At 36.4% G+C, this 103,431-nt stretch overlaps 6 protein-coding genes across 12 annotated transcripts; 2 read left to right on the top strand and 4 right to left on the bottom strand.

Moving 5' to 3' along the window:
* Positions 1 to 545: 545 nt before the first annotated feature.
* Positions 546 to 44,433, bottom strand: LOC100245011 (nuclear pore complex protein NUP214). The gene is made up of 17 exons (XM_010653108.3): positions 44,083 to 44,433; positions 43,786 to 43,994; positions 43,519 to 43,687; positions 24,561 to 24,707; positions 20,454 to 20,578; positions 17,041 to 17,153; positions 15,738 to 15,877; positions 13,767 to 13,932; positions 12,622 to 13,609; positions 11,447 to 11,599; positions 7,703 to 7,760; positions 5,432 to 5,565; positions 5,208 to 5,332; positions 4,560 to 4,905; positions 3,084 to 3,282; positions 1,065 to 2,939; positions 546 to 956 (listed from the first exon to the last, which is right to left on the bottom strand). Exons 1-17 carry the CDS (start codon positions 44,288 to 44,290, stop codon positions 841 to 843), a joined length of 5,271 nt encoding a protein of 1,756 aa, XP_010651410.1. The 5' UTR covers positions 44,291 to 44,433; the 3' UTR covers positions 546 to 840.
* Positions 44,434 to 52,766: 8,333 nt separating this feature from the next.
* Positions 52,767 to 54,686, bottom strand: LOC100267326 (uncharacterized). Its single transcript, XM_010653109.3, has 4 exons — positions 54,579 to 54,686; positions 54,311 to 54,440; positions 53,902 to 54,214; positions 52,767 to 53,665 (listed from the first exon to the last, which is right to left on the bottom strand). Exons 2-4 carry the CDS (start codon positions 54,435 to 54,437, stop codon positions 53,362 to 53,364), a joined length of 744 nt encoding a protein of 247 aa, XP_010651411.1. The 5' UTR covers positions 54,438 to 54,440; positions 54,579 to 54,686; the 3' UTR covers positions 52,767 to 53,361.
* Positions 54,687 to 59,540: 4,854 nt separating this feature from the next.
* LOC109122713 (uncharacterized) lies at positions 59,541 to 60,638 on the bottom strand. The gene has a single exon (XM_019220367.2). The coding sequence runs from the start codon at positions 60,532 to 60,534 to the stop codon at positions 59,710 to 59,712; it is 825 nt and encodes a 274-aa protein (XP_019075912.1). The 5' UTR covers positions 60,535 to 60,638; the 3' UTR covers positions 59,541 to 59,709.
* A 10,321-nt stretch (positions 60,639 to 70,959) lies between these two features.
* LOC100262157 (uncharacterized) lies at positions 70,960 to 78,384 on the top strand. 2 transcript variants are annotated; one of them, XM_002285738.5, is made up of 9 exons: positions 70,960 to 71,295; positions 71,630 to 71,751; positions 74,005 to 74,092; positions 74,245 to 74,304; positions 74,687 to 74,749; positions 74,861 to 75,064; positions 75,184 to 75,289; positions 75,398 to 75,615; positions 78,077 to 78,384. In XM_002285738.5, exons 2-9 carry the CDS (start codon positions 71,636 to 71,638, stop codon positions 78,167 to 78,169), a joined length of 948 nt encoding a protein of 315 aa, XP_002285774.1. In that variant the 5' UTR covers positions 70,960 to 71,295; positions 71,630 to 71,635; the 3' UTR covers positions 78,170 to 78,384. The 2 variants fall into 2 exon arrangements, with proteins under 2 accessions (XP_002285774.1, XP_059593286.1); XM_059737303.1 differs by having other exon boundaries at positions 70,962 to 71,295; positions 77,614 to 78,384.
* Positions 78,385 to 88,296: 9,912 nt separating this feature from the next.
* Positions 88,297 to 95,425, top strand: LOC100257047 (kinesin-like protein KIN-14T). 3 transcript variants are annotated; one of them, XM_010653115.3, is made up of 13 exons: positions 88,297 to 88,623; positions 89,027 to 89,316; positions 89,435 to 89,518; positions 89,681 to 89,848; positions 90,009 to 90,115; positions 90,472 to 90,650; positions 90,951 to 91,112; positions 91,353 to 91,568; positions 91,877 to 91,914; positions 92,317 to 92,444; positions 93,212 to 94,679; positions 94,865 to 95,005; positions 95,144 to 95,425. In XM_010653115.3, the coding sequence occupies exons 2-12, from the start codon at positions 89,082 to 89,084 to the stop codon at positions 94,978 to 94,980; spliced, it is 2,901 nt and encodes a 966-aa protein (XP_010651417.1). In that variant the 5' UTR covers positions 88,297 to 88,623; positions 89,027 to 89,081; the 3' UTR covers positions 94,981 to 95,005; positions 95,144 to 95,425. The 3 variants fall into 3 exon arrangements, with proteins under 3 accessions (XP_010651417.1, XP_002283784.3, XP_059593282.1); XM_002283748.5 differs by lacking the exon at positions 95,144 to 95,425 and having other exon boundaries at positions 88,298 to 88,623; positions 93,215 to 94,679; positions 94,865 to 95,101; XM_059737299.1 differs by lacking the exon at positions 95,144 to 95,425 and having other exon boundaries at positions 88,298 to 88,623; positions 94,865 to 95,101.
* On the bottom strand, positions 92,968 to 98,325 carry LOC100251915 (pentatricopeptide repeat-containing protein At5g56310). 4 transcript variants are annotated; one of them, XM_059737300.1, is made up of 3 exons: positions 96,255 to 98,325; positions 93,340 to 93,599; positions 92,968 to 93,250 (listed from the first exon to the last, which is right to left on the bottom strand). In XM_059737300.1, the coding sequence occupies exon 1, from the start codon at positions 98,274 to 98,276 to the stop codon at positions 96,546 to 96,548; it is 1,731 nt and encodes a 576-aa protein (XP_059593283.1). In that variant the 5' UTR covers positions 98,277 to 98,325; the 3' UTR covers positions 92,968 to 93,250; positions 93,340 to 93,599; positions 96,255 to 96,545. The 4 variants fall into 4 exon arrangements, with proteins under 4 accessions (XP_059593283.1, XP_059593284.1, XP_019075855.1 ...); XM_059737301.1 differs by having other exon boundaries at positions 93,346 to 93,599; XM_019220310.2 differs by having other exon boundaries at positions 92,968 to 93,599.
* Positions 98,326 to 103,431: the final 5,106 nt, after the last annotated feature.

Raw genomic sequence — 103,431 nt, 5'->3', positions numbered from 1 at the left:
CCCTGTGAGGAAAAAGGTAAACACCTGCGTACCTAAAATAGTTCCAATTGTACTTTGAACCAGGTTCATGCTGAACAGGAGAGTTTATCTGGGAAGAAATGAAATCGCCAATATGGTATGGATATGAAAAGTGGTAGGGTTACTTAGGTGTTTCACCAAAAGCTTTAATAACCAGGGAGTTGGATGGGGTGGAATTGCCTAGTCCGCATGGAAATTTATAGAGATTGTTTCTTCAAAGAGATGTTCTCTAAGTCACTAGGTATTAAGCCTTTAGCAGCCCTTTCCCACATGGGAGGGCTAAGGGCTCACTTTTTGGGGAGCTATCTTGGGGAAAATCACTTGTTGGATGGGTTAAATTCAAGGGTGATGGATCCATGAATCATTAGCTACCATGTAGAATTTGCTTGAAATTTATGGTCCCTGCTCTTCTCATTCTTTGAAGTATTCATGTGTGCTGCCTTCAAGGGACAACTGAAAAATATTCTCATCTAATTATTTCATGTGAAATGGGAGTGGAAGATTTGTAAGGAAATAGGGGCAGTCAATTGCAAAATGTATGACTATCATAAGGTGCAAAGCCCAAAATTGACAATTGCAATATGCCGACCACAATGTGGGAAATAAAAATGATCAAACTAGCAATATAACCATTAAATCCTATTTACAGTGTGGTACTGCTGGAATCTTAGGAGGAATGACACAGAAGAAGAGGGCATAGCCCAGGGCCAAATAACGAAAAAATAGTTTCCTTCAAAAACCTAGAGGATGTGCATCAAGCAATCCCCTCCCTTCATTGGGACATTACTTCATGAGTCTGCTTTTGTCCATAACCTGTTAAATCTATTTTCTCATCTGCGTGAAGAGCTCAGATGGGGGTTTCCCAGTTCCTCCTGTGCTACCAAATGAGGCGAAGCCACCACTTCCTTGTGGGTTGCTAAAAGCCCCAAATCCGCCACCTGTATGGGTTTCCAATAAGCATAAACAGAACACAGAGAAGATCTTCAACAAAAATTTAAGCCCCACCCCACCCTTCCTATAAAGAATAACAAGATGTAAGAATCTACCTGTGGCTCCAGCAAAACCCCCACTGGTTGGGGCAGCCCCAGAAAATCCACCACCTGCAGAAGCCAGACCAGCAAACCCACCACCAGTAGATGAAACACCAGCAAATCCACCTCCAGCAGCAGCATTTGAAAAACCACCAGCAGAGTGGCCTCCAGCAAACCCACCAGTGAAACTACTGGCAGAAGCAAAACCTGCACCTGGTAGACCAGCACCAAACTGTCTTGATTGCCCAAAAGCACCAAGAACTGATCCCAGTGCTTGCTGTCCAGCTCCAATCTGTGCAAGCTGGCCAAACCCACTTCTCGCAGGAGCTTGTGCAGTGATCCCAGCATTAATGCCTCCAGAGAATGCTCCCAAATTTGTTGACTGAGGTGGTTGAGAAGGCTGTGGCGACTGGAAGTTGAAGGATGCGGGGCGGAACAGCTCCCCACTAGGAACCGTCATTGTAAATGGAGTGCTTGCAGGATTTGTTCCTGCATTCACAAATTGACCACCAAATGGACCACCAAATGGAGTTGGTTTGGCAGCCATTGGATTAGGAGAGGATCCAAGCCCAAATGCCCCAAGGTTTCCCAAACTAAGTTCAGTTGCTTGACTTGTCTCGGGTGCTTCCTCCTCCATCTCATCCTCCTGGGTTACTGTAACATCCAGACTCTCATTCTTACTGCCAGCAGCACTTCCAGAAATCAAGGGGTGTGCTTGTAACGCACCATCAGCAGGCAACTGTTCTGGTTTGGCATTCATTGTTGTCACATTGGATGCATGACTTGCTAAACTGTTGAAACTGGGCAGATTTCCAGATGCCAATCCAGTGGAAGATTCAATTTTTGATGCAGATGGCACTGAAGGTTCAAGCTTCAAACTAAACTCTCTTGTGGGAGTCTTGGATTGCTGAGGTGGAACTTGTGAAGCAGAATTCACATCTGATTTTGAACTAAATTTCCCCAAAGGAGATTGAAGTGATGTTTGAAGAGAAGCTGAAGTTAAATTTAAGGAGGTGGATGGAGATGGAACCAGTGTTTCTTGGGCCTGAGAAGAGAAGGATCTCAAAGAAAGAAATGGAGACGAAGAAGCTGATGATGAAGATTGAGAAAACAAAGATTGATTGGCATCTTCAATGGATTTAGAATTGGCAAACAATTGGCTAGATGACACAGCAGCTGATGAGGTTGGTACAGTGGATGGCATGGGTAACGAAGATTGGGAAACTGCTGAGGACTCTATCACTGAAGATGATGATGGAACCAAAAATGGACTTGAGAGTGCAGGAGAAGGTGGCACTTCTTCACAAGACTGGCCTTTGCTTTTTGCAATATCCAACTGGAAAACTTTTCCAGGCAAGCTAGGTGCTGGCTGGACAGCAGATATGGGAGAGAATGGAGAGACTCCAGACTGAGAAAATGAGCTTCCAGGAGACACAGGTTTCTGTTTCACACTTCCAATAGTTGGCTTTGCAAGCACAGTTCCTTTACCATTTGAATTTGACATCTCATTTGGTTTCTTAGTTAATGGCAGCGTCCGTGCTGGTAAACTAGTGGAGATTATAGGTGTTTGAGGCAGGTGACTTTCAGACAGCAGAGTAGATTTTGTTTCATTGATTGAAACTGCATCAGACTTCTCAACAAAGGTCACCCCACTGCTTGATCTCTCATTAGTCAAATTGCAAGTTTCCATTGCATTACTTTGATCTACAACAGGTGATGACTGAGGTGCTGACAGCGATGAGAATGCTGAAAGGTTGTTTCCTGGTAATGCATGAGGTGTAGGAGATCTAGACCCAAAAGATTGTGATGGTCCTGAAGGGTCATTGGCCCATCTGAACAAAGACGTTGATGGGCTATAAGATGCCTGTTTTGCAGATATCTCATGAATTCCTGCAGAAAATATATAATGGAGTGATGATATTAGCAAATGTTTCTTAGTTAGCTTAGGGCATATCTTTTTTAATAGGCTAGTAATCTTATGGTAGATAAATGAACACAGATATTATTCATTTTGTTCCAAGTATGGTCGGTCACCTTTGTTTCTAGATGGATACAAGAAGGCTGAAGGAGTTGTATTATTGTTTGAGTAAGCAAAGGCTGATCCCTCCAGCTTATGAGGACTAAATTGTCGCTTATCCACAGAGAAGGATGGTTTGTTAACACCCACCTTCTGCTGTTCTTCCAAAACCATCCTTTTCACAATTGTTTTTGGAGGCTCAAAATTTGCCCAACTCTGCATTGAGGTTCACAGAAAAAATATAAGCAACAGTGACTATTTATAGAACACATATCACAACATTGAATAACAAGCAAAAGGTGCCCTAGAAATACTTCATTCAGATCATGTGTGCATATGTACATATAAAATGTGAAAGGAAATTTGCTGTTACATAAACTAGTCAAGAAGCATTAATTGATGACAAACACTACTCCAATTGGTAAGATGTGCACCTTGCATATAAAAGGTGGAATAGACATCTACGCACACTATGGCTGTGCATTTGTATAATCTGTTGCAAAGTAGATACAAATATATCGATCTTATAAATTTCAAAAATTAAAAATCACCATTAGTCATTTCCCCAGTCTGACCCAAAGAGTTTCCAATGGCAGTAAGAAACTTTCAACCTGACCTATAATATCATATACCATCACACTACATGGTATTATAGAATTTCATGTAAAACAAAAACATTAGTTGCATGAGGAAGATGATTCACTGGAATGTTGGAGAAGTAGTTTTCATAAGTTCCACTGGCTATATGTAACAAATAAACTTATTGGAGGCTACCATTCATAGAGACAGGAAAAAGGATATTGTTAAAATAAAAGCTAAAATCAGGTTGTGCTTATATGATAGTGTTGACCTAGGCATCTCAATTGTAAAGGAACAAGCTTGACCCATCCATAGGAAATTTCTGCAGACCTTAAATGATAAAATAAAAAACATCCATGTGGTTCCATATGCCAATTGAAATTTTATTCTCTTTTCCCGCACGCTATAGAATCCAGCCTCATTATTTTGGTTAGTTAGTCCCTTGTGACGAAATCATATTTAAAGCTAACGGTTTCTGGTGAATTGGCATAATGCCCCATTTCAGGCATTTCCCCAGCAAACTTTCCTAGTTAGAGGAAGAGCTCATCATAACTTTATGATGGGTGCCCTCATTATAATCTCTTGTTTATTAATCTCTTCTGTGTACTGTTCTAGCCAGTTTTGCACTATAGAATTTACACAATAAAAAGAATGGAATGCAGGAAGGGGCTCTGTAGATAACAAGGAATAAAAGAAAAACCAAATTGATGAATTGCTTTGCTAGATTCATAGGGGTTTTCTGAGCATATATTAGGAAAATGTTTGGCCCATATGACAGATATATTGGTCATTGACAACTGAATTGCACTATAAAACAGAGCAACAATCTGAGAGAATATAAAATAACATGCAGAAAGTGGCCTCCATATTGAATAGGAAAACAAAAGAACAGGAGTAATACAAGGAAATATTACCTGGCCCAGTGAGTCTCTCCGCCTCCTAACCGTTTCTGGTTCATAACTCTTTAAAGCACTTAATTGGTTTCTCCTAGACTGATCTTTATTTGCAGAACTTGAAGAAACTAGGAAATTCTTCATTGATGGGGTATCACTAGTGTTTGATATAGTCGGAGAGCTGACAGAGGCACTATCATATGGAATCCCAATTGCTTCAAACAACTCTTTTTTTACATTCTGCTTTTTCACAGTAGAATCAATGCTCAGCATAGTCATCTGTTTTGAGAGACATTCAGAAAGTTGCTCTGCAGCTGCTAATTGTGAATTCATTGTGTTATGTAAACTATGCAGGGACTGCATGTGTCTGCAAAATAATATCTTCACTTTAAGTAGATTAAAAAGAAAATCTGACTACCTGTTTTCATAAATTAAAAATGAGTGCATCTAGTCCAACACTATTATTTTCCTTCTGATAAGATCTCAAGACCATATTAGTTTCTACAAAACAAACTAACTCAGCTAACAGATTCTAAGGAACACCTAACCCCCTTCACAGTAGGAGTGCATAAATGTATTAATGATGTTCATGTTAAGACTCAGGAGGAGAAGAGGATGGATTAGCATATATTGCTAGATATAATAGTCAACTATTTCAATTTCTCATACCTTGAAGGACCAGATCTACTTTGAAGAGCTCTCCGACCCACATGATTGCCACCATTTTCACCAAATTTATTAAGCTCAATGGCATTGAAATGCCTCTCTAATTCAATCAGCTGATTTGTCAGATCCTGGAAGAAGAGAGGGATAAAAAGGTTTTGCTGAATCTCAATTTTTTGAATCTTGGTTAGAAGAAATTCATGATTAATTACAAGAACAGCCGATCAAACCTGGTTTATTTTTAATATATTTCGTCGCTTCAGTTCTAGCTCAGAAGCCAACTTCTGCCGACTCCAGAGGTCCCAATATCTGCTATCAGTGGCTTGCTTAACAATGCCTTGCATGTATACTTTCCTTGCCAAAACTGAAAACCAGTTGCATCATATTATCTGGTGAATTGAAACAAAATAACAAGCATTTTTCTTGTAAGAATTCTCTTGTAGACATGGTCATCAAGTTTCACGTCAATTTTCAGTGGCTTACAGATGTCCCACCCACTGTATTCACAACAGAAACTGTATACAAGCATGTAATATTAAGTACCTTTCTTTTGCCTATTGAGTCTTGATAAAACATCTCAATGAGGTTCAAATCAACATAATCTGATCTCAGAGGAATTAATATGAGACAGAAGCCTTAAGCTCAACTCTGATGGGTACTTAATGAGAAATCTAGGCCAGTTGACAATTAGCGGCCTCTTTCAAGATCATACAAGCAGGATAAATTAAGGTTTTGAGTTGGTCATTAAAACAGAAAATTCTTGTGCTTCTGGAGGGTTTGAAAGACTTATAATTACGAATGCCTTTACCATCCTGGAGGAGGGGGACTCAAATAAATTTCTTTCTTGGGTTTCTCTGGGAGAAGACTCTTATGAAGATACGATCCTTGTGTGCAGAAGATAGTGGAGCTGTCTAGAATTGTGGATAGCCATTCACCTTGGACTCCTAGATCAGCTAAAAAGGGAATCCAATAGACTGCCCACCTTGAGTCCAAAGGCATCTGAAGCATTCAACTTTCTAGGGGGGCATATTTTCATCTTCCTCTTTTATATTCTTCTCTTCTTTATATTCTGCCTCATGTTTTCTTCTATGCTTAAGGATATCTCATCATTCCTTGTAAATTTTCCTCCTGTATATATGATAGTATTCCTCTTCCTCATTAAAAAAAAAGTATCTCACAGGGTCCAACAGCAAGTCCTAATTTTTATTCGCTTGGTTTCCTTGTATGTGGGTATCACAGCAAGCAAATTAAAGAAATAAAATGAGATTCCTCAAGAGATGAAATTCAATGGAAAATTGGTATGAGTGAAGTTTGAGAGGGAGCAGGTTTTCAAAAGCATTGAGGACTATCTTGGTTTCATAGCTGCTAAGAGTCTAGACTAGCATTATTTAGGCCCAATGTCCCAGATATGAACATTAGCCAAATTTATGGCTGAAATCTTTGAGTCCAAAATTAATTTTAGGCAACATATGGAGTTGCAGCTTGATAAACCCATCCAGTGAATATCCAAGCAAAAAATTCTCCAATCAATTAAGTGTATGACTTGATCAATCAGGGAGAAAAATCTCCTCTGCTCAATTGGAGGCCACCTTGTTGATCTTTAGACCCAACAACTGAACAGAAACTAAGAAAATGAGCTACATTTCATAGATCCCTTCAAATGAGAAGTACATTATATAAACACTGCCTAGCAAATGGTGGTGCAACCCTAAAATAGGAAGTATACAAGGAACCACTAAGCAAAAGGGAAAAAAACAAAAATCCTGTATACTCTGAGGGCACTGTTTTTGGTGTCCCCTCTTTTCTTTATATACAACTTTTCTTTACTTATCCAAAAAAAAAAAAAAAAAAATTCACATTCTCCATCAAATCCATCCACCATAAAAACATAGATTTGAGGAGAGCTTTTCAACACCAACTCTGAATGTCCCAACCCACCAAAAAATTTTCAACTTCCATCCTTCCAAAGGCAGCAAAATGAGCATAAAAAACCACTCTCCGCACTTTGTACTCAGCCAAAAGGACAACCATCGCAATTAGATAAAGTTTCCTTAATTGTGCAGGAAGAGCAGGAAGGACCTAGTAACAAGCAACAAAGACTGTATGCTAGCCCTGAAGATGGTGAATCATAGGACTTCACTGAAGAGCAACATTCTTAGAAATATTCCCTAGAATTCCTTCTTCCATCAAGTATCACAAATTAGATCAGTTACAAGAACAGTTTCACCAATTCCAACTCTCATTCATGAAGACTCTCAAGAGTCTTATTAAAACCTTACATTCGGATTGTAGAGAGCATTAAGTACTTATGACATCTGAATATGGTCAAACTTTAGATAAACTTGACTAGATTAGGCTTACTTGACTAGATTAGGCTTCCTTTGTTTTCCATATTTAAATCATTGCAATCTCTATATAAATGAATCCACCCGTTCTCAAAGCAAAGGAAAGTAATCAAGATTCTGTTCATGTAAATGAACCATTTACAAATTGCATAATACCTTGCACTGTCTTGTCAAGCAGATGATGAATCTCCCCGTGCTGTTGATCAATTATGCTCTACAAATCAAGAAATAATAAAAGATTCAAATTTCGGTAAAAATAACAGGACATGAGAAAATGAAGAGCATTTGCCCCTACAACCAAAATCACCAAATAAAAATAATCAAGCTACAAAAACACCATTAAGAAAAATATGAACAGCATGTCATATATAATATCTCAAACACAAGGAGTACAAGAACACATTGGAGTTTTTATTTTATTTTATTTTATTTTTGGAGGCAACATTTAAATATAAGTATGACAACCTGTAGTCAGAACTGGATGTAACAAGTCTAATTATTGTTCTTAGGCTTTGATCACCCAGAAGTTTAGAGGCATTGTACAGTTAATTATTATTATTTAAGAACTAAAGTTCTTCTACCAGGATAACCAGTATAGTCATCTATCCTACCAGAACCTCCCTCAAATTAGAAAAGTTAAGGTACATGTGTTGAGTATTTATTTGTTTTTGATAATGTTTTCAATACTAGACCAGCCATGAAACCAGATAAGCTACCAGATCATAGTTCAATGGTTATTTCTAGTGGTTGAACTGCAGTCAACTCATGATGTTAGCATGACATCATAAATATAAAATTTATATGTTATTAAAATTAAAAATAGTTATAAGAAGTTAAAATTATATATAAATAGTTTAAAAACTTAAAAATATGTCATTCTTTTATCTTTAACATACCATATTAAATCATGATAAGGATAAAATGTAAAATTTTATTAAATAACAAAATTATAATATTTAATTATTAAAAAGATATATCATATATCAAAGGATGAAATACAATTTTATTTGTTATTTTAATTTCATTAACTTCATATTATATCATTTTCTTATTCACATTTCATTAGCTTTACAACTTTATCATTTTGTTATTTGGTTTTGGGCCTTTGGCACAAATGCATGTCTAAATAGTCAAATATATTTATTGTAAGCAATTAATATATATATATATATATATATATATATATAAAGAGTTTGGCTTAGTGCTAACCTAACCTCACTTCTTTTGGGGAGGGCCCAGGTTTGAGCCCTCCTTTCACCCTTTCATGGATTTCTTGGGGAAACAGAAACAGGGACAAAAAGGTCATACCATCAGTCTGGTCATCTGGTTCTCCAGTTGAACAAAAAAAACAGGGAGAAAAAGGTCAAACCACCAGTCCAGTCAACCAGTTCTCCGGTCTGATCAACTGGGCAACTGCTTCAGTACTAATCCAAAGCTAAAAATAACTTAATAAGTGAACCAAAATGGAGCTGTGACCAGAAGGCAGTTCAACTGGTCCGGTTGGCCAATTTGGTCCAGTTTAAAAAACATTGGTTTCTGGATAACTTGGGCACTTCAGCAGCAATAACGAGTATATCATTTTATCTATTGGCCTAATTAAAAAAAAATGAATCTACCATGTTTTTCCTTACAAGAGCAACATATTGAGGAGATTCAAATGATGGAAGCGACAATATAACAAGATGTGACTTGGCATCAGTTACTTTGGTCCTAAAGATGAGAACCATTATCCAATTACCATGGGATAAGAGAGATTTGACTAAACCTTATTCCTTAATGTTCATTCTCATAGATTTCTAAGTGGGCAACCCAGACATAAGGGAGCTTCTTTTCAACATTCTTCCTTAGGACTTCATCCTAGCTTCGAAATTGGGTTGTAGAGTGATGTTTTAAGGCCATTGTCTTCTCACTATTATCATTTTGGGCAAATCGCCTTTATCCTTTTTTGATAAGTAAGAAAATGTATTAAAAAAAGTGCAAGAGTATACAAGTCATATACAAGTAAAACAAGCAAAAAGTAGAAAGGAGGGTGCAAAAAAATACTTTCTCCCTCACCCCATGCCTAACCACTCTATGAAATCAATCAAATTCGTATATCCCCCACCTATATACACCCTAACCTACATAGAGAAATTGTTTAGGAATAAACTTTTGAGCCTTTGATTCGATAATTCCTCACTATTAAAAATCTCCTACTTCTTTCCTTCCAAAGTGTCCAGAAATTGCAAGTAAGGGCTACTCTCCAAGCCTTAATGCGCCTTTTCTCAATAAAAGTCACATTCCGCCCTAGGAGGGTTTTTCCCTAACTGTTTCAGAAATAACCCACTGAACACCAAAAATGAAGAACACCAGCTGCCATAATAATCTCGTCTTGACATAATGAAGAAGGATATGATCTATGGTCTCTAACTCCACTTTGCATAAAGCACATCTATTGACCAAGATCCACCCCTTTCTTTGAAGCTGATCCAAAGTCAAAACCTTTTCCCAACAAGCCTCCCAAGTGAAAAAACTCACCTTTGAAGGAATCCAAGGGTTCCACACTATTTTTAAAGGGAAAGGGGTTGTAACACCAGCCTCTAACACAAAATAAAGCCCCTTAACAGAGAAGACCCCTTTGTTCCCACCCTTCCAAACCACTCTATCCTCTTGTACCCTTTTCATTGAATGTCCTTGAGGTAAAGAAAGAAAGCACTCCATGGCATCCAACTCCCAATCATTTAGGTTCCTAACAAAACGGAAATTCCAATTGTCACCTTCTCCTCTATGCTCCCATAAATCAGCTACCCAAGCTTCTTTGGAATCAGATAAGGCAAACAAGGATGGAAAAATCTCACATAAAGGCTTCTCACTACACCACCAATCTTTCCAAAACTTTACCCTCCTCCTATTAACCACCGCAAAGGAAATCATAGACTTAAAAAGCTCCCAATTCTTCTCAATCCCTTTCCATACCCCAACACCAAAGGAATCTCTCACCACTCCTGACCTCCACACCCCTTCCTCCTCCCAAAACTTTTCCTTTATGATTTTCTACCATAAAGAATCCCCTTCACTTGCAAAACGCCAACACACTTACAAAGGAGAGCCTTGTTGAACAACGAAAGTGACCGAACCTCAAGTTCTCCTTTTGGCTTTACCTTACAAACAATTGGCCACTTGACTAGATGTACTTTCTTCTCTAAAGCCCCTCATTCCCATAAAAAAATCCCTCTGAATCTTCTCCAATCTCAATTTTAACAATCTAGGGATAGTGAACAAGGACATAAAATAGATTGGCAAGCTGACTAGAGTGCTCCGAAGTAGAGTGAGTCTTCCCCTTTTTGAAAGATAGTGTCTCTTCCATAATGAAAGCCTCCTTTGAAAACGTTCTTCCACACTATCCCACACAACCACAGACTTATGAGAGGCCCCCAAGGAGAGCCCTAGGTAATAAGAGGGTAGCTTTCCCACCTTACATCCAATTTCACAGGCCAACTCTTCCAACAGGTCCACCTCCCCTACTGGGATCACCTCACTCTTCTCCAAACTGATTTTCATCTCCGACATGGCTTTGAACCACATAAGCAACCAACACAAGTGGGTAACTTGCTCTTGAGAGGCCTTACACAAGTGGGCTAATCACCTTTATCTTTTGTTCTTTATAGGTTCAAGAGAGTAGAACTCTTCCTCTATTTATTTTCTATTTCTTGCCTTCACCAGATTCCATTTATAATACAAAAAAAAAGAAAAGAATAGGAACCTGGAGTTTGTTATACGCAGCATTATGTGGAGAATTGATCAACCAGCAAACAACAGAACAGCATGTCAAAAAACGCAAAGCAACAAGATGCTAGTCTGAAAATTAATATAAAATGCTAAAAGAGAAGATCCAGAAAGGAGAAAGATAAGAAACATCACCCGCCACATTCGGCAGTTTTCAGAAAGGGTGCCTATGCCTTGCTCTAATTCCATAACTGAACTCTTCTGGAATATGGTGCAAGCATCCCTGAAACCACCTGGCCCTTCTATACATTGCAAAAGTGTATCCAGTTCTTTAGCCATCTCTTTAACCTGAAAGAGCGTGAATATTAAGAGAGAGAAAACTACAATATCCCTTCTCAGGAAATACAACCACACTCAAAGTAGTATCTATATGATGAGCAAAGAAAGTACCTGGACTGTGCACAAAAGCAGTATCTCAAACAGAAAACAATATTGCCAAATTTGATCGGCTAACATAATATTTACAAAAATAAAATCACAATTGCAAATTTTTTAACTCACACTGCTGGTACAGCCACAGTTGTCAAAGCTTCCATATTATCAAGTTCTAATTTCTAAATTTTTGTATCAGTTATAAGTCATATTGTATCATAAGATAAACCTGAAATCTTAAAATACTTGAGAAATTAATACTTAATAAATAATGTTCATTTTTTACATTATTTAAGAAAAAAAATACTCATTCCTTTACATTTACCCATGAAAATTATGATTTAGATAACATGTAGTTTCTGAAAATACTCGTCAGTGCGTTGGATTGACTGGTAAGATTCAGAGATCTCTATGATACCATAAAAGTTGATGAACTTTCCAATCTCTCACTTTAGTCAATGCATTTAATGATATCAAACAATGCAAGAAAGGCTTTTAATCGCATCTTTCAACCTTGAAGCACCTTTTCTAAAATTATATAATAATCTTCTTATTAGCAGGCACAATATATTGTATAGATTGCATGATGCATATTTTGATTCTATAAGATTGTCAAGATGTGATCCATATGATTTTAAATGTAAAATATATTGTACCATACATTGGTATGGTTTTTTCAGATGAAGTAAACAAAGTTAGCCTAGAACAACCACAAATTCACTAACTTAAACCAGGACTCAACTCTAAACTAAAAGATTTTGTGATGAGTGACAAGTGACACCATAGGCAAAGAAAAAGTTCTAGATGCAAATCAAAAGAAGCATGAAATGGACTAGAGTACCACAAAAAGATAAAAGGAGTTAAGACATAGAACTGCATTGTAAAACAGGAAATAATGTGTTCTGTAACAAAGTTAGAAATAGAGATAGATATCTTACATTGCCAAATTGTTTTGATAAGTTCGGTTCGGAGTTCAGTTGTCCTTGTAAGGGGGGAGTTCTGTAATTCTCCTTGGGAGGATAAGACTTATAATTAGGAGACTTGGCTGGAAAATTTTCCTGCATTGACAATTGTGAACCTAGAGTCGAAGATATTGGTTCAACATTCCCTGCCACCATTGAACCTCTCTGTCCTCTGCTCTGAGATATTCTACCAAAATTGCCAGCAGCCAATGAGGTAGCAGCATCTTTTGGGTAGATAGGACTCCCAACAGGACCTCCAGGAACTTGTGGAATACTCAGATTAATCCCAGCAGTTTCAGATCTGCCGCTTTCAACAAAACTTGAAGACAAAGATAGTTTTTCTTCAGTAGATTTGGGAAAAGTGAATTTTCCACCAGACCATGATTGAGAAGCATTTTGTAAGTTAGTTGAACCAATCTTCCCTGGTAGTTCTTTATGAGTCTCAAAACTTCGTGAAAAATTATGACTTGACTGGGAAGAACCCAAGCCAGATCCAACTCCTGTAATTTTTTGAATATCCGTCTTCTTGACATCTCCAACAACATTACCAAGCCCCTCTAGAGGAGAAGTTTTCAAAGATGACCCCTCTAAATTAGTGCTTTGCTGTCTAGGAAGTCCTGATTGCTTACCATCTACTTCTTGGTACAGCTTTATGGTAGAAACTCTTTGTTGCCCATCAGCTTCAAATGTCTGTGAATTTACCAGAGATTTTGCTTCATGGTCTGCAGCAATAGTTTCCTTATGCAATATTTGATCAGCAATGCAGGCCGATATTAAAGACTTGTTTTCCTGAAAAGTATTTAGGTCATTTTTAATAAGAATCTCCCCCTCTTGTTTTATACTAATTTCCTTCGTGTTTGCTTCCCGTGACTGATCATGTTCCACAGGTGCCTCTGCAGGAGTCTCATCTTCATCACCAGTAAGGGGAGACAGATCCTGAGTAGGAGCTGGAGTTCCGGTTACACTACAGAAAAAATTGATTCACTGTTTAATACAGAGAAGAGTCAAAAGAAAAATGCTTAACACCACTAGAAACAACTCCTAGGCCTACTCAGGCATCAAATAAAGCAACTGCATGATGCTTAAACACAATAGAAGTAGAAAGCATCATAGAGAGTTACCTGGCAACCTGGAACATAACCAGCTTTCCCTCAAGGGTAAGACAAAAAAGTACACAATATGGTGAAAGTTCTCTTGGTTCCTCAGCTCCAAGCTGGATTTCAACTTTCCCATACAGGGAAACTTTGTCACAACAAAGCCCCAAGATCAAATTGTCATCATCATTCTCTGAAACAGAAGATAGATGTTCTAAGAAAACCTTATATTAAATCATGCAAGCAAAAATCCAGCTAAATTAACAGATAAATTTATCCAGATGCTATGCACTGATAATTTTGGGGAAAAAGAAAAAGAAAAGAATAGACTGATCACTCTAATTCAATGAACCTAACCAATGAACTTATGTGGATTATCTAACCAATGAACTAGATCCAAACTTAGTAAACCATTTAATAACAATCAGGTTAATCATACTCTGATCCAAAGAAACAAACTACTAATTAAGCAGGCAAAGAAAATACAACAATGAAGTAGGTTTTTCAAAGGGGGAGGAACCAAAACCCGCAGAAACAATACATCAAAGCCACAGATTCAGAAGAGACTTGAGTCATAGTCCCCAGTAAAGTTCTCCAACATCAACATATTCATATTACAGCATTCTTCACACAAAAACACAAGCAGAAGGAGAAAATGAGGCATTATTGAAGAGATGATTATTTCCTGTGGCTTTGATTAAAGGGGTAGAAGAAGAGTACTTTAGATATGTGCATTGTTTAATTTGGTAGGAAGAAAGGTACGGTTTTAGGACAAGCAAGGAACAGCAGATAAGATGTGCTATAAAGACTGTTTCTTGACATATCTTTGAGTATCTGCGTCCAAAGAATTTGCAAGTATTCCAATGCGCTTTATCTCTATGGACTGTTGGTTATTATTCAGCTAGCCATAGGAGGAGAATTCCCTTTTGCCAGTGGACACTAGCTTCTGTTTTTCTCAACCTTAATTTTGATTGATGTTCTTTGAGTAACTAGGTCAAATGGGCAACAGGAGGATTTTCATAGAGAAGTGGTGACTGTCTTTCTATGCCTCAGGAGCTGAAAGAGGCAACTTCTGTAGGGGTTAGGAGTCTAGTGGTGGAAGGAAATTTTCCTATTGCTACAGCTTGAATCTCTAAGGGTAGTGGGGGCCCTTTGTGTACAGAGATGGGATAAGCAAAATTCTTCAGCTTTGAAGAGATTCAATCTCCTCCTTCAGTAGGAGACCTAGATCAGCTAATCAAGATGCAGTTGGTTTGGCTAAAGAGAAGCTTCTTCATTGGAAAGAATTGTTAAGAGATTGCTAAACCCCTGTAAGAATATTTGTGGCAGAGTTTGGAATGGTGTATGTTCTGTTTTTACTTCTTTGTATTTTTTTCTTTGTTCTTGAAGAATCCCTTCATTACCCTTGTTTTTCCTTTTGTCCAATATAAAATTTCATACTTATCAGAGGGCGAGAGAGAAAAAGAAAAGGGAGAGGGCGGGAGAGAGAGAGAGAGGAGAGGGGGGGAGAAGAAAGAGAAGGGAAGAGAAGAGAGAGAAAGAGAAGAGAAGGGAAGAGGGGAGAGAGAGAGAAAGAGAAGAAGAGAAAGGGAGAGGAAGAGGAGAAAAGAAGAGAGAGAGATTCTGCACTGAATCCCAACATATAGTGTCTCTGATCAATACCCACCCTCCATTGGTGCCAGCGGAGCTTACCAATGATGTTGGCATCTGTATGGACTTCCTTCTTTGTGTGTTATAAGAAACAAGACTTCTATTTCTGAGTAAAGGAACTCCAGAAGAAAGATCAGCAAAGAGAGAAGGAAATGACGAAAAACACAAGGGAATCTCAAGGGCAATAACAATCATTGACCATCCAATTTTCATGGAACAACCAAACAGGCCCTATATGTACTCATCTACCACATGAATGCAACGATCCTAAGTCCATGATGCAGAAAAAAATGAAGAAACTGTAGAACAAAGCAAAACATTTGCTGGATATATTATCACTCTAACCACCTTGAAGTTCAATCCTTGGGCGATATTTATCTCGACCAATATCCAAAATTGCAGCTTCATTCTTCTTATCATCAAGTGACCAACCGAATAAAACAATGTGGTTATCCACATTCTTCCTGCTAGTAGTAATTGCAAGTTGACTATAAAAAAATATACATAAGACATTGAATTAGTGATCAATTCCCACCATTCTATACAAGATTAAATAAAAAAACAAAATAATCAAATAAGCTGCTATTTATAAAAAAAGTAATAGGATACTAGTTCTTAGCTGATATTCAACATATACAATAAGAAGAAAAAAGAATGACACAAAATTTATCAATTCAGACAAATGAATAGTAAGATTAGTAGCTTTTAGCTGATACCAGATTTCTGAATTATAAATTTATTACAAAGAAGAGTGGAAAAACAAGCACCCAGGTACAGGAACCACGAGTACCACAAACAAAACCTAAAAGCATCCAAAAATAATTACCACTTAAAGATGTTTTGAATTCAAATACTGATAAGAATATATTTTCTACATTTAGCTGAATATCAGAGATTACACAGAGAATGCATAGAAGCAATTGCCACCTTTAAGAAAAATTTTAAAACTAAAAAATAAAAGAATGGAATAAAGCCCAATGTAGCAAGTAGAGCTCCATGTGACAAACACAGTATACCAACACAAACAGCGTGGCAGTTAAACAAGCAATATCAATCAAAATATTTTAGTTTTCAACAAAGTGTTTCCCACCAAACTCAAGAAAGAAGCTAGTTGGCATGAGTGCTCAAGTTTGGCTTTCTATTCTTAAGTAAATTGACCATGGTGCTTCTTCATTGCAGCTGCAGTGTGTGCATAGAACATTTGAACCCTCCTTTCCAAATTTTTCTTTAACCTTCAAGAGGAAAATGACTTCAGAATTTATAAAGACTCTTTCAGCTATCTCAGAAATAAATTTTATTTGTAAGTTTTCACTATACTTTCTCTGTGCACACATATACTAGTGTCCTGCACTTACTCTGCATTTCTATCAAATCTTTTTCACTTATTTTGAAAATTATTATTAAAAAATAAATATAATGAAATAAAATATAATTTTAAAAAGTATTCACTGTAGTCATTGTGGCTTCCTTACAAAAATATAGCTTCAATAATATGAGGCATTAAAATCCAAAAGGGTAAAAGTTCAGGCATCCTTCAAGCACAAAATATGAACTCAAAAAATACAGTTCAAATAGAACTGGCAATGGAATCAACAAGAATGTCAAAGATAGAAAGGACTTCCAGGGTATGAAAAATTAACATTATGCCTACCATTGTTCTAAATAGCTCAAGAATAGATAAGGGCCACTTCCAAAAGGTACAATATCATCCACCAAACCTGGAAATACATCATAGAAGGATAGCACAGTGGGCAGGGAAGAAGCCTACAAGAAAATTTTGCAGATTACCCTCAAAGAAGTAATAGTAAATATTCTAAGTAAATAAAAAAGCATCAAAAGACTTGTTCCTGCTGCTGGTACAAATGAAAACCTAGGAGCTGAAAATTTCAATAGCACATCATAATACAATATTAATGTGGGAACAAATTAAGTCAACCAAATGCTGATAGCTTGTAACTTGCACTTTTTTTTCCCTGATTAGAAACAAAAGATGTATTAGTTATGAATAAAAAGAACATGAGAAGGATGAGGAGTTCTCCCCACAATCACAAAAGTTTGATCAAAATATGATTGAGATCCTCCACTGTACAAGAAGCCTATACAAAAAGGTTTAGACTACAAAACAATATACACAGATGCTATCCCCACAAGCCTTGACTAAGCTCCTCTCAATATTGTCCAAACCCTTTACACATTGAATGTCAATTGAGCTAAATAACATTGAGAGGAATGTCTTTAAAGGTCTTGGTAAAAAAGACCTAGAAGAGGAACAGAAGTGAACTAAATCTCACAACTTCTCTGGCACCCACCACTTATCCTAAAAATTTATAGCATCTCTCTCTAGTCACGCAATAAAAATTAATGTGAGACAAGTAATTTGCCAAAGCAACTTGCCCCTAATGTAGAACCCTTATATGAAATGACCACCATATAGTATATACTCCTAGATGGGACCCAATCACTCCTAATTTGTAATAGATTATACCAAAGCCCCAAAGTTATCGGATAAAGAAGAAAAAGATGGTCAATATACACTCCATTCCCCCTACATAAAACACACCAATCAAGATTAAGGAATTTGAAAGATCTTCTCAGCTATATCGTGTCATTGGTATTTACCCTTTTGTATGCCACTAACCAAGTAAAGACCTTAACCTTTGATGGGACTTGGATTTCCATATAAATTTGGTTGGGGAGAAAGGAACTATATCTAATGTATTGGAGAAAGTCATACTTATCAAAAAAAAAAAATGTATTGGAGAAAGTAATGAAGAATGATTTGATTGAGAATAATCCTAAAAAAGTCAATGACCATGCTCTCGCATTTTAGGCAAATGGAAACAAGTGCATATGAGTGAGGGATGACATGAGTCTTTCAAGGTCCTCAATCTCCAAATTTGTAAGGTTCCAACGAAAATTAAGATTTTAAGAAAAAGAAGAGTCGCCAAGAAAATGATAAAATTTCTAACTGCAACAATGCTATAAAGACTTGAAATTGTGAACACAATGGTTGGTTCCCCCACCCAAAATACCCCAAAAACAAATTCTCATGCCATCACCCACCACAAAGCGAATGTGTCCATAAAAAACCAAGAACACCTATGCAATGGCCTTCTAAGGACACCTATGTGACTATCTAACTAGAATGTTGGTGTCTCATCCATCAAGATATTCCCCACAGATGCTCATAAGAACCTAATGCCAAAAGGCAAAACTTTTCCTATGAAACCTCTAAAACCACTTCCCTAAGAGAGCATGATTCCTCAAAGAAATAAAGAGAAGAAATAATTGGGGATCTAAGACAAACATGACTGAATTAGAGTTATTCTACCTCATAAAGACAAAAATGCATTTTTTTCATCCATCCACTCTCCTCGAAATTTTGTCAATCACAAGATCCCTAAAACGTGTTTCCTTTCATATTCCCTCCTAACGGAAGCCCCAAGTAAGTTAAAGGTCAATCTAAGACTTTGCATCTGAGCATCAAAGCTGACTTGGTGATCAAATCCTAAATTGCATTTTTTGTATTCAGAAATTTTGTTATGGCTCATTTTTCATCTTGTCAACCAAAATTAAAACTCTTATATAGTATAAACAAATATAGCATTTATTAATGAGCTTCAAAGAAAGGGGGTGCACCCAATGTATACAAGTAGCATACATAACACATAACAGCAAAAACACCAAAGACATACACAAGATCAGCCTGCAAAAAAACCAAACCATCTACAAGTAAGGTCATCTAAGAAATCCATCACCGAGGAGTGCTCCAATTCCAATGAAGCATGGGACCACTCAAACAGGGTTTTAATGAAGAACTCCTTCGACCTATGATCTGAGAGATCTTTTTCATAGAAAATCCTTCAATTACACTATTTCCACATACATCAAAACAAGCAAAGGGGAGTCATAAGTCAAACAGTTTTTCTCTTCTTATCCAACCCCTTAAATTTCTACTTGAGAAGGAGATTTCTGACCAAAGTTGGAAACACTCATTCCAAGCCAAAGATTGCTTAAAGAAACATCCATACCGCTCTTGTCATATCTTTTTTTGGCAAGCAAATAAATTTATCAAAAAATTATATGAAATGACACTAAACAAAGGGGTATGCTGAAGTATATACAATGCATACAAGGGTGCCAAAAGGCCACCATACATTAGGAGAAACACAAAAACCAACTCCCACCTACATAGAGCTCAACCAATTAATAAAGGTCAACAAGTAAAAAGAGCAATCTCTTATATACACCCTGACCCACTCCAAAAAATCATACAAAAATGATTGTATGATTGCTTGATCTAATTTTTCAGAATTTTCACATGTCCTCTTGTTTCTCTTCTAGCATATGGTCTAAAATAGGGATAAGGGAGCAATTTTCCAAGCTTTCTTCCTCTTTGTCCCAGTTAAGGATTCGTGCTAGCTCAAAAGGGCTTTCCTTACTGAGCAGTGCACTACCCACTCTATTACTCAAACTAAATTTAGATGGTTTCTCTTTCAGAAATCTAGGTCAATCAAGCATATTTAGCCTCTTGAGAGATCATAACAGCACAACTTTTCTTTCTCATATTCCAAACCTTTTCAAAAATTAAATCTTGATAGAAGCTTGTTGTTTGACAAAGCAAATTTCCCAAAAGTAATAATCACCTAGGGTACCCTAATCTCCAAGAAAAATATGAGTCCAAGCTTCTCTCCTCCATTGGCCTTGTCTTGAAGCCGTTTTCCCCTGCTTTTTTGTTTTTAGATGCCCCTATACTTCCTACGTACTTAGGTCGTACCCACTTCTTTTGCTCAGCATCTTTTATCCAAGTCTTATAACTAAATTGCTTTTTAAACTTATTTGAACTTCATTCATGTTCATCTATCTTGATAAAGCTATTTGACAATCAAGGAAATGACTGAAGCAGTAAACACATACTGAATATGTTTCTACTAGCTTAAGTTACAAATTACCAATAACATGGTCCAACAAAATGAACCCCCAACCTCTCATTTCTAATAATCATTCTGAATAACCATAACTAGAGAAATACAATTAAAATTGGAGGGATTATTATTTACTAACATCAGTGATCTTTCCTTCTTTGCTTGTGACCACTTGGACCATGAAACTTTCCTCCTTTCCGTCAGCAGTTAGCTTAAAGCACCCGAGAATGATGCAGTCAGGACGAACCCACCTGATAGAATCCACTGGTGCAATTATTCAAGCAATGATTTAGACTTAGAAGCACCAATGCCAAATACTTCAGATAGGAATAAATTAACCCACGCCTTTTAATAAAAGAGACACCACACTATCAAGCACAACATTTCAACAACTAAATTTATACACATACAAGCAAGGAATTTTCATTACGCACACAACAGTTCTAGTCATATGCTTTCTGAATAATTAATATCTTCAAGGTGAGGTATAAATCCAACATTACAACAATAAATAACCCTAATTTGTTAAAAAAGGAAAGTCCACTTGAGAGTGAACCCAGTACATGCAGCCTCAAGGTATTATGTTTTCACTAAATGGTCAAAAATCAAATTTTAGATGTTCTCATGTTAAATATGTGTACTTGCAAGACAAACTTTGGGATTTTATAAAAATAGATAGTACACTTTTACATTTCTTTTTATGAAACAAAGAAATTTATCAAAGAAGAGAAATGCATGGAACAAAATTTAGTATCTCTTGGGTGCTTCACCATTTAGTGAGGGAGATCTTATTGGGTTCACATGGGAGTTCTGTTGGGAGGAAGAATGTTATGGAAGGTTTGGAGGATATCCCCTTTATGTTTATTGGAGACCAATTAACAAGAGCAAAATTGTATATCTTTTGAAAACAAGGAGTGCTCAAATCAATCACTTAAAGGCTCTTATTATGCTATTTTTCTTTGAGCTAGAAAGTCTCTTGGAGATGCCACATTATCCTTGTTAGATTTCATTCATTGTGTGGGCTCTTGTTAGTGGGGTGACTTCTTCTATTCTCTTTCCAGTCCTTTTACCTGTTGGTGGCTTTAGTATACATCTTGTCAACTTAGGTTGCACCCACTTTTGGCACCTCTTTTAATAAATTAATCTTCACCTATAGAAAAAAGTCAAGATATTCTTTGCCAATAAAGCACCAAAGTAAAACCCATTACGAACGGTTGGCAAACACAAGATATAACAGCATAGGCCAAAAAGCTAAAATTGTAATTCAACCATTAAAGAGTGTAGAAGAGACTAGAAAATGACACAAAAGTACTCACTGGGCCACGTAAGAAAGTAAGTGAACAATGTGATACTAAACCATTTTTTTTTCATTATTCTATTCACTATGAGCTTCAACAAAAACTCCTCTCTAGCATGGGATTCTTGGGTAATTGGGGAGATTTTTTGAATATGTAAGTCATCTACTTCCAAGATTTTCGTAGAAGACTCTGGAGTAGAGTATTGCAGAAAGATACTAAGCTAGCCGACTAGTGGATGATTTAGTTGAAAAGGAATGCCTAGATTTTTGAAGAAAAAAATAGGAACTAGTTGATGTGTTGTGGGCCTCACTATTAATGGTACTACTATTGATTGGAAGGTTATTTCCTCAACCAATCAAAAGAGAGAAAATGTTCTTTTAGGTTGGATTGGAGAAGTGCTTGCTTCTCAAACAAGTTGAGGAAGAAAGTTATGATTGTTTGGTCTCCCCCACCAATAGGTTCAGTAAAATTAAACTTTGATGCATATTCCTTTGGTACAATGGCAACTGGGTATTGGAGTAATGATTAGAGATCACTCTAATATAGTGTTGAGAGTCTTCTCTAAGCAAGCATGTGTGGGATTGGCCAACAAGGTAGAGATATTGGCATTGTTGGAGGGTTTGTAGAAGACCAAAGCTTTAGGCCTTTCCACCCTAACTATAGAAGGAGATTCCCCCACTATTATTTCTTGAGTGATTAAGAAGGGGAATTCATGGAAGTTTGACAATTGGAAGCACAAAATCATAAATGTTGTCAATCGGCTGGGTTGCTCTCTCTCTTAGGTTCCCCGTTCAGCCAACCAAGTTGTAGACCATTTAGCCAAACAAGGAGCTAAGCATTTGGCCTCCTTTGTCAAAGACCTTCATCCCCTTTGAATGTGCTATATTTCTCTTCTTTGTACCTTGGTTTTTTATTTGTAAGGTTAGGCTAGTTTTTGTGAGGCTCAACATTTGATTACTTTATAACCTTTTTTATACCTCCTTAAACAATTGTTTGTCCTTTTAGTTATCTTTAAAGATAAATGAAGATGGTTGTTCATTAAAAATTAAATTAAAAGAGAGAAGATCTAAGGTGTCAAAAGTCTCCCTTCCAGTAAGTTGTTGAACCTCCTTTGTCAAAGACCTTCATCCCCTTTGAATGTGCTATATTTCTCTTCTTTGTACCTTGGTTTTTTATTTGTAAGGTTAGGCTAGTTTTTGTGAGGCTCAACATTTGATTACTTTATAACCTTTTTTATACCTCCTTAAACAATTGTTTGTCCTTTTAGTTATCTTTAAAGATAAATGAAGATGGTTGTTCATTAAAAATTAAATTAAAAGAGAGAAGATCTAAGGTGTCAAAAGTCTCCCTTCCAGTAAGTTGTTGAAAACCTTAATTTTGATGGATGTTTGTTTGAGTCAATTGGGCATAGTTGGCATCATTAGATATGACAAGAATGAACTAATTAAGGTTTTCTTCAAGCCAATGGATAAAGAGTTCATCATTGATGGGCAGTTACTAGCCTTACTTGAAGGCTTCAGAAAAGCCCCTTGGTAGGGATAAGGAACCTCATGGCATAAGGAGAGTTCTAGGTGTTGACCATTGATTTTGCTTAAAAACATGGTTTCCTTTTTCACTTGGAAGCCTATCCTCACAAAGTGGAAGCCTCAACAACCATAGAGTGTGTATGGCAACTGAACTCTTGTATTTTTCAAATTCTTTGTAGGTATCTCATCTTGTCCTGTACTTGTACTTTTTTTTCTGTTAATAATACTTCTATGTTCTTGGGGGAAAGTCTTTAACTCTGGATTAGATTCAAAGGAGGGGGTTTTATTTGGCAAATAGATGCTTTCTTTGCCTCTTTGAAGTTGAGACGGTCGATCACCTTCTTCTTCATTGTGCTAATGCATGGGTTCTTTGGCATCTGCTTGTTTCCCTTTTTGGGGTGTCTTGGGTTCTCTCCTACTTGATGAAGGAAACTCTTCTTGGGTGGCATGGGTCCTTTGTGGGTAAAGCACATAAAAAGGCTTGGTAAGTGACCCCTTCATGTATATTTTGGACAATGTAGAAGGAAAGGAACTTGTTAGCGTTTGACAATGAGGAGTTATTGATCCACAGATTGAAGAATTCTTTTGTATGTAATTTGTGATCTTGGTCTAGGGTGTTCGTAGATATGAGTTTTATTTCATTTATTAGCTTCATTGATTGGCAAGGCCCAAAGTAAGGGAAGGTGATGTTTTTTGCTTTCCCTCTCCCTCTGCAATGAGCCTTTAGGCATTTACTATATACTTCTTGTATACTTTTGAGGGCGCTGCTTTTGGTGTCCCCTCTTTTCTTTTTATACTACTTCTCTTTACCTATCAAAAAAAAAAAAAAAAAAAAAACTTCAATGTTTTTCATATTGGAAAATTTCAAACCTGGTAGTTCAGATTCACATTATTTTTCTTGAATTTTGATGACTAATTGCAAAACATTAATACACCATATAAGCAAACATCATACCAATTTCAAATACACTTATAAGCATCTCTAATCATACACTTTGTAATTATTTTTCAAAGGATTAACCTTTTTTTTCTTGTTTCCCCTTATGCTAGATCTCATTGTATCATTGTTTGCATACCCATACATTCTACAAAAAAGATTTAAGAATATGTTTAGAGGAGGCATAAGCCATCAGGGAAATTATGCCATGGGTTTTGATTGGATAAGGGCAAAACCATGACTTCTAATAGATAACCGGATGAGAGTATGGCAGAAAAGAGAAGGTTAAATTTTTTTTGATAGGAGAGAAGATTAAATTTTTTAAGAGACTAAAACTGCAAGGATAAACAATCCATATGCAAGCAACTCATCAATTGGTAATATAGCTAGTAACCAATGCAAAAAAATCCAAGCAAGTTTGTTTTGTCAAACAAACTATAATATTTAGAGAAGGCAAAGGATTAAATGCATAATAAACAGAATACCTTTTACAGTGCAATTTACACCAGAATCCCCAATCCATGACTTGAATGATAGAGACATGCACAGCCTTTCCTTGAATTTTGATGACAGTAAGCTAAGAGTATTCTTTCTCGCCACAGCAATGGAGTTTCCTTTTACACTCCATTCAACTATGAGACAGATGAAGTTAAACATAAACAATTAGAAGAAGATACAACAATAATTCTACTTTCATTTTTTTGATAAGTAAAGATACAACAATAATTCTACTTTCAAACCAAAAGATATAGAGTAATCATAGCTTATTAAGATCAACAACATCAAAACAGCAATTTTGTACAGGCTAGCTTTCAGATAAAGCTGACTAAATTTGCAATATGAAAATGAAAGTAAATAATTATATCAAGCAATGCTTAGGTAATAGAACAAAGCAGACTTATTACACCCACACCAAACATTAATTAAAGCTCTTCTGGGAGCTTTTCAGGAGGGGGAGCTGGAGTTGTAGGACTGTGTTATGGAGGGTGTTCATTCTATGAATTTAATAGAGGAAAGGGAGGATAGCCTCTTGTGGAGAGGATGGAGAAGGGAGGATTCCAATGGAAGTCTTTTTACAATTCAATGTGCTAAGAAGATATAACTATTTTCCCCTGCAAAAGAGGTATGGGGTTTCCTATGCCACTTTTGAGGGAGGTTTTTTTATCTTTTCCCCTTTTTGAGAACCCGTTTAAGCGAAGATTTTAACTATGGAGCAAATAATGAGGAAAAGACAATCTTTAGTGAATAGATGTAATCTTTGCAAAGCTAATGTTGAATCAGCAAATCATATTCTGAATGGCTATGATAAGGTCCAGTAGATGTGAGATATGTTATTTGCTATTTTAGAATTCAATGGTTCCTCCAAAATTACCTATATAAAAAAAAATGGTTCCTCCAAAATCAATGGGTTAGAAGGCTCAAGGCATGACTAAGAAGTTAAGGATAGTTGGGGTATCACTCCTTTCCTTCATCTTTTTCGATAAGTACAGAAAGAATGTAATAGTCGGGTGTTCAACAAGGTAGAGGTTTCTAACCAGATATTGAAGGAAAGTTCTATTTGCCTATCGAAACAAAAAGAAAAAAAAAATTACTTAAAGCTCATCTATGGGATGAAAAGGAAAAGGCTTGTGGTAATATGACTTTAGAAAGAGAAGGCTTTAGAGAGGATAAGCTTTTGAAGTAATAAGGATAGGCAAAGGGTTCTATTAGACGAAAAAAAATAAGACTACAAAAGCTTTAAGGGATGAAACGTATCATTTAACTATTTTGGAGGAAACTTCATGGAGACAACTTAAGAGATGGATATAATTACTACACCATTTCAAAGGATCTTCAATTATGCTATTGCCAAATTGTCCAGAACAAGCATACAGAAGCTATTCTCAAAAGCTTCCTTCTCTTCTTAAAACCTAATGGACTTCCACCAAAGCACAATAATCGTTTCACCAAAGAAGGGAGGACTCAAAAGATGCCAAAGAAAACAAGAAGTGCCAAAGCCCCTTAGCTTTCCCACAATGGATGAGAAGGTAGTAGTTGATTATTCTGCATTTTTACAAATACAACAATAACCTGATAAAATCACCCTCTTATTTTTTATTTTTTATTTTATAAGTAAGCCAGAGTTGAATTAAACCAGAGGCAAAAAGCCACACTGCATACAGGGGGTATACAAGATAGCTAGGGCCTCACAAGCCAAAAAAGAAGGCCAAAAGAGCCTCACCGCCCCTCAAGTGGTTGCTAACCACTCCAAAAAGCCTATAAGGGAGAGAGACTCCTCTCCAATAGACAATCTAGCCCACCTCCGTAGATTACAAACAAAAGAATTCTTAAGTTTCTGAGCATCTAACACACCCCCCCCTAAAGGCTAATCTATTCCTCTCCTTCCAAACCGTCCAAAAAATACACAACGAGATGGATTTCCATATCTTTTTCCTTTTCTTCCCCACAAAAGAGCCCCTCTAGCAAGTTAAGACCTCCTTTACAATTTCTGTAAGACCCACTGAACACCTAATAACCCAAGGACAATATCCCATAGAACTCTAACCACTATACAATGTATAAGAATGTGATTTACAGTTTCTTCTTCACACCCGCACAAAAAACAACAATTAGGGAGTTGCTATCCTTTTTTTTGGAGTCTGTCAAGAGTAAGCACCTTCCCCCACGTAGCCTCCCAAGCAAAGAACGCCACTTTGGTTGGAACTCTATCCACCCAAATACAACTTGTCGGGAATGCGGTGTCATTGGGGTTGGCCAACAAGTTGTACGCTTCCTTAACCCTAAACTGTCCGTTTCTTCCTCCCTTCCAAAAAACCACCCTCTTATTTAGAGCCAATTGAAGGTTAGGATCCTTTCCTATGCAGCCTCTCATGAGAAAAAAAAAATACAATTTTGAAGGAGACTAGGAGGCCCCCCATTTCCTTTGAGGAATATGGCACTCCTCCATGCATCTTTAAAACACAATAGATAGATTTCACTAAAAACTCCCCACTCTTTACTAGCCTTCCAAACCAACTATCCTTTTTTCCACTACACCTCCTAACACTTGAAGCTTCCAAAATAACTCCTCAATGCCATCCAACATCCAATCTTGGAAATGTTTTAAGAAACACGGATTCCCAAGGAGATACCCTCTACCACCCAAATAGGAGCCACCAAGCCTTCTTAAAAGTTGCAAAAAAGAACAGAGAAATAGAAAGGAGTCCTTTAAGGGAGAATCACCACACCAAACATCTAACTAATACTTGATAACTCTCCCACTACCTACCAAATACCTTCTTCCAAAAAAGCTATGCATCCTCTTCTAATTGCCTTCCACAACCCAACACCATACCTATCCCTCTAACTTGAGAGCACCATCCTCCCAACTCTTCCCCCACACTTTCCTACTTTGACCCATCTCCAAAGGATTTCCCTCTCTAAAGACAATCTCCATTACCATTTTTCACGTAAGGTTTTATTAAGAATGAGCACTTCAATACCTAGACCCCCAGCTTTTTATCTTTGCAAATCACTAACCATTACACTAGATGAGGTTTCTTCTCAAGAGCCCCACCCCCCATAGGAAATTCTTTTGAATTTTTTCCTTAGGGACAACAAAAAAAGACATGATTAAGTGCTAACAGCAAAGTGTATCTTCTAGCGAAGTGATTCTTTAACCCTATAAGAGGTGTTGCCTTTTCTATAGAGCTTTTTTTCAAAAAAAAAAAAAAAAACTCTTTTTTACTATGGCAAAATAGTTGAGGACTTGAAAGGAGTTCCCACGAGTAGACCTAAAATAGTGGTAGGAAACTTTACCACCCCACAACCTAACATTGGATCAAACTCCCTCGAACTAGAGACCTCCCCTATTGGAATTAATTCTCTTTTGTTCAAATTAACTTTCATTCTTAAAAAGCCCTCAAACCATTGGAGAACCTACCTCATGTAGGTCAATTGGTCTAAACAAGGTTTGAAAAAAGTCAGGTGTTGTTGTTTTGAGCCCTTCTTCTCTTGTTAGCTTTTTTGAGTGGCTAGGCTCTAAGTAAGGGTAGGGGTTGTTGTTTATTTCCTCCTCCCTTGGTTTCGAGCTTTTGGGCTGCTTTTGTCTCGTATACTTAGAGGGCACTATTTTGGTGTTTCCTCTTTCCGTTTAATATTATTTTCTTTATCTATTGAAAAAAAAAAAAAAGTCAGGTGTCATAAGTAAATAAGAGGTGGAAAATCTTGGTTTGAAAAAAATAAGGTGTCATAAGCAAATAAGAGTTAAAAAAATCTCCACTTCTCCCACCTTGAAGCGAAAATGAAATCTCCCTCCCCTACCCTTCTCAATAGAATAATAAGGGTTACCATCACCAAAAAGAAGGGGATAGAGAACCCCCTTATATTGCAAAACCCTAGAAAAAGAAGTTAGAAGGTGAATCATTCACCAAAACCAAAAACTTCGTTTTTTTATATAGGCAAATAATAAGATTTTATGAACAAGAGCCAAAGAGATGACGCACCATAGTACATAGGACAAAATCAAAAACCTCATTGTTGAGATGCAAAACTAAATTCAATCAATTCACCTCTACTTAAACCCCATTTTAAGCAACACCTCTAAAGAAAGCTCCAAATTATGTGATCATATGTTTTTCCAATGTCTAACTTACACATAACTCCCCCTTTACCATTCCTTAGTTTAAAAATAATAGTCTCATTGACAATAAAAGTTGAATCCAAGATTTCTCTCTTCCATAAAGTATTATGAGAGTCCAACACCACATGCTTTTGAAACCATATACCATTTAGCCAAAGTATTCCTTCTTCTATGTGCATTTGCCATTTTGTGAAAGAAAGAGGTATTTCTATTGCCCTCCCTCAAACACACCTCTCTAGACTTCTACCTCCAACATGTTTCTTCCATAATAGCCCATTAACAAAATTCAACCCTTGAATCCTCCCTCGCAGCCACCTCCTCAATAGATAACTCCTCCAACCTCTCTTTTGCATCCCAAAAACCCACTTGCGAGAGAGCTTACTCTAGATTTGAAGATTAACCTAATCACAAATGAGCTTATTCTAGTTGGGAGGGTGGAGAACTTGGAGCAATTAGCCATTGTGTTAGGTTGCAGAGTGGGCGTGCTTCCGACCACCTATTTAGACCTTCCTTTAGGTGTCCCACATAATTCTTTGGCTGCTTAGGATGGAGTGGAAGAAAGGTTCAGTAAAAGATTGGCAATGTGGAAACGACGATATATTTCCAAAGGAGAGAGGCTTACTCTAATTAGGAACACTTTTTCTAGCTCATCAATCTACTATGTGTCTTTGTTCCGGCTGTCAAGGATAGTAAGGTTAAGGTTGGAGCAAATTCAATGAGACTTTCTTTGGGGACGAAGGACAATAAAGAGAAAGTCTCATCTAGTGAAATGGGTCACTGTTTGTTCAGATAAGAGGGGAAAGGGGGCCAAGGTATTCAGCGTCTCTCTTTTCTCAATAAGGCCCTATGGTGTAAATAGAATTGGCGCTTTGCAACAAAAAGGGAGGTGTTTTGGAGACAAATTATAAGTGGTAAGCATGGGGAAGTTGAAGGGTTGGTAATCTAAGGAAGTGGGTAAGAGTTATGGTGTTAGGCTATGGAAGGCCATAAGAAATGTGTGGGAGACAGTTAATTGTAGAATTTCCTTCTCAATGTGCAATGAGAAAAGGATAAAGTTTTAGAATGACAAATGGTGTGGCAATGAACCTTTGAGTGTTTTTGTTCCTTCTTTATTTGCCTTAGCTACTTCAAAGGAAGCTTGGGTAGCAGACTTGTGGTCTCACTCTAATGATAGAGGTGCATGGTCTCCAAGATTCTCCAGGCATCTAAATGATTGGGAGATTCAGGATGTGGAGCGCTTCTTCGCAAGACTGCTTGGTAAGGGGGTAGATGAGGGAGGAGAAGACAAGGTGTGCTTCAATTGAAAGGCCAATCAAACCCTTTCCTTTGGACCTCACAACCTATATTGTTGAAAGCCTCTTCAAAATAGGGTCCTCGCTCGCATCTCTACCTATCGCAAAAGATTCTTCTTCCCTTGCATCCCTTTGTAACTTCGAATCATTAATTTTTCCCTTGAACAGACCTTTAAAAGAAGGAGGCAAGCCTCTCCCACAAAGCCTCAAGAGATGTGAGGCTTGGTTCTCCAAAGAAATGAAAATTGAGCTCCGGATCCTTGGATGTAAGTAGAAGGGTCAAACTTTAAAAGCAACACCAACTAGCTCGAGATGGTCATTTGGCCCACAAGAAAATTTGGGCTTATTTCTTCTGATTGAATTGGTCTTCCTTTTACTAAGGAAGGGTCAACTTGGTCCCCCAAGTTATTTTGATCCAGCCCATGGCTTGGGCTTCTTTCAAACAATTGGGTTTGCTTCCCTTTTAATACAACTTGCTTGCTTACCAAACTGACCCAATTGATTAGAAGGGCCACTAAAATGCAAGGAACAGTCCCTATCCTTTTCACAATTGCTAGCAAATTTGAAATTCGAAAACTAGCTAGCATGGCATGGAATGCAATTGTCCTCCACCTTCTCCCAACAACCCCCACATGGTTTGAAGCATGGCAACCTTTCAGCCCTTCGGTCTTCTTGCAACCCCTCCTAGCTAACATGACCACCAAAAATAGAACACCCACCCCTTATTCAACTCAACATTACCCGATTAATCATCAACGCCTTCTCCAACGACCATTATCAAAGTTTTTTTTTTTTTTTTATAAGTAAAAAAAAAAAAAAAAAAAATTGCGGGGGATCACTGCATTTTCCTTAACCTCAACCTTAAGTTGAATCTTCGTCAAATCTACTAGCTTGAAAGTTTGATTGTCGATCTTGATAACCTTTCCCCATCATTCTGCTAAGTGAAATAGATATATCTCATACCACAAACGAAAAGGCAATCCCCTCACCTCAATCCACCCCTTTCGAAACCACCCTGAGATAGTAGCATTCATGTTTGAATTCCATCTATATACCTTAACTTTTATCTTTTCGCTCACCAAAATAAACCTCTTCTCATGTAAATAAATTGTTAGGTCAGTAGACTCTACAAAGAAAATCCCTTGGTTCTCAGAAGTACTAGTGATGCCAATCACCCCTTTCATTCCCACAACTTTGGCAAAAGCCCTGCCTATTGCAATTCTGCTCACACTTGCTACCGCGGGAGAGGGTTTATAGACCACCGCCCTGGCCCACCTTCCCATAGGTTCATAACCTTGTTTTCTTGACCCTTCCCCAACAACCACGCTAGCGAAACTAAGTTTTATGGGGTTTGAAACTAGCTTAACCTCCTCCATTGCTACTTTGTGAAATCTCTTGTTGCCTACAAAGTGGGAAGGATATAACATCATAGTTGTTAAAGCTTCTCCCACTACAATCCAACCCCAACTCTTATATCCTTTTGGAATGACCACAAAAGTTATTTTTTGGATTGTCATGAAATCGGTAATTCGAAAACATCTACCGTTAAGGTTTACGAACACCTCCAAAATATGAGTTATGGTTCGTCCTATGTATTTATGGTTAAAACCCAATGACTTAATCCATCTTCAAAGCCTTCTTTAAATAGCCTAACAACCATTCAATCTCTTCTTTCTCAAAATCTCACTAAAAATGAAGCTCCTCGACTATGTTCAAACAAAGACAACCAAGATCCTTTATTCTTGATGAAACGTACTTGAAAGGATTTCCTTTCCACCAAATAAGTCCTGACAATCATCTTCTTTCACAATGCCAACATATATTGCACTACAATCATCTATTGCTCTTCATCGCCATCATCTCCTCCTCCCTTGAATAATCCTCATCAAAAGTCATGTTCCAACACCGGAAAAGCAAATTATTAATACCTTCCTTTAGCCACAATTTCTTTAGTTTTTGCCTTTAAGAGATTTTGTTTTTTTCTAAAAATTTTACACCCCTTTCTAAAATCTTAGATTCCTCCGTCACCCACTCGCCAAACACCCTAATCCTTCCTTTGAAATTTCTTGTATGACATTTTGGAAAAACTTCATATTTTATCACCTACCTTTAGCCACAATTTCTTTGGTCGTTGCCTCTTAAGAGGTTTTTTTCTAAATAGCTTAGTGATTAAAAGCTTCTGATGTTAAACTTTTAGCATCCCTATGCCCCAAGGACGATAACCCTTCACTTTCCTTCCTATCCCAATAGCTTATTTGATCCAAGGCACAAGCCTTTCAAGCTATTACATTCTCAAAGAGCTCTTTGTTCCTACCTCCGAGATCCCCTTTAATACTTTCAATTTAGAAGCTAACACAAAACCAAAAAAACCACTAACTAGTAACTTTCCCACCCACTCTTTAGCTAAGTCTTTGAATTGTTTCATTTTTATTTTTTATTTTTTGATAGGAAACCACGCGTGAATATATATATAGAAAAATAAGTACAAAAGGAGGATGAGGAATCCTCCTGCCAAAAGTAAAACTAAACAACACGAAAAAATAACAATATACTAGGTCGTCCCATTGGAACTATTAGAACTACACACTGCTAGTCAATCAAGTTATAATACATTAAGGGGGATGCCCTTAAAACCCGCTGAACAAAAAACCCAAAAGGACGCAAGGAAATGAATGGAGTCCCAAAGATTCTCTGAATTCCTAACTTTGTCCTCAAATATCCTAGCATTTCTTTCCCACCACACAACCCAAATTAAAGCTATACACACATTTTGCCACAGAACTACCCCTCTCTTGGACTTGCCAAAACCTTTATAATTGATGAACATCATGTCTGAAATGCTTTTCGGAGGTACCCAATCCATCTTGGCTAGCTGAAAAAGTTTGTGCCACAACTCTTGAATTGTTTCATTTTAAGCCACATGTTTTCAAATCTTAAAGAGGTCATCCCTCTTTTCCCTCGCCTCCATTTAGTAAAAGAGGGGAATGATTAGACACTAGCCTTAACAACAAGCCTTGCACCATATTAGTAACTTGATCCTCCTAATCTCCCATGGTAAGAAAAAGATCAATTCTTGACATCGAAGATTTATTCAATCATCCACACCCAATGAAAGAACCTCCCACTAGAAGGAGATTTATCAAGGAAAGCCCCTCTATGAAGTTCGAAAAACCTCTAATGGTTGAGGAGATTCTAACACAATTTCTTCTTTCCACAAGGAATTTGACTTCATTAAAGTACAACCAATGCACCATGCAATGTTGGAGCAAGAAATTTATATTAAGGGGGCAATATTTAAATTGAAAATTTTTTAATTAAATAAATATTAATATATTTTCATATTTAAAAAGGCTTGAATATTTTATTATTTAAATGTTAGTTAAAATCATGTAACATGACTAAATGTTATAAACAAGAATTAAGAAAATCTAACTTACCAAATTAAACACATGATTAGATAAAAATTCCAAACATACAAAATATCTATAAAATTAAAGTAAATTTTTTAATATTTAATCAACATAATTGTTCTAAGAGAATTAATCTCAAAGAAAAAGTATAAATAAAAGATTAAATCATCTTTTTTTATAAATAAAAAGCAATAATATTGGTGTTTTGCCAAGCTTCTCAAGATCAGTTGACTTACCTAAGCTGGCTACTTATGTGGTTTGAGGTTGTATCAGGTTTGAGAATTAACTTGGAGAAGAGTGAACTCATTCCAGTAGGGAGGGTAGAGAATATTGATGATCTTGCCTTGGACTTTGGTTGTCGAGTGGGTAGTCTCCCGTCCACTTATCTGGGTCTCCCCTTGGGTGCTCCGTTTAAGACAGTATCAGTGTAGGATGGAGTGGAAGAGCAGTTCCTTAAAAGATTGGCCATGTGGAAGAGACAATACTTATCAAAGGGGGGGGGAGCAACTCTAATTCAAAGCACTTTGTCGAATCTCCCTATTTACTTTATGTCCTTGCTGAAGTTACCAAGTTCAGTTAGACGAAGACTAGAGTAAATCCAAAGGGACTTTCTTTGGGGTGGTGGCAACTTGGAGCAAAAACCACACTTAGTAAGATGGAAGGTGGTGTGCTTAAGTAAAAAGAAAGGGGGATTGGGGGTCAAATGTCTTTCCATTCTCAATAAGGCTCTCCTTTCCAAATGGAATTGGCGATTCGCAAATGAGAGAGATGCTTTGTGGAATCAAGTGATTAGAAGAAAGTATGGGGAAGATAGAGGGGGTAGGAGTTCACAGGAAGTGAGAGAGGCACACGATGTGGGGCTTTGGAAAGGAATAAGGATGGATTGGGAGTTGGTGGGCACTCGAATCTTTTTTAGAGTTGGAAGTGGGAGGAGGGTGAGCTTTTGGAGGGATAGATGGTGTGGGGATACCCCCTTGTGTGAGTCTTTTCCTTCCCTCTTTGCCTTGTCTGCTGAAAAGGAAGCTTGGGTGGCGGATGTTTGGGATCCCTTGGCCGAGGGGGGTTGGAGCCCTTGTTTTTCAAGAGTTCTAAATGATTGGGAGGTGGAGGAGGTGGAAAGATTTTTGGAGCATCTTCATGGAAAGAGAGTGCTTGGAGATGTAGAGGATATGGTGGTTTGGACCGAAACAAAGAGCGGAAAATTTTCAACAAAGTCTCTCTACCTTGCTCTAGAAGCGGACTGCCCTGTTATGTTTCCGTTTAGCTGTATTTGGAATGGGTGGGTACAACCCAAAATCAGTTTCTTTGCGTGGGAGGCAGCATGGGGTAAAGCTTTAACCCTAGACCTTGTTCAGAAAAGAGGAAGGTCCTTGGGAAATAGATGTTTTATGTGTCTTGAGAAAGAGGAGACAATAGATCATTTGCTTCTTCATTGTTCAAAAACAAGGGCTTTATGGGAGCTACTCTTTACCTTGTTTGGGGTGTCTTGGGTGTTGCCCTCCTCAGTTAGAGAGACTCTTCTTAGTTGACATGGTTCTTTTGTGGGAAAAAAGCGCAAGAAGGTGTGGAGAGCTGCTCCTCTGCATATATTTTGGATGGTGTGAAAGACGAGAAATAGATTGGCATTTAAGGATTTTTTTTATAGGAAACGACAAAGGAATATATTGATAAAAAGAAAGTACAATTAGAAGGATGAGGAATCCTCCCATCAAAGAGAAACAAGACTACAAGTAAACAAATATAAGAAAATACAAAGAGAGAAAAGCAAACACTCTAGTTACACACCGCTAACCAATCAAGTTGTAACACGTTAAGAGGTATCCCCTTAAAAACCTTAGAATAAAAAGCCCAAAAAAAAGCAAGAAAATGAATAGAATCCCAAAGATACTCAGAATTTCTTACTTTATCCTCAAAAATCCTTGCATTTCTTTCCCGCCACACCACCCACATTAACGCGATGCACGCGTTTTGCCATAAAACAATCCCTCTCTTAGAAGATCCAAAACCATTAAAATTACTAGATAACATGTCAGAGATGCTCCTTGGAGAAACCCAATTCGTCTTTGCTAATTGAAATAATCTGTGCCACAACCCCATCGTCAAAGAGCAAGGGAGGAAAAGGTGATCTACTGTTTCACCATGCTTCATGCACAACTTACATATGTCGGGACTAAGTGCTTTGTGGGGTCTTCTCAATTATAGCAAGTCATTAGTATTAACCTTCTTGTGAGCCACCAACCAGACAAAGGACTTGACTTTGAAAGGGACTTGAGAATTCCAGACAAACTTGGTAGGGAAAACTGGAGGCGACTCAGAATATTGGGATAAGGCCAAAAAGAAAGATTTGACTGTGAAAAGACCTGAAGGAGATAAGGACCAGGATCTCTTATCTGGAACCAAAGGTGATATGTGTAGACGATCAAGAGACCGCATAAGGCCCTCTAAATCTTCTATCTCAGAATCAGAAAGATTTTGGCGAAAATTGAAATTCCAAGAGAAAGGGCGGGAATAACCAAGAATTGATGAAATAGGAGCATTTTTATCCGTGACTACGCTAAGTAATCTTGGATATTGGACTCCCAAAGGTTGATCCCCCCACCACAAGTCATCCCAGAACCGAATTCTATCCCCGTTACCTACCACAAACCAAGTAAACTTGGAAAACTCTTGGAAGACTAGTGCAATGGCCTTCCAAGGACAACGATGAGACCATCTAACTATGTTGTTGACATCCCAGCCATTGGAGTGTGATCCATAAATGCTTAAAATAACCTGATGCCACAAAGTTGAACCCTCCCTAGGATATCTCCACAACCACTTCCCTAAAAGAGCGACATTCCTTATAGAAATCTTTCCAAAACCCAATCCCCCTCTCGATTTCGGCTTACACACTATGTCCCAATTAACCAAATGGTCTCTTTTGCCTTCCCCTATGCCTGACCATAAAAAATCTCTTTGCATTCTCTCAATTTTTGTTGCCACTGAGGAAGGAATCTTAAACAAGGAAAGAAAGTAACATGGCATATGGGTGAGACAAGATTGAATGAGGGTTATTCTGCCTCCAAAAGATAAATACGCCTTCTGCCACCCATCTAATCTCCTTGATATCCTCTTAATCACAGGATTCCAAAAGCCACACGCCTTAGGATTCCCTCCTAGAGGAAGACCTAGGTAAAGCATAGGCCACCCAAAAGCCTTGCAGTCAAGCATCTCAGCCAACCTAGAAAGGTGATTCTGCTCAAGATTAATGCCATAGATATTGCTTTTGTCAAGATTAACTTTCAAACCAGAAATATGCTCAAACACTAGCAGGACATTCTTAAGGGTCATCATATCCTCCTCTCGAGTACTGGAAAAGAAAATGGTATCATCTGCAAATTGTAAATGGGATACCCTTATTCTGTTCCTACCCACCCTGAAACCCTCCAAGACGTTTCTCTCCTCAGCTTTCAATAACATCCTACTCAATACATCTGCCACTATAGTGAACAAAAAAGGTGATAAAGGGTTGTCTTGTCTTAAACCTCTAGATGCCTTAACCCACCCTTTCGCATTACCGTTCACAAGGACTGCAAAAGAAACCGAGGACAAGCAACCTTTCATCCATTTCCTCCATCTAGGACTAAACCCTTTCATCTCCAACACATGATCCAAAAAATCCCAACTCACGTGATCATAGGCCTTTTCAAAGTCAATTTTGAATACAATTCCTTCCTCCCCTGATCTTCTTTTCTCATCCACTATCTCATTGGCTATGAGAACTGCATCCAAAATTTGTCTCCCTTGAACGAAGGCTCCTTGAGTAGAATGGATGGTCTCGTGGAGTACCCCTCTTAGACGCCCTACTAACACTTTGGCTATTATCTTGTAAAGACTAGTGATCAAGCTAATAGGTCTAAAGTCTGAGCTTCTCCTTGACATGCTTTTTTTGGGTAACAGAACTATAAAGGAAGCGTTGGTGCTTTGATTGATAATTCCGCTCCTATGAAATTCTGCAAACACTTTCACTAGATCCTCCTTTATCACTTCCCAACAATCTTGAAACACTGCAATGGTAAAGCCATCAGGCCCCGAAGCCTTATCCCTGTCCATCTGAAAAATAGCCTTAAAAATCTCTTCTTCAGTAAAGGGGGATTCCAACCTAGACGCACTCTCACCAGAAATAGGGGATCAATCTAAGCCTTCCACTCTCCAAGGTTCTCCAGAAGGACTCGCGTAGAGCTTTTCGAAATACCTTAAAATCTCCTATTTTATGCTCTCTGAATTATTCAACATTAGGTCATTTTCATTCTCCAACTCGTTGATAAATTTCCTATTTCGTCTGCCATTGGCCACCTTATGAAAAAATCTTGAGTTACAATTCCCTTCTTTTACCCATTTCACCCTAGCTTTTTGTCTCCAATGTATTTCTTCCCTCAAAATCAACTCCTCTAGCTCCCTTTTTCTTAAAGCTCTTTGGACTAAAAATTCATGGGATAGGCCCCCTTCTTGCTCCAAGGAATCAAAGTTAGCTAAATTAGATAAGATATCTTTTTTCCTTTTACTTAGCTCTCCAAATGAAGCCTTATTCCACTCTTTCAATTTGTCTTTAACGAACTGTAATTTCCTCATGAACTTGTGCCCTTCCCACCCATTTCCTTGAAACTCTCTCCACCATCTTCCAAAACTCTCCTTAAAATTAGGATGTTGCAACCACATATTCTCAAACCTAAACGGCATTGGTCCCCACTTGAACGGATTGGTTTCCAAGACAATCGGCCAATGATCCGATGTCCATCTTGGCAGTACTCCTTGAAGACTTTGAGGAAATACTTGTTCCCACTCATTTGAGTACAGGAAACAGTCTAATCTCTTGCATACTGGATTCTCTTGCATGTTTGACCAAGTAAATGATGCACTCCTTAAAGGTAAATCTATCAATTCGCAATCTCTTATGAAATCATCAAAATCCTTCATGCTTGGGGTTAATCTAGAACCACCCAATTTTTTTGAACTTCTCCTTATGACATTAAAGTCGCCGCCCACACACCAACGCGGATAAGCAAGCCCAACAATGTCTGAAAGCTCCACCCAAAAATCCTTCCTGAGAGTTGAGTTGTTTGGGCCATAAACTGCAGATAGCCACAATGATTCGCAACCGTCCAATGCGAACTTGATTGAGACCGAAAAAGAACCTAACACTACCTCCTCCCTACACAATTTTTTAGCCTCCCATATGATCAAAATCCCACCCGAAGCCCCACTCGCCGGAAGGGCTGCCCAATCCTTATTTCTGGCTGTCCAAACACTACCCACGAACCTTCTATCACACTCCTTTTTTGTTTCCTGAATCATCACTACATCCGGCTTTTCTGATCTCAAAAAACCCTTAACCACCCTTCTCTTTTTCTTTGAACCCAAACCCCTGGTATTCCAACTGATTATCTTCATGTGAAACTCTCTGACCCTGATCTCTGAACCAAATCCAATTAGTCTCGCAATCCTATGGAGCATCTGCTCTTCCACCTGGAATATACCTTGATATCCAGATTCTTTAAAACCTCACGTACTTTTGCCATTTTCCTAGGGGACAGTCCTTCTATTTGGAACTCGCCCAAAGGAGACCCCGCAATACCTCCCAGGTTAACTGTAGCCTTACTGGACTCCTTGATAGGTGATCTTAGATTAGCTAATAGGGAATTGACACTCTCGAACATCTGGTAAGGACAAGCAGGCTGGATCACCTCCATTTCTAAATTAGGGATATCAACAGGAATTTGACCTTCGAAAGCATCATTGCCTTTTTTGAAAAAAAAATTAGAGTTTACTCGGTTTTCCATAGGAACCAGAGATTGAGAAACTGAAATGAGAAGCATGGGGGTAGAGGGACTCAGAATGGGGACGGAAGGATTCATGAGGGGTTTAGTGAAGCCACTAGAAAGGGGTATATATGGCTGGGTAGATTGAAAAAGTGAAGGCGTTACCTCCAGAATTTCCGCAACCATCGAACCACAGTTCCCCAACAAGTTAGGCCCTTTACCTCTGGTTTCTGGCGAAGAAGGCTTAACCATGACTGCTGAGCCACGAGGATCAGACCCCACTCGGCCCAAAAATCCTTCCATATCTTCGTCGGATGAAGAATTTTTTAGATCTGCTTCCTTTCTCAGCGGCGAAGCCTTTTCCCCTAAATTCTTCTTGCGAAGCCTTGGACAACGCCGATAAAAGAGAGGGCTTGCATTTAATCCTCTATTCGCCTAAGATTCGGCACCTGAATCCTCTGTCTTTGGGTCCTCTTCGCTGTCCACCTTGATTTTTCCGTGCAAAATGGGCTCGCTGCTACACCGGATTCCCTGTCGATGCTCTGAGCTTGGGGGAAAGAAGGTTGACCACAGCTTCCTTGAACCGTACAACACCTTCTTCTTCACTAACCTGCTCGACTGAAACTCGAGGAGTCCAGGATCTGATTTTCCCTTTTCGTTTGCAGAATATGAGTCTTCTTCTTCCTTACGTAACGACGCCACAGTCTCAACTGGGGTAACCTCTTCTGGACTTAGGCCCAAGCCCAGCGGGCCTTTAAGCTTGCAGCCCATTATAACTATGCTTGGACCAGGCTTTGCCAGCGACAGGGCCTTCCTCTCACAGGCCCGACAGCCCACATCGGCAATAGCCTCTTCTTCTCCGGCCCAATCTCCTCCTACTTCTTCAATCCCGTCCAGCCCATCTGTTGACTTTTTTGAATTCAAACGAGACTGTGACGGGAGCTGGCAGCCCTTACCCCTCTCTCCCTCCTTCCTTTGTCTACTATCTTCCCCGACACGGTATCTTCCCCCCATCGTTGATCTGCCACTCTCCTCTCGTCTTCCTCCACCTGTCCCCGAGTGAGTAGCAACAGCCACCCGAGTCAGCTCACCCTTTTCGCTACCTCTCCGTCTTTCTTCGTCTCCGACCACTACGACGACGACTGTAAACACCCAACCCCCATCAGTCACCTCTAACATAGCTGGAAGAATTGCCCTATCCTTCATTGCGATCTTTAATCTCGCCCTGCTGAGATCGAACAGCTTCAACATACGCCAATCGATTTCATTTACAGACCCCCATTGCTCCACAATCTTCTTCAGGTGTACCTCCGACCATAGGTGAAATGGCAGCCCCCATAATTTGATCCAACCTTCTCTAAACTTCCCATCTATTTCCGCATTTTCCTTCGGCGACCATCTTCGCAGCTAAATGATGTTCCTTTCCCCAACCCTTAACTTCCTCAAATCATGGAGAAATATGGCTTCCTCGGTTGTTTCAACGAAAAATACACCTTTTCCAGTTGAAATGGGTACAATCGTTACAACGCCATTCTTCCTTAAGCTTCTTGCCACCGATCTTCCAACCTCAACCCAATTCTCCCTATCAAACTTGCTTTCACATACCACAGCTCGGCCCACCTCCCAACTGGAACTAGACCACCTCCTCTTGGTCCTTCGTCACTAACTGCCTTCACATAGGATCTGTGCATCGAGCCCACTTTATTGTGAGGCCAGCTTTCCCCTCTTATATTCCTTCCTTTTACTTCTGCATTCGGATAGGGGACCACCAACATTGAAGATAACGCTTTTTTAATATTCTCCCAACCTCTGCCCTTGTCACCCTCAAGAATGATCAGAACGGAAGGTTTTCTATTGGTAGCAAACTCCGAGATCCTTATGAACCTTCCATGGTTGTTGAAGCCACCTTCCATCAAATGAACCCTGCATTTTCCCCTGAATTTTTTGTTGAAACCCATATGACTTTTCAATGCTAAGGCTTTCATCAAGTATTCAACCAACCACCCAACTGCTTCCTTTTCAAAACCTAATGTAAAAACAGAGCCTCTACTTATCTCTGTCATCGAACACCATTCACCTCCTTGCTCGCCTTCCAACCTAATCAAGAAAGTCTTCCTCTCAACCAAGACCTTCAACGTCTTCCTCTCAACCATTCTCTCTCAACTCCCTTATATGCATAATTGACAAAGGAAAATCATTTTCACATTCATATCCAATAACTCAAACAGGTAATTACTAGGTTATCATTTTTAGATTACTCAAAGAAATGGCATCTCTAAGCTCACGGATTGGCATTTAAGGATGACGAGATGTCAATCCAAAGATTGAAATATTCCTTTCTTTTCTCTCTTTGGTCTGAGGCTAAATTGTTTATAGTTGAATGCCCTATAACTATAGTTAATTTTATTGATTGGTTGGGATCCTATTAAGGTTGTTTTTGAGCTAGGTGACTTTTTGGGCCGCTTTAGTTTTCTCATCTTTTTGGTGGTGGGTGTTTAGGTTTGTATACCTTGCATAGTTCTGTATACCTTGAGTCGCTTTTCTGGCGCCTCTTTTTAATGAATTATCTTTACCTATCAAAAAAATAATATTGAAAAGCACCAAAAAAGGGTTGTAACAAAGTACACAAAACGTATACAATGACCACTGAAAAGTGCCAAAAAAGGGATGGAAAAACAAAAATACTCCATTCCTCAAACCACACTCAACCAATCAATAAAATCAAATAAGGATAACAATCTTTCTCCTATAAACAACTTGGACCAAGAAAACAAGATACTTAGAAATAGGATTTTTAGTCTATGATCAGAGAGCTCCACATTCTCGAATGATCTTCCATTTTGCTCCTTCCAATTTATCCAAAAAATGCACAAAGGAGCAGCTCCCTAAACCTTTTTCCGCTTTCTCTTGACAAAAGAGGCATACCAACCTGATAGAGTCTCTCTGAAAAATGAGTAAATCACCTATGAAATACCAAAATGAGATAACAAAAGTTGTCACAACACCCTTGTCTTGCTACAATGTAAAAATATGTGGTCAATTGACTCCTCGTGAGTGTGCCCAGGAAGTATCTATCGGCCAAAGACCAACCTCTCTGATGTAACTGAATAAGAGTCAAAGCTTTTTCCCAAGTCACCTTCCAAGCAAAAAAGCACACCTTAGGTGAAACCCACACATTCCACACAATGCCCACTAGGAACGACTCTAACGTCCCCACCTTCAAGCTAGAGTAGAGGGACCTACCAGAGAAAGTTTCTCTCTGTCTCCAACCAACAAACCTTGTCCTCTTCTCCCTCAACTACCACCTTAACTAGAAGTCTTGCCAAGAAGCGCTCCATAATCTCAATCTCCCAATTGTTTAGATGTCTAGAGAAACTAGGAATCCAAACTCCTCTTCCATAAGAGTGAGACCACGAGTCTATCACCCAAGCCTTCTTTGAAGTAGCTAAGGTAAAAAGAAAGGGAAAAAGAAACACTCAAAGGTTCATAGCCACACCATTTAAATTTTTAGATTTGATTGTTAGTTCAAATTCTAACTATACATATATACCTATATATATGGTTAATACATATGTGTTCATATGTCATCTCCAAAGTTCTAGCTTTCCATATTCTTCATCATTCCTTTCCTACCGAAAAAAGTCATATATATATACATAAAAAACTAATATATGTAAGGTAAAATTTTTAGTAACCAATCATTATATTTAAATGAAAAGTTTTCAATATTTTTTGTAAGAATAAATTGCTTAACTTTCAATATGGTCTTTAACAACAAGAATGTAGCTCTAACTATAGGATTATTTTACACCTTCTCCTTTTTATGATCAATTTCTAACCTTCCTATATTTTAAACAATTAATATATCAATTCTTTCAAAAAAATTTGAATTTTATTTTTCTTAAAATATATGAAAATAGTTGAAGTGTAAGTATCATTTTATCATTGTATCACGTGTTGTATCATGTACTGTATATGCATCATAAGACATGTTTAAGAAAAGATACAAATTACGATATATATCAATATTCATAAAAAATGTATCATACCATGTGTATCTTATTGTGTATCATAAATAATAAAACAATGAAAAATACAGTACCTAGATAGTCTCTTCAACAATAATTGTATTACAGACAAGATGAAATGAATATTTTAAATATGAAGGAAGGTTGAAGAACTTGAAAGTGGATGAATGGTATTAAACATGTATACACACTGTCAGCCCACCACAAGTGTCCAACACCCTAATCGGTGATAAAGTAGATGTGCCCACATATCATTCGGCCGCACTAAAATGCACTCAAAGGACAAAAACGTACCAGCATCAACACCGTCCATTACATCTTTAAGGGGGCCTTCAGCAGCTCCATGGTATAGCTTTCCATCACTTGAAAGAACAACATAAGAGTTATCCATTTTTTTCCTCCACCGCATGTCCTTAACACTGCTTGATCCACTGAGTGAACGGGTGAAAGATGGCTCTTGTCCCTGCACAACGGCAGCACAAATTGGAAACATTAAACAAAAATGCAAAGCAGATTAAGAATTCAACCCCTCTACCTGAGTACCAACCATAGAACCCCCACCTTATTGAGAAGGGAATCAACAGAGAAGAAATGAATATCACCGCCAACGGAAGCGGCAAGCGTAGAGGAGTCAGTAGATAGTGCCAGAATGCGAACATTAGCAATAGGAACGTCCACCACACTCAACTCTTGTATAGAAGAACCGCTTCCTTTCTCCTTAATCTCCTTGGCCAACTCAATAACAGCCTCGGTCCTGGCCACACAAAACCCTACAAAGTGGATTGACGAAGATGTTAGAAAAATAAAAAGAAGAAGGGAAAAGGGGGAAAAATTATAGCTAAAAAACGTCAGAATCACCGTCAGAATGGGCAACGAAGATGAGTTGAGAACGCTCGGAGACGGCTAAGGGCTGAGAAGGAAGGGGGCTATCGAGATTGAAGTTGTAATATTGGGGCTTTATAGTGACGGATTCACCGATCTTAACGAAGACGTAGTCGTCGCAATCCAGGCGACCTCCTTCGAGATCCTTGCCCTCCAGGTCTATGACTGATTCAGGTGTAGCCATTATTCCAAAACCCTAGCTCTCAGGGACTGGGAGTTTGGGCGGGAAGGAGGAGTGAAGCAACCCCAATTTCGCTGATGGAAATGAGCTTAACTCCTTCCTTTTTGTGTTTGGAAGTGATTCTAGCGTGTTTCCAAGTCGTCCTAAAATCACGGTCACACTCTTCACCTTTTCTTTTCCATTTTCCTCGTACCATATATCCATGCTTAAATCTTTATTAAAAATAAATTTTTATTTTAAAGAATGAAAAATACTTTTCTAAAATGAAAATTACTTTTCTAACTTAAAAAATAAATCTAACAAAAAATTTCAGAGTTTATTTTGAAAATAAATTATTTGTGATATTAAATTTGAAATATTTTCAAATATTTTTCTAAAATATTTTTGGGAACTAATTAGTGATTTATAAAAAATATTTTGAAAACTTTTATAACATGGAAAATAAATTGAAAAATTTTGTTTTCTTTATTTGAGTTTTCAAACACATGGGTTTTGGAAGTTGAGGGCAATATTTGTAAGCAAGTTTCCATGTATATGATATCACTATATTGATTACTTATTGTTAATTTATCTGAACTTGTGTACATTTGATTTCACTTTATTGATTATTGTTAATCTATACGGGCTAATATTGAATATTCTAGATTGACATTGAATATCCATGAGGATAATAAAAAAAACATAAACCCTGTTTCATAACTATTTTAGAAAACTGTTTCAAAAAAAATAATTTTTAAAAATTATTCTATAATATTTTGTAAAACAAAAGTTGTTTGGGAATTTTAACATATTTTTAATATTTTAAAATAATTTTTAAAAATAATTTTTATATCTATTGTTTTATTTTTAATCATTCTATATGGTTATATGATTTTATTTTTTTTTAAACAATAATTAGAAAACAAGTGAAAACAACTGAACAATGAGCTTTAAAAAGATTATATTTTCTATTTTTAAGAACAATATATATTTTGATTATTAAATGTGTTTTTTTTTTTTTTTTTGAATAGAAAATTATTCTCAAAAATAGTCCGAAGCAACTCCATAAATTAATTATGTTGAATTCACTAAAATTGAGTCTTAGAGAAATGAATAGAGAATATCAAATTTCTAAGCATAAACTTGTAGACAAGTTATTAACCCTTTTCTAGTTAGTAATTTTGTGAATAAAAATATATTTATATATAATTGGTTTAGATGAGGTTAAATTTTTCAAAAATAGATTTTTTTTTTTTTTGAATAGAAAATTATTCTCAAAAATAGTCCCAAGCAACTCCATAAATTAATTATGTTGAATTCACTAAAATTGAGTCTTAGAGAAATGAATAGAGAATATCAAATTTCTAAGCATAAACTTGTAGACAAGTTATTAACCCTTTTCTAGTTAGTAATTTTGTGAATAAAAATATATTTATATATAATTGGTTTAGATGAGGTTAAATTTTTCAAAAATAGATTTTTTTTTTCCCTAATAATAATATTCTTGAATCATGAACCTTTGAAAGTGGGATCTCTTGGTGCACGACCAACAAAGAGTTATCCGACTAGCCTCTGTGTAGTGTAGATGGCAATTGCACCTGCACAAAGGAATGTCTGAATAGGTTTTTTCGGGAACACCCTTTCAAAGGTTAAGTCATAGATCGAAGACTTGAGCAAGAGATTTTTGGAAAAAACGGTTGCATGCCTTTGATGGCGTTTTTACCATCTTTAATATCAATGATTACTGATTCATAACAATTGTTGTGCCTTGAAGTCTGGCGTTTTAGCTTTGTTACAGTTGCATCAATAAATGCACTTAATGCATGTTGCAGTTAATGCTTAGCAGACGAGAATGCATAGTGCCTGATTGGTTTGTGTTCGCCTGTACCCTAGGATGGGCGAATAATGCTACATGACTCTTGTGTAGAACATATCTTGTGCTAGATGACATGTAAGGATCGTGCTAGACACGGTGAATGTCCCACGGGATCTTCATTAAATTTTCATCATTTCTTTGATAATAATTAATAATTACCTTGTTGAAAAAGTTAGCATGTAGTTTTTTCTCAAATACAAAGTAAATGAGTATGAAATGTAGTTGCATTTCGGAAGTTACCATGGGTGCATGTGGACAAAAATGGTAGATCTAATAGTAAAATCAAATACAACAAGAATGAAAGAGATTTGATAATGAGGTTAAGAAAGCAAATGCAAATGACTTGTTTGACAACTGTTTTTGAAAATAATTTTCTGTTCTCTAGAACAAAAAATAAGGAAAACACGTTTAGAAACCAAAAATTATTTTCTAGTTTTTGTTCTTAAGAACAGAAAATATGGTATTTTCATATAATATGTTTTAGTTGTTTTTACTTGTTTTCTGAGGGTTGTTTTAAAAAATAATTATACAAACATATAAAATTATTAAAATAAAGTGCTAAAAATAAATTTTATTTCTAAGCCTCAAATAAGAGTTTCTTAGTGTATTTTGTTTCAAAACTTGCATTTCATCTTAGTGCACTTTTCAATGTTAGTTTGTGTTGTATCCACTATGTAAAATTTTTAAGTAAGATCTTATTTTCATTTATTTGCAATCCTTGTGAGGTGGGATTACCATGGGAGTTTAAGTAAGATCTTATTTTCAAGGGTCCATTTGAACCATAATTCAAAGGTAACATTTTATAGACTTCATCTTTAAAACTCTTATTATAAGGAGTCCCTTGGAACCATAATCTAAGTGTAAAGAGTTTGAAGGCTTTAGATTTAAAAGCCTTAGATTAACAAAACTCATATGTTGGTTAGAGTTTGAGGAGACTAGATAGAGGTTAGGTTGTATTGAACCATTATAACATTCTTGAGTTTGCAATTTCTCTATCGATCCATTCACTCTTTATATTTCATTGTTCAAAATATTATTCATATTGTTTAAATTATATGTTGCATTCATCAAACTTCATATTTGTTAAAATTTGTAAAAAAAAAGACATCACTATCCAATTCATCCCCCTCTTAGGTGTTAATTAGTTGGATTAACATAAACCTTAATAGTTGATCATGTACAACAAATTAAAAATCAATGAAGTCATTATTCAAATCATACAATCCTGTTAAGTAGTTGATCATTAAACATATATCATTTATTAACGAGTCTTCTTAGTCTCATCATGTTAGCCACACCACTAAAGCTAGCTCTCTGTAGACATCCTTCAACTGCACCTTATGTTGTAGAGGAGATGAGATTCATAACATCGATCATGGTGTAGCCTAACTTGCTCATTGCTCTTGAGATAGAAAGATTGTTCATGCAACTCCTTTGATCACACTAGTGGCTCTAGTTTCGACCCATCGATCGAGGATATGTTCCAACAAATCATCAAATTTATAGGTGATATGTGACAGGAGATTGCTAAGAATGCAAACATGATGGATTCCAGGTTTGTGTGAATGGGTGGACATTTGTCATGTTTACAGGCTTGGATGGCATCTCGACTTAGTTCCAATTCTTGACTGTTTCCACTACTAGAGTTTTCGGACTGGATTAGGGTTTTTGTTTTTAATGTTTTTTTAGGTTGGTGTATATATGATTTTGATTCATTTCATATTGGTGCATTTGATGTTGATATCTTTGGAGATTATACTACAATGTATTTTTGGAACATTACGATAATATAAGCATTTTGGAATTCTTTTTCATTGTCTATTCTTATTGCTCAATTGCTAGATAATTGATATGAGACATGTGTTTGATGTGTGGTTCTTTTCTTACCTTTGTAATTTTTGTGACAAAAAGGGAGATCCTATATCATTTTTTTTTTATTCTTGATGATCATACGGGGGAGATATATCATATTATTTATATTTTAATAATTGTTAAGAGAGATATTGATTTATTTTGTAGATTAGAGAGACATATATCGCTTCATTTTACACTTTAGGGAGACACAATTTTTATGGTTATTGTTTTATTATCTTCTTACACATTTTGTGTATTAGAGGTATATCGTTCTTTGAGTATATTTCAAATTATAGATTCATGTGGTGAAGAAAGAAAATATCAAGTCAATTATTTATTTGTATTTAATTATTTTTGTTGAGGATTGGGTTGAATGAGATTAGTAGAACTTTTAGAATTTTATTATCTTATCCAAAATTTGCTAAAGAGAAGATGTTAATATACCAGTTTGTCGATAATTTTGCTTCAAGAATGTTGGTTTGAAATTACTTCATTGTCACTAAAATTATTCAAGTTAAAGATATTGAAGTCGAAGTTTAGCAAGTAAGTTTTCAAGTTTTAATTTAGGAAAAAACAATAATATTATACAATTTATATTTTATTCATAATTGAGCATGATAGCTAGGTGAGCTATGGACACTTGCAAAAACAAGGGGTAATTGAGTACACAAAAGCGTAACGGAAGCTTAAGCATGCATTGGTGCCCTTTGAGTGCCTTATAAATTTTTATTTGGAAAAATCTTCAAAAAAAAAAAGTTAAAAATTTTGTAATTTTATGAAAAGTGTTTTCCTAAATCAAGACAACTAAAAAACCTTTTATTTTGGTATAAAATCAAAATTAAAAATTCATTTTGACAGATAAAAAAACCTTGAAAATCTAAAGAAAGCGTAATTATTTTATGGTAGTTTCTAAATTTTAAATTTTCATCAAAATTTTTTTGATTGCCCTTGTAGGCAAGAAAGATAGAGGTTGAGAGTTTCTGTCTTAGAAGTTTAATATGATTTTGAAGTAATCCACTAAAGATCCAAGGATTTTGTTGAAGAAAAGTTTTGTAGGATAATCCCTAAGTGAGGTGATTTTCTAGGTAATCCGGCCTTGCTATGCTTGTTATTAATTTATCTAAACTAATATTAAAAATCCAGATAACTAGTCAAAAGGGACAAATTAAGTGAATTGAATTAACTAGAATTCACTTTTAAGATAGTGGACTTTGGGATATCAATTTATATATATATATATATATATATATATATATATATATATATATATATATATATATATATATATATATATATATATATGTATGTATGTATGTATGTATGTATGTATGTATGTATAATTTTTGGTTGACCTTAACTAACTCGAAGGATACCAGTAGAAAGAAAGGAGAGAATTGTGTTTTCACCTCAGTTGGGGTGAATAATTAAGTTAAAGTCCTCTTATCACTCATAATTGATTATAAAGATATGAGATGGTAATGGACACAAATACCCATTTACTCATTTTTGTCTTTATTCTACCACTCTTTACATGTCACTATTAACACATTCTCTCTTCTTTAACCATTTTTTTATTTTTCATTGGTTTTTTAAAACTTTTTTATAAATAATTGAAAAATCAACATTATTTTATATTTTTAAATTATAAATAAACAAAAATTATATTGATGATTTAAAAACTATTTTGAAAAATGTTTTCTAAAATATGTTAATTTAAATAAATAAAAATTATCTTTTATATTTTAGAAGTAAATAATTTAATGATTAAAACATTATTTAAAATAAATATATTCACTATTTTATTTTCTTTTATACTAAAAAGCATTTTAAAATTTTCTTTTTCCTATTATAAAATAAAAGGTTCAATTTTTTATTTTTTTATTTTTAAAAAAAGTATTTCTTTCTTGTTTTAATAACTTTTTTAACATAACTTTTAGTAATAAGTTATATGAAATGTTGTAAATTTGTTTAATAAATATTTTTTTAATGATTTGAATTAATTAAAAATTTATCAAAAAAAAAAAAAAAGTAAAAGAGAGAAATAGGATGGATGAAGAGTTTTTATTTTAAATTTACAATTAAAATATTTTCATATGACTTAATTTTAGAAGTGAATTATAACTATATATAGTAGATATTGAATTTTTCTTAAATAAAAGGGTTAAAAGGTATATTTACTCATTTAAGATAAAAAAAAATTAAAAATTATATAGATTGTGTTTGAATTTGGTTTAAAAATATTTTTCTAGTTTTTACTTTTTATTTATTATTATTATTTTTAAATAATTTTTATTTTCTATATGGTCTCTTTTAGAAAATATGTTTAATTAAAAAATGAAAACTATTTTTAAAAATGAAAATTGAAAACCTTGTTTAATACTATTTTTCATATGAAAATAATAAAGAGACTTAAAAGAGTTTAATCCTAAGTCATAAGTTTTATTTAACTTCTATATGAAAATTTTAATACTTTCTACGGTAATGATGTTTGGAGAAAAAAATTTGACCCTAAGTCATCCACCATTTTTTCAACTAAACAATTGAAAAAATAATTAACACACCTACGTGAACACATAACTTAGAGAGATATGAAATTTGTGTCATTGTACAAGGGTATTACACTAACTGTACAATAAAAATGTACTAAGTGTACAAGGGTGTATAAGGCTACCTTTTGTGAAAGATTTCAATCGATTATGAACCACTCTATTTTACTTTCCTTGTTGCCAACATATTATACACTCATGTCATACACTTTATTTAACTCTTACATCAAAATTTCAATACTTTCTCTAGTAATGATGTTTAGGGAAAAAAAATTGACCCGGAGTCATTCAATATTTTCTCAACCAAACAATTAGAAACATGGTTAACACACTTACGTGGATACATAATTTAGGAGGAATACGAAATTTGTACCACTGTACAAGGGTGTTACATTAATTGTACAAGGGTATTACACTGATTGTACAAGGAAAATATACTAAGTATACAAGGATGTACAAGGCTAGCATTTGTAAAATTTTTTAATCAATTATGAATTACTCCTTTATTTTCCTTGTCACCCAAGAATTGTATACTTATTACACTAATTGTATAAGAAAAATATACTAAGTGTACAATGATGTACAAGACTAGTATTTGTGAAAAATTTCAATCGATTATGAATTACTCCTTTATTTTCCTTGTCGTCTAAGAATTGTATACTCGTGTTATACACTTTATTTACTTCCCATATGGAAATTCTAATGTTTTCCCCAATAATGATGTCGGGGGAAAAAAATTTAACCATAAGTCATTCACAAGTTTCTCAACCAAATGATTAAAAACATGCTTAACATACCTACATGGACACATAATTTAAGAGTGAAATGAAATTTGCACCACTGTATAATATTACACTAATTGTATAGGGGGAATGTGCCAAGTGTACAAAGGTGTACATGACTCTAATAGGTTTTGTATGATTTTTCATCAACTTGAATTTGACATTAGAATAATTATCCATAGTTTTTTTTCTTTCTCTTTTTTGTTTTTTTACCAAACTATGCCATTAAGACCAATGAGAAATAATATACAACATATTTATTATTTTTTAAGTAAGAAACAAAAAAAATATTTGCTAAGGTATTTAAAAAATATTTATTATACATTTTATAAGTTTGAAAAAAAAATTTAATGATGTCTAATTTGCAAGTTAGAACAAATAAAGAATACTAATATTTTATGAGATATTTAAAAATTGTTTAATATATATAAGAAATAATATAAGTTTGAAATAAATAATAATATTTAGTATATATTATGTAAGTTTGAAAAAAAGAATAATATTTGATAAGGTATTTAAAAATTATTTACTTCAAAAATGCATTTGATAATAATAATTTTTAATTATTTATCTTTCATATTCAATTTGTTGGAGAAAAATAATTGGTAAATCATTTAACTTGATTCGACTAATAAATAAGTGAGAGAAGGGTGAAAAAGTCAAAGAAAGAAAAAAGAAAAGTAGGAGTGATCAATAACTTTTTCATTTGATAATTAAGGGTATTTTAGGGATTTTTGAAATGTAATATCCTTCTTCTCAATTTCTATTCTTTCCTTAGGTTTTGAATTGAATTATAGGTAATAGGACGACCTTATCTCAATTATCCAACCCAACTAACGACATGTGTTAGTTCCCAGCTTAATCGTAGTAGTCTCTCTTTCATTCCTATTTCTTAATGATCTATTAGTCAGATTGGTCACAGTTTTCTGCGTGTCTTTCGAGGGTTTTAATGGTTTTCTGCAGTTGACATGGTCTTCAAGAAGGCGTGAAGCCTGGGCGTTCAAAGTCACAACTCACAGGTACCAACACCTTGATTTCATAATCACTTTATGCTCTTCACACCTTAGCTTGTTTAACCAGTGAGAAGTATTTTTTTAGTAGTATAATGGTTGAGTTTGAAACTTTGAATATCTTAATGGACATGCGGACCCAGAACCATTAATATTGACTGAGTGGTAGGGTGGCCACAGTGCAATGGTGAAGGGCAGAGATGGTAGACCTTGTGATGTGTCTCACAATGAGTCTCCGGATGATTAAGCTCGGGATGAATGTGAATGAGTTTGATATCAATTTGACCTTAACTAATAATCAATTGGTTTTTAGATGAGATGAGTTCCTGTGGAAGCGCTTTACAGGGCTGATTGCAGAGCATGACATTATTATAAACATATCTCCATGAGGGAAAAAGTCATGATATTGATTCATCCACAATCAAACCAGAATGAAAAAAACAAAAGAAAAACCATAACTGAACATTTCTTCCCATGTGATACATAGAGAATACATGTGCCAATTACCACACTCATCCAAACACTTGCATGTTTCAGTCACAACTGGGTTACACTGACTTCACTCTCAAAGCCTCAGAGCGGAAAAAAAAAACGAAAAGAAAAAGCTATCACGTCAACATTTCTCTCAACAGTAATAATAATTATCATAAAAGAAAAGCATTTGATCTTTTGGGCGGGTGACAAGCCTTGTTCACCTCAGCCAAATGTTGCTCCACGGCGACAACAAAACCATACCCTAATTATACTTAGTAGAGGTCCTCTGCAGATGGGGAAGACCTGTTAGTCTAGACGCAAACCCCTCTGGGAATTCAACGATAGAGTCAGAGAATAATCAATCAGGGCTGTTCAAAAAAGCCCACCATGATTCACCATTCTCTCAATACTTAAAGCAAAATATATACCACACCGTATACACTTAATAGTATAATCAGTAAAAAGACAAGAAGGTGACACTAAAGTTAGAGGTGAGAGGTTAGGTTTGAGTGTGTTTTTGGTTAGATTTGGGAAGGGGATAGAGTAGGGTGGGTCAGAACTGTCTCCCATTGAAGGTTTGTCCAAAATCCCAGTTGGGTGGAGCCACATTGTTCGACACTACAGAGCGGCCATCGCTGGTAGTGACCTTGAAGGAGAGGGCTTGACCGTTAAGGTAAGTGTTACTCTGCCAGTTTTGTCCCCAGTTGCGAGACATTGCTTGCCAACTGGTTTTAGAGCCTTTGATGGATACAGAGACTACATCACCAGCTCCACCAACATTTGTAATGAGAACAAGATTGAAGTATGAATGACCATTGACTGTGAATCTGATTCCACCGGTCTTCTTGCATGCAACTCTGCAAAATAAGCACCAGCCAGAACAAAATGAAGCTTTGGATTCAAAAAAAATTTATTTTCATTTCTTAGCCTCTCTTCTTTCGGCAACCAAAAATCAGGGTAATGATCAAACCAACAAAAGGGAGATGAGATTTGTCTTTCATTTAGAATGGAAAAGGGGTCTATTTGCCAATCTGTTTGTTATTATCGAGTTGAGTAGCTAGGCTTGAGCAAAATGCTGATCTGAGATGCTTACCTTCTGTACTGAACGGGAACTATTCCAGCTTTGTACTGAGCAATGTGCTGGAAAACAGGTTGAGAAAGATCGAAGTGCTGCAGGGGAGGATTACACCAGCCTCCTGCATTATTAGTCAGAGCATTGTTTGGTGGGCAGAAGTTAGTTGCTGTGACTGTGATGGATCCCGGTAAACACCATCTCTTATCATTCACACATTTAACCTCATAGCAAGCTCCACAGCTCAACCCATTGTTGAAAAGAGCTGTGCTCAATGCAGCTGTGTTTGTCCCATACCCCTGACTGTAAAGATTGCCATATCCACAGGCCCCTCCTGCAAACCATGCATCCAAATAGAAGAAGAAAATGAGAATAAAGACCAGACAGTTGAAGCATATTACAGAAAACCATTTTTCTTTTTTGCTCTTACCCATTGTTCCGGAGGCATCGCCACCTCCATAGAAAGTAGCATGGGCATTAGACCATCCACCTCCAAATCCCTCAACACTCTTCAACCCTGTGAGAAGAGCTACTATGATATATCCTAGGAAATCCATATCCTGCCCAAAGGAATACATATAAAAATAAATTAAAACATGAAAGGCATTTGATATTTGAATACATAGACTACAGTGAGAATAGGAAAACGAAGAAGTGAATGTACAATTGAAAGGAGGAAAAGGTGGGTTTGGGCTTACAAGGCCTGAAACTGAAACCCCCGGTCACACAAGTGAAGAAACAAGGGAAGAAGGTGAGAGGCAAGTGAGGGATTGGAACTGTATATATAGATGGAGATGGGGGATAAAAAGTATACAAGTATACGGCCAGGAATATATGAAAAATAGAAACGTGGCAGAAGAGTATCTTAACAACTAACTGAAACTAAATTGTTATAATAGCCAACCATAAAGTCGAGAAAAATTCCAACTTTTCAAGCTCTTCATTTCTTCCTCTTAGTGGAGTCAAAGTGAGCTTCTGACCAACATTACCAAAATCAAGGTACCTTGGGAATACTTATCAAGAATAGTAAAGCAAAGGTAGTAAAATTTGAGGGACTATCCTAATGCTCTCTGAGGCATCACAGATGACACTTCCCCTTAACATGTAATGGATAAGAGAAGAGCAAGTAGCATGTAAACTGCTGAGAGGTCTATTCGGAGAAGCCAATGGCTGTCCTTTTCAACCTATTCTAAGCTTTCAAGTGGCCATGTGATCCCATGTGCAATTTTTTATTTAACCCTCAATAGGCTTCATTTCATGTATTATTTTTCTTTCTTTGAGGTCGTACAGTTTCTCTGTTTGTTCTTTGCTTGATAATAGGTTAGTTTTAGTAGATTGGTCTTTCTTTCCGTATGGTTAAAACAAACAAAGATCGATCATTGTTGTTGAAAACTACTACAAAATTCTGTTTCTCCACACTCGATGAAAGGAACAAAGAATTAGGTTCATATTCTACCTTTCCGGTAATTTTGGACATCTAGTGATAAGCCAGTTCTATTAGCATTTTGCAATGGACATATTCAGTGGATGTTCTTGTTGGCTAGTTGGCCTGTTTTTTTTTTTTTTTTTTCTTTGGCTAATGCCTACATTATTTTCTTTTCTGATTGAATATTTTTCCATCCTGAACTAACTTAAATATCCCTTCCTAACCACAGGGTCTATCCATTGCAAGAAAAGGGGGGAAAAGAATGAGGCATGTGAAGCTAGAAGAATGTTTATCATTGTAAAATCAAACATACCAACTCTAAGAGTGCTGTTATAATCATGGTAACAAATAAGATATTAAGGATTTATCAGGCTTGTAAAAGAATCCATAGTTTGGTAATCGATCACGAAGATATAGTGAAGACCTCAACAAGCTACACCTATGACAAAACTTGACAAGAAACTACACATGACCTTAATTTAAGAGATGAATGCTTTCCAACATGAAGTTTTTTCATCTTCATTTCTTTCTAAAGCCACACGAGAGAATTAGCTTTTTGTGCACCGTTGCTTGTAGCCTTCATATGGTTCATATTGTGATACAATATGTACAAGTTATGGACTCGAGAGATTTTCCAAGTGGGTTTTTAGTATTCTATCAAGTCACCAGAATCAAATGAATTAAGTAATAGAACTGATGGATGATGATGCACACCTAACCTTATTTTCTTTTCCTCTTGGCCAGCTTAGAACTTCCAAACTCAGAACCATTTGACTTTACTGAAAACTAAGCATGCCCCTTATGGCAGTCTTCAAAGGAATCAAATTTCAATTATCTGATTGCCCAAAAAATAAACAATGCTCAAAGGAATCGAATTTCACTTGTAGTTATATTCTTTCATTTTTTTGTTCTGTTAAGCTGTAAAGTTCAGAAATTTTATACATTAGATTAGTGCAGCAACATGAAAACTAATGAGGATTATCATATGGGGACAGCTAAGATTGCTAAAAAAGAGAGTTTTCTTTCATTAATTTTAACACAAGAAAGAGGGCAAGGAAGGAAGAGGTATATTGCTCTTTATCCTATTAAAATGCTGGACGGTTTGTCACATGCAGAGCACTTAAACCAAACCCTTTAGATCCTAAATTTGAGGTAGTGAATTCTTCTTGCTAGTCTTTTTCTTTCACATTTATTATATATTATGTGATTCATATCTTAGTATTGGTATCAAAAGTCAGAGGTGGATTCCCAACAGGAGCGCCAAAGTATATAATATATGCAGAACCCAATAAGCGAAGGGGAGTCAAATTGAAGTACCATCACCCCATGTGCCTACTTGGGCCATCATATTCGTATTAAACGAACAGATATGATGAGTAACTATTTAAAATTCCACTAAAAAACAGTTGAATGAATAAAGAAAAAGATGCCACTTTGCTGATGAGGTCAATTTGGGCTACTAATTACGGCTAACTTCTGAACTCAGATATCGCTTCTTCAATAACTTGTGAAGGAATACTTGAGCATTAAGAAGTAGAGGACTGATAGTTTTCTCTAAGATAAGATGCACATGCTAAAGGGAAGAAAAGGAAACCACTTTGGAATTTCAACCTCTTGAAAGGAATCTAAGAATAGCAGACCAAAAGGGGTCAAAAAGTTCATCAGTTATTCCTCAACCGCCAAACTTAGTGGTTTCCACCTCCTAATGTCGCTGGAGTGCTGTTATTTTTCAATGTAGGTCCCTCTGCAAAGTGTGTGCTGGAATCTATATTATGGTTTTCATTCGTAGGATGAGATTCTGAGAATTTATTATGCGGATGCCAGCAAAAACATTTATAGTAATTTGAGCAAATACACAATGCTTTGAAGAAGCATGACACCAATGGTACACACTCCATCATATCTGTTAAATGAACATTTTGCCTAGATCAAAATGCATCCTTCCTTTCCTAGATTCTTCCTTCTGATTTTCGACACCATTGGTGAAGTGTTAAACATACATAAAAGGTTAAGAACGATGTTTAAGTTATGCTTGGAGGAAATAATATGTGAAATGCATCATGGATGTGAAGCCTAGCTTTGGCATTAAATTGCAGGAATCATAAATTCACATTAAGTTGATACTTGATATGATGATCATCTTGTGTAAACCTGGCTGAACTGACCCTTTTTGGGGATCCAGTGGGAGAAATGTGAAATATGGTACATTTCATTGTCAATGACTTTACAAAAGGCACCCATTCGACCTTACACCTTAGATTAAAGCACACCTAATTTGTGAAGAAGCACCACAGATGATCAGGGCAATGGCTTCCTGCAATATCGGATATTTACTTGAATGGTCAGAACAGAACTGTATCTACTTCCTATCTTCTTTGTTCTGGCTTTGGGCAACATAATCGGGCCCTAGTGTATAAACCTATGATGGCTTCCACACTGGATAGAGAGAACTAAAGTCTTTGATCAGGCATATATGGTTTGAAATCACGACCTGCCGGAACCATGAGGAGTCCATCTGTTAGCCCCATACAGTGCTTCAATCCCCATTTTCCTATATATGCTTGTGTTATGGCCTTAGGGACATTTTAAAGGCTATAATGCTCTTCTGAATTTGGTGGACAGCCGTATTTCACTATGCTTTTGGAATTCAATTTCTCAAGTGCAGGATCATGGGCCCTTGGTAGCCTGGCAGATGCTATGATCATTGTGGACTCGTATCTCTTTGATTCATGAGATCCAAAAGGCTCACTATTCCCATGGGGTATTCAATCAAGTGGAATCCAGTCCGCTAGAATAATTGCTATAGGGATAACACAGATGTATAAAGGTGGTAAGGTCAGCATCAGCCAAGTAATGCCCACCAGGTAGGCACTGAAGAACAAAGCTTGTAGCAGCATGCACTAGTTGCAACCATAGAGTTTTCTGAAGCATCTCCTAAATGTTTTGATATGATATAGAATACGGATGATATTGGTAAATTATTCTTTTGCCTATGAAGAATATATATACACATTTGAAAAGTTTCCTAATTACCTAAAATACCTAGAATATAATTAATTTACCGTTAAGAGGTTATTTATAAAAGGAAACAAATTAGTGATTAAAAGAGAAACAAAGTGGGCTAGTGAAAGTGGTTTCATAAAAATATTCGCTAGATGATCTTGAAATGATATAAAAGCAAAGCAAAGAGCACCATTTTGAACTTGATCATGAATGAAGTGAAAATCAATGACCACATACTTCATGCGTGAATGAAAAACTGAATTGGAGCAAAGATGAATAGCTCACCAACATTGTCGTAACACTATAATCTGATACCATGTAGAAGACGAATAAGATATATTAATAAATTATTGTGTGTATTAGTCCTCTGGTTATGGAGAATATATGTACAAAAAATATGAAATTTCCTAATTACCTAAAATCATGACCTAGTATATAACTAATTTATGGTTAATAGATTATTTATAAAAGGAAACAAATTATTTATATAAAAAGAAACAAGTTAGTGATTAATAGATAATATGTTAACTTCCTTTATTATATAATGTATTGAAAACTTGCATAATTTTTTTCATAAGAGAAATTTTGTCCAAAAAAGGGTGATAGGTTATTCATATATAAAAGTTTGTGTAGATTTAAAATTTTGTTACATAAATGTCTGATACTTTAATGTTAACTTGAAGGTATGTTTCCACCATTGAATTTGATACACGGTTTGAGATTTCTAGTTGAAAAATAAGACGTGAAAGGTTCTTTTTAAAAATAAAAAATAAAATCCAAGTCCTCCCTTGCATTTGTGGACATCAAGGCACTGCAAAATGACATAAACTTTCATTCTTGTGATCGTATATAGCATCTTTATCACCATTGCCAGGGTCCATCCTTACGGCCATGCTCCACAACAGAAGCATATAATTGAAATGATCAGAAACTATGGACTACAGCTATGTTAGGTACACGAATTGAAGGTTGAGATATGCACGTTTCTAATCAGAATTCAGTAGCATAATTTGTTTGACCAGTTATTATATAATATTGAGTGAGAACAGTGCCCATGTACCCTAGCAAAATAGTATTTTTCATGTTTATTTAAAGCCCAGAACTGGAAAATTGTCGGTCATCCATAAGCTGGAACTTACTATATGTTTATAACGGCATCCAGCAAGATCAGATGCGAATATTTCCATAAAAAAATTTTATAAGGAACTTCCACCATTCATAAGATAGGAAATCAGGAGGGAAAACATCCAATATCCAAGTCTTCTTTTTTTTTTTTTACTAAGAAACTTTGCATCCAAAGCGCAAATCAGAGTAATACAATAATATGGTAAGATTGATAGAAAGTATTCTTGATTTCCGAGAGAGAAGGATGTATTGGGATTTGAATCTGCTGTGGGAATCTAAAGAAAATGCCTGTTTGGCCAACCTACTCCATCAATATTTGCTGGTTCCACTGCAAGTGGTCTCATCACGCAGTACCGGCCAGTCTTTGAACAGGAGGCCATTGTCCCTTGTCTTTGAGTTGCACCGCAACCATTCATATCCATAACAAATCTCCTCCTCTCCATTTCATGCCTTTGGGCTCGCCTCCTTAGATTTTGTCTGTTTACAATAGAGTTCAACTTCTCTGTACTTCTGTTGCAACTTACTGGCACTGGCATGACCTCCAGGCCCATTAGCTTAGCTACCACCCCTGGCTTGCACCATATCACACTCTCTCCTGCTAAAGTTGATGGCAAACATGAGGAAGTCTTTTTCTCTAACTTGGAGTCAAATTCATCTGTGTAACATCTTCCTCTAACTAGTCCTCGGTTGCAACAAATTGATTTCCTACCAGGAGCCAGGTTTCGGAATGAAGATCGATACATAGCATCCTTGCCATCAAGAGAAAACCGGGGATACTGATTTAATGCGTTCCTGGCAGAGCGTAAAATATCAGAATTGTTAACGCAAGACATCCTACGCTGCATTTCACCATATTCTTGAAGCTTCGCTTTTCTGGCAATCTCCTCTTCTAGTTCTAACTGCAGTATCATCTCCTCCAATGTTGGTGGGATTTCCACTAAAGTAGTGGAGCTGATGAGTGATGAGTCGCCATGGTCAGGAGTGGTCTTGTGCTGGTTGAGCGTTGAGGTTGAAGCATCACCATTGCAGAAGCTTCGGATGCCCCTCCTCATCTTGGAACCCAGAGAGTTCTTGAGGAGGAAGAAGGAGAGGTCTTTCATGGATGGGTGGGTGGTTCATGTAGAGAGAGAGATGGGGTTGAAACTTAATACAAACAAGAATATGGGACGTGAAGGGATTAATGAACAGGAGCGGTGTAGTCGAGTAAATGTTGAGGAGCTGGCTGATGGCCTTAATAGCATTCACATGACAATTCACAAGCGAGGGAGTCTTTTCACAGGTTTTTTCACTTTGGATCTCTGCAAAGTGCAAAGCTCTCATGCAGATTGGTGGTGCAGTGGCCCTCATAACTCGCTTTCAAATTCAGTTGTATCTTTTTTTACACCCCTGGCCAGAGGTGCCCATTAAGTCAAAAATTTCTCTACCTTTCAATTTCCTTCTGCAATTCGTCACCAATAAATGGTTATATATAATTGTTATTAATTTTCTTCCAACATCAGAAACAATATTAGAAAAATTAAATATGGGAAGAAAAATCATTAATACCATGTTTGAGGATGAAAAAAAGAAATAAATTGATAATGATATATTTTGGTGTATGATTTTTTATTTCCATTTAAAATAACATCTTTAAGAGTTTTTTTCTTAAATAATAAAGACCTATTTTGGTGTGTGATTTAAAAATATAATTGTTTTTAAAAATTTATACCATTGGTATGATTGTTGTCCTTTAGAAACATTTTTTTAAAATAAAATAAATAAATAACTATTTTTTATTTTTATTTTTCATTTAAAAATGAATTTCAAATCAAACGAGATTTTGTATTAAATTTATTAATAAGTTTTATAATTTTAAAAATAATTTTAAACTAAAAATATATATATATATAATAACTATAAAAAAAATAATGGGCATGATTAATGCTTTACATTTTTCAATGAGTCTTCTAATTTTTTAAAAATAATTTATAATTAAAAAAATTAATTAACTAATTATGGATCAAATAAAAAATTTCACCATATTATATCCATGATTGAGTCTTAAATGTATACATGTAATAAGAAATTTGACTCATTTATACCTTAAAAAATTAAATTTTATTTGTTTTTAAATTCATGTAAAGTATTAGCATTTATTAATTTTAAGTTATTATTATTTATTTTTAATAAAATAAATCAATTATGCTTTTATAAGATGTTAATATCCATATTTTTATAACATTTATAAAAAAAATATATAATTTATAATTTTATTATAATATTATTATTCATATTTTATTTAAAATATATATTTTTAATTCATTTGTAATTATAAATTTATTTTTATTTTTAATAAACCTTGAATCAAATTTAGTTTATATTATATAAATTGAATTATTATTATTATTATTATTATTATTATTACAAAATCAAAATAAATTAGATCAACTTGTCCAACAAGTTTTTGATTTTTTGATTTTTAAAAATAACTTACACTAAAAGATAAAAATAAAATAGAATGAATTGAAATCTCACTTAGAAATTGGATTTTATTTTGTTGGAATCATTTCAGGCATAGAAATGAATAAAATTGGAATGAGATGTACATGACTTAAGTATGTTTAAAATCTCATTCTTCATTTCTCACGTACCAAATATGACATTATCAATTATGACCTTTAAGTGTATTTGAAAAAACAAGTTTGATAAAAAATTTATTAGAGTGATTTTTTAAAAGTTCATTTTGGAATTAGGCATTATGATTTAGAATAAATTTAATAAATTTTTTGTTCAATGTTTGGACAAGTAATTAAAAATATGAAAAATACATTGAGAATATAAGTACATGGTATCTTGATAAAGAATAAATTAAAGATAAATGTTCTATATCTTTTAGTATCAAACAAAATTTAGTTCCTTAAGGCAATTTAGAATTCTTTTTTGAGGTTTGTTTTCAAAACTTTGAACGTATATAATCTCTTGTTTAATTTGAAGGGTCGAAAAGGATCATGAGCCAAGCAAACCAACTTAGTGTATGCTTGTAAGGATTTGAGTCGATAAACTCACTTACAGCTAATGACATTAACGTCAAGAGGTGGTGAGACCAATGTCTAAGTACCATTTTTTCATAAGAGCCTGAAACTCATTATTAATAGAATTTTACCATTGAGAATTTTGGGTTGCTTCCTTATAGGATGATGGTTCAACTACAACAGAAGAATTAGTAAAAAAACGCTTTGGGTTTGGAGTGGCTAATCTTGGAACTTGTAAGAATAGGATGAGTATTGGTTATAGTAGGTTGTAGAGAGGTTGTAACAATAGGCAAATCAAGAGATTGAGCAGTAACAGATTGTATGTGTGAAGAATTGGGAATATTAGTAGATAAATGAGACTCAGTAGATGTAGAACAAGAAGTGTTAGATGGAAAAGTCAATGGTATAACAAAATACAAAGAAGATAAAGAGGAAGTGGATAATGATGGATATGAGGCAAAAGGAAAATCAAATTCATGGAATATAATATGACGAGAGATATGGGATGGGATGGGGCTTTTGTGGGAAAAAAGAGGAAGGGTGTTTGGAGAGCAAACCCTTTGTCTCTTTTTTGGATGATTTGGAAGGCAAGGAACAAAGTTGTCTTTGAAGAAGAAGAACTATCATTGCAAATACTTAAAAATTCTTTTGTATATTTCCTTTGGTTGGAGACGAAACTATTTATAAAATATGGTCCTTCGACTTTAGTTGATTTTATTGATTGGGTGGGAACCCGTTGAGGGTGTGGGTTGGGCTGCTCCTTTGTCCTTGACTTCTAGCTAGGGTGTGGAGGGTGTTTTTTTCCTTGTAATCTTTAAGTCATTACTTTGGTGGTTTTTAGTACAATTATTCTTTACTTATAAAAAAAAAAGTAATATGACGAGAGATACAAATTTGACCAATGTTGATGTGGAGAGAAAAAAAAAACCCTTTATGTTTGGAGCTTAAGCCAATGCACAATGAGTGGAATACATTTGTACTTTATGGGAATTAAAAGGTTGAATAAAAGGAAAATATGAGGAACCAAAGACACAAATAGTGGAATAAATTGGTAATTTGTGATAAAGGCATTCAAAGTGAAATTTGTGAGACAAAATAAATGAAGTGATTAATGAGATACACAAAAAATTTGAAAGCATAAGACCAATATTTGAGAGGCATAGAGGCATGACTAAGGAGGGTAAGACTAACTTCAATTATATGTCTATTTTTCTATTTAACTCTAACATTTTGTTCAAGAGTAGAGGGACATAAAAGACAATGAAGAATTCCAAATTGAGAAAATAGATGAGGGATAGGTGATATTCCCCTTCCTAATCAAATTGAAGAATAAAATTTTTCATGCTAAACTAGGTTTCAACTATTAATTTGAATGGAAGAAAGTATTTAATAGTCTTATGTTTGGAATTTAAAAGGTACATCCAAGAAAAATGGGTGCAGTTATCAATGAATAACAAAATGTATTTAGCACCATTCACAGAGTTAATAGGAGAACGTCCCTAAATATCAAAATGCATTCATTCTAATGGTTTTGTGGCATGAGAAGTAGATGGAACAAAAGGAAGTTTATGGCTCTTAGCAAATTGACATGAAACAGGTAGGTAAAGAACATGAACTAAGACCTTTATTTATAACTAATAAAGTAAGGTGACCTAATCTATTATGCCACAACAACGCATTATTATTGGAAGGAAAGGATACATAAGAAGAGAAGTAGGATACAATAGAATTGATAGTGCTGTTATTGGAATGATCTTGTGGAAACTTGTAAAGACGACAATCAATGGGTCCTTGAAGAAGAACTTTCTTCGAAAATATGTCCTTCACCACAAAAAATGATGGATGAAACACTAGAAGACATTATTGTCAACATAAAATTTTTGAACACTGATTAAGTCGATAGCAAGTAAGGGAACATGAAAGACATTGTTAAGTTGAAAGGAATAAGAGTTAGATTTTAAAGAAAGTACCCTTTCCAATAATGACTTTTTCTGGTCCAACAAATGGAGTTGAGTGTTGTAGATTCACAATTTTAGGAGTTAGATGATGTATTGTTGGGCTTTGTGGAGCCTAGTTTTGTTTGATCCGGTTTGACGACCCGACCCGAATAATATTGCATGACTTTTTTAATGGGAGATTTATTGAGGCCTGTTGGGCCTGTTTAGCCCATTGTGGAACCACCTTTTGTAATTAGGGTTTTTTAGTATGGTAGGGTTGCCGTGCTATATATATATATAGAGAATATTGTAGCCACCATGTTGTACTCTGTATTCTTCCCTGATAATAGTGATATCCCTACAACTCCGTGGACATAGGCAAATTGCCGAACCACGTAAATACTGTCTTGTGCGTGTGATTGTTTTTCTTTGGTGTGTGTTTTCTCTAATTTTTTGTTTTTCACGGGTTGGGAATTCGGTTTAATTCCCTACAACTGGTATCAGAGCCTAGGGTTAGGTTTGAGTGGGAGCAATGGCAGAGGAAGCAGGAAAGACGTCTGGAATAGAAAAGTTTGATGGCACAGACTTTGCGTATTGGAGGATGCAGATTGAAGATTATCTCTATGGGAGGAAATTACATCTGCCTCTTTTGGGGACAAAACCTAAGAGTATGAAGGCTGAGGAATGGGCGCTTCTTGACAGACAGGTTCTAGGAGTTATTAGGTTAACTCTGTCTAGGTCTGTTGCACACAATGTTGTAAAGGAGAAGACCACAACAGATTTGATGAAGGCTTTGTCCGGTATGTATGAAAAGCCGTCCGCAAACAATAAGGTGCATCTGATGAAGAAATTGTTCAATTTGAAGATGGCAGAGAATGCATCAGTAGCACAACATCTGAATGAATTTAATACAATCACAAATCAATTGTCGTTTGTAGAAATTGATTTTGATGATGAGATTCGTGCTCTGATCGTCTTGGCTTCTTTGCCAAACAGTTGGGAGGCAATGAGGATGGCAGTAAACAATTCTACAGGAAAGAAAAAGCTCAAGTACAATGATATACGAGATTTAATTCTGGCTGAGGAGATTCGCCGAAGGGATGCAGGTGAAACCTCAGGATCTGGTTCTGCCCTAAACCTTGAGACAAGAGGCAGAGGTAATAACAGAAATTCAAATCAGGGTAGATCAAATTCCAGAAATTCTAATCGGAACAGAAGCAAATCTAGATCAGGCCAACAAGTACAATGCTGGAATTGTGGGAAAACAGGTCACTTTAAAAGGCAATGCAAAAACCCTAAGAAGAAGAATGAAGATGATTCTGCTAATGCTGTAACAGAAGAGGTACATGATGCATTACTTCTTGTAGTAGACAGTCCACTTGATGATTGGGTTTTGGATTCAGGAGCTTCATTTCATACCACTCCACACCGAGAAATCATACAGAATTATGTTGCAGGTGATTTTGGTAAGGTGTATTTGGCTGATGGTTCAGCCTTGGATGTTGTGGGTCTGGGAGACGTCCGGATATCATTGCCCAATGGGTCTGTTTGGTTACTAGAGAAGGTTCGACATATTCCTGACCTGAAGAGGAATCTGATTTCTGTTGGACAACTTGATGATGAAGGACATGCAATACTATTTGTTGGTGGTACTTGGAAGGTTACAAAGGGAGCTAGGGTATTGGCTCGTGGAGTTTCTTGAAAACTGGCAGGACACCGAAGGCTGAAAAATTGGAACTAGTACACATTGATTTGTGGGGGCCTTCTCCGGTTGCATCTCTAGGAGGTTCAAGGTACTACATCACCTTTATTGATGACTCAAGTAGAAAGGTATGAGTTTATTTTCTGAAAAATAAATCTGATGTATTTGTAACTTTTAAGAAGTGGAAGACCATGGTTGAGACAGAAACAGGTTTGAAAGTAAAATGTTTGAGGTCAGATAATGGAGGAGAGTACATAGATGGAAGATTCAGTGAGTATTGTGCTGCACAGGGAATTAGCATGGAGAAGACCATTCCTGGGACACCACAACAGAATGGTGTGGCTGAGCGCATGAATAGAACTCTCAATGAGCGTGCTAGAAGTATGAGGTTGCATGCTGGACTACCAAAAATTTTTTGGGCTGATGCTGTTAGCACTGCAGCTTACCTGATAAACCGAGGACCATCAGTTCCCATGGAGTTCAGACTTCCTGAGGAGGTTTGGAGCGGTAAAGAGGTGAAGTTTTCACATTTAAAAGTTTTTGGTTGTGTTTCTTATGTTCATATTGATTATGATGCTCGTAGTAAACTTGATGCAAAGTCAAAAATATGTTTTTTCATTGGCTATGGTGATGAGAAATTTGGCTATAGGTTTTGGGATGAGCAAAATAGGAAAATCATCAGAAGTAGAAATGTGATATTTAATGAACAGGTTATGTACAAGGATAGGTCAACTGTAACGTCAGATGTTACAGAGATAGATCAAAAGAAATCTGAGTTTGTCAACTTAGATGAATTGACTGAAAGTACTGTCCAAAAAGGGGGTGAAGAAGATAAGGAGAATGTAAATTCACATGTAGATTTGAGTACACCTGTAGCTGAAGTTCGCAGATCTTCCAGGAACATTAGACCTCCGCAACGTTATTCACCTGTTTTAAATTATCTCCTGTTGACTGATGGTGGTGAGCCAGAGTGTTATGATGAAGCCTTGCAAGATGAGAATTCAAGCAAGTGGGAGTTAGCAATGAAGGATGAGATGGATTCCCTATTAGGGAATCAGACATGGGAACTGACTGAATTGCCAGTAGGAAAGAAGGCTTTGCACAACAAGTGAGTATACAGAATAAAGAATGAGCATGATGGTAGCAAACGTTACAAGGCCAGATTAGTTGTTAAAGGGTTCCAGCAGAAGGAGGGCATTGACTACACAGAGATATTTTCTCCAGTTGTGAAGATGTCAACAATTAGACTTGTACTTGGAATGGTGGCTGTAGAAAACTTACATCTTGAGCAGTTAGATGTGAAGACAACATTCTTTCATGGTGACTTGGAGGAAGACCTTTACATGATTCAACCAGAAGGGTTCATTGTTCAGGGACAAGAGAATCTAGTCTGCAAATTGAGAAAGAGCTTGTATGGCCTTAAACAAGCTCCTAGACAGTGGTATAAGAAGTTTGACAATTTTATGCATAGAATTGGGTTCAAGAGATGTGAAGCTGATCACTATTGCTATTTTAAGTCCTTTGACAATTCTTACATCATATTACTATTGTATGTGGATGATATGCTTATTGCAGGGTCTGACATTGAGAAGATTAATAATCTGAAGAAGCAATTGTCCAAACAGTTTGCAATGAAGGATTTGGGAGCTGCAAAGCAAATCCTTGGTATGAGAATCATTAGAGACAAGACTAATGGTACATTGAAGCTTTCACAGTCAGAGTATGTGAAGAAAGTTCTCAGCAGGTTCAACATGAATGAAGCTAAACCAGTGAGCACACCCTTGGGTAGTCATTTCAAACTAAGCAAATAACAGTCACCAAAGACAGAAGAAGAAAGGGACCATATGAGCAAGGTGCCCTATGCCTCAGCTATTGGCAGCTTGATGTATGCTATGGTGTGTACAAGGCCAGACATTGCACATGCAGTGGGAGTTGTGAGCAGATTCATGAGTAGGCCTAGAAAGCAGCATTGGGAGGCAGTCAAGTGGATTTTAAGATATCTGAAGGGTTCATTAGATACATGTCTTTGCTTCACAGGTGCAAATTTGAAACTGCAGGGTTATGTAGATGTTGATTTTGCTGGTGATATTGATAGTAGAAAGAGTACTACTGGGTTTGTTTTTACTCTAGGTGGTACAACTATATCATGGACTTCAAATCTACAGAAGATTGTTACTTTGTCTACTACAGAAGCTGAGTATGTTGCAGCAATTGAAACTGGAAAGGAGATGATTTGACTACATGGTTTCTTAGATGAATTGGGTAAGAAGCAAGAGATGGACATTCTACACAGTGACAGTCAGAGTGCAATTTTTCTTGCCAAAAACTCGGCTTTTCATTCAAAGTCGAAACATATACAAACAAAATACCACTTTATCCGTTATCTTGTTGAGGATAAAATGGTAATACTTGAGAAGATTTGTGGATCTAAGAACCCTGCAGACATGTTGACTAAGGGTGTCACTGTTGAGAAGTTGAAGCTGTGCGCAACTTCAATTGGTCTTCTAGCTTGAGGACAGGAGGATGAGTTGTAGGGATGAGGGATTGTTTCTTGGAGGATAGTGGTTTGATGTTGGTGATTGGACTAGTCTCCAAGTGGGAGATTTGTTGGGCTTTGTGGAGCCTAGTTTTGTTTGATCCGGTTTGACGACCCAACCCGAATAATATTGCATGACTTTTTTAATGGGAGATTTATTGAGGCCTGTTGGGCCCGTTTAGCCCATTGTGGAACCACCTTTTGTAATTAGGGTTTTTTAGTATGATAGGGTTGCCGTGCTATATTTATATAGAGAATATTGTAGCCGCCATGTTGTACTCTGTATTCTTCGCTGATAATAGTGATATCCCTACAACTCCGTGGACGTAGGCAAATTGTCGAACCACGTAAATACTGTCTTGTGCGTGTGATTGTTTTTCTTTGGTGTGTGTTTTCTCTAATTTTTTGTTTCTCACAAGTTGGGAATTCAGTTTAATTCCCTACATGTATAGCTTCCTTAAGGCAAGTACCATGCATCATCACCAAGTACCAATGGAGTAGCAAAATTGGTGGAATCAGCAGTAGGATTAGACAAAGCAAGTTGGTAACTATGACCAAATTGGTGGTAGCAAGTGAGTGCAATGTGACCTAGTTTACCACATACCTAACATTGTGGTTTGTTCATTGAATTTCCACTGGAGTTTTAAAAGTTTGGTCTTGACATCCCTTTTCCACCATAATGTCCATTTTAATTGCAGAAATTGAAATTAGGAGGACTTTTGCCACCACGACCATGCCCAAAGTTGCCAAAATTGTTAATTGTGGATTGATTAGAGTTTGATAGGCGAATGAAATTTCCTCGAGGGTTCTATTGAGGTTGTTTTTTATTCTTTTTGTTGAAGCTGTTTTGAACATTCACTATGTTTGCCTAAATTAGAGAATACTCCTCCGTTGAGGTTTGTTGCTCTAGTCGACTTTCATAAGTCAATAGAAGTTATTGATTTCATCAAGGTTAGGCACATTTGTGTGAGAAGTGATAAAAACAACAAAAGAATTGTATTCATGCCTTAAACCTTTAAGAATGCACAAAGATTTGATCTTGTTTAGTAATAGATTCCCCAATTGCAAAGAGATTATCAACAATTTTCTTAATGTTGAGTAGATGCTTAGACATTGACTATCCACCCTCTTTAGTAGTTTGAAGTTGCAATCGTAATTCCATGACTCTTGCTTTTGAAGTAGCAAAAAAGCTTTGTTCAAGTGAAATCCAGATGTCATAAGTAATGTTTACCCCAAATGATTTGAGTCATTACATTTTTAGTGAGAGATGAGTAAATCCAACTCATAAGCAAACTGTTCTGACGCCTTGAAAGAACAAATTCCGGATTTGTTGTAATGTGGTCTTCACTCATTAGAGATGGACATAGATGAGGATCACCAATGAGGAATTCAAGGCTATTTGCAATAATGACATTGAGCAATTGTGTTTTTCATAGAAGATAATTATTGTATAGTTAGGGCTTGGTTTAATGATAGAAGTGGTAGGGCATGGTAATTTTGAAAAACTGATGTGATGCTCCTGTCGAGGCTGAGGACGAAGTTGTTGCCACCATTGTTGAGAAGGTGAAGGTTTCAGTAGAGGACATGGTTGATTGTTGAAACTCTAGTACCATGTAAGAATAAGGGAACAAAGTGATTACAAAGGTGAAAATGGTTTTTATTATTTTACCTTTCGAAAAATGGTTCTTTATATTTGGATAACAGCACACTGACTTGTGTAACTACGTTACAAAATTTGTAACAAAAGTTTCCCAATAATCAAGGGCTTTGTCCAAGGTTTTTTAAAATGTTGCCAAACATGGCCTAAACTCTGGGGTCGGAGAGGACTGTGGGCCAGTCTAGGGCAGGCTACCAGCCCAGTTCATCCCTGATCGGCCCATAAATCAAGGGCAGACCAGGCCCAAGAGGTAGTTCTGGACTCTACCAGCTGAGGTTGATGAGTGGGAACATCTGGAGACAGTTGACTTGACAATCCCGTTACAAGTAGCTTACACTCATCCTCCTATAATGCCTAGCGTAAACCTGGAGGGCTTGAGTACAGCCCATTGGGGCCGAATGTGGTCCAGAGTAAAACTTTTATCCATTTGAACCAAGCAAGGGACTTGCCAAGAAACTTCCCAAATGGACTAACCTTGGTACTTTTCAAATGGTCATGAAATGCAATTATTTATCCTCAGTGACAAAATTGTTTTTTTATTTTTTTCATTTTTTCAAAATTTATTTACAATGTAAAAAATTTTAAAATATTTTTTAGCTTAACATATTTTAAAAAATAATAAAAAAACGTATTTTAAAAAGTAACCTATTTTAATACAATTTTAAAAAAATTATTGTCTATCAAAAGTTTACCAAATAGGTTTTTAAGTTAGAAAAAATCGTTTTCACATTTTCCAAACAAACCCTAAGCATCTTGTTTGATTTTGTAATTTAATTGGATGAAAAGTGAAAGTCTGCATTTCTTCCATTAGTTTTTAGGAGGAAAAAAGGGAAGTGGGTGCATGATTCACTGATTCGGTTTTGGGGTGGAATAACATTACAGCAGTGAAGTTTTATCATAGGCCGATCTTCTTTCTCTTGGCGTGTCTTATCATCAGTCTCTACGCAAATAAGGAAGCCTTGGGAGAAGAAAGCCATCGAAATCCATTCTTCTGGATCCAACTCCTGGGGCCTTTGTGGTAAGAAATTCTCCCTATCTCTCTCTCTGCTTTCTTCTATGTTTTCAACCTAGACATGGGGTTTTATGAATTCACAGTCTAAGCTCAAGATCCCTCCTCCTTCCTTCTTTTCACCTTGGATTTCTAATCTATTTGATATTCCAATTTTGCTTTCTTTTGTTGATTTATTGGATTGGAATTTAATCTGTTACTCGGTGATCTGTAATAAACGTAATTGCTTTCCAGTTTCCACGCTTGTGTTCTAGGTTTGGGTTTTTTGTATTTCTCTCGGAATTGTTTGTCCTCCAATCACCATGTCTTTGCTTTGATCTTGTTTCCTATTTTGCTCCTGTAGGTAAAAATGAAGACCTTTGTGGTTTCGTTATTGATGGTTTTGCTCGTGGTGTCTCGGGTTCCGTATAGGACGGCCTTGCCATCCACTGTTCCGGCATTTCTGTGGTCCCATCACCAATTTGAGTATGCTTTCATTCTTTTACCTTCACTTCTTCGGATAGCTGCCTAAAAAAAAGCTGAAGATCGTTTAGGGCTTTCCTCTTTTTTTTTAATTTGTGCTTCGTATGAGCTGTAGTATCTGCTTTTGTGGTGCTTTTCCTTTAATTCCACATGATGTTAAATTGGAATTCATTCTTGTATAGCTTACTTCATTCTATAATTGATAATTTTTTTTCCTTATAAAAAAAAGCATGCTATTGTACTTAGTTCAATTTATCCTTGTACTTTTTATCCGTTCTGTTATTATTAATTTTTTCATTTTTCCCCAAGTATTGGCACAGCTAGAGTTTTATGAATGAATTTCTTTTTATATTGAGAGTGAGTCCATATCCTCTCCATATTGTAGGGGTGACATGGGGCATAAGTACAGATTGGCGCAGATGAAGAAACTAGGGAGATGCAGACCCAGTTTCTTGTCTTGCTACTGATCCATCTCAACACCCTCATTTTAAGTTTCGACCATGCTCAATATATGTTTTGTTTTTTCTTACTGCTAAGTACCATGGCTGGAATGTTGCAATATGTCAAGGGACCTTCTTGCACTATCCTTGGTGAAACTTCATAAGTGCTGTTAGACCAATTCACACATGTCATCATCCCAAACATTCTTTTTCCTTGTCTAGGTTCCTCCCTTGATGTCCAGCATACAAGCTTTAAAGGAGTCATTTCTCTGTTCTCTTTTCATGTGGTCCAAGATGCCTTTGGATGTGGATTTGGGTTTCATAGATTGTTGGGGTATTCGCTAAGATTTTGGTATTGGTTGTTGACCCCCAATGGGCACTCATTGTATTCTTCTGGTTTATGTGGCTTGCACCCTTTTTTGTTAGGGGCCTTTTCTAATAAACTCTTTCTTGCCTACAAAAAATTTTCCCTTGTTTTTTCAAAATTCATTTCCATTTGCATTTTGGCATGATTTTCTTCTAGAAATTATGGATCATCCATGTGGTTTAGATTTAGTTCATTTGGACATTGGTTTGAACATATTCTGATGATTGTAAAGAATGTTCTATCTTATCATGTACTGGTTATTGTATGGTCCCTTTCATGTCTGATATTGTACCATAATCTAAGGTACATTTTGCTAATCTGAAATTTGTTCATGATTTTTTATTTTTTTTTGATAGAAAAACAAAAAACTATATTAAAGAGTGCCTAACGAAAAAAGGGTGCATTCCCAGTACATCAGGAGTATACAGAGAGTACAAAAAAAGCAGAAAAACCAAAAAAGAAGAACCCTAGACAACCTATATGTTACCCAAGTCCTCTATGAAATCCATAGGACACGGTTTTGCCCCTCTGAGTTCTTAGTCCATTCAAAAAATGTTTTCAGGAAAAGATCCTTAAACATTTGATGTCAATGCTCCTCTTCCTAAAGATTCTGCCGTTTTACTCATTCCAAATACAATAAAGCAAACAAAGGGGAACCAAATTCTCAATCTCCTATGCTTCCCCCCCTTTTTTTTCATTCTAGTTGGTTCTAGCTTAGAAGGAGTGATCTGATTGACCTCAGAAGATGCAGTGCTGGAAAATAAAGCTAGAATAAGCTCCCAAAGCTTCTATTATTTGATGCAGTGAGTTAGAATATGACTAGCTGACTTCTCCTTAACCTGCACAAACAGAACCTGTTGAAATTTGTTGCTGATAAAAAATAATCTGTGTTACCAGAAATTCAAAATACTATTTGTGTTAGCAATTTGCTATCAATTTAATGAAGATGCAAGAGTCAAAGACATTCAATTATTATATATCTAACTTTAGATATGGTATTCAAATAAAAGTAGTGCACTCTGGGGTTTCAACAACTTGCACATAATTGGCTGCCTTGCATTATCTTAAAAATGATTGTTTGGTTTTTATAATTCTAAAATACCCCCAAAACAATATTTTACTTTTCTTGATAACATTAAAACTTGATTTTTCCCAAACTTTTGGATGTGACCAAACTATGCCCTTATCCTACATGTAATATGCCTATTGCCTGTGTTATGTTGTGTAAGATACTGGGTAGTCAAAATGTTGTACATATTTATGATATGTATCATTTTGTATGAGAATTTACATATTTTACAAACTGCAACCCGCGTTGTACAAGAGTGGAAAATACTTGTGCTTGTGCAGACATTCAATGCTTTAGACATTTATGTACTGTTCTCCCTTGTTTTTTCTTGGATTGGTAGTGCAAATCAGAATCTTACGTTACAGATTTTCAAACAACAGAATGAAGGAAGCTGTTAATTATCAGACACTCTATCCAAAGGATTTAGCCAAGTCTGTTGTGTCTGAAGGGGGCTGGTCAAACTTGCTGGTATTTTCTTTGCTTTATGGTCATATCTGGGTGGAAAATTTTACACTGCTTCAGATTTCTTAATACTTCCATTTCTTCTCAAATTTCACATTCAAAATGAATTGTTTGTTGTGGTGGTCTTCGATCCCTTATACTGAGTTTGTTTTCCTTAGTGCTCTGGGGAGAAAGATCAGCAGCCTGTGGATCTTGCACTTGTTTTTGTTGGTAGAGAGGTGAGAATCTCTGAAAAATATCACTTTTAAAAAAGTTCAGCATGTAACCTTCCTTGAAAATTTTATGTTCATTTCTAATGACTTCCTCGTGATCTTTGTGAATCCTTCTTTATCAAGTAGAACAAGTTGCTGCTTGGGGAATACATTTTCTTGTGGTTTCTCATTTTGATTGAGTCATAGAGCATATTTATCTTATGACTGACATAGAAGTAATTAGCGTAACTACTGGTTGTCATTTGATTGTGTTTTTAATGCTCAATTGACTATATTCCTTTTGGTAATTTCTACAAGTGGAACCCATAGGCATAGGTCAATGCTTTATGCACATTGCAATGCTTTGCAATCTTTATTCTCTTGTTCATGCTCCCTTTTCCATTTGTAGTTGTCATCTTTAGATATTTCTGGAAGCAAACATGCAGACCCAGCACTTGTGGACTTGCTTAAGGTATATGCTTAAGTGTGTTCATTTTTTTTGGTTGGAAGTTTAGAAGTCAAGATTTCAAATTTGTTTGGTCAGATTCTGCTTTTACCATTGGACTTCCATGTCCTTGAATAGGTTTCTTTCGCAAGGTCCAATTTTTCCATGGCATTCCCTTATGTTGCTGTATCAGAGGAGAAAGAGGCAATGGAAAATTCTCTGATCTCGGGTTTTACAGAAACTTGTGGACATGATCTTGGTGTCAGCAATGTTGCTTTCCTGGAGTCATGCTCTGTAGAGGGTGGAAATTTTAAAAAACTTGCAGACCTGCACTCAGTCCATGTAAATTCAATTTGTGATCTATGTAACTTATAACGGAAATTTTTTTAGGGGGTGGGGGAGGGAGAGGGGCTTGTTCTTTCATAAAGATCTGATGTTTTTCCCCTCCGCAAATAATACAGGATTATCTGGTTTCAAGGAGGAAAATGAGGCCAGTGGGTCCCACAGATTTGGTTATGTTCTGCCATGGTGGCTCTCATTTGGAAGAACTTGACCAACGTCTTGAAAGTATGTTGAAAGATTCTTTTATATAGATTCAGGATATTTGTAAATTTTGAAACTCTTTGAGGGGCATCATGAGAAACGCTAATGTGAATAGTTTGATGGAATATGCAGGTGAAGTGTTCTCTGAGCTTATCAGTTCTTTGGAGCAGTCGGGGACAAAATATACAGTTCTATATGTTTCAGATCCATTTAGGTCAATTCAATATCCTTCTTACAGGGACCTGGAGAGGTTTCTTGCTGAAGGTACCTATGGAAATGGTTCAGCCAATTCCACAACCTGTGATGAAGTTTGCCAGATTAAGTCATCGCTTCTGGAGGGACTTTTAGTTGTAAGTTTCCATATGATCCTTTCTATGATTCAATCGCTAATGCTGGTGTTTCTCTGCATTGCTAATGTTGATCATATGAATATCTTTGCACTGTTGTTTGGGCCTGTACATAAGAAATGACCCACACTTGAACAATCTGAATTGCTAGTTTTTAAATATAACTAGATTCATCCCAAGTCATCATATCTATCTATACATCCCTTTTCCTGTTTATTTTTATAGGTAATGTCATATGCATCTTCTTTCAAATGCATCCTTTTCAAAAAGTTGCACTCGAAGAGAGGAATATATGTCCAAAAAGAGAATGGACATATTATTTTTCCATTGTAAGTTAATTGCAGTGCATGGAGTTTCCCCCAAGTGTAGCACCCTCATTGGCTATGCTAAGTTATGGCTTAGGCCATAGAATGGTAAAAATTGGATGCTTCAATATTCAGCCGTGCTTCAATATACTTCCTTTTATCTATCAAAAAAAAAAAAAAAAAATTCAGCCATGTCTCCTCGTCTTAAGATCTGTGGGTAAACGGATTTGACACCAAGAAACCTCACATTCAAACTTGAGTTCCATGTGATGAGTCACTGATAGGACTTCAAATGAATTGAGCTGATTATGTCTTGGGCTTGACTTGTTACATTATTCTTTCAGGCTTATTTGTGAAACGAAGTTGCCAAGTGCAATATAACATTTTGTTGACATTGACCGTCTTCATATTTTTATGTAAATAAAGATGGTGCAGTTGCATAGCTTGTAAATAAAGTTTTTTTTTGTACTCATATTTTCATAGATTTTTCTTTGTAAAGACATGTTTTAGACAGCACCATTTGGAAGAGCATGACAAAGATAGTCTTTCTCCAAATAACGTTATTAAAGTTGTTTTTCTCTTTACAGTAACTAGTAATGTGCATATCTTTGGTCAATGTTTAATTTGTGGAATTACTTTACTGCTGCAAGATTTTAAAATTGAGTCTAGTCAATTGCAAAATGGTCTTTGCTGTTGCCTTTAGAGTGCCACTTGAGATAAGCTTGAATAAAATTTTTAAATCCTGAACCAAGATCAAGCCATGGTTGAACTCAATAGTTTAAACAGGAAAAAAAACTTGGTTCATTTACTGCCCTAGTAGCCAAGGCTTTGGTTGGGCCAGAGGGAAATAAGCTAACTAGTCAGGTAGAGCTTCGTTAATTTAGAAAGTGTTTTCAGGGGTTGCTGTGGACTGTCAGTGCTGAGGTGTACTATTGAGATAACAGTACCATGTTTCAATCATGACATGACTGTTCAACTGTATGGTGGGAAGGTCTGAGAGGATTCTTTGTTTCAGAAGAGATCCAGACAATTGAGGGAAACACAATTGAGAGAGGCAGCAATATGGTCACATAGATCTCTTTATATTGTCTTTAATTCTCTCGCCTTTTCAGTTTGAAGGATCAGAAAGAGCTTTAGAAACCATCTCAAGTTTCTAGCATGTGCAGTTTGAAGGGTTCTGAAGAGCTCCCTGAATCATTTTTTTAAGTCTGTAGCTTCCATTTGAGGATACTTTGCCTCAATTCTCCTTGGGCTTTTCTTTGTAAGATTGTAGATCTCAATCCACCCGCACCCCAAATTAATTCTTTTTGTCATATGCCAAAAGTTTCTTCAGAAAGCATTTGTCTTAGATGGAGTGAGTCTATTTGTGAAGAGGACGTATATATATATATATATATCTATCTTATGAGACTTGCTAATGAATACTGGGTGTCTTTTTTGGAATGATAATATACTTTGCCTTCTCCAGATTGGTTGGCTAGGATAATTCATACATGTTTGAGCACCTTGTCACACTTGAGGAAGTTAAAAAAGAGCTTAATTAACTCTGCTATGGTTCTCTTGGGGAAGGATCTCCAGTCATGGCCCTATAGATGCCCTCATAGGTGAAGGAGATAATGGCCTCTTTATTAATTCTGCTATGGTTTTCTCTTGGGTAAGGATCTCCAGTAATGACCCTCACAGATGCTCTCATTAGGTGAAGGAGATAATAGCGTCTCAGGGACAATGATAAATGCTTTTGGAGTTCAGGCAGCACTGGTTAAGACCCAAATCCCTTGGCAAGAAAAGGAGCTACTACTTTGGAGACTTTAGTGATTTAAAGTCTGTATGTAAACTTTGTTTCTTTGTGTTTTCATTCCTTCTGAAACTGTATCTTCTTTTTTTCTTTTTATCACTCATCTTCTCTGAGAGATCTGTTTTCTTCTCATCTTGTCTTTTAGTGCACTTGGAAGTGGCCAGCAGTGTAATCTGATTTGACATGAAAGATTTTGTTTTCCTAAGTGGAATTCTTTTTTTTCTTTTGTGGAATTGGTGGCCTTGAAAATCCTGAAACTGCAATAGTGCTCTCTTTCACTGATTGTCTTGGTTTTATGTTTTTATTTTTATTTTTATATAACTAATGAGGGAATTCTGATATTCTCACATCTCATGATTTTCAGGGAATTGTTTTGCTTATAATCTTGATATCTGGACTCTGCTGTATGATGGGTATTGACACTCCAACAAGGTTTGAGGCTCCCCAAGATTCTTGATCTGTTGATTGTGCAGGACAATGTTTTTCTGCTGTGGCACTGGGGCCTTCCATTTCAGGTGCTGTTGAGGTTCCAGTTGTTTAATATTTGGTTTTCAAGGGGCGGAGATATGACATTGTAATAGTTGTTTTCTATTTAGAGGGCGTTTTATAATGTCTACTTGAATGATAAGAGTATGATTTTATCATCAATCACACCATCTTCTCTTGGGTGTCTCCTTGGTTTGTGGTTTACTGATGGGCTTAGATGCATGAGCACATAATCCTCTCCAGTATCATTTTTTTTCAGCTAGTTCAACATACAGAAAATAAAAAGGGAAATGAAGAAGGAAGAAAAAGGGGCAGATATGGAGAGATCCTTTTACTTTTCCAAATTTCATGTGACCTTTTTCTTTGATCAAGATTGAAAGTGATTTAGGACGAGGTTAAAAGAGTCCAATGTGCTGTTTTTTGTTGTTGTTGTTGTTGTTGTGGCAATTAGTGATTCAGATTTTGTTCTGAAAGGGATGTGCACATGCTTTTGATGCATTTTGGTTGCTATATCCAATGTTTATGATTACTAACTCCACACTGGCGGACAATTCTCAAAAGTTCCAGGAAAATCAAAATTAGAATGGCCCGTGAATGTTTCTGTTGGATTCTGAAATTTGGCCGTGCAAAGGTTTTGTAATTATCTTCTATCCAATGAGAGACCGTCTCATCTTTTGTTGGAAGGTTGATGAAGGTTTTTTTTGCTGTTTTTCACATCTTTTTCCTAGTAGAAGCCAAGAATATATTGCGAGCAATTGTTACCACTTGAGCCTGGGTTGGGTCGCCCGAGTCTGATCTGCTTTCTCTTCCAGGAAATTAAAATGAGACCCACCAATTTTATTTGTTTGTTTGTCTGTTTTGTTTTGTTTTTAGTTTTAATTTTAATTTTTTAAATTTAAATTAAATATGAAGGGATTAAAATGTCCTCATCTTTCTCAACAGTCAGCAGAAGGTAAAGCAGATCTCAACAATCTGCAATTTAAATTATAATTGCAGCCTGTCATGATCGCACCTCCTTCAACAATCAGCAGAAGGTAAAGGAGGTCTGAAGGGGAAGGACTGAAGTTTAGGTGGGTGTGGGTGGGTTGGATGTGAGGAAGAGGAGGCATTTTGGCCCTTTCACGAACACTTTTAAATTGCCTTATAAAAAAAACGAAAAAAGAGAGAAAAATGGGAAAGGCGGATGATAAATTAAGATGGTGCCCTTGAATATAAACAATCTTATCTTTCCTGATCCTGGGTTAGGTCTGCCTAACCCCGGTCAGGACTTCTGAGGCCGTCCTGCTGAAAATAGGAAGTTAGTGTCACATGCCAAGTTTGGAGGTTGTTTCTCATTCTCACTTCGTCCGCAAGCCAACGTATGATCCACCTACTCCCAAGTTCCCAGAGGGCATCTCCAACATTCACCTATGGGCAAGGATTAAGGATGTCAGTCATCACTTCTCTAAAAGATTTGGAGAATCCAACATCAACTTTGCACAATCCCCTCATCATCAATAAGATGGAATGGATTTAAAGGTTGGAGACAGGCTTCCTCAGGTGAGAGTGCGAGACAAGAAATTTTAGGTTGAGCAGCATGGGAGGCATGGGGGTCTTCATCATTGTCCACAGAACAGATGTTAGAGCACATTTTATGCCCATAAAACCAGTTTCCTAATTGTGGAGCTAGGCACATTGGTTCATTGCAAAGTACTAGAAAATTCTTTGAAAGTCCATGCTCGGTATTAGAGAATTTGTTACAATATATTTTCTTTATATTTTCAAATTCTTGTAATTAGTTGTAACTTCCTATTTTCCGTTGTAATTCCCTAATTTTAGAATTGTTTTCTATTTTTGTGTTTTGGGCTAATTCTAGGATTGTTTCCTATTTTTGTTGTAATTCCCTAATTCTAGGTTTGTTTTCTATTTTTTGTATTTTAGGTTTTGTGTATATATATTCATTCTTAATCAATGGAAAAGTTAAGCTATTGTTTTTCAATAATTCTCTCTCTACTTCAACATGATATCAAGAGCCTAATCTTCTTGGGCATATTTTTTTTTCCTTCTCCTTAATGGCTTCTAGTGCATCATTCTCTTCTACCAACGATCCTATCACTATCCAAAACTCCCAAGATCCTCAATATCCCCTCCTTACAATTAATCTCTCCAATATCACCAAATTGTCATCCACCAATTATCTCACATGGAGCCTTCAAATCCAATCTCTTCTTGAAGGTTATGATCTTCATCACTTCATTGATGACGCTCATACTCCACCACCACCCACCATCATCGTCACTGGTGTTGCATCCCCAAATCCAGCATATACAACTTGGAAGCGTCAGGATTGTCTCATCTTTAACGCTCTCCTTGGTGCTATCTCTGTTTCACTACAATCGCTTATTGCCCGCACCACCACTTTCCTTGATGCATGGAAAACCTTAGCCAATACCTATGTTAAACCATCTCGTGGTCATATTAAACAATTGAAGGAACAATTAAAGCGATGTATCAAGGGTTCAAAATCAATTAGTGAATACATGCAGACGATAAACTCGTGCCGATGAACTTGCCATTTTGGGGAAGCCAATTGATGATGAGGATTTTATTGATCGGGTTCTTGAAGGACTAAGTGATGAGTATAAATCCGTTATTGATGCAATTAATGCCCGTGACACGTCAATTTCTTTTGTTGAGCTCTATGATAAACTTCTCAACAAAGAAGCATCTCTTCAGACCACTCAATCATCTCCTTTATCGCTACCATCAACGGCAAATCCTACAGCCTTCCAGAATCGTCCAAATTGGCGTCCACCAACCACCACTCCACAACAACCAGACCCTACCACTGCGTTTTCTCCTCATGATAAACGTCAACCCAAACCTTATTTGGGTCGTTGTCAAGCATGCGGTATTCAAGGACACACTGCCAAGCGATGCTCGATGTTTCGGCTTGTCACTAATCAACAATCCCCAACACCTCGTCCTCAAGGCACTCAGGGATATCGCCCTTCCACGCCTTGGCAACCACGAGCCAATCATGTTGTTCTTGGCAACAACACTATTCCTACTTGGTTGCTGGATAGTGAAGCATCTCACCACATTATGTCTGACTTGAGCAATCTCTCTCTTCATAGCCCGTATCAAGGATATGATGATATCATGATCGGCGATGGATTGACCCTTCCCATCACACATACCGGTTCTATCACCATACTTATTTCCTCTCGCACCTTTACTTTACAAAACGTCTTTTGTGTCCCTTCCATGCAAAATAACTTAATTTCAATTTATCAATTTTGCACTAATAACCATGTTTATGTTGAATTCTCACCCTCTGCTTTTCAGGTGAAGGATCTAAACACGGGGGCAATCCTTTTGATGGGTGAACCTAAGGATGACGTATATGAGTGGCCGACTACATTCCCTTTTGTTACCTCTTCACCGTTGCTTGCATTTTCTAGTGTCAAGACCACTTCGTCCGAGTGGCACTCTAGACTAGGTCATCCATCATTTACTATTATGAAAAATATTGTCTCTAAGTTTTCTTTACCATTGTCTAGTCTGTTATCCTCTTTTACACATTGTAATGTCTGTTCATGTAATAAAAGTCATAAAATTTCATTTTCTTCTTCTACCTTAACCTCATCCCATCCACTTGAACTTCTCTTTTCTGATGTATGAACCTCTCCTGTTTCTTCTGTTGATGGTTTTCAGTACTACGTTATTTTTGTTGATCATTATACACGGCATATTTGGTATCATCCCCTTAAATGGAAATCCCATGTGTATGATGTCTTTGTGCGCTTCAAGGCATTCGTCGAAAACCAATTTAAACACTGAATTGTTACCCTCTATTCAGATAATGGTGGCAAATATCAAACCCTTGATAATTTTCGCTCCACCAATGGTATATCTCATCTTACTACACCACCACATACACCTGAACACAATGGTATTTCTAAACGACGTCATCTCCATATTGTTGAAATCGGTCTATCTCTTCTCACTCATGCATCGATGCCTCTAACTTTTTGGACTTACGCCTTTGCCACTGCTGTATATCTCATCAACCGTATGCCCACACCCACACTACATCTCTCATATCCTTTTGACAAACTCTTTGAGTCTCCACCCAACTACATTAAACTTCGGGTGTTCGGTTGCTTATGTTATCCATGACTTCGTCCTTATTCTCAACATAAAGTTGACTTTCGTTCCACTCCTTGTGTTTTTCTTGGTTACTCTTCAACACAAAGTGCCTATATCTGTCTTGATCTGTCCACCTCTAAAACTTATTTTTCTCTTCATGTCAAATTTCTTGAAAACACTTTTCCTTTTACCACTCACCAATCCCATCTAGCTCGTCCCACCCAAGAGCTCATTTCCAATTGGCTTCCACCCGTCTAAACTCTAACTATTTCAAATGTCTCACTCAATACGTCTCCACAAAGGGATTCCTCGTGTCAACATCCATCCCAAAATGCCCAACCAATCTACCGCCCCTCTTCACCAATTGACCGTTTACCACCAGAACCACACAATTCTGAGACCTCTTCTGCTTCAACCACAGCTCCATCCACCCATCAAAATACCCATCCCATGACCACTAGAGCCAAAAACAACATTCATAAACTCCTAACCAAGATGAATCTCACTGCTGTCTTTTCTCAACCATCAGACAATGAGCCTCATACTATTAACCAAGCCCTAACCGATCCCAAATGTAGACAAGCCATGAATGATGAATTTGATGCTCTTGTTCGAAATGGAACTTGGGAGCTTGTTCCATCTACTTCTATGCAGAATCTTGTTGGATGTAAGTGGGTTTTTCGTATTAAACGGATTCTTGATGGCTCTATTGACAAATACGAAGTCATATTAGTTGCCAAAGGTTTTCATCAGCGACCTAGCGTGGATTATCATGACACCTTTAGTCAGGTTATCAAGCCAACAACAATACGACTTGTTCTAAGTCTGGCAGTAAGTAAAGGTTGGCAATTGTGACAGTTGGATATTAATAATGTCTTTCTTCAAGGCCATCTTTCCGAAGATATCTACATGGCCTAGCCTTTGGGATTTGTTGATAGAGACAATCCAACACAAGTATGCAAATTAAATAAGACTATATATGGACTAAAGCAGGCCCCACAGGCTTGGTATCTTGAACTTCACCAGTTCCTCATTGAGTCTAGGTTCACAAACTCTCATGTAGACACTTCTCTATTCATTCTCCACTCAGGTGACATTACTATATATTTACTTGTTTATGTGGATGACATTATTATCACAGGTACTGACACCAATATTATTCAACACTACATTGACCTCATGGCACAAAGATTTTCAATCAAGGATCTTGGCGCCTTGTCCTACTTTCTCGGCACTGAGGTTCTTACCACTCCATCTGGTGTGTTGCTTACTCAAAGGCACTACATTTTTTATCTTCTTGCCCGGACAAAAATGTCTGGTGCAAAACCTGTTGCTACACCACTTGTTACAGATGGAAATCTCACACTTCATTCAGGTACAACTCTGACTAATTGCACAAAATATAGAACCCTTGTTGGCAATCTACAGTATCTTTGCCTCACTCGCCTAGACATATCATATGCTATTAACAAGCTATCCCAATTCATGCATTGCCCGACGTTTGAACATTGGAATGCTGCAAAACGACTGCTTCGATATTTGTGTGGGACATTGACTCATGGATTATTTCTTCATAAGGCAAATACACTTTCTCTTCATGCCTTCTCAGATGCAGATTGGGTTGGCAACAAAGATGACTATACCTTTACGAGTGCCTATATTGTCTATCTTGGTTGTCATCCAAGAAACAACGTACAGTTGCTCGGTCATCCACGGAGGCCGAGTATTGATTCGTTGCCGCTACTACTTCAGAAATCAGTTGGATTTGTTCCCTTCTCATAGAGCTTGGCGTCACTCTACCTACACCGCCTGTTATCTATTGTGACAATGTTGGTGCCACCTATCTCTATTCTAATCCAGTCTTTCATTCGCGCATGAAACATGTGGCAATTGACTATCACTTTATTCGGGTCAAGTTCAATCAGGTGTTCTTCGTGTTACTCATGTTTCCTTAGCAGATCAACTTGCCGACGCTCTTACTAAATCGCTTCCACGAAACCGCTTCCAAGAATTACGGGTCAAGATTGGAGTCTCCTCTGGAGCTCCATCTTGAGGGGGCATATTAAAGAATTCATTACAATAGATTTTCTTTCTATTTTCAAATTCTTGTAATTAGTTGTAACTTCCTATTTTTAATTGTAATTCCCTAATTCTAGGATTGTTTCCTATTTTTGTTGTAATTCCTTAATTCTAGGTTTGTTTCCTATTTTTTGTGTTTTAGGTTTTGTGTATATATATTCATTCTTAATTAATAGAAAAGTTAAACCATTGTTTCTCAATAATTCTCTCTTTACTTCAACATTCGGTATTCTATAAATTTCAAGGGGACTCCACTTCATACACCTTCATCATTCAGGTTGGGGACCATCCTAGTGTGAAAAAGAAAAATAGTAATCACAGTTAATAGCACTTCTATATATATTAAAAAATTGAAAATATTATTAGTATTACCAAGGGTCATTCTGCCGTATCATAAAGGTCCACTGAATCATAAACTGCCACATGCCAAAAAGGGTTTCATTAGGTCATATTTCTTGGCCATGAGGCTTCCACAAATACCACCCTGACGGACAGAATCATTCACTGACGGATAAAAATGTTGAGCTTTTGTCTGGGGTCTTGTCTTCGCCTTTGTTGTATCTTCAGTTTGATATTTTTGAACTCTGGGTGATCTGTGTTTCACTTCACTGCTCCCATCACCTTCCTGTCTAAAAATACATCTAAAAGATCCACTGCAAACCATTGGCTGCAGTGGCCTTGTTCTCCTCAATCAATATCATATATTTCTCTTACTGCATTTGATTTTAACATTCATTAACTTTTATATATATGTGTATATATATATATATATATATATATTTATTCAATTCATTTCTCCAAAATGGTTAACTCTTTCTCTCTTTCACGTTTAACAGATGGTCCTTTGTCTCATTCCCTTAATTTCTTCCGCGCTATCCTTGATGTTACAGTCATCTGCTAGCGCAGTGAGACCCGCATCTACGTCCAGGGATAAGTTTATCTCGTACTTTGCTATGACTCAAGTCTCTGGTTCGTAAAATTGCCACACTCAATCTTGGAGTTGGAAATTGACAGGAGACACTATTCCCTTTGTGCTGTGCAGACCAAGGGTCTTTCGTCTACCTGTGGGGTTAGAGATATAAAGAAGGATTCTTAGCTATACCACTATTTTTGAAGTCAGTGTCATAAAGGAGGGGAAAATATCCAATTCAGCCGGTGTTTGATCTTGTTGAGATCCCTCTCTTCCCACGAGAGTATCTTTCAGCACCTCCCTCAACAGAACTCCTGAATCTGTTTTCTTTCCATGCAAAATGGCCCCAGCATCAGCAGCTGCCTTAGTTCTTTCAACTCCTACAACTTCTGCATGCAAGTGGGGTGTGGGTTTCCTCTAAATTGACTTGGAAGTTTTGTTTTAATTTTGAGGTATATATGGCAAGGAGGAAAGGGGAGGAAAGGAGAGTGGGGAAGTGAAGGGAACCTTATCCTTTGCTCTATATCTTATTGGACCATATATATGATATATCTGGGTCCTCTGAGATCTGTCCTCATCTCCCACATACTGGTTGAAGATAATGCAAATTTGTAGATTTTAAGTGATATTACTCCTAATTCATCCCTTTAATTTCCTCTCTTGCATTCCAGTGATTTAACTCAAGCTGGAACTTCCATTTCTTTTCATTTCTCTTCATCTATCTCTTCACTCTCTCATGCATATGCATGTATTACATTGGTTAATTACATTGGCTACTGCTACCTAGCTAGCTCTTGGATTAATCTATATGTATATATATATAACAGCTTCTTCTCCAACATATTTAATTTCCTTTTCTTCACATCAATGGCCTTGCTTGTAGGCTTTGAAAGTATGATGCAGCCTTAGATGACTTGCCAGCTCATGTGTTATTTTGTTCTTTTAAAAGGGATTCAGCTCGACAAAGCTGGTACGTTGTTTTTGGCTGCAAGTTTCTTTCTCGTCTTGCATGCAAGGCCTTCGGTGCTCTTTTCTTTTCCTTCCTTGCTACACTGTTCCCATCTCTATAATTTAAGTAAATAAAATTGGATTGATGGTTCCTACAGGGCTTCTTGTGTCTTTGTGTTCACCTATATTACAAAGAATGGATTGATTTCCTCACTGGTATAACCTTAATTATATTTTCCATTTTCACTGTTCAAGCTGGAAATGCACTAAAATTTGACGACCATTTCCATCAGATTCAAGGCTAGATATTTAAGCAAAGGCCAGATATCCTCCAATAACATGTTGCTTTTAAGATGGAGTCATACTTCTAACTCAATGCACAGCTTTAAAATGACATATCCACTCCATATTGGTGTAAAATCCCATCAAATTTGAAATTCTTGTGAGCCTTTTAAGAATAATTCTCATTTTTATTTGGCCATTGTAAGTTCTTATATGCTGAGGATTGTAGGGATGTTCATGGCTAATTTATTTAAAAGAGAGGCAACATCCAACATTCTTTCCCTATGCTGTGGGCATTGATCTTTTACACTTTGTCCACCCTTTTTCTCTTAGTACTTGACTCACTGATTTTCTTTTTCTTTCATCCCCTCCAGGTAAACTTTATATTTTAAAGACATCAGTTTACCATGTATACATAATATCATGGTGCATGGCAAGCCAGGGATGGTTGCCTTGGTTTCTTCCTGCACAGAACTTTTCTTAGGGAAGACATCCACAGAAAGGCAATTTTGTATTTCTATACATATGGCATTTTGGGTAAAAGCTCCCTTACCACTTACCAGCTTCCTATACCTGAAGGCAGAAGGAGATGCGGCCTTCCCAACCCACGGGTCCATGCATTTATTTTGTCATTTATTACATCAAGTAGTAAGGTCCCACCATGTTCACCAACACACAAAATTTGATGAACACTCTCTATATGTCGGTTTCATGGAAGAAATTCACTATAAATTACTTCCCACCCTCTTAAAGAGATGTCTGATGTTTATTACATCAAATGCCTCCTGTATGCCTTGGTTCCAGACATCGACGGCTCCAATATATGATGAAGTATGTACAAGGTATATATGGAAAAAAAAAAAGAAAGAAGGAAAAACCTCATGTCATCATTGATTTTATTTACGGTTACCTACCACCCCGCGAGAATCTATTATTAGAACATCACATACCAGCCAATTGTGGGCAAGACACTTCCATAATAGGGGAAGGGGGAGCATCATTGGACCACAAGGGTTTAGTACTAATGGCAAACAGCCTATAAATTATATCTGAACTTGGTGAAACCACCCCATATGTGTCTTTTTACCCCTAAAGGAATGGAACATCTGGATCTGATGGGGACCCCAAATCTGAAGCTCACCAGGGTTACTTTTTCTAATTCAGGTTGAGTAAGCTGGATGGTCAGATCCTCTAAATTATTACTTTGGCATCAAGTGAATGTTGCCAGCAGTTGAGTTATTTTGATTACAGAGATATATAGTATGGTCCCTCAACAGATATTCATAGTACAAGATCAAAAACTACATTGTAGTAATAAAATAATGATTATTTATTTCTTGTTGTTCGGGTTATTATCGTAAGTTGGAATGGAATTTTCCCTTGCAAAGTGATTGGTCTATGCTGGCGTAGTTTACACATAAAATACACCCAATGAAGAAGGATGAAATATTGAAAGTTAAAAGAGATTGGAAAGGTCATGGTTGGTGAGCTCTAAATGATTCATTAATGGTAGATGAAATGCAGATTCTTCAATGAGTGAAATGCATCAATGCTTCAATTCATGATGTGACCCTTACCATCAGGAGACTCCTCTTTCTCTTTCTCATTCTCTTTCTCTTTCTCTTTCTGACTCATGCAGGACAAGGTATTTCACTATTTTGTCCAGAAGCAAGAATCCAACTACGATTATCTGTATAACACCCCAAGCAAATGTTGTTTTCTTTGATGATTTCACATGGTTTGCAGTCTGTTTTCCCATGTGTTAAATCATTTGAACAGGGGGCATAAATTATTTTTCCAGCAAAAGATAAAAAAAGAAAGAAAGAAAAAAAAAAAAAGAAAACCTTCCTGTTGTTCAACTACTCCCTTTGCTTCTCTGTTCTTTAATCATAAGCCTCTAAATTCTTGGAAATGGCCATTTTTTCATTCAAAAGGTTTGATTCTGTTAAACGTCAGGGACTGCCCTTGGGAAGAATCCGACTGTAGGAGATTGCTTAGCCCATCAAGCTAACTTGCTCTGAGATTCATATTAGCTTGGAGGAGATTTAAAGTGCTAGGCCTCAACCAGATTCAAGGTACTCATCCTCCAAGTTCTTCCATTTCTGGAAAACCCAGAAAATTTGGTGTCATTTTTTCTTGGCAGCATTTTTGGTTTTCATTTTCTTGTGGGAGTGCTTTTCTTTTGAAAATAGACTAGAGCAAGTTGATATAGTTGCTCACAAAGGGACAAATCATGAGCTTCATTTATGTTTCTCCAACAACCTCTTGTTCTGTTCTGTTTTTTCCTTTCTAAAAAAAAAATTGTATTACATATCACTTCAGTTGGAGTTTTCATGCTTCTACATCGACTAGAATGGTAAGAAAATAATGGATAGAGTCATTACCATTTGAACTTGTATGATAGAAACAGATTACTGGTTCTTTCTACCTATTTTTGGAAGAGAGAAAACTCTTTATCATCTAGATTTTCTTTTGTAGGATATGAACATCGATTAGAAGACAGAAGAGAGGAGGGAGGACCCATCCTTTGAAGATGATGAACATGGATACGAGAAAACCTGTTGGTAACCTTGCTGAATCGATTCGTTCTCTCTTAGGATTAAAGGCAAATCTTACTTCCAGCTGGGCTGATTCGGTTAGTGATATTATAAAGAGTTTACCATCAGAAGAACCACGCACTGATAGGATAAAACCTGCAAAGTCCGAAACAACAAATTCCTTTGATGACAAAGAGGTTAATTCAGGCACTATTATTTTGAAGCTTAAAGGTGGATCCTTTGTTCCTCGTGTATATATATATATATGTGTGTGTGTGTGTTCGTTGAGAATTGGTGGGTCACTCTAAATTAGCCTTTAACTTTTTCCCTTTTTGTCTCCTGTGGATAGATGAACTTGCTGCCTTAACTGCATACATAAACCAGTTGAACATTCAGAGAAGGCAGGTTCTAAATGAATTTCTGGACTTGAAAGGTTAGTCACATTGTCTTTAACTGAAAGCAAACGACACTAGGGCACATAACATGATGCTACTTTGAGGAAGACTTGGCTTTGGCTTCTCCCAAAGCTGAAGTCTTTGGACAGCAGGCTGTAATCAATCTAAAAATGTTCTATCATTTTCCTTTGTCCTTGCAGGGAACATTCGAGTGTTTTGTAGAATCAGACCCATCACTGTGGGGGAGAATTCCAGCCATTTAAGTACCGTCGTAACTTTAGATTCAAGTAATGCGCTGCTAAAACTTGCTGAGAATAAGAGTAAACGTTACAGCTTTGACAAGGTTTTCCACCCGGGTTCATCACAAGGTGCTTGAGTTAGTACATCAAATTTTCCTCGTGATTTTTGCTTCTTTTTCTTCTTCTCCTTGGCGTAGTGCACAGATACCTATTTATCAAAGCCAATGCCTCTGACATGAGTGTTTTATTGAAATCGCTGGTTTTGAATCTTGATGGTTTAAAATTTCAGATGATGTCTTTTTGGAAGTTGAGCCAGTCATCAAAACTGCCCTGGATGGCTACAATGCATGCATCTTTGCATATGGGCAGACAGGCACAGGGAAAACTTACACAATGGTGAGGATCACATTCAGCTAGTAACATAATTCAGAGCTGAAGAATCATAAAAATTCGACTAAAAAAACAGCCAACCAAGCCAATTTTAGGCCCCAGATCACAGAAATCACCAGAGATTCTAACCTAATCTTCAGGGAAAACCATGATTTAGCCAAAGAGGTTACCTAGAACTGACTGTCATTTCTACAGAACAAGAAGAATGACGCCCTTTTGATATTCACGCCTGATGGGAACTATGATTAGTTGACTTTCCAAATTCAGTTTTTATAGCTTTAAGAGTCCACATTGATCATTTCAGGATAACCCATGTACAGTTCACTGTTCTAACTGTAACTGTTGTTGGCCTTAAATCATAGGAAGGTACTCCGGATTGTCCAGGAGTAGTGCCCCGCGCAATGGAGGTTCTGTTTAAGCAAGCAGTGGATAGTAACCATGCTTTTCTCTTCAGTTTCAGTATGCTTGAGATTTACTTGGGAAATCTCAAAGACTTGCTTGTCCCTCAGTCAACAAAAGTAACAGATCCCCTGCCACCAAGGTAAGTATGCATTTTACTTTACATTATGTTGGATAGTTGTAAATGTATAACATCTAGATGGTTGGTTGTTTCTAATCAACTCAATCCACTTGTATACGAATTCCTACTATTAAAGCAGTACTAGAACATCACTAGATATGATTCTCAAATGCTGGCTTCAACTAATTGAACCTCTCATTTTCACCATTAACACAACCAAAGTGAATTGGCATGAATGAGTACTCTTTTCCTTCTATGCTTATTTTCTTAGATGCTACAAAGAAATGCTTTCTAAAATAACTTTACAATTTCAATGTACAGCCTCTCAGTCCATACAGATCCAAAGGGAGGGATTGAGATTGACAACCTTGTTTCCATCCAAGTGAGTGATTTTAATCAAGCTCTAAGTCTGTACAGATTAGGACGTCGGTTCAGATCAACTGCTTCTACAAATTCTAACATAGCGTCAAGCAGATCTCACTGGTAATTACTTCCCTGATGAGAATTATGAGGCATGTTCTTTGACATAGTAGTTGGATAAGAGGCCATACAACACCCAATTGATAGGACTCAAAACCATGGTAAAGCTTGAAAACCAAAATTTCATTTACAAAAGAGATCTGCTCTAGGTTCGGGACACGGATTTTAGAGACTGGTTAGTGGGGAATTACAATATTTCCTGGGTTCTGAATTTGTCTATTTCATCATCACTGCTCCTTGCAGCATGATTCGCATAACAATGACTTGTTCTGACGCACCTGAGAGACGAAGAGAAACAAATAAAATATGGATGGTTGACCTTGGGGGAAGCGAGCGAGTGCTGAAGACAAAGGCATCTGGGAGAAGACTTGAAGAAGGAAAAGCCATCAATCTATCACTTTCAGCGCTTGGACATGTCATCAATGCGCTCCAAAGAAAAAGGCGCCACATACCCTACAGGCAACAAAAAATTCCTCATATTTGTTAATTTCATGAAAGCTATCCAAAGTACACTTGGTTTGGTTAGAATGAACCAAAGCAAAGAAGTGACTTGCCATAAAACCAACTTGCTTTATGGCAACCCACTCTTAGTATAAGAAAGAAAAGCAGAAAGATTTTAAAGCAAACTACAAGCTTCCAAACATTATATAGAATGTTAATGCTTCATTTGTCAAGGTTTCAATCTGTCAATTAGGGTTCACTAGCCAGTGGAACTCCCCCAGCATTATAGAGTAAACCCTGAATTAGAAGTTTTTCACTTTTGACAGGAATAGCAAGCTGACACAAGTTCTTAAAGATTCCCTCGGTAATATATTCTTCTTCACTGAACTCCATATTTTCTGTTCATCATGAACCAACTAGCCAGTGACTAAACAATAGTCTTACTATATACTTAAAGAGGTATATTCAAGAGAGGAAAGAAGTAAAACAAATCTTCCTCCATACGTTAGGTAGAGATGCAGTAAGTTTGTTCTTGTTATTCCAGAAGTGCCACCTAGGATAGAACAAGATTAAACTTGTCTGAGTCTTCTGCATGCCATAATAATTACAAAAACTAGCCAGGAAAGTATCTTCTCACCCGATGACCACTTTTATCTAAGCAGAAGACCTAGCGTTGTCAGTGCACAGGTCATGTGCATGGATTTTTCCATTTCTACATCTTGATTCAGATATTCCTCTTTACTTTAATTCTGTATCTTCTTTACAGGAGAGGATTCAAAAACATTGATGCTTGTCCATGTCAGTCCCAAAGAAGAAGATCTGTGTGAGACAGTCTGTTCTTTGAATTTTGCAACACGGGTGCGAAGCATTCACCTTGTTTCTGAGGAATCAACTGTAAGTTAACTTAATGTTGCATTTCTTAAACCGCCTTTCAAATAACTGTATGGTCCATATTTCTGAGTAATGAGTCTGGCGTTATATAGACTATCCTAGCAATGAAACTCAAAAAATGGTATCGAACTATAAACATGTTATATAATACCTTTATACCATGATAAGATTGTGAACAACTTGTTATAGGACAGGGTAGGTCGCCAAGTTGTTCATCCATATAATCCCCATCAAGAAAAGTAACACATTATCTGTGGTAGTTGCGGATTAGACCATTAATCTTTTGAGGAATGGACATTAACAATACAACACATTACATGAAAAAGAAATTAGTAACATATTACAATTTGTGCTAACTAAATCAATGAGTATGTAATAGAGGGAAAAAGAGAGTTCAATCATGCAGTCACTACACAATTATTCTTCGTACTTTTTTTTTTTTTTGTATAAGTTACACTATTATTCTTCATACTATGGTTTTGAAGCAGCTGTATTTCACATTAAACATTTTTCTGATGCACATACATTAAGAAAACTGAGAAAACATGCTATTATACTATTCAGAAGTATAAAAAATACATCAAAAGGGAATGCATCTGGAACAGAACACTGATCAATACAAATACTCTAACTATTGATGTATTTGGGGACTTCTAGAATTTCCATCTCAGATATCTCATCTTGTGGCCTCATGCAGAAAAATGCTTCCGTCTCCTTGTAAATTTAAATCTGAAATTTAGTTCTTGCTACTGTGTTCAACAATTGGAAAGCAGGAAATAAGGGACCAGAAGGAACTTGCAATGACCAATCTGCAGCAGAAGATTGAATGGATTGAAGCTGAACGTCAAAATATTAGAAGAAAGATTGATAAGTTGAATGAAAGATTAGAAAATCTCACGAGGACCATATCATCTTCCAATGAGCAACTGGAAGCTTCCCATCCATCTATGGAAGAGCCACAATCTAAAGTAGAAATTATTAGTAACAGGACTGGGGATGTTACAGCAGCTCCCATACCAAGGATACCAAGATTTATGAGGCCAACTATTTGCAGTAGAAGAAAATCTGGAATAGATCATGAAAATTCAGAAAAGAAAGGCCCTGCCTCTGCAAGGAGGAGAAAAGCATTGTCTCGCCATGCCGAATCTGTAAGTTTCCCTGTAAAAGGTATTTCAGAATACAGCTCAGATCACAGTATTTCCAGAACTAGCTGCTTGGCAGGCTTGAACTTAAAATGCAGTGCAGATAATGAAACAGAATACAGTCAAGACACATCGGAGTGTGATGTCAAAATGGTTGTTTTTCCAGAACGGGAAAACTTGCTAAGGAGTTCAATTCGTAAAAAGGCTCACTTCAGTCATACTGAGGAATGTGGAAATAGAAAGACAGATAAACTTGATTCCACAAAATTCTCGAAGGTTGACAATTGGCTTCATTTACATAAAAATGAACCAACTATTAGAAGTTACATGCATAGGAGTAAACAGGTTCTTGCTATTCCTAATCCAGAGAAGAAAGATGAGTGCAATGGGCAGAATATATCAGAAAAGTTACAAGATGACAAAGTACATAATCAAGAGCATGCAATCAATACTATTGCTGACCATCAAATTGAGAAACTGACTGGTGATGGGGTAGCTGGAACATTCATATCTGAGGTGGCAATTGATAAAACAGTGTCAGAGTTGAAGGATTTTATCAGTAAGAACCCCAATCCCAACTCTGTTTATCCCTCTCATGCCACTGATGGCACAAATATGATTCAAACACAAGGTTTGGTTGATGGCCCACTGGTAGAGGAAGACAAAACTGGCCCTTTCACTCCACCTGAGGTGTTGTGTGTTAGGTTTATTCAGAACACGGACAATAGGATGAAGGGAATACCTATTAACCAGGAAATAACAGGCAAAACACAATGTTCAGACACTTTCATGCTAAACAACAGCAATTGCTGCCACTTTTATCCACCTGATATGGATAATGGTAGTATTGACCTTATAGAAGATTCGGATGTCTCCACCTCAATATCAGAACTGAAATCACATTGTCCACAAGTGCCTAGCAACAGTGTAGAAGATGCTGAAAAGGAAAGCTTATGTGTATCTTCTCAACACTTGGAAATAGGGACAAGATCTTGCTTGCACAGATTCAGATCTCAAAGAGCTTTATTTATGGACACCACAAAGCCAAAAGATCTTACCATGTTCTTTGATGAATCACAAGGAAATATGGGCACAGGTGAGAATTCTGAGGTTCCAACTGTGATCTTATTTCCTGACCAAGTTCATCTCTTCCAAGTAATCCTAATTTTAGGATGACTTCAATCTAAATATGAAATTGAGTAAACAACTAACATCTTATCCCCACAAGTTATTAAAAATATTAGTTGAACTCACAGTTTGTTCTTATTGTATTTTCAACAGGGATATGTGATCTCCTCAAACAGAAAATCCGGATTTTTTATGCCAGTGCTCTTCTAGGATTGGGATTTGAGAACTTGGGATTTGAACATGAATTCTTCTATGGTTTAATGCAGTGAAGTAGATCCAAGTTGATGACAATAGGTTATTGAGCTTTCCAAAGTAACTTTACTGTCTATTTACTGCATGTATTATCAGGAGGTGATGTTAAACCTTTACATTAAGGTGATATTAAACATATACACTGACTCACTGTAGTGATCCTTCTGTCTTATTTACTAGGAAACAGGCTCCAAATTAATAAAAGGAACATGCACATATGTGACAGTTTGTGAGCCCATCAAGTTATTTCCTTGAAGCACTATGCCAACATATACAGCTGGGACTCTCTGTTTGATGGACAAAGAGAATCAAAGGTTTCTGGATGAGTGTAAAACAAACTGAGCAGCCACAGAGACTGTATAAATATTAATTTATTTTTTTATCTCTATGCCTGTATCCAGTAGGCTCCTTTAGATTAAAGTACAATATATAAAAATCTGAGGGATATTGAGAACAATTTCACTTTTTGTTTAAACAATTGCTAAGTGCAATATTAGATGTCATGAAGACTGAAGTCTATAAACAAATGCAGTGCCAAATTCAGCCACCCTACACTACAAGAGACTACAAGATGGGGTTGTTAAGCATTCTGTTTTTACAACTGCTTTAGAAAGACTTTATTAGATACAAACATAAATACACCCTTATTTCAGAAAAGGCTTCCTAAAATTTGACAATTTAGATCTCCATGCACAATTCAAATAACATTTGATGACCTGAAAACTCCCAAGGCTTGAGAACTTGTTTACAAGTTTGTTTTACCAAGCAAGAAAGAAACATTATTTCCTCATCTCAGGAGACTCCACATAATTCGATCAGCCTGCTGCCCTATGGATATAGTTTTTTGCCAATACTATATGTTTTCATGTTTTCAGAATTTGCTGAGAAAAATCTGATTCCTCCAAGCGCTTTATGACATATATAATGAAGGCCAACAAATACATAATGCCACACCCCTAATAGAATTGGGTTCCTGAAGATATGGAAGTGTTATGATAACTGTCAATTATCAAGGAACATGTCATGGATCTCTTCCCGTGATGCTATTTCATTCTCAACAGGCTCTTTAATTCAAGAAAGATGGATTTTAGTGGCCCAAGCACCTATCTCGTCAGAGAAAAAACTAATCAACATCAAGAATTTTATCATAGACAATATTCTAAGTGAACTTTGGCCGAAAGAACAAATATCAAAACTGCAGAATGAGGAATCAGGAAAGGGAAGAAAGCAATATCTGCATATAAAGGGTAAGCAGCAGCTTCTTAAGTAAACCAATTTTCAATTAACATACCTGGTCAAGACAAAGTAGCATAAATGCAGCAAATCTTGACAAAACACCAAGACATCAGGTGAAGCCCATTTCTAGATCTTATCGTTTGAACTAAACAAACATTGAATTTGTTCAACTGTCCTGTCAACAGACCTTAGTTCACTTGAAAGACACATCTTCAACATAAATTGGATTCACTTGGCTTTCGACATAAAGTGCATTTTAGTTTTTTTTTTCTTGGGGATTGCAGCAGCTCCATCAATTCATATTGCATTCTTGTCTGAATGGTTCTTGAGACTGTTCTACACAAGATCATGCACAGATAGAAGTAGAAATATATCCTGATTCCTTATTGGATTCAAGCATCTCAACATGTTCCTTTTGTACATACATAGCTATCTTCGACTGCAAGTTTATCTTGCATAGAACTTCAAATATCCTCTCAGACTGAGGGTGCAATTTGTCACCTGCAACAAATTCATGAACTCTGTTATTTACTTCAATGCAACTCCCACCTGGCATCTTCTTAACACCTGTGTCCCTCATCACTTTCCTCACCATCCCAGCTTCATTCCACTTACTTTGGGTGGCATATATATTAGATAAAAGTGTATAGTTTCCACTATTATGGGGCTCCACCTTGATCAAATGCTGTAAAGCTTGTTTCCCAAGTTCAGCATCTCCATGGATTCTTGCAGCAGCAAGAAGGGACCCCCATATAGGAGCATTGGCTTCAAATGGCATCCCCCTAACTAGTTCCTGTGCCTCTTGGAGGAAACCAGCACGCCCAAGTAAATCAATCATACAGCCATAATGTTGAATTTTTGGTTTAATCCCATACTTTGTGCCCATGCATTTGAAATACCAGCGGCCCATTTCTACCAATCCAACATGGCAACAAGCAGAAAGGATGGCAACAAAAGTGATTTCATTTGGCTTAATCCTATTCCTTTCCATGCAAGAGAACATTTCAAGGGCTTCTCTTCCAAGCCCATGTAAAGCCAGCCCATCAATCATCGAAGTCCAAGTAATGACGCTTTTATGCTCCATGTTCTTGAAAACTTCTAGGGCCTTCTCTATTTTACCACATTTTGCATACATGTCTATGAGGGCATTGTTAAGAGGAACAATTTTAGACAATCCATGTTTATCAATATAGTTATGGATCCACTCCCCCAACTCGAGAGCACCCAAATGAGCACAAGCTGAGAGTGCGGCCAACATTGCAATTTCATCGGGCTCCACTTCCTCAAGTTGCATCCTCCTAAACATTGTGATTGCCTCATTGGGTCTGTCCATCTGAGCATACCCTGCAATTACAGCAGTCCAAGAAATGACATTCCTCTCAGGCATACGCTCAAACAAGTGTCGCGCATTGTCAACATCACCCACCTTGGCATAGCCAGCTACCATTGCATTCCAGAATGCCACATCTCTAAAACACACTCCGTCAAACAGCTGCCGAGCCTCAGAAACGCATCCACAGGACGAATACATTTGAATGAGAGCGGTCACCACGTGAATGTCACTGACTAGCCCAGTCCCAATAGCCTGACAGTGAATCTGCCTCCCAACATGGATTGCCAATAGACGAACAACGGCCTTCAGCACAAAGGGTAAAGAGTAGGTGTCGAATCGCAAATCGGAGGCTAGAATTCTGTTGTAGAGAAGAATAGCCTCTGTGGCAAGTTCAGGGTTGGAAAGAGCCTTGATAATGGTGTTATAGAGATAGATATCTGGTCGGGTCTTGTGGGTGAAGATGGAGTGGCTATAATGGGAGAAGCCCAAAGAGGAGCAGGCCTCAATGAATCTGCTAAGGAGGATGTTATCCTGGTCGAGGCCTCTAGAGAGCATGAAGCAATGAGTCTGGTGTAAGTGTTTAAGGTTGGAACACTGTTTGAGCAAGGAAAGGAGGTGGTAGGAAGGAGATGCAGCAGCAGCAGTAGCCGTAGAGAATAAAGCGGCACGAGATGTTTGAAGGAGGAGAGGCTCCAGCACGGCTCGCTTCCAATGGCTACTGGATGGTCGGAACAAATGCACCATGGAAGCTGTCACTCTAATGAGTAATGAGTGATTGAACTATTATGCAATTTATCCTTTTTAAAATATTTATTAAATTTTATCAAATACTTTTTTTTATTTTTATATATGAATATTTTTTATACTAAAAGTATTTTTTTTAAAATATTGTTAAACGGACTCTAGATGCAAAGATATTTCTAGCTACCTTACATGTGGATTCTGGAGATCAAAGTTACGAAAAAGGCCTCTTCCACTGCCGAAAGGATACGTGGGCAAGGCATGCAAGGCCTGGGTGAAAAGGCAAGGGGAAGAGTTAGAAGAAAGAAAAGAGAGGGGTGGTCTAGGCCTGTTTGAAATCTCAAAAACTGGCAATTTTTTTTAATTTTTTTTTAACCACGGTTGATAAGAATAATTTCAATAGCTTTTACAAAAAAATGGAGCTTATTCTCGGAATATCGTAAAGGTATTATAATTTTTTATACTTATGTTTAATTAAAAATTCTTATGTTGTTTTTCATATTTTTAATTTATTGCTCAAAAACTTCCATTTTTTTTAAGGGAGAATTATATTTTGGGGGTAGATGAGCCCCAAAATTAACAAAAGGTCCATATAACTCTTCAAATTGAGTTGAAGGATATGAAATAGTAACGGACAAATATACCCTTTAAGAACACATATAAAATATTTTATAAAATTAAGTTAAATAATTTTTTTTCAATAATTTTTTTTCAAAAATACTAAATTAAATAAAAGTAGTTTTCAAAAATATTAAATTAAATAATTTTTTTTTCAAAAATATTAAATTAAACTTTTTTTTTCAAAAATATTAAATTAAATTAAAGTATTTAAAAAAATATTAAATTAAATATTTTTTAAAATATTAAATTAAATAAATTTATTTTTAAAAAATATTAAATTAAATAAATTTATTTTTAAAAAATATTAAATTACATAAAAGTATTTTTTTAAAATATTAAATTAAATAAAAGTATTTTTCAAAAATATTAATTTTTTTTTTCTCAAAATCAACAAAGGGCATTGTTGGAAATATTGAAGGATGATATCCTTCAACTCAATTTCCATACTTTCATCGGGTCTTGGGCTCAATTTGAAGAGTTGTATGGACCTTTTATTAATTTGGGGGCCCATCTACCCCCAAAACATAATTCTCCCTTTTTTTAATTACCAAAGGAGGCTAGGTTATTGAGTTAAAATATCAACAACCATTAGAGACTGAAAGTCAATCTAAACTTTGATGGAAAGAAAAGAACTAGATTAGTGAGCATACCAATAAAAAATTCTCCTCACATTAATTTCTTTCATCCTCAAATGTAAATTTTATTTTAAGTACCAGGACGATTGCTAAAATCAATTAAAATATTTTCCTAAATTATTAAATCGTCATATTTACTTTTATTGATCTATAAATTTCTCAATCCCACTAGTATAAAGAATATGCAACATATGTTCCACCTCTCTATTTAGTATGTGATGACAACATGGTTGAACTCCAAAGCGAGCAGTTTGAGTTTTTACAAATTTTGATTCTTGCATGCCCAACTATCCCAACCCTTTTTGAGCAAACATGAGATTGTTTCAGGGTTCCAAGGTTGTATTTGTTTAATATTTTTTCTTTACAAATTTTCTATTGTATAATGAATTGATCTCTTCCCTCTTAGTGGATGTAAACATATCACATCAAAGTATTTCCTGACATAACAAGTTGTATTAATCTCATGATGGAAAATCTTAGAAAAGCCAAAAGCGAAGATTTGTAGACAAAGAGAAGATTTAGGTTCTACGTATATATAAAAAGTTTGTAATTCATTTGTAAAGTATTTAAAAACTATATGTTTGATTCTTGTTGAGTATCAAAGAAAGAATAAGGAAAATCATTTGCTGATGTTGAGTTTTATCATATAAAATACTGAAAGAAAATCAAATATAATCAAAATTAGTTAAAAATTCATATATTTTAAATTTTTTTAATCTTTACATAAAAGACAATAATAAGTAAAATGAGTTTGAAAAAGTATATGAAAATAATTTATTGAATTTAGATATATTTTTTTATTTTTCTTTATTTTTTCTTTTCTTTCACTTTTTTTTTTCCCATTTTTTTCCTTTGCATTTTTCCTTAAATTTTCTTAGAATCAAATAATTTAAATATGTGGAAACTATTGGAAGGAAAATAAAAAGTTATAAGACATAAGAGACTTAAGCACATGAAGGAGTTGAGGTGCATAAGGGAATAACAATTGATACTTTAAGAATATTAGATGAATTGAATTTGGGTACAACAGAGATTGTTGAAAAATGTCTTAAATTTCTATTCAACTGATATTCCTTTTATAAAAAAGTTTTATAGAATATTTTATAATTGATATTTTTTTTCTTATGAAATAAGAAAAAATATAATGAATATTTTTATAAATATTTTTTAGGTCATGAAAGAAAAGAAATTGAGATCAAGATGAACTTTTCATAATTATACAAAAGATAAGTAAAGATGTAAGAAATGGTCAAAGTTATATGATATAACATAATTTGTGGTTTCAAACGCAAATACTAAAAATAGGAAATATAAAATCATAGGGGAGTTTCTAATTTTTTTTTTTTTTTTTTGTCTTTTCTCTATAGATTTTTTATGGTATGATAAATTAATCCCTTGATCCTCATCTATGATGCATAGATGAATCTCCTTTATCCTTTTATCCTTGTCTAATTATTGAAACCTAGTGTTTGAAAATAGTGTATGCAAGGTTTATGCTATAATCATGCTTGTCATTGTATTTCTTGGCATTATATAAAGGATATTAATTCTTTTGTTTTTTTTTCATTGTAACAAGAGTACCATTTGAAATTATCATAAAAAACTAAAAATAGTTGGAACATAAAGTATACAAATTCATATGCAAAATTTATGAATAACCTTATTATTACTACTGTTCACATATGATAAAAGCTGTAAAGAAAGAAAATGAGAGGAGAAAGAGAGTCAAGAGACCTCTATACAAAGACTCCATGTTATTGTTCTCTATTTTATAGTACATTGTTTTTCCTATATATAGTTTTGAGAACCCTAGTTATCCTACACACTATGCACCTTTCTTGAGCTTTCTTGATGTTAGCTTCACGTGACTCTGCTGCTGCATATAGTCTTCAACTGGGGGTGCTGAAGTCATCCCCTTGACATGCTCTTTCAAGTTGAACATAGATTCTATTGGAATGTTTGTTTGAGAACCATCTACCACTTTTTCTTGCAAAGATATTACATGCCCCTTCAAATGTGAGATAAATGATGTGAAGCTTGTTGCAAAGATGTTGGAAGCAAGGGATAGAGAGTGGTTTGGCGAAAATATTTGCCACTTGATCAAAAGTGGGAACATGTTAGATGGAGAGTTGATGGCACAAAACTTTTTCATGAACGAAGTGAACCTCAAGCTTGATGGCAATAGAACCATGGTTATCACACCACAACACCAAAGAATGCGAAAGAAAAACACGTATTTCTTGAAGAAGAGATTGAATCTAGGTGAGTTCGATCATTGTACTTGCAAGACATCAGTATTCCGCCTCTGTAGATGAATGAGGAGACTATGACTTGCTTCTTTGCACTCTAAGTGATAAGGTTAGATCCCAAGAAAAGATAGTAACCACGAGTTGATTTGTGGTCATCAGGATTGGAGGCCTAATCAACATTCAAGAATGTTACCAGATTAAGAGAAGAATGTGAGGTGAATAGAAGGCCATGATCACTGATGTCTCTAAGGTAATAGAGGATGCACTTCACAACTTTTCAATAGGGTTCCAAGGAGTGCTTCATGAATTGAGAAACACGGCTGACAACAAATGCGATCTCAGGACTAGTAATGGTGGCATATTGAAGGCCACCAACAATGTGGCAATAGATATGGTGATCATCAAACGGAGCACCGACATATGTTGAGAGAGAGACGCCTTTAACCATGGGTGTAGGAACTGGCTTAGCTTGATCTATATGGGCTTTGTGGAGGACCTCATTGATGTATTTTTGTTGTAATAAAAGAACACCCTGAGGAGCGGTATTGAGTTCAAGCCTAAGGAAATAGGATAGGGTGCCAAGATCTTTCAAGGCAAAGAAGGCTTGTAGTTGATAGACAAAGTGCTACACTTGAGTAGGAGAACTGCTTGTGATGAGAACATCATTCACATAGATAAGGATATAGAAAGAGTGACCATCTTCAAACTTAAAGAAGAGAAAACTATCAGCTCTGAAAGAGTGAAAACCAAGTTGATAAAGTAGAAGGTAGAAACGTTCAAACCAGGTCCTAGGGGCCTGTTTGAGGCCATACAAAGCACGGTGAAGCTTGCATACCCAGTTTGGATGAGTAGCGTCAATAAACCTAGGAGGTTGGGCCATGTAGATGTCATTCTTAGGAATGTCATTAAGGAAGACATTGTTAAAATCAAGTTGTCGCATAGGCCAGTCACGAGAGATGATAAGAGATAGAACCACCCGAATTGTGGTAGGTTTGATGACAAGACTAAAGGTGTCATGAAAATCAAAACTTGGAACCTGGTGGAATCCTTTAGCCACTAGCCTAGCCTTATACCTATTCGCAGAGCCATCAGAATTGTGCTTGACTTTGAAGACCCATTTACAACCTACAACTTGATGATTGGAGGGTGGTGGAACCAAAGACTAAGTGTTGTCAAAGTGAAGGGCTTGGAACTCCAGCTCCATAGCAACACATCATTGAGTGACAAACAAGCCTTTAAAAACAAAACAGGGTTCTAATAGAGGAATGAAATAGATACATGTAGACAACTATGCTTTTTGTTTGAAAATGTTATGCTTGGAGTGGGTGAGCATTAGATGTGTGTTGAGAGGAAGAGGTTGTGGTACAGACCGTTGAACAAAAGGATTTGTTGGAAGTTGAAGAGAAGAATAAGAATGGAGAGGATAGAGAGGGATTGAAATAAAAAACAACAAGAGGAATGTGAGACAATGGATGGAAGGATGAGGTAATAGACCGAGACGAAAGTGCGAACAAAAGGGAGGGAAAACAAGATTCATTAAAGGATACATAAGGGATGATATAAATTTTTCCATTCGGTGTACGATACTTAAAGCCTTTTTTATTTTCAGGGTAACCCAAAAAGATGGAAGGAGTGGAATGAAAGAAAATTTTT

Source organism: Vitis vinifera, chromosome 6, assembly GCF_030704535.1.
Source record: "Vitis vinifera cultivar Pinot Noir 40024 chromosome 6, ASM3070453v1".
In the NCBI taxonomy this organism is placed as follows: Eukaryota; Viridiplantae; Streptophyta; class Magnoliopsida; order Vitales; family Vitaceae; genus Vitis; species Vitis vinifera.
The sequence above is the reverse complement of the archived record's forward strand: the minus strand, read 5'-3'. Positions and strand labels throughout refer to the sequence as shown.

Bases quoted from the DNA above. Each gene is read 5' to 3' on its own strand.
- LOC100245011 (XM_010653108.3), bottom strand. From the start codon at position 44,290: ATGGCTACACCTGAATCAGTCATAGACCTGGAGGGCAAGGATCTCGAA. The intron at 43,995-44,082 runs GTGATTCTGACG...TCCACTTTGTAG, and splicing joins CTTCGTTGCCCATTCTGACG to GGTTTTGTGTGGCCAGGACC. The intron at 13,933-15,737 runs GTGGTTAGAGTG...CTTCTGTTTCAG, and splicing joins CCCAAGGATTGAACTTCAAG to AGAATGATGATGACAATTTG.
- LOC100262157 (XM_002285738.5), top strand. From the start codon at position 71,636: ATGAAGACCTTTGTGGTTTCGTTATTGATGGTTTTGCTCGTGGTGTCT. The intron at 71,752-74,004 runs GTATGCTTTCAT...TTCAAACAACAG, and splicing joins TGGTCCCATCACCAATTTGA to AATGAAGGAAGCTGTTAATT. The intron at 74,093-74,244 runs GTATTTTCTTTG...TGTTTTCCTTAG, and splicing joins GGGGCTGGTCAAACTTGCTG to TGCTCTGGGGAGAAAGATCA.
- LOC100257047 (XM_010653115.3), top strand. From the start codon at position 89,082: ATGATGAACATGGATACGAGAAAACCTGTTGGTAACCTTGCTGAATCG. The intron at 89,519-89,680 runs GTTAGTCACATT...TTGTCCTTGCAG, and splicing joins TGAATTTCTGGACTTGAAAG to GGAACATTCGAGTGTTTTGT. The intron at 91,915-92,316 runs GTAATATATTCT...TCTTCTTTACAG, and splicing joins AGTTCTTAAAGATTCCCTCG to GAGAGGATTCAAAAACATTG.
- LOC109122713 (XM_019220367.2), bottom strand. From the start codon at position 60,534: ATGAAAGACCTCTCCTTCTTCCTCCTCAAGAACTCTCTGGGTTCCAAG.
- LOC100267326 (XM_010653109.3), bottom strand. From the start codon at position 54,437: ATGGATTTCCTAGGATATATCATAGTAGCTCTTCTCACAGGGTTGAAG. The intron at 54,215-54,310 runs GTAAGAGCAAAA...CATGGTTTGCAG, and splicing joins CGATGCCTCCGGAACAATGG to GAGGGGCCTGTGGATATGGC. The intron at 53,666-53,901 runs GTAAGCATCTCA...CTTATTTTGCAG, and splicing joins GTTCCCGTTCAGTACAGAAG to AGTTGCATGCAAGAAGACCG.
- LOC100251915 (XM_019220310.2), bottom strand. From the start codon at position 98,276: ATGGTGCATTTGTTCCGACCATCCAGTAGCCATTGGAAGCGAGCCGTG.